General features: G+C 43.0%; 8 protein-coding genes and 1 long non-coding RNA gene across 11 annotated transcripts; 5 read left to right on the top strand and 4 right to left on the bottom strand.

Annotated features, from left to right (window-relative positions):
• The first annotated feature begins 989 nt into the window (after window positions 1-989).
• On the top strand, window positions 990-6,412 carry LOC108101313 (serine/threonine-protein kinase SIK3). Its single transcript, XM_017205614.2, has 7 exons — window positions 990-1,299; window positions 3,362-3,461; window positions 3,519-3,636; window positions 3,694-3,850; window positions 4,100-4,208; window positions 4,279-4,521; window positions 4,664-6,412. Exons 3-7 carry the CDS (start codon window positions 3,581-3,583, stop codon window positions 5,476-5,478), a joined length of 1,380 nt encoding a protein of 459 aa, XP_017061103.1. The 5' UTR covers window positions 990-1,299; window positions 3,362-3,461; window positions 3,519-3,580; the 3' UTR covers window positions 5,479-6,412.
• LOC108101314 (cysteine protease ATG4B) lies at window positions 6,293-9,050 on the bottom strand. Its single transcript, XM_017205615.2, has 5 exons — window positions 8,521-9,050; window positions 7,789-8,131; window positions 7,649-7,728; window positions 7,038-7,583; window positions 6,293-6,870 (listed from the first exon to the last, which is right to left on the bottom strand). The coding sequence occupies exons 1-5, from the start codon at window positions 8,702-8,704 to the stop codon at window positions 6,803-6,805; spliced, it is 1,221 nt and encodes a 406-aa protein (XP_017061104.1). The 5' UTR covers window positions 8,705-9,050; the 3' UTR covers window positions 6,293-6,802.
• A 97-nt stretch (window positions 9,051-9,147) lies between these two features.
• On the bottom strand, window positions 9,148-11,978 carry LOC108101328 (protein asteroid). Its single transcript, XM_017205637.2, has 3 exons — window positions 11,362-11,978; window positions 10,866-11,306; window positions 9,148-10,810 (listed from the first exon to the last, which is right to left on the bottom strand). Exons 1-3 carry the CDS (start codon window positions 11,893-11,895, stop codon window positions 9,236-9,238), a joined length of 2,550 nt encoding a protein of 849 aa, XP_017061126.1. The 5' UTR covers window positions 11,896-11,978; the 3' UTR covers window positions 9,148-9,235.
• Window positions 11,979-12,275: 297 nt separating this feature from the next.
• On the top strand, window positions 12,276-42,173 carry LOC108101294 (protein Star). The gene is given in 6 exon segments (XM_017205596.2): window positions 12,276-13,337; window positions 28,240-29,275; window positions 39,090-39,247; window positions 39,250-39,579; window positions 39,743-39,907; window positions 39,975-42,173. Coding segments are annotated over 5 exon segments (1,845 nt in total). The 5' UTR covers window positions 12,276-13,337; window positions 28,240-28,311; the 3' UTR covers window positions 40,203-42,173.
• Window positions 42,174-44,209: 2,036 nt separating this feature from the next.
• On the top strand, window positions 44,210-90,823 carry LOC108101267. Of its 2 annotated transcripts, XM_017205553.2 has the most exons (12): window positions 44,210-44,325; window positions 45,329-45,532; window positions 60,838-61,395; window positions 77,809-77,862; window positions 79,972-80,029; window positions 80,097-81,602; window positions 81,685-81,768; window positions 82,260-82,893; window positions 83,215-83,436; window positions 83,497-83,694; window positions 83,752-83,918; window positions 84,306-90,823. In XM_017205553.2, exons 3-12 carry the CDS (start codon window positions 60,852-60,854, stop codon window positions 84,844-84,846), a joined length of 4,008 nt encoding a protein of 1,335 aa, XP_017061042.1. In that variant the 5' UTR covers window positions 44,210-44,325; window positions 45,329-45,532; window positions 60,838-60,851; the 3' UTR covers window positions 84,847-90,823. The 2 variants fall into 2 exon arrangements, with proteins under 2 accessions (XP_017061042.1, XP_017061043.1); XM_017205554.2 differs by lacking the exons at window positions 44,210-44,325; window positions 45,329-45,532 and adding an exon at window positions 49,867-50,133.
• On the bottom strand, window positions 55,254-57,119 carry LOC108101268. The gene is made up of 2 exons (XM_017205555.2): window positions 57,110-57,119; window positions 55,254-57,037 (listed from the first exon to the last, which is right to left on the bottom strand). Exon 2 carries the CDS (start codon window positions 57,033-57,035, stop codon window positions 55,407-55,409), a length of 1,629 nt encoding a protein of 542 aa, XP_017061044.1. The 5' UTR covers window positions 57,036-57,037; window positions 57,110-57,119; the 3' UTR covers window positions 55,254-55,406.
• LOC108101269 (bifunctional lysine-specific demethylase and histidyl-hydroxylase NO66) lies at window positions 68,734-69,658 on the top strand. The gene has a single exon (XM_017205556.2). The coding sequence runs from the start codon at window positions 68,816-68,818 to the stop codon at window positions 69,548-69,550; it is 735 nt and encodes a 244-aa protein (XP_017061045.2). The 5' UTR covers window positions 68,734-68,815; the 3' UTR covers window positions 69,551-69,658.
• Window positions 70,497-72,267, bottom strand: LOC108101270. The gene is made up of 2 exons (XR_001772066.2): window positions 71,329-72,267; window positions 70,497-71,266 (listed from the first exon to the last, which is right to left on the bottom strand). It is a non-coding gene; the product is annotated as an uncharacterized LOC108101270 (long non-coding RNA).
• A 9,612-nt stretch (window positions 90,824-100,435) lies between the features above and the next one.
• LOC108101260 (cytochrome b5 domain-containing protein 1) lies at window positions 100,436-101,503 on the top strand. 2 transcript variants are annotated; one of them, XM_017205515.2, is made up of 3 exons: window positions 100,436-100,677; window positions 100,734-101,099; window positions 101,295-101,503. In XM_017205515.2, exons 1-3 carry the CDS (start codon window positions 100,531-100,533, stop codon window positions 101,427-101,429), a joined length of 648 nt encoding a protein of 215 aa, XP_017061004.1. In that variant the 5' UTR covers window positions 100,436-100,530; the 3' UTR covers window positions 101,430-101,503. The 2 variants fall into 2 exon arrangements, with proteins under 2 accessions (XP_017061004.1, XP_017061005.1); XM_017205516.2 differs by having other exon boundaries at window positions 100,568-100,681.
• The last annotated feature ends 4,315 nt before the right edge of the window (window positions 101,504-105,818 follow it).

The raw sequence follows: 105,818 nt of genomic DNA on the forward strand, positions 1-105,818 counted from the left end.
GCCCTCGCTGCAGAAAGATGCGCGCCAAGCGGCCCTTTTCCTTATTGAATTATTGAAGAATTGCTTATTCGCTCATTGGAAATCTGTTGCCCCTCCTGCCTGCATCGCCACTAGTTGAGTTACAGCCAACATAATTGGATGAAACGGGGTCGGGCACTCAACCCATATCGATTACATTACTGCCGAAAGTTTTCTCATTTTCATAGCCCTCCGACAAGCGTTAATTATATTTGACCAGCCGTACTTTTTACGAGGGTTTCATCGGCGAACGTGTTGCATTTAATTATTCTAATTTATGGTTCGCAGAATATCCATCATCGAAGTCGGTTATTATTAGCAGCCCAAATCTATGTTCATAAACAATCTTTCGGTGTGGTGGTTGTCGTTTAGCTGAGTTGGGTAAAAAATGGGAAATTAATGGCCTTCAAGCGTTTCCTGCGAAAGAAACTCATTAGGGGCACATATAAATTTCTTGCAAACGGAGGTCACAGCCGAAATAATTTTATTACAATTTATTTTCGCTTTGAGGGCACTAAATCATTGTTGGTTAGGCCACTTTGTTGCTCCTGTTGTTTAATAATAATTTATGGCAGTTTGAAGTTTTCCAGGCATATTTAGCAAAATACTATAAAATAATAAGTGACTTGGTGAATTAAAAATCTATCCCACTTGCTCTGCAAATTACGTATATCTTTGTCTTACACCCAAAACCAATCAGCTTATATAATTTCAATTGACCCGCAATCGAATAAGACGCTTACGGAACAACAGAAATCAACTTGGCTTAACTCTTCTCCTCCACTTACCAACTTTCTCTTGCAGGAGTGGTCGTTCTCCCCCGTCGGCAAATTGTTTGCAGACAAAGCATTTAATAATGTAAGACTGCCCTAAGACTTCTTGCCGTTCTGTAATTACAAACGCGTCGGGAAAGGAGAGTCGCACGAGCACGAGCACCAGGACCAATAGGACCAACACCAAACCAAAGAGCAAGAAGAAGCCGAGAGTGCAAGGAAAAGGAAGAAGGACGAAGACCAACAAGTTGCCAACCCAATCAACCCAATCAACCCGAACTCAAACCCAAACCGATTCCCCGGAAGTGAAAGCAGCAAAACGGCAGCCGTGGATACCAACGCGCTGCGCAGCTCAGCCACTGTGAAAGTGACGTCGGCGCCGCTGACGACGCTGCCCCCCTCGACGACGACGACGACGCCCCTGACAATTTGTCAGCCGCCCCCGCCCACTCCGCCCTACCAGCGGCTAACCAAAGCGCTGCAATGCGATCCCCGTTGCGGTCACGAGGTGAGTGCAAATTGAAATGCCTGTGGCGGCCAAATCCGACGGGGGGCCACCCAGCAACCCAACCACCCTACCACCCAACCACCCAACTTTTGTGCCCACCTGTAAGTTCAGGCGTTCTTTGAGTCGCCGCGATGGCTCGGTTAATGCCAATTACCTCCGCCATTAGTCACGGCACTCCTCGGCTGTCCAATACTTTAAACAAGTTTGTAGTAAAGTGAAGATTTAAACATCCTTTGCGTGATTAAACTCCTTATTGCAGAACATTTTTAATATTTTAGCACCTTAAGGTCCATAACTTTTTAATTTACAGTCCGATCTTAACGTGTCATTCCTCTAAAAGTTTATTTTTCTATTGTGGAAACAACTGCATCAAAACTTGGAATCCCAATTTTTTGTAAATTTTTTTGATATTTTTATCATGCAACCCCTTGCATAAATCCAAAAAATGGAGGTGCTCAAAAATTCCAAGGAATTGGCACTTCTTAGCTCATAACTTTTTTATTTGTTGACCGATTTGGATATGGCATACCCTCTTAATAATTGTGAACTAATAAAACACCAATCAACAACAAAATGTTTAGCTTTTTAAGTTAGTAAAACTGTTTCTTAATATATTGATAAATATAAATATTAAAAAAAAAGTGACAAAAGCCAGCACCTTCTCGCCCATAACCGTTCTACACTTTGATAATTCTGCCTTCCTAAACATCCGTGGCGTAAAACAAATTTCCTTCGGCATCCTTTGTGGCGTCGCATCCGTTAGGGCTGCAAATTGTTATGGCAGGATTTATCTGCGCATTGTGTCATGAACCTATTGTGCCAGATTTGCGCGTCCTTGCGCATGATGAATTGTATCTCATATACAAGTAGGTCTGAATGCAACCTGTTTGGCGGCAAACAAAAAATAGGGCTTACCTCTGCTGCTTTGACGTCACGTTGAAAACCAGCGCCAGGTTATTGTCGCTTGTTGTTTTTGGGCCATGTTCCGTGTGGGTGTGCCCTGCTTGTGTGTCTGTGTGTTGGTATTTGTGTGTTAGCTAATACACAAACCCTCTGCCGCAGCGCTGCAATTATGTAGGGGTTCAAGGCTAATTTGCTTGTGCAGCATTGCTGTTCTCAGGTTGTACACTGCAAAATATACTCCAAAATATATTTTAAAAAAATCCAACAGTTAAGGAATGCTAGGTTATAGCCGTATACTATTTATTGAAGCTTTTGTGTTCCTTTAGGTAAAAAGAAAAGCAAGCCATAAAAATATGAAATATTTTTGTATTATTTAATTAGATATTTTTGCAGTGCTCTTGAGGATTTGTTGTCTTTCCGTGAGCTCATTCACCGCCTATTTGAGGCTTGCGTTGCAGAATGCGCGTGTGACTGAATGCCAGCTATCCGCATTACGTATACGCCGCGTTGCGTTGCGTTTGCCCGTTTCTTAATTAACGCCCGCCCTTCTCTCTCACCCTCGATGGCTCAAAAGGTGGATTAAGGTGGAATAAAAACACACAGAAAGCCAGGAGGTGAAAGGAACGACGAGCAACAAGCAAACGCAGCTGCAGAAAGCGGCCACGTCAAGTGCAGCGCACAGTTCAAATTACATTAACAAAAACACAAAAATGTGTACCGCACTTGACCTTGGCTAATTGCAAGAGCAGCCATTTCTGGGCGGAAGGTTTCGGGGGTGCGAGTGCATAAATTACGGCCAGCGCGTTTTTGTGGCCGGAATGGGCGCAGTCAATGTTAATTGCTAGAACATGTGTACATTGAAGTATCAAGTAATCGCTGCCTCGGATTACTTAACCTTAAGGTGGGCCTTGTCCCTGAGAGAAATCCACGGGAAATGCCTTAAATTTTGACATGATTTTGATGAAAACGGTGGTTAAAACTGCATTAAGAGGGCATGAGGAAATTGGGAACTTTCTTTTGGTAGCTTAAACAAGAGCAAAGAAAAAAAAACATAAAAGTTAGGTCTTAATTTTTTTTATTCTTAACGTAATCCATTTTATTTACAGGGTAATTTATGTTTTTATTTTATAAAATCGTTTATATATTTTTCCTGCTATAGGTAACCATCGGCCGTCGCATTGGCCTCTACAGATTTTGTGGCGACATCGGACGCGGCAACTTCTCCAAAGTGAAGCTCGCTGTCCACCAGCTAACGCGTGGTAAGAAAATGCGTAAAGGACCTTATCCCGATCGGTAATTAATGGACAAATTTGCAGACAAAGTGGCCATTAAGGTGGTGGATCTAGATCGGGCCGGACTCGATGCCAAGGCTCTGCGAATGCTGTCCAGCGAAATAGCCACTCTCGAGTGTGTTCATCATCCAAATATACTGAGGTAGAAGGGGATTCCCTTTAAAATATGCTGGGTCTATATTCCTGAAATTTATTGCAGGCTTTTCGAGGTGGTTGAGACCCTGGGGCGGGTCTATCTGGTCACGGAGTGGATTCGCGGTGGCGAGCTATACAACCACATCACCCAAGGCGGTCCTTTGAGGGAGATTCATGCGGCTCCCTTGCTGAAACAGCTCCTGCTGGCTGTCAAACATATGGTGAGCCGTCGTGTTTGTACTTCGGAAACATGCAAATGAATTGTGGCGAACATAATTCAATTGTATCTCGGCTGAAAATCAATATAAATCATTTGGGAATAATTCATTTTAAAGCTTCATTTGGCAGAGAGATTCATGGTTTCTTTATTATTCATTTGCATGTGCTGTATTTATATTTAATTAATTTTCACTGGCATTGTTTGAGGCTTTCTGAGATATTAATTGTACGCTTATTTATTGAACCCACAGCATAGTTTGGGCTACGTGCATCGGGACATCAAGGCGGAGAATGTCCTGCTCCTCTCGGAGGATCGCCTGAAGCTGGCCGATTTCGGTTTCAGCACCCAACTTATCAATGGTGCGGTCGACAACCCTTCAACCCTTCCTATTCCATCAGCAAACTAATCAATTTCCATTCCCTTTGACAGGTGCCAATCAAAAGCTCGACACGTTCTGCGGCTCGCCTCCGTATGCGGCGCCCGAGCTCTTCTCCGACGACCACTACATCGGCGCCCCCGTGGACGTGTGGGCCCTGGGCATCCTGCTCTACTTCATGGTCGTCGGCAACATGCCCTTCCGGGCGCCCACAATTCCCGGCCTGAAGGCGGCCATTCTCAAGGGCGACTATCTGCTGCCCGGCCAGCTCAGTTTGCCCTGCATAAGACTTATACGTAAGTTTTTAATTGTTTTTTGCTTTAAATGTTTAAAAATTATATTAACAACTAATTAAAAATAACATAAAATATGTTTTTAAGTCTCTACAGTTTTTATTTTAATTTTAATGACTTAAATCCCTTTTGTATTCCATTCCAGAACGCATCTTGATCCACATACCCGTCCAGCGGCCCACCATAGATGACATGCTAAATAGCCAGTTTATAACCTGTCCCAAACTGAGTGCGGATCTGATGCAGTGGGAGATCAACCAGCACAGCAAGCCAGTGAAGCGATCCATCTTTTGGGTGCGCAGCAAGTCCCATCGGCTGAGGAAGTCCGCCTCCCTGAGGGATCGATACGCGGAGGTGGTCAAGAAGCCGGCCATAAGCATGAACACGCGACAGCAGGACGAGATGTTCGTGCATAACTTCCTGCAGCCGATCGAGGTTGGCCACGAACTGATGCTCCAGGGATCGGGTCAGCTGAAGGAGCCACAGTCCACCGAGAACGCCAAGCGTCCGACCAGAAGGTACATGTTGTGCGGAAGTCTCAAGAAGAAGGTCACTCCGATGGAAACGGAGCCGGAGAAGCAGTTGGCCAACGGCGGACAGTGCGGATCGGCCAAGATCAATCCGTGGAATGTGGAGGTGGCCGACGATTGTCCGCTGTTCAAGAACTACGATGCGGAGACGGGCAGTTGCATCATGTTGCCCACGAACACCGAGGATCTCAGCCAACTGGGAGCCCTGGAGTTCGAGGCCAGGCAAATACTCGCCGAACTGGGACTCTCCTCCGAGATGCTGATCAACGCCAGGCAGAGTGGACCCCGTTCCGACATCATTGGCGCCTACAGGATCGTGGTCAATCGGCTGCAGAAGCAATCCTGGCTGGCAAGGAAACACGTCGAGATGGCCCTGCACAGCGAGCCAAAGGTTGAGAAACGGGTTGATAGATCGTGCTGCATACTCTAAGACATCCGCGAATAGTTGTTGAACGTTTATATTACTCTCCTCGTTCTGGTGGATCCGTAGGTTTCCCCAGAGAGAAAGGCAAACTTGGGTTTCGGTGGCATTTAGCCAGGAATATGGGTCACTCAATACCCCTTCTTTGGAAAACGAATGCCGCGGTTCAAAGAACTTTAAGCTTGAGCCCCGCAAATCAGGTTTACCAAAAAGTAGCTCAAAGATCTGCTCGACAAGCGTAGTTTAAACCAGCTTTTCCAAAAGGATCCCAGTTGTAATGGCAGTCTCCCTCTTTCGTTCACACCGATGGTTGAAAATATGTAGATTTTAAAACTACAGATTAGTGATACCAAATGAAATTAGAAATTTATTTTGTGAATATTAAAACCAATTGGGAAAAATTCATTTAAGAACTAAATATTTAACTAGAGAAGTTGAAATATTGGAACTTAAAAACATAGATGGTTGAAACTTCTAATTAAAAAACAAAGGATAGAAAGGGAAGTAGAATAAAAACAGGAAGAGCTCCCAGAAGATATTTAACTGAGCGGCCAAAATAAATCAGATGGTTTGGAAAATCTGAGTTTGCCTTTCTGTGGGGTTCAAGCCGGTAGATCACAGGACAAGCCCAATTGCCCAATTAGTGTCAATTTGCCATCTGCATAGGCGCGAGTTTGTTGTTACCGTAGATTCCTACATTCTTTCCTTGGTTACTCATTCGAGAAAGTTCCTTATTTCGCGTAGCCTCAGTTTGTCCAGCCGTCGAGTCCATAGCGAGACGGATAGCAAAGTTGATATATACATATATATAGAGATATATACATATAGTCCAAGTATTATGTATTTAGTTGTTGGTCCATTTTTGAGCATATACAGACGAATATACGAAACGAATATGAATATTATGAATACAAACATATAAATACACACTTGGCTAAGGCGATCGATCTCATCGAGTCTTCAATGTACAACGTTGCATAAAAATGTTTAATTGATCATCAAAAAGCGAGTGTGTTTTTTGTCTGTAAGTGTCACTCTGTGTGTGTGTTTTTTGCCAAATTGTCTCCCGTGGAGTCAATCGCGTACAATAAAGCAGCATTATGAATCGCTAAGAATCGCATTCGTACAAATCGTAAACATACTAAAACCTAAATCTCAACCACTCGTCTAATTATGCACTTTAGCCTTAGTTTATTGCATTCGCAGCATCCACAGGGGGCTCGTCTTCCCGCCCACCGCTGCTCCTCATCCTCCTCCTCGTCGGCTGCTCCACTTTCGCCTGGTTGGACTCCGTCGGCTGTCGTGCGACGCAGGCGCTCCACCGACGAGCCTCTCAGAAGGCGGCACTCTCACTGGGTTTCTTGCCGCTGCAGCCGGCGTCGCTGTCTCTGCCGCTCTCTTCTGTAAAACGAAGTGAATTGATAAGGGGGTTTGAGTGGAATTGATAAGGGGATTGAGTGCAATGCAAGAGGAATTCAAAAGGGCAAGGGTTCACTCCAAACATAGAAAAATCTTTCTTTTAAATACTAGAAAAACGTAGGAAATCTTATCTAGAGTTTATTCCTTACCAACTATGGCAAACGAGTCCGAATCCGAGGTGCCCGCGGGCCAATCGATGTCCGGCATGGTGGGCCAGTCGATGTCCTCCGTTGTATCCCAATCCACAGCCCGTGTTTGGCTAATCTCGAAGAGAGCCGGCGAGCACAGGTTGAGGACCTCGTTCCTCAGCTTAGTAAGCAAGGACTCGAAACTTTCACTGGTCTTGCAAAGGAAACAAACCGCCAGCGAGGGATCCATGGCGGAGAAGCTCAAGCGAGCAGCATGCTTTTGATGGTAGGTCTCGTCGTAATCTTGTTCTCCCGCGGCGGTCTTCTGGCCCACCACTCCTGTTCTTTGTGTGGTGTGCGGATCCAGGTAGAGGACCTCGTCGTCCACATAGCCCAGAAAGTACAGAGCCTGATTGGGGCGACCGCCAATCATGCCACAACTGCTGTCCAGTTCAAGGCAGCGCTTCAGAGCTGGCACATATAGCGGGTTTATATCTGTGATGCCCAGTCTCAGTGGGATGATGAGGAGCAGTGGCTTCCAGGATTCGCCCTCCCGGCAGGAGGAGTCTAAGAAAAAGGATTTGCTCATAAGTAGGAAATATGTTGGGAAGAGTAAGTCCAAATCCACTTACATACGTCATCCAAGACTACTGTGCTATCCATGGCCACATGAACTGCCAGCGAGCTCCAGTCATCGAAGCGCACTAGTTTTCTGGAAATACCAAATGGATCTTGATTATCCTTCAAAAAAAGTCAAAAGGTTTGCTCTTACTTGAGAATTTGGGCCACTGTATTCGGTCCCAGCCACTCGCCCACCGCCTTGTTTTGGGATTCTCCCATAAGGGCTATCTGGTGTATAGAGTAGAAGCCATTTCTTACGTCTTCGAAACGATTTACGATCTTGAGGTAGGTGGCATCACGGCAATCCGACGTCCAGAACCAATCGCGACCCAAATGCAGGTCAATCAGAGCCTGGGCGAGGACCATCTGACCGCAGCGGAGCATGCAGCCCCAGCCTTTGTCCGAGGTGAGCTGTACCTCTCCCAGGGGAGAGAAACCATGTCGGTAGGTGCACCACAAACGGGATTGGATGTCCCTTCGGATAAGTTCGAGTTCTGGAAACATACAAGTTTGATAGTTTAAAACTCTGCTTGTGGAATATGCACAACAATCTTTGTTTAGTATTGTAATTTGTTATTTGTTATTTGTATTAGACCGATGAGGTCAGCTATATCTTCAAGTATAAACCAGTACAATAAAATTTGTACGGTATATTTACAGTGCAGATATCGGGGAATTCCTTCATTAAAAAAGGCTTAAAGCATGGAAAACCACGATGAGTCAAACAGTTACTAATGTTTTAGATTTAGGCCTGCATAATTTTTGACGATAAAAAACCAGTTATGTCTGTTAATAAATTACTTTGCGATTCAAAACCGCTTTTTCATATCGTTATACCAATATTCTCCCTAGAAGGGAATATACATATATCGGTTATTCTTACCCTGTATGGCATTGTACCGCCTTCCTAGGACCCAGACATCTGTGTTCCTACGCGGGATGTCCTCAGGCTCCCCGCTGCCCACCGCTTGGCCCACGGCACTGGCAAGGGCGCTCTCGGGGCCCAAATACGCCTCGAAGACGCTCTCCATAATCCGCGCTAGCTGATCGCTGAGCCCAACCAGCATCTACCGCCCGCCGGGAGGACGAGGACGTGGACACCAGGACACCAGAAGACTAGGAACAACGCCTCCGTTTTAGGTTCTGCGGGTTAATTGCCTCCCAATGACGTTCCGTTTTTTTCTTCGGCTGGCTGTGGCCTTTGTTTTGGGGCTTTGTTTTCGCTGGTAGCAATGCTCCTGCTTCGGACCGAGGTCACAAGGTCACAGTGGTGGCATTGGTTGTTGGCAGTGACTGGCGCTGATTACAAACTAAGCGAGAAGTAACTTTTAATCAGTCTGCGAAGCGTTTAGTTTGGTTTATTTTCGTTTTTTTGTTGATTACAACGATAACAGCAGTGACGTAGCTGTTAGTGTGACCGTAACTGGTGCGCCCATAAATATGGAAATTCGTGGTCACCCTTAACATAGGAATAACATTGCGGATAACGGTAATTTAAAACAATTGTAACTTTAAATTTTTGAAAACATTTTTATTTACTTCAACAAATCAGAATCAGAATTAATGCTTAAAAACTTTAAAATTGCACAATATTTTCACTACCCCACTTTTAGTGCGCAGAATTTGTTATTCAAGTCGAAGAAATCGTCTTCTGGATCTGCATCCTTGACCATCTCCGCGTTAGGATCTGCATTTGACTCCTTTGCCTCCGCTTTCCTAGTCGCCTGACGTTGTTTTTTCAGACGCTTCTTTTGCTGTGCCTTCACCGCCGATTGATCCACCTCCAAGCGCTTCCAATGTGGAATAAACTCAGCACACCAGTCGTACAAGTAGCAATAGAAATCGAACATTAAAGTAGAGTCCGGTAGCAGAAAGTTCTCTACATGATACCGGACATCCGCGCGATTTCTCAGCAGATCATACATATTATAGAGAAAGGCACCACAATATAGCTGATTCATTCGAGGGCTTAGCAGCGGGAAATCGAGAAGTGAGTTCAGTCCATTGAGTTGATACACCACAGCCTGAAACTCTGCAAATGCGTGAATTACCGTTGTTGAATACAAGTCGAATTTCTTCTTGAAGATCTCCTGCATGTGAAAATGCGGCAGCAGGCGTTCCTGAGTTAAAAAGCAATCCGATTTCGGTACATGTTCCATGCGATCTGGTATTGAAAGTTCCAGGAGAGCGGGCTTAATGCCACGTTTGATGCCCTCGGCTGCATCTTTATCTCTTACTGCTCGTTCTGCCTTCAATGTCTTGCCAAATCTCTTGCGGAAAGCTTTAACTTCTCTCTCAGCCGGGATTTTAACATCTATGGTTCGCAGCACAACCAAACCGATGATCAGGGAGTGAAGGTGCAGCAAATCACAGTGCTCTGATCGATGCAACCAATAAATAATGGCCAGAAAGTATAATCTCAGATCCTCCGGCAGCTCCGCCAACTTTGTGAACAGCTTTTCCGTATCCGCATGCGGAACGTAGGCTTGAAATATAGCTCTTAAATGTCTGGGATCCGGTGAGGATGGTTCAAACGCAAAAGCAGGCTCCTTCTCAATGGGCATTTTGAAATACCTCACATTAGTCACTCGGAGAGCTCTCGTGAGATAGGTAAACTCGATGGGGACGAGCTTGCCTTCCTTATCTACTTGCGGCTCCGTTTTGGCACCCTCCACATGATGGAGAAGGGAGAACACGTAGTTTAGGATGGGCAGGGCCAGTTCATTAGAGTCGTGGAAGGGAAAGTGCTCAATCTGCGGGTTGTTGATGTATTTACGCAGGTGCATGAGGTCCACAAAGAAGCGAGATAGGTGGGCCGGGTACAGTTTGTCTAAAAACCATTGCGGAAAGAGTAGGGTCTTATCTTCCACCTCGACTTCATCCGTTTCCTCTTCTTCCTCGACATCTTCTTCCGACTCAGCCTCTTGATTTTCAGCTTGTTCTTCCTCCTCCTGGTTTTCAGCTTCTTCCTGATCCTCGTCCTCTACGGCTTCTAGTTGGTTTTCAACCAAACTAGCAGAATCCTCATCACTTTCTTCGCCTTCACTGGCGTGTTCAATATAGGGAAAGGCATTCTCGTAGTGCTCCTCAAAAAAATTATAGGCATGGCACAACTCATTTGAGTAGCCAGAAATTGCTGCATTCACCTGGGACACAAGCGATTCCCTCTGGTTCTACAATTATATTTGTAATTAATATAAAGTAATAGTGAATTTGCAATAAGCATACCTTTTTCAGCCTGGACAAAACTTTATCCAAAGCCGTTTCCGATGTTTCTTCCTTTAGCCAGGTGAGTATCACCTGAATGCGTTTTTGCTGCAATTTCAGCTTACGACTCCTTCCTGCTTTTCCCAATCCTGAGGCAAAGAAGTTTTTGAAGGCACTGCGGGCTATATAATCGTTGCCCAGAAGAGCGGCAAAAAGAGGCAGTTTCTCTGGACTGAGAGTGCCTCGACCGCACAGGTGCGACACTCGATAAATGCAGCAGTCGAGGTACTTGTAAGTCTTGGTAATTTCTTTAGGGGCAGCTGCCTGCTCTGAGGTCTGAATGCCATTCACAATTTTATTAGCCTTGGTGCGCTTCTCCACATTTTTGGCTTCATTTTTACGCAAGTCGCGGGAGTCCTTCTGTTTGTGGTTGTTCTTGGCCTTTACTTGTTTGGTGAGCACCTAGAAAAGGGAAATCTTAAGCGAATGTTGAGTTGATTCATAATTTAATAAATACCTTCACAGTCAGTGTGATCAGAGGTATGTACTTCACATTGTGGATATAGAAATCCGAGTCGTAGGACAGCACTGGGCAGTTGAGTTTCCTGGCTAAGGCTGCCAGCTCATCGTCCGCCTCAAAGACGCATCGCATCACTGGAACTCCGCAATCTCGCACTGCATCCACAAAAACTTCTTTGAGGTGCAGCGGAAACAGAGTAATCGACGCATTCGGATTGATCTTCTTGATCACGGATATCTTGTTTCTCAATCGAGTGCCCACTGTCTGTAGCTTGCGCTCCTCGTATCCTCCGTCCATTAGGACATACGGGCGGATGTTGCACTCGGCCAGGACCTGAAAGAACTGCACCACAGCCCGGTAGAAGTCATCGTAATCCCCTCCAAAGGCAGAGTAACTCCCGGCGACATCCTTGTACAGATTACACGACAGGTTGTCGCCATCGATGACCAGGGCTGTGGAGTAGAGTTCATAGGGCTTCAGATAGATCTCCGCACGCTGAGCTATATAACTAGTAAGGCCACGAACTCCCATTTTCCCGGCACTTGTTGCCTAGCTGCAAGTTTTGTTTATTTTCGACTCGAAATGCAAACGCGTGCTAATGATAGTGTTGGAAAACACAAACATCTTTACTATTTGCTGCAAATAAGAATTATTTTTGAGTTATTCGAAATGAAAAATAAATTATGAACTTGGAAAATAAAGCCAAGATAATTACTTATTTGATTTTAACATAAATAAATAACTTGTTTTTTTAAAAGAACAAAAAATTATTCGCCTTTCCTGAATGAAGAGTGATCCGACTAAGAATGGTGGGTGCACTCGCTAAATGTAAAGGACAATGCCCTCATAGCCTAAGTTCAGTATTTTTTAGGGAATACACAGTTGGTCGAGAGACTAAGAATGAGGCGTTTCAACTTCTGGTCACACTGAGTTTGAGGAAAAAATCGTAACGGTTGGGAGCGGAGCGCGGAGTTTCGCTTTTCAGTGTTTTGTAGGCTGACAAAAGTGAGGAGTTAAATTTACTAAACAAATCGTTTGGGTGGCTTTGCCTCTGTCTACAATTTCAACCCAACGCTTGTCGCGCATCGAAAAAACGTAACATCGCGAGAGCTACGAAAAGCCATTGTGTGGCCGTCACAGGAAAATTCGGCAACAGCAATTGAAAACACTACGAAACTTCGAAAATTAGCCGAAATAAAAACACAGAGTGCAGTTAAAATCGCCATTGAATCGCCGAGCGCGTGCATATATACGGGTTCCGTTGGTTTCGTTCCGTTTCTTGTCGCTTTTTTCTTGCACACACTTTACCACTTTACCTTTGCGTCTCTCGTTCCGTTGCGTGAGTGTGTGGTGTGCGTGCGTGTGTGTTGTTTTTGTGTGTTTGTTAACTAAAGCACAGGTAGAAAAAAGAAAAGAAAACCATGGGCGAAATATGAATATGAAATTAAGTAAATATAAAACAAAAGCAACAGAAACATCCAGTTGAAACAACAACACACTCATTTTTCCCGTCGTGTTTTAATAACTTTGTGCGTCTTTCGCATTCATTTCATATAGTATTATTTTTCTCTTGGACTTTTCAACAACAGCAACATGAGTGAGAGAGAGCGAGAGCGAAAATCGTGATCACCGTGTCGTGAATGAATATTTGTCAGTGTGTGCGAAGCGTGCTCTACGCACACACACAAGTACGTAAACAACACACACAACAGTGATTGTGTGCGGCATTTAATAAATAATTGTGTGCAAATAAATGTTCCAAAAAGAAATCGTTAAACAACAGCCCAAAAAAACGTAAACCAAAAGTGCGAAAATTATTCTTCGACTAGATCAATCAGCGGTGCAAAAAAAATCTAAAACAAATAGTGTGTGCTTGTAGAAATCTTCTGGAGACTTGGAACGTCGAATTTTAATCATCTCGGTCTTTTCTTGGATACGGAACATCTACAAATATTTTCCTCTTTGCCGAAAAGGTGAGTGTAAATCAAAGGAAGTTCGCTTTCCCATTGGCCAAGGCCATTCCGGGAAATCTGCGAGCGGTCCTGCCCACGTTTCCTGTCTTCCGCACATTTTCACACGTCCTGCAATTGCAATTTTCTTGTTTTTCCTCTTTCTGCACTTCATATATTTGGTGATTCCCACGCCTCTCTTACTTTTAGGCAGGTATTCGCAGGTAGTCGCCGAGAAAAACCCTCGGGAAACCCAAAAATTTAGAGAATACCTCTGTTGGTGGGCCATGGAAAACCGAAAAAAAGAATTGAAATGTTTTCCCCGACCAAAGAAACAGCGAAAATTGAGCAAAATTAGGCACCCGCTGATTCCAGAAAATCGGTGGAATAATATGAACATCTCACTGGGAGAGAAATAAATCATCGTTATTATCATCTGCAGTTGCAATTTGGCACAATTTCGATATGACTGTGCTCCCATTTATTCGGTGATTATGTCATTTTCTCCAAGTGCTTGTGAATCAGGTTGATTTTCTTTACAGAAAGGGGCTGGTAGGGCACTAAATTCCGACGATCTGGCGACCGTCGACAGTTGCCAGCAATTTCCGGCGCTTTTTGGCAACTGGAAAATTGAGCACAAAAGTTCATCCCGGGGTTGGGAAGCAGCCGAATAAAAGGCGTAGCCCTCTGCCAAAAAATAAAATAGATTCCTCCGGTCACCCCGACCCAATGCATTTCCCAAAGTGGTTTATAGTTTTCCTACAGCTGTTGCGACTGCGATTTTTACGATTTATACTGGTAAACCGGGGAGGGCGGAATAAAAAGAAAGGCTCGACAAGTTGATACCGATCAAAAAACAAGATATTAATGGGATTTTCCCTCCCTATTTTTAACTATTAAAAAAAAATGTTAAAAAGTTTTAATTTAATTTTCCTAAAAAACAGTAAATTCTCATTGAATGCTAGGAAAACTATTTTCTAGTAACATCTTCCAACGATGTTTTTATTATACCCCCACTTACCCTATAATCACTGGGTACCATAAAAAGAGTTTGAATTTCAAATAAAATCCACTCTTTGACACTCACACACAAGAAAGACCATTGGGGAGCAGCTGCTGTTTGTCTCTTTGTGTTTGGGTCTCAAATGACACTTGCCAACGTTGCTGCAGCACATAATTCTGGATTCCGGAGAATTTCCTAGTAGGAAGTGCAGGGGCCACAGCAAAAACAACAGCAAGAGTCGCACTTGACGAGTGTCTTTCTATGGCTATTGCCATCCCACTCTGGAAATGTAAATAGAGAACCAGATAAAGCAGCGATCTCAAACTTCCTTTGCAGAAGTTTCATTTAACTGAGTTAGAATATAGGGGAAAAATCTTTGTGATAGCAATTTTGCAACCTATCACTTAACACTCAGCATATACTGCATGACTAATGGTTCGTGTAGGTGTTTCATCCTCTGGTTTATTTTTTTTTTTGCACTTGTCCCGTTCCCATTTCCTTGCTCGTACTCCAGTTATTTGCTGTAATTGAGCAATTAAACAATTGTCTCTGATTAAATGTGCAAATTTGTCTAATGTTCTGCACTGTGGGTATCTGCAAAACGGATGTGTCCGCTTAAAGCAGCGCTCAAATTGGCCGCGTAATTTGTCACTGATCTCACTTTCTCAATTGGCGATCTCTGTGATTTCTGTCTGGCCAATTACGTGTCATTTTCCACAGGCAGAGGTACCGTTACTTATTGCATCTAACGCCTAGCAAACGCAATAAAAACATTGCAACAGAGGGCCAGAATAAAAACAACGACTAGGGAAATAATTATGGGTGCTTACCTTTGCCCATCTAATGCTTCTTGACCTACAAGCGGCCTCTCGCATTTCCTGCCCATTTTCATTTACTGTTAATTATTGTTTAGACTCAGGCGATTCGGAAAAGCGGGGGAGGGGCCGAGGCAACATTGGCTAATAAAAGCTTGCAAACAATTTTAAATTTCCAAATTGTTTGAAATGCAGCCCAGCTGGCAACAGAAAAAAAGGCAGCCAAATCAACCTAAAAGAAACACGGCCATAACAACAATCTTGCTCACACATTCATAATAGGCTAGGCAAATGCGGTCAAGATGGCAGGTGTTTCGTGGAAAATTAAATACAATAATAATATGATTTATCCAGTGTTTGTTTGATAACTGAAATTTGTTAAAGTTGCATGTGTCTACAGATAATGCCTTGCTATTCATTTTCTTTTGCTTCTGTGTAAGTTTCCTATTTTTTTGACCCCGGCTGTACGCATATACACAGAAACAACAAATAAAGTAATTATTTCCTTTCACATGGCGAGCTACCTCCAAAATCGGAAAGACATAAAGAAGAATATAAAAAGCGAAGAAGCCTGAATACCCAAAAATAAAATCCAACAAAATCCGCTGTCGGCGTCGAGACTTTTGTTGTTGTTTTTCGCTGCAGCAGCTCCAACACGTGCAATTGGGAGCGGGTGAGAAAGAAGAGGAAAAGGAGCGAGAGCAAACTATTAATAAAGTAGTACCTATTAAGAAATGAGTGAGACGTATGCGAGTATTTTTGCATCGATCTCTCATTTGGCAAGAACGGAACTCGAAGTGATTGACATGTGTGTGAGTGAGTGGAGCCCATTGTGAATGAAACACACATCTGTGGGATCTATTGTGATTGATTCATGCAGAAAGAGATGACTAAATACGCTCTTGGCCCATTCCCATATCCGTTATGTGTGGCCACTCCTTTTGTCCAAATTTGGTTAACAGATTTGCCCGTTCTTTTGCCATTTAATTGATTCATCTACACCACAAGAAATACAAATATAAATCGATCACAAATGTCACCTTATTTCATTTGCTTTCGATTTGTGAATGAAAAGATTACGTGTGCTTTGATATTACTTTTTTTTCGCATCACGTGGATGTGGGTGCGACAACGCCGTCAACTTGAGTTGTAATTTCTCGTACGTATCTTTGTCCGTCCTTGTTTCTTGCTAATAAATCATGTAAGATTTGCATTATGTAGCCTTTGAATACCCTATAATCAGGAGGTTAAATTTGGGGAATTAAAAACCTGTACATCAAAACCATACATGCCCTATCAATCAATTTTTACGTTTCAATAGCTTGTTAAAAAATCATAACAATAAATTATATCATGATAAAGTATATTATATTACTCATAGGAAAAAACTAATAACAAAGGGTAATGCCAGATTCGATGCAATCTTTTCACTTCTTGTTCGATAGTTTTTGCCTATTTATGCAGCTACCGTGGGGCGCTTACGTCATTGGCCGGCTTCGTACATATTTGGCCATGTTTTACTGTTGTCAATTGGCTGCTATTTGTGGGCTAAATTTCTCGCTGGCGTCAACACAAAAATATTGAATGTAGGTAATGTAGCGCAGCAGCTCGGATTGAGTTGAGTCATTGCCAGCCCGCGGATTTTCTTTTTCTTGAGTTGTGAAATTATTCGAGTCCATCGGATGGGCAAGTACATTATGTAAATTCATTCAGGCGGCTGTTCTACACATTTTCTCAATTAATAATTGTGAACAAGCAGATGGAGGGGGAGATGGTGTTTACATATAGGACATATATCATTGCCAAGATCATCTATTGGCCTCTCTCTATCTGTTTCGCTCTAGCGACACATTTTGTCTAAGCAAAATCCGTTCGGCATTTATTCACTTTTCTTGGAAATACACTTTGGCTAAACATTTTCCATAATGCAATAAATTTTTACAAATTGCCCTGTTAATTGAAGATTAAAAGATCTCTCGCATCGATCTGTTTTATAGGGGCATGGACATTTGTTTTAATTTGCTTACGTGAATGTAGCATTCGGAATAAATTGAGCTACATCAATGAATGGAATAATGAGTAGGAATGGTTTTATGAAGTCAAGATCGATGGACCCTTTGTTTTTTTGGCCTTCCATGCGGTCAGTTTTGTGGTCTACTACGTCAGGTGATTAAAAAGTGTTTTGAAGAAATAATTGTAAAATAACTCAATTAGGAGGTCAAATAATAATTAGTGGATTGGTATGTTCCTCAGCATTAAAAGCATTTTGTGTAATTAATTTATTATACTTCTTTTCATGTGAAAATAATAAAACTTAGAACTTTTTTCAAAATTTGAACATGATTAATAGCAAAACATTTCGCAGACCATTGTTTTTAAAAATATTTCCCCGTGAGCAATGGGAAATAGTCATTATTAACCAGAGAAATCCATTCACCGGAATGGATCCCACTCATCATATCGTTAGCCAGTGCAAACAGCTGACTAACCCGGACGATCGGCTAGGGACCCCAACTATATAGACCCGGTTCCCAAATGCCTGCCTGTGGGTGGTGCAGCTTTTCATAGCCACCTACACTAACTCACTGCGCCAATATTTACACAACATTGATGGACATGTACAATATGTTTACCTACTTTGTAGGTGCTTCGGTTTCGGTGCCCCCTTGTTATGTGTACAAACATACCTCTATATAGATCTGGCTTATTTATTTATGTATTATTCTGCCGCTATTTATAACTGGCATACTAATTTGTAATTTGTTTAATGATTCACTTAGCGAACTTTATGAACTGTGGGAACTGGAGTTGTGGGGCCTAACGTAAGCCCCATCTATAGGGTTGTGCTGCAATCCAATCCATTGCAGCACCTGGTGTGTTGACCCACCTCGTTAGTCGCGATAAGATTATTTCCAAGAAGTCCATAAAGAATATTAGCTGTAATTTGTGTTTAGCATATCCCCGATCAATCAGCATTACCTGTTGTGGAGGAATATAACACAGACCGTTTCCATCTATTTTGGCTCTCCTTCCTCCGCATGGTGTAAACAATGAGTGGCTGGGATTCTCTGCCGCTTTAAATAAACAACACATTTCCATGGGCTACACAAAAAATTAATTCGCAATTTACTGATGAACATCTCTTTCCGACTTCTCGAATTGTCTCAACATTTTTGGGGGAAAATAGTACAGCCTTACGGTTCCCAGGCACTTTTCTTATCGATTACATCAAAATTGTTGGTTCTTCTGGGGTTTTAAAACCAGTTCTCAGTTCCCTTTTCGAAAAAAGTAAAGCCGAGTGAAAACCACAATAATAATTCCCATAATTATAACAATGAACCGCACAGATACAGAAATCCGACCAAAAAAGAGATATCCAAGTGTCGTCGTCCCCAAAACAACAACAACAACAACAAATAAAACAACCAAGAAGCAGAAAAAAGGCAAAAGAAGAGTAAAAGGTAGATGAAGAAGAATCACAGTGTGGTTTGCTTTGAAATACAAACTTTTGTGGTTACAAGTTTTTTTTCTAGACCACAGCAAAAGTCTGTTTCTTCTGTATTTCTTTCAATGGCAAAGCCAAAGAAGTTGTGACTGCCAAAACAAAAACAGAAAACGGAAAAAATAACCAAGAAGAACCAAGACCGGAGAGATGGATGGATGGACGGACGGACGGACGGACGGAGAAAAAGGTGTGTTGTGTAGGAAATGATACGGATACCAAACGAAATAAAGTCGGAAGAAGTCTTCAGCTCAAGAAAAATAAAATCTGAGTGCAGTGGCGTAGCCCGAAGGGATTAAATGAGCAAATAAACTTACCTTTTTAAATATATCAAGAAAATAATCGAAGTACACTTCTTAGGAATTTTACAACGAACTTTATCTCTTAGAACGCTCCGTATCGAGTTCTTCGTGAGCCACTGCGTGCAAAGACAGCGTCAAAGTTTTCTCAGTTTTGTTGTGGTTGTTATTATACTTATTTTTCCCCATTCTTCTCAGTTGGCGGTGGTAAAACTTTAACAACTTCTTAAGAGTTGGGGAGGGGCCCCCGAAATCAAGTTCCAACCGAGATAACCAAACAGACCTCGCCTCCAATCACATAAATATGACAATGACGGGGCACAACGACATTTAAATGTGCCCAAAGTTAGTTGGAAAAGTGTTTTAAGCTGGGAAATGTGCCGTTAGTACAGTTTAAGTTCAATTAAAAGCGTCGTCGCCATTTTGCTGTCTCAACTTCAATTTCAATTACGAGGGGAGAAAGAGATGAGGCAGTCGGTCTTTGCGTTTCGCTCCAGAAAGGCCCGTAAAAATGTGTCATGGCTGGCAGTTGAACTAAATTACCGCCAGCCGAAGCTAACTCGTCTCTCAGTTTTGTTCTACTCGTTTAATGCACTGAAATAAAATAGAGCAATGTTCTAAATTTATATCAAACCTTTTATTATTTAATTTGTATAAATTTGTTTTAAATGCAATCTGAAACTTATGTAATTATATAACTTATAAATAATTGATAAAAAAATCATAAATATTTTTGATCATTTGTTGATTTTTTTTATTTTTTTTCTCTGTGCACTCAATCACTCGACGTGTCGCACCACCTGATGATGAGTGGCTCGTCCGTAATTTGTTGGCTTCCTGCTGCCGCCTGCAACAAGCCGCTGCACATGCACCGCTTGGCTACACTCCGGTCTAGTGCCCCTACCCTGGGTCCCTTCCTCTTTTCACGCCCCATCGTTTGGGTTCAATGCGCCACAGGTTCGGACCCACATCAACTTCGGAGATCCCATTATCCTGCCCCTTGGGCTGCCGGCGCACACGAGCCGAAAATTGATAAAGCAAATCCATCATTTTTTGCAAGTAAAGGTGCCACCCGGTGGCAGACACCACCTGAGGCAGCTGCCATTAGCTCCACTAATTACGCCCACCCATTCCATCGCTTGACCAAAGTTGAATGCCTTGAGAAAGAAAGCACGCACGTGCCTCTGTGGATATCCCATAAAATAAATATAAATATATACATATATATATGGATATGCATATATATATTGCGGTATATATAGTTTGCAACCGGCTTGCGAAAATAAAGTTTTGTTTTATTTGATTTTTCCCCGGTTTACATAGTTTTGCCTTACATCCGCCCATCCACCGCTCTTTTGTAATCCGCACGTAAACCGTTTTACTTTTCCCAGACTTTTATGCGAATTTCATAGCCGCTTTGTTGTTGGTGCTTTTACTTAATGCTTCGCACACGTCAACCTAAAAAAACTGAAAACGATGAAGAAAAACCGAGTTACAGCAACGCCAAAAGCGCGGAAAAAGGTCACACACCTCGATTTTGGCAGTACAGTGGTCAATTTTTATAAAAGAACTTTTGAATTTTTTAAATATAAAGAATAATTATAAAAATCGATTCCTCGTGAATAAATTTTAACTTCTTTTTGTAGGGGTCAATATTACGAGCCACCTTTGTTTCAATCTCGAATCTTTTCCCCACCAACATTATCTGTGATTTTGCAACCAATGCAGAGGATAAAAGCGTCCAAAGTCCAGGACATTATGCGCAGGTGCGCCGCTCCCTTTTGGCATCGCACTGCGTTTAACCCTCTGCGTGCGGCCCGCTTCAATTTCAATTTTGTAAATTGAGTTTACATTTCGATTTATTGACACGACCTGACTTCGATTGCGACTTCTTTTTGCTGCTCCCTGTTCCCTGGGACTCTCCTTTGCCCCTTTCTCTGCACTTTGACTGACATTTATTACCATTTGTGTGCCGGCTTCGGTTTCCTGGCGCTTTTGCGATTTATGCAATCGATGGAAGGACCTTTCATTTGGCAAGGAAAAATGGCGGCCAAAAAGTTAAGGGAGGATTGCTTTAAAAGGATTGAATCAGTGCAAAAATATACATATGGTAAAGGGAATATTAATATTTAAGTTATGGTAACAAGCTTCGAAAAAAAAACATTTTACAAAGAGCATCCCACTGAAGCAGCTGTTTGTCATTCCCCTCAGCGTTGCTCGTGTAAAAAAAGTCATTATCTTATGGGCGACTATTTCCTGGTAAATCCCTGCATTATCCATTATTTTTTTGAGCCAAGCTCAGACTGCAATTTGAGCAATTCCATTTAAATTCGGAATCCATCCAGAAATGTGAAATATCATGCCATTTGAATGTGAAGTCAGGCAACATGGCATGCAGTGAACGTGTTGCAAACAAAAACAGAAACCGAAATGCACATGCAAACACACACAAAACTCAGTCTTTCAGTCTTTCGGATCTCTCTCATCTCTCAGCCACGCATCCTAGTGAAAATTTTCCACTTGAGTTTTCTTGATTTTCTTCTTTTTTGTTTTGCTGCCCATTCATGCATGCCAAAGACTTCTTCCGTTTTGCCCAAAAAGGAAAACAAGAGCGACATGTGTTTGAGATGAAGTGTAGCCTGCTGGTGGTTGGAAAAATCAGGGAGGCGAGGCTGAGGATTTCTCTTAAACATAATCTCGATTTCCATTTTTCACCTGCCTAAACGGACCCGCATCCACTTAGCCATCTTTTTTCCCCAGATTTTCCAGCGCTTTTCTTTCTGCCTGCTGCTGCCGCTTATCAGCAGCAATTTGTCTATTATCTGCTGGTCTGGTCTGGGCCAATTTTCCTGCCTTCCTTTCGGAATTTCTCCTGTCTTCTCTCGGGTGATAAATGTACCGAGTCGGTAAATCCGCTCAAGCCTGATTAAGTGAATTATTATGCTAGCCTCTCGTTCTCGAGAGAGATCGCCGTTCTTCTGGGTTCTCCGCATTCGTCATGCATGTGTAGACACACAAGAAGCAGCCGCCACCGTCGACGCATCACCACCACCACCACCGTCATCATCATCATCATCGTCATCGGAGTCGAAGTCGGAAAAGGCAGCAACAAAGCAGCAGCAGCAGCAACAGCAACAGCCATCAAATATTGTTTATGTTTCCAACAAATACGAGTAGTGCCCGCTCTTTCTAATCAGCCGAGCGAACGCTTGTTGCATTTGTACCTGCTTGACCTGCTGCGCTGGTGCAAATGCATCTGTATCTGCATCTGCCCCTCGGCGTTCGCTTGTATCTGCTGTTGTTGTATCTACTGCTGCTGCTGCTGCTGCTGCTCTTGATCCATTTCCATTTCTATGGATTTTGTGCGTGTTGCTCATTACGCGCTGGATGCCCCTTTTGCCTTTCGGGCACAGTGGCACTGGGAACCCGGAAAAGTGAAATAGTGGGGGTGAAATTTGGTACTTCAAATAATTTACATTTTCTCATTAAATGTATGATAAATTTAAAAATAATTTTTTATATTTTTTTAAGTTTATTTTGTAAAATCCACTGTTCTTTCTGCACTTCTGTTTCCCCAACGTTGCTGCTGCTTCATTGAGCTTCGGTTGGCTGCAGTCACGTCAGCAGCAGCGGCGGCATAAAAATCTAAACATCTCGTAGATGAGCGGGGTTCAAATTAATATAACGTTCTGATTCCCTGGAAATGCGAGTACGCGCTGGCAATTGAGTGCGTTGATGTGGGATAGATTATGGACTTCAATTTAATTGCGAAATTATGCCGAGATGAACATTGCATAATTATCCCGCTGGCCTCCGGCGAGAGTAATTTGCAGTTAACTTAGTTAATTGAGGAAATTTAATCATACGAGTGTATGGGAAGTGTTCTCCACTCAAAATACAAAACCAACGACTTGAATAGTTATGTAACTCAGTACGAAAGACGCTCTCCAGACATCCGATGGCAATCAATTCAAAACTTAATATCGAATTTTCCACTCTAAACAAATGTCATGGGATACCAGCAAACGAAAGCCGAGGCAAAATATTGTTATAGTCGAAGTCAACAAATGAAACTCTCATCATCAATAGATGGAATTTATGGCTTTAGAAGCGTCCAACGGAGGGAGATCGACTAAAGCAAATAATCAAAGGCCCAAGTTGATGGTGTAATTGGCCAAGTAACTCCCACAATTTTATTGAGGGGCATAAATATTACTTTTCGGGCATCTGCCGGCACATTAGGGCAATTTTCATGCCCCAACCGAGTTGCTTATTGTGGCATGCAGACACGTCAACTTCTCATTAAGATAAGCGCTTTTCGGCTTCCTGGGTTTTGGGGTTTCGCGTTGTGGGGAACCCTGATGAAACTCCTTAAGGAGGGGCGAAATCAAAGTGCCCCGCCAGTTGTCGCATGCAATGCGATGAATTGCATTTTTCAGGGAGTCCTGCAGGGCACCTCTTTAGTCCTTTAGTCCTGGCACACGCCATCTGTCCGGGAACCAGGAACCGAAGCAACTGCCAAGAAGCCAGTCGAAGCCATCCCGGTTCTTTTGGCCCCCTGCTGGCTTTTTGGTAATAAATTCCCAACATGCAAAGGCGAATGCAATAAAATAGCAGCGGCTGCAATGGAACCCATTTGCCATTCCCAACTTACCCTAGATTCCTCAACTGCTGCTGCCGCTTTTTATTTGGCAACTTTCCAGCCGCATTTTTATGTGCTAATTTACTAGAACGACTTGCTGAAATAACCGTTGTAGCTGCTGCTGCTGTCGGCCAACTTGGGCTGGCAAAACTCCTACAAACCGACGCCTCGGGCACAAACAATTAAAACGACGACGACGACGACGCTGGCCGATAAACAAGCCAAGATAAGTCAACGCCGCCTCGACGACCACACAGGTCCCAGGTCCCGTGTCTCAGAACCCAAAACCCAAAACCCCAGACCCAAGTCCCAAGTCCGTGTTACCAGTTACCAGTTGCCGAAGTCTGCAGCATATGCTACACATTTCGTATGTTTTTTTGTTTCACATTTCTGTGTGCTACCAATAAATTTCCGAAATACCTTCTTGCCTTACCTGGCGAGAGCAATTTTTTCATTAGCGCGTTCAGCGTGGCGGAGCTGTCCACCGGTGTAGCTCATTTCTAAGTAGCCATCGTGGAAAAGGGAAGATCCTGGCTGAAACAATTGCAGCAATTGGAAAATTTCAACAACTTTTTAGGGAACCGCCTTGCCGGCCAGCAAAAAGGAGGGTCACTTAAGGCGTTTGTGAGTTTATCTGACAGGAATGGGGCTGTAATTTATGAAGGTCTTTAAGCAGACAAGTGGGAGTGTGCATTTTTAGGGTTTATTTAGGGAAAATTAAGGAAAAGGTGTTCGAGGTAGATAGTTGATCAAGTAATTTAAGCGAACTTCTTTAAGAAAACTTTACCAAGGAATATCTTTCCTTAAAGAACTTCACATATCATTACACTCAGTTACCTCAGAAAACTTGACCTCCATCCTCCTGCATCACCTCTCGTGTTTTTTAAAAGGAATCCCGTCTCGATCTTCTCGTCCCCTAATGCCAAGTGTATAAAACGAAGAATTCCTATGTGCAACGTTCGCCGAGTTGTTATTGCTGGCTTTTTAGAATTGCATTTTTAGTGTCTGCCACTTTGTTGTTACCAATGTTGGCGAGTGGCCTGCCTTCCACTTCTTATTCCCCAGTTGCTGTTGCTTTTGTTATTGCTGTTGTTGTTGTTGTATAAATAAACCATATGGTTAAAAGCGTAGCAGAATAATTCTACGAGCTGCCTGCCTTTTTCTTACTTGGCTGCCCATCGTCAACGCTTCTTGTCTCTCTGTTGTTCTTGGGGTTTTTCGTGTTTTTTGTAGAATTTTGCTGGTGGTTCGGTTTTCTTTGGCGGTTATACCATCGTATACCTACCTTCTAACTGTGTTGGTAGTGTTGTTCTCTGCGGCCGGGATGATGGAGTTCTGCTTGAGTGCGTTTGTAAATGTTTTATCAAAATGTCTTGTGCCGTTCGCCCTCTCTTTCTGGTTTGGCTTTGTGTTACATTTATACGTACCTCCCGCATCGCACGATCATTAACCGCGAAACATTATTGTGGCATGTTCGCTCGCTGGTTCTTCTTCTGCTGCTGTTGCTCCATACACAGAGAAAAAATGTGGCAAAAAACCTAATGTCCATTCAGGCCTAAAAAACGAATATCACTCAAGATTATACTCTCTTATTAACTAGCACTTGAAATATTTTATTAAAATCCATATCGTTTTAATTTTTCTCGGTGTAGTTGCCACCTTGTCCCACCTCGGCTCACCTTTCCTTTTCCTCGCCTTTTCCCCCCTTGATTTTGTTGTTTGTTCAGCTTGGCTTGGCGATTCTCGGAACTGGGACCGCAAAATATGTTGCACAACGCCAAATGGCCAAGATTGCAGGGCCTAAATCGCCAGCGTCTTCCAAATCGTTTAACCCATCCCACTTGAATCTCGGTGACCTCTCGAATGGCGCCAACTGGGAGGTGCCTATGTCACAGAATATATATTTGTATATGTGGCCAGCTGTGGATGCTGTTGCCAAGTCGTCGATTTCCCAGACAGCCAGCAGACACAAAAAAGGGCAGCATCAATGAAAGCGACGCCGGCAAAAGCGCGCACACAGCTATTGATAGATATACGGATACAGATACGGATACATCTATAGATATAGCTATGAAGATGCATAGATACATTCGTGCGCTGTCGGCTCCCTCTGATTTTTTCTATTTGGTTTTTTGTTCTCCTGGTGGCTGGTGGCTCTCTGAAATCGATCGATTTCATGCGCTGCGACAAGCCGTAAATCACACGCCAGACCGACCAACCGACCAACCGAATGCCAGCAGTATCCACAAGATACTATGTATCTACGGCCCTTTTTCTTTCTAGCCGACTTCAAAGTTGTTCGCACCGTTTCAATTCGATTTCATGGCGATTTATTTACGCACTGCAAATCAAAGACGAAAGCCAACTAATTGCTGAATTAAAAGCCCATTAAACGCGTCCATAAACTTGAAGTTTCTTTCAGAGCTGTGAAAATGCATCTTAATTGTTCAATAGCGTGAAAATCATTTGGCCGAAAGTGTGTAGAATAGGATAAAAAAGCTGATAGTTGTGGGAAAAAGTCGAGTGAATCGAGCACTACCTCAAACAAAATACTTCTTACTGCTGGTTGTCGAACTGAAATACTCCAACAGAGATTTAATGGCTCTCAAACTGCCCACTTGCAACTGCCACCTGCAGATGCTCGACTTATCTTTCAGATGGACCCATTTAAGCTGGGAGCATTCCAGGAACCATATCGTTTAACCAACGAAGAGTATCATTAAATGCAAGCATCCAACAGCAACAGCAGGGCATTTAATCACAGGTTCCGCAGACCGGGCTTCGCTGGGATATGTTTCAATAAATTCCAGCAAATCAAAACATACAAAACATATTCCACTCTCCAAGGGGAATCGAGGGGGAATTCGACTTGAGAACGGGGATCCCGGGAACCAAGAACTGGGCGCACGCGTAATGGATAATGAATGCGCGAATGCCTCGCGGCGGCATTCACATAAGTCAATGCAACCACGACTGCGCCGCTGGTCAGAGCGGTCTGGTTCTGATTCTTATTCCGATTCTGCTGGATGGATGGCAGCCTTGCCCTTAGCACAAAGGAGCTTTACGAGGCAAGGCAAAAAGTACTACACGGCCGAATCAGAAGATGTTATGGTTCATAAAGCAAAAACCACAGGAGAAGGCCCTACATGAATGGCAGCTTTATCAAATCCAAATAGATGATGAAATACTCTAAAATAATATATTGGATTTATTTAATTTAGGGGTATTTACGGGATGTTTCTCTCAGGATATTAGAACCATATTAATATTGATAATACATAATTAAATTGCGCTGCAAGACTCTCTGTTAATAGTATAGAATAATCTGAAAAGGCTATATGAACAAACGTTGAGATCTGTATGCTTTGTAGACCTCATTGCAATCCCTGTCTGTGGCTTGGTCCATTACAAATCTCCTGTTAATTTGTGCATACCTTTTTTTGGGGGCAGGGCAACGTGCAGAGGGAATGGGCAGAAATGAATAAGAGCCAAGAGCAGCAAGCAACAGCCGCTAAACATTGGAAAAACATCTGCTGTTTCCACTGCCAGTTGATGAACTCGATTCCACTCGCACAGCTTGCCGTTTCACTCGCTCCCGTTTGAGCCGAGCATGGCTTCTCTGGTTCGCGCGTCTGTTGCGCAGGCGCACAAGTACACCGCACTACACCCATACAGTGGCGGTCAAAGTGATAGCAACTACTTTGGAAAATTTCGAAAAATATAAATAATTTAACGAAGAAGAGTTTCCACTGGGAGTTTGAATTTTTATCCCCATTTGTTCAACTTTGGATGTACTATTTAAATGTTTTTAAAGGTATATTAGAAAGATTATTTTAAATGCGAAATCTTTCATATAGTTTTTTTGTTTTTTTTTTAAATTTCCGAACGATTTCTTTTAATTAAATGACACATTTCCAAGCTGTTGGTACTTAGTTTAGTACTGAAAACGGCTGGCACTTCAGTGCCACAACTGAGGAGGCTCTTCGCCTTCTTTGAGGCCCTGCTGCTGCTGCTTCTACTGCTCTGCTCGATCGCCTTCTCCTCCTGGGTCTCGTCTTCAATGCTTTTCCATTTATAATTCTCATGCCTCGCTGCAATGCATTTTCACCCCTCCGGTGCCCAAGCACACAAGACTCGCTCACTCACTCTCGTTCGTTCTGTGTCTTTTTTAATTTGGTTCACAAAATACCTCGCGTTGTTGTTGAAATTCTTTGGCAATCAACCGCCGCCGCGCTTCCCTCTCGCTCGCACTAAACGTCTGGCTGCCGTCTCTTTCGCACCCGGCTTTTGTCTGGCAGTCGCTCGATTTTTGACAGGTGGTGGAGTTTTTGTATTCAATTTCTTCGAAGCCTCCGTCTTGGAGCGACTTTTGCTCTTGGGTTTGAATTTGAGTTCGAGTTCGAGTCCGGGTTTGTGGGATTGGGTTCTCCCCGCTTATTTCGTTTTCAATTTTTTCGGACCGTATTTTTGCCTATTCATAAAAATGAAAATGAGTTCAGACAGCAGCAGGAGCGAAGGAGCAGACAAAAGATTGCCAGACATATGGAGAGCTGGCTGTAAGGATGCTGTGGAGATGTGAAGATGCTGCCCCAGTTCAATGCACTTTGTGAAATTAGTTTTCGTTGCTCCGGCACTAATTGGATTCTTCTCCTTCGTTCTTTCCAGGATGCGCAGGCTGTAGGAGCGAGCGATCTTAACCAGGAGGCCATCACCGAGATCGGAATCCACGGAGGAGTCATGTCACAGAAAGTGTTCTCGGCGCATCCAGCGCTGGCGGTGGAGCAGCTGCACCAGGCGGAGCAGGAGGAGAGCCAGAACACCACCACGATCACAAGCAGTAGTACCAATCATCACCAGCAGCGGGCGACGGCACAGAGCAGGCGGCATCCGAAGGCCACGCCCAAGAAGTTCACCCTGAGCAGGAGCTGTGCGGGCGGCGGATCGGCGGGAACCCTGAGCGGAGTCCACCAGCAGGTCGCCACCAGTTCCAGTTCATCCAATCCCGCCATCAGTCCGGAGACCAAGAAGACACTGCCCGTGCGGACAAACTACGCGGCGGTGGACGACGACGATGACATCGAGTGCGAGGATATCGACGAGGTGAACTTTGGCCAGCAGGAGCAGCAGAAGGAGGCGGAGCGGGAGATCCGGCAACCAACCAAAGACTGTGGCATCGATGAGACGGATCACGTGCAGCAGCGCCACAAAAGCGGAACGACAGCGACAACGACGGCGAGGCACCACCACCAGGATGGAGGAGGAGGTGGTGACCAGAGTGATCTGAGCAGCGTGATCAGCTCGCCGTCGGTTAGCACAGTGTCCTCGCCCCTTTCCACGCCCACCCGGCTGCCACAGGCGTTGCAGCAGCAGCTGCACTGCTGCCAGAAATCCAGCAATGGCATGGAGTCCCGGGCGAGAACGTCGCCGCAGCAGATCCAGCATCCGCACAGGCAACACCATCAGCACCAGCAGCAGCACCACCATCACCACCATCATCATCACCTCACGGCAGCGGGTTGTGCGGGGGGAGGTGGCGGTGGTGGAGGAGGTGGTGCCTCCGGAGGATCGGGATCCTGCAAGGCCAAGAAGCTCGATCCGCGACTGAACCCCTCGCCCTATCGCCAGCTATTGCCCATCGCCTTGTGCCTGCTCTCCTTCGCGACAGTGTTCGCCACCTTAATAGTTTACATGGACACGACAGGTGAGTCCTGCTTACCATACTTACCATATATCCTCTATCCTGTCCAGTGTTTACTTATTTAAATTTGATATCTTTGGCATATGTCATCTGTTTTTTCCCTGCCCAAAAACCCAATATCGAGCCCAAACACAATTTTTTTCACCGGATGTAGGCTGTGTTTGCCTTGGCTGCAGATCCGTTCCCTCTCCTGAATCCTCTTTCCTCCTTCCTCTGTTCGAAGCAGAAAGGTTGTCCTTTCCCGGTAATGGGCACACTTTTAAGATTAGTTTACGCGTCATCTAAACTGGCCAGCAGCGCATCTTTTGTCATAGATCGCTGCTTTTTTTTTCCTCCTTTGCCGTTCCCCTCTGGAGTTTGTTTTAAGGTCTGCATTCTCGTTTTTTTTTTTTTTTGCCAATATCTTTTTGGCGTGGGCGTGTTTGCAGCGTTGGCTGGCTGGCGCAGTGGCGCTTCCTGTCGGCAATAATCGCTTGGCAACAGGCAACATCGCAGCTGTCGCTGCTGTTTGCGTTGCCGTTGCCGTTGTCATTGCCCCAAAACGTTGCCATCGATGATGAGGCAGCCCAGACACGTGCTGCCTGCCCCTCCTGCCTCCCGATCTCCTGCCCCTCCGTTTCAAAGACAGCCGCCCCAACGTCAAAGGAATATCTAATTGCCTGGTACGAGCGCATTTGCCATCGCTTGAGGAGCCATCGCGGCTAGTTGTCTAACTAGAAGTGTTTAAATGGCTGTTAGCTAACAATAGGGAAATAATTGTTCAGGCTGTGAAAGAATTCTGATGAAATTTGTTTAGGAAAGTAGGTAAATCACTCTGAGAATATTTAAAATAATAATAACAAAGATATTTCTGTGTTCACAAAAGGTATCAAATTATATGAAATTAAGTAAAATAGTCAGCTTAGAATTTGTTAAATTTTTATTTGTAGACATACCGATAAGGAAAGAATTTTTTCAAATATTTAGTCAAACCAAGATAACACTGTGTACATTATAAAGTGCCAAATGATAAGAAAGTACTTGATCTAAAACGATCCCAGGTCTCTATCGTTTCCACAAAGCCTTCCCTTGAATGATCTATATAGCATAGCGAACCTTGTGACTTATCTAGATCCGAGAGATGACGCACTCGGTGGCGCTTTGGGGCCTCGGCTAGCTTAGTTAGCTTGGCCATCTATCCACATTATTGTCCGGATCACGGACAGCTGTCGGATGAGGCAATTTCTTTTAATTCGCTAAAATATTGTGTTGTCGTCGGGACCGAATTACAGCCAGACGAATGGAGGAGAATGCCTGTGTAAATTTTCGTCGCGATCTCGTCGCTGGTCTAGTACGAAAGTACGAAATACTCGTAAATTTGCTTAATTCGTATTGCTTTTTTTTGTTTTTTTTCTGCGGTGGCGCTCAATGAAAGCGGAAAGTATTTTACAAGGGAAATTGTTTTGCATATGATGTGAGCCCGCTGACGACGGATCGCCGGCACTGCACTATGGGAAAAAAGTCGATTTTTTTGGCATAAAATCAAATTATTTTACAAATTATTTTCAAAAATAAAATATATTTTTTGAATTTACATACCCTAATTAGCCAAGAACCGTTATCTAAGATTTTTTACTAACAACACTATAATGTTGATAAACGAACAAAGTCAGATGTTCGATTGACTTTTTTGTGTGCTTAAATTAGTGAAAAATCTTTGCAAACTTTCATTGTTTATTTTTGTGGAGCAACAAATTGATTTATTATTTCTGATTTTGGCAAATCGTAGCAAAGGTATTTATAAATGTATCTTAGATTACATGTTTTGATTATTATGACTTGTTGTCCAACTGTGATCTGTTTTATATGTGTATCTTTTTAGCTTAAAACTTACAAGTTTGTTTGTGTTCCGTGGTGTATAACTTATAAATGGCACAACGTTGCAAAAAGGTAAAAACGCAAAGTTATTACCAAATGTATCCCTAATATCGCAAAACTAATCATTTTTGCAACTTTTTGCACGTTTCTTCAAAATTGAACTTTTAAGGTGCTAACCTAGCAATAGAAATTTAACACAGCTTGAGAGAAGACATGACACTTGGCTAAGCTCGAAAACATTTTTTCTATAAAAAACGCTAAGAACCAGGTGGACCATGGAAAAAAGTCTGAAAAACATAAACATATTAACTAAAATCAAAGTTTTATACTTTTTTGTTACAGGCTCTAAAAAAGTGTTCCGCAAAATGCAAAAAAATCTATATAATTATTAAAAAAAGTTAGGACAACGAACTTTTTTTTAATTGTTTTGTTTAACAATTTTATTCCAAAAAAAAAAAAAAATTTTTTTTTTTAATATTATTCATTAAAAAAAATTTTTAAATCTAAAAAATAGGCGAGGCCACACCCCATTTTCTTAAAATACATTCCTTATTTTATTATTAACTGGAATCAAAAAACAGATCAATAAAATGTTGATTAGTTCTCAAGTTATTAATTAATGCCAAAAAAATCGACTTTTTCCCATAGTGCACTGGCGCTGGCGCCGAGGTATTATTGAGTGATTCATATGCCCACGGAGTGAGTGACTAAGGGCTACTAAGTGTAAACACAACCAGCCAGACCCAAAAAATCAATGTCAGTCCATTGTTGTTGCAGCTGTAAAAATCAACTTCCACATCTAGAGAGACGTTTTTAAAATTCCACTCGGGTCTTGGCAATTTTCGCTTTTTTTTTTTGCTTCGAGTTGTTTCCTTTTTGCCAGAGACTTCTTCCGTAGCGCCAACTTTTTCCTATCTTCCTTTTTTTCCCGATGTGTAAAGAATGGTATGCAAATTTGCGAATTGAGCAAGTGAAAAGTGTTTGTGCTAATGCAGTTTCTTAATCTTAGATTAAATGGTTAGGAATTTTAATATTCCATCCTGATCGATTCAAGAGGTAAATACAAATTGGGATTCTGTTTACGAATTGGTTTATTAAACATCAAAAATGTTATTAAATTCATGGCTTGACTTCGACACTTTTTGCCTTTTCCCCTTTGTGGTTGATTGCCATTAAAAACTGTATAAAATCGAAATGATGATTGCCGCTGATTTCTTGCTATAAATTTGTAATTTCATGCACTCGGTTAAGTGCCCAAAGGGTTATAATTCACCATCTTATTGGCAGTAATATCCGAGTCTTTTGTTTTTCGTCGCCACGTCGACTAGACGGGGCTGGGTTTCTTTCCAATGCGATGCGATGCGATTCGATTCGATTGGATTGGAATGGAATGGGTTCGGGGAAGGTTCGATATCTCCAAGTTGGGCGTGTCACTTGTCGGCTGACGTTGCTGCTGCTTTGGCTGCTGCTGGACAGCCCCATTTTTATGGCTCATTGATGGCTCTATTAGGTTTATACGAGCGAACGGATTCATAAACAAAAATAATCATAAATTAGGCATTCCTTCTCCTGCCCATTCTCCGTCTTATGTCCAATACAAAAGCGGAGTGGATATAAATTTAACACGTTCCGTGCGGCGGGACAAAGGTTGAGTTTGAGGTTGAGGTTGAGATTGAGAAGTTGAAGCTTTGAGTCGTCGGTCGGAAATTTCTTCGAATCATGCACTTGACAGAACCAAAGCGAACCGAAATGCGCTTATTAAAGTGACAAATTTTTTCTGAATTTCGGCTTGGAATGTGGCTGGCTCACCGGAGGTAGCCAACTCCAACTCCAGTGCTCCCCCCGGAATTTCCCAAGCTGATAAACCTCTGACCATGACTTTACAGAACCCAAATACCAAACACCAAATGCCGACTCTCACAATCATTTTTTTTCTGCTTGCCTACGCTCTTCTTGTTACAAATTCAGCCTCGACCGCATTTTGTTTCCATTTCTCTGCATTTCTTCTGCACTTCTCATCGCGATGATTGTGGCGATGTGGCGATGATGGTCCCCCACAATCCAATCCCTTGATTTGTTGTAACAGTCACGTTCCAGACTCGATTGTTGCAACAACCAAAGCACTTCCAAGTTATTCTCCTGGGGAGAGAACATCGCATTTGATGTTTGGCGGCGTTTTGTAATCGGGGGAAGTGATCCTTTCTCTGGGAAAATCTCGTTTTGGAAAGGCCATGAACACATTCTAAATATCTCAGGCAATAATTTATAACTTGAGTTAATTATAGAGCTGCAATTAAGTAACTATAATTTTAGGGGGAACCCTAATTACTGTTTATCCACTTGTAAAGTTGGTCAATGATTTTGCATAAAGAGAAATCATTATTTAAAGCCCGTCAATCAATGTAAAACTATTTATTAGTATAATTAGTATTTACATTTTAATGTTACAACGAGGCTATTGAACTCTTAGTTTTCGTTGGTATTTACAATCTTAACTTTTACGATTATTTGACTACTTGCCAATTTGGTAAAAAGTTATGTGATTTGAAAAACTGGTTATTGCCAAAACAGGTAAACTTGTTTCTATTTATATTGACTATCGAACACATGTTCAAATCCAATAAAATGTATTTCCGTCTATCATTCGTCACCCCATTTTGTTTATTCCACCCTCGGATTGCATTGATTTGTGCCATAATCCAAGCATAGCCTACTTATCGACGCCATGCGATTACTTAGTCATCGATTAGCTGGCTTTCACTGTTTCACCGTTCACTTTTTATCTGATTGGTAACTGGTAACTGGTAACTACTGTTGCCATCTTCACACGCCATGTGCCGCGCCTTTGGCGACGTTGCCGCATTTCACTTGTTGTTGTTGACATGGCTCGTGACTCTGTTCGAGGTTCGAGGGGGAGTGGAAGGTTCAGGTGGCCAGGTGCAGTGTCATTAGCCCCTCACCTTTGACAGAAGTCCGCAGCCGAAAAAAAAGAAGAGCACAGAAAGCACCATCATTCCATATTAGCCCATTTGTGGAATTAGAACATAACTTTTATTCTATTTGGTTTTCGATGTTGCAGAAGGAAGGGGATTGCTCCATTCAAATAGTGTACCCATTTACGATTGAATAATATACAAATAATCATATATTTATTTCCCTTACCCCTTTTTCTCTGTGTACTTCCACCATGTTTGCTTGGCGTATCGAACACGCCCCCAAAGGTCAAAGCATTAATCATGTTAGGAAGGCATTATCTTCGCACTTGCGGTGATTACACGATGTCGTCGTCAGTGTCGTCTGGCCTTCATTGGTGACAATTTGCAAATTGCAGCTTTAATTGAAATTTACAACTTGAACTCCATTGTACACACACACACCCACACACACTACTACTACCACTAATGACTTAATTCCCGTTAAGCACGCAGCGTGTTTATAGTAAGGTTCTAAGCGCTCTTGACAAGCCCCTCTTAATTCTGACTGCTTCTAAGCAGTTTTAACTACTCTGGATTATTTTTTAGACATTAATCCTACACCTTAAACAAAGTTAGAAAAGTTTGATAATATGTAAGAAATTTTTTTTTTTTTTTTTTGAAAATACAAAACAAAAATATCATTATCAGATCAAAAACAATAGATCTTTACTTTGTATCGGTTCAATATTTTTGAGTAAAGAAACTAGACTTGTTGGCTCTATTTTTTCTGTGTGCACTAGAATCCTCCCCTGCTAACCACCGGATGTCATTCGGGTCCTCCTCCCACCGCCGACTTAGTTTGCCTTGTGATTCATAATTTTCGTGTGCAGTGGCCAACATTGTTGCATGGCCCCCAAACCCAAACCCAAACCCGAGGGGAAAATCCACCCCCAGCGGAGTGGCATGGTCTGTGGTGCAAGTGGTTCATGTGGCACATGTGGTTAGTGTGGTTAGAGTGGCTCTGGCGGAGATGATCATCATAGCTCGGCTCCGTTGAAAGCGCAGCGAGTGCTCAATTTGAAAAGCAAAGCTCAAATGGCATTATCACAGCATGCGCCACTGCGATGACTACGAACCACTTCTTGTACTTATTTTCCCTCCTTTTCTTTTCCTTTTTTCCTTAATGCCACCACCCGCATGTGGGTCTCGGGTTTAGCAACCCTCCCCGCCAATTGCAATTGCGCCATTTCTTAGGCGTCGTGTGGGTTCTCCTTGGGAAATTGCCCGGCGATAAGGTTAATAAGAAAAACAACAACAGCGGGAGCTGAAAAATTGCCCTCGAATTGTGTGTGCCAGTCTGCTTTATCGGGATTTCGTCGAGAGATATTTCAATCAGGGTTGATAAATGGTTAAGGGAACGTTTAGCACATTAAAACGGGGTCATTTATTATGCCAAAAGTTTCTTGGCACGTTTCAACGGGGTCATATATCACATCGAGTGCTACGACGCCATGTATCATTTCCTAATTGAAGCGGTTACTGGATCTCATGTGTCTATATTTATGATCAATAACTTTTGGTAGTGCTCTCTCATAAGGTCAAAGTTTATTGGAATATTTCTGTTTCTTCATTAATTTTTAAATTCCCCCAGAGTGCAGGTGTTGTTTCTCTAGTCACTTTATTGTTCTGCCTTCTGCATTGCATTCTGCCGCTTTTCCCCGGTTTCTCCACCCACTTAATGCATTTCACACCTGATCACGTGATGCAGAAGTTTGCCCTGCATTGGCCTTTTCATTTCGCCACGGCTAAATGGGCTTTGCAGGCGGTGATTAAGATCCGACCCACTTAGATTAGGCCCATTCCACTCACTCCATTTGCTAAATAAATCAGCGCTCGCGCTGCTTATTTTGTTACCACATGCGAGACAGGCTGGAACACTCGTCGTTATCAACATGGAAACAGGCCATTTTGAATAGCGCCGAACAGGCAATTACAACAGCCAGACAAGAACCAAAACCAAAACCGATTCCCCGCTGCACAAATCAATAGCTGAACAACTGAACAACTGAACAACTAGGCAATGGCTGTGGGAACACGGGGCGGGCACGCAATTCCAGATCCCGATTCTAGGACGTGGATATTACACAACAAGGGTAACATTGCCCGACGACAGCCACGTCGCAGTGCCCTCAAAACAAAACAACTAAAAACAAAATACAAAAAAACAAATACAAACAAACTACAACGATAACGTTTTGGGCAATAGGCAGTACACTCGACTATAAAGTTTCAAGCGGAATAACACATTAAATATTTCTTAAAAGCAATAAAAACTATAATATCTCAAAAAGCTGTCCTATTATTTCTTCTTTATTTAATTTTTGTATCATAATAGATTTTAGATATTTTAAATATCTGATAAAAAAAATATTCTTGATTGTTTTTATCATGATTATTATTATTATTTAATTTTCTTTTAATTTATAGTTTTTACCTTTTTTGCCTTTGAGTGTACACTATTTTTTTTTGTAAAACTTTTACCCGCAATTGAAAATGCATAAAGTTGTGGGTCTTACTTTGCGCCCTTCCCCACTTTTCGCCCTCCTTTTACTTGACTGCCCTGCCCGCCTTTGTTGAATTATTGAATAGGGCGTGCACTGGTGGCGGGGCAAGTTCGTCTTTCGCTACCCCTGAATAAAATAATCTGAATAAGCCGCTGCGCCGCCTCAGGACGAGGAGGAAAGCCAAGCCGGGCAACCAGCAACGAGGAACCATCAACCAGGCAGGCAACTTAAAGTTGGCCGCCGCTTAACCGCAATTAAACGTTGCTCCTCGGCCAACCGTTGTGGATTCCTTGTGGGTAAAATGTCCGCCGCCATTGAATATAATTTTCGGGACCGGTCCTGCCCCGTCATTTGTCTTGCCCACCCTGAACTGAATTCAACTAAACTGAACTGAACTGAACGACGACGACCCCTGTGCAAATTAGAAATGTCAGCTTTTGACACCGAAATTGCTGCGCCCGAGGGCAGATTTTTTTTTTTGTCCATGCCATTCCGTTCTTTTATTCTCGATTTTCGGTTTATATATATCGGATTTACATGTGCTCGCATTTAACGGTTTAGGGCTTTAAGGTTTTATTGCACAGCTGCCCATTCCATTCCAGGGGGAATCAGGGGATCATTATCGTTGGTACATTACTTTCCATGCTGGTAGACGAATGATCAAATAATTCATTTGACTTCTAATCGCTCGCTGTAATGCGAGACGTTACATCAATCCGCTATCAGATTTCCACAACTAATGGCCGCATAAATTTCCCCCAACTGAGCACTTTCCCTATTACGATCGGTTAGCTTCGGTTTCGGTTTGGTTTGGTGGATTTAGTCACCTGCTTTCGGTGTTAATTAGTGCAAGTTTTCACTTGGCCTTCGGGGCCTGTCGTTTGGGAAATTACAGAAAAATGTCTCCTCTTCTCGCTCGGCTAAATTATTGTGGCTTGTCTAAATGGCCGGCAACTGTTTTTGGCCCGGCTTTCTGGCCATCCGTCTATCTGCTCGTATATGCATTATAATAAACTTTATGGCCATTTTGTGACCGAAACATAAAAGTTTTAGCTGTGTTTTGTTTTTTTTTTTCGCCTCAAAATTTGCATGGCACATTTGCGCTGAATGGGCGAGGGAAAAATATAAAAATATATTTGTATAACGACTTGGTTTCTGGGTGAGGCCATAAAGATTCGAATTCGTCTGACGAACCGAAGCGAAAAATAATGACGTATAAGTAGCCGGAATGGCAGATCGATTTGACTAGTGTTTGCCACGCTTTCCGCCCACATCGCATTTCTAGTTTTTAAAATTTATTTGAGACCACTAGTCTCATAATTTAAATTTCTGAATATTCTGGGAAATATATTTAAAAAAGAATCGCCTGATTTTTCAATGAATTTTTCAGTTGCTTTACTTTTAGGGCATTGCCACTTTTTTTTATTAGGTTTATGCAGTTAAACTCTGATCTTTTCCCTAAGTATTTTCTTATCTCCCTCCTAAAAAACCTAAAATTTGGTCGTCAAGCCTTGGCCTTTGGGCAACCTTTGCCTGCCAAGTGGAACGGCTAAGCGCCTCGTAAGCTGCCACAAATTGCTGCAAGTACATTTGATATATTTTAATTTCTTCTGGCTTTTACGATTCGCTTTGCCGGAGGCTAGGTAAAACGAAACAAAAAGTGGAAATTGGCACAAGGAAAGTGTGAAAAGCAAATAAAAGCTAAAAGCCAAGTGTGTCTGAATGTGTGGAGTGTGGCAACTAAAACCAAACTACGGCAAATCGTTGGCTTTTTGTTGCTGCCAAGCTTTATGGACAGGTTGGGCCGGCTGTTGGGCTATAAGTTGAGTCAAAGAGCGGGGGAAAATCGTTCGGCGGAGGGATGGAATGATGTGGGGTCATGTGCTAAATATCAAAGGCCGTGCGCTCATTATACTTTATGGGCCGGCACAGCGGACAAAAGTCGAGCTGCCGCGTTTCAAGGCGAGGTCGTCGTCGTCGTCGCTGCCAAGTGGCTGTTTCCTTCTCGCGACCTTCGATGGGGTCTCCTGTTCCTCTATTTCTCACTTTTAGCCACTGAATTTATGCCCAACTGACATGGCATTTTGCCTAAAATTCGGCAAAGTACTATACTTTTTCAACGGAAGAGTTATTCGCTTGGAACTCTACTTATCAAAGTCCGAATGTGCTCTATTTAAATGAATTAGGAACATACAATAAGAATATTCTCTTCTCTTAGTTTGGGTTCTTAGTTATGGATTGGCATAACCCTAGATTCACTGCTCATCAGACTTCCCCTCCATTTGAGCGCTCTGAATTGGCAATGCAAATGCTGTCAGTGGTCAGTGCGCTCCAATTGGCAACGAAGCGTGGCAGAGTCTTAGCCACCACCACACACGGCATGCCTCCAGTGGTGCAACAACTTTTAATTAAACCCAATTACCGCCACCACGCCAAGTCCAACTTGCAACTGATCTCTCAACTGATTTCTTCTCCTTGCAGAGATTCGCCATCAGCAGTTTCGGCTGAATATGTCGCGCGACTACGAGCTGAATGGGGTTGCCCAAGACGATCCCGCACTCATTGCATTCCTGCGCCAGATCCACATGGGCAAGTACCTGGGCAAGGCGTCCGCCAAGGTCGTGGGTGCGGCGTCGTCCACGGGGGCGTACCCTCGCCGCCCAACTCGCCACGCGTCTCCTCGTTCGGAAGCGGCGGCAGTAGCAACAGCAGCGGCAGCGGAGCCGATCAGCTGGCCCACTATGTTGCGGATCTGGTGGGCGGCAAGATGAACGGAGCGGTGATCCAGTCGCTGAGCGGTCCGCTGGCCCATCTGATTACGGCGCCCTGGCTGAGCGAGCAGCTCAACTGGATGGGCGTGCTGGTGGAGCCGGAGCCGCGTTGGTACTTCACGTTGCGCAAGCAGAACGCCCAGCGGGCGCGCATGCAGGTGGTGCACGCCTGCGTTTCGCCCACCACGTATCCCAAAGAGGTGAGTTGATGCCACATAACTACAAATCACAGCTAAGGAAAAGCATTGAAAACTAATACCCACATGAAGATAATTGCAATGCAAGCAAGTTTGGTTATAGCTGCCGTGAAATCCTAGCTCCATCTCATCCATCAGTGGCTAATTCTCTCCGCTTTCTTTGCAGATCACCATACACAACGAGGATGTGCGCATCAACAGTCTGCACGACGAGGAGACCTCATGGTTCAACTCGCGTGTCAAATGCTTTCCGCTCTACACAATCATGCTGGCATGTGAGCGCACCGAATACGATCTGCTCAGTCTGGGCGTTCAGGGGCATGAGCTGGAGGTATGTTTCCATTGTATGAACAACTCTAAACACTTTCACTAACTAGAGTTACTTTTCTACCTTGCAGATCTTGCAGACGCTGCCCTTCGACAAAGTCAAAATCGATGTGATATCGATACATTTGCTCGAGGACCACGAGGACGTGCACGAGTACGTGCTAGACATCACCAGGTTCCTGGCGGGCAAGTCCTACAAGCTGCAGCGCAAGATCGGCAGGAACTACTTCTACCAGCGGCTCAATGCCAGCGCCAGTCGCACGCGCAAGAAAGACATCCTGCTGCTGAAGACGCCCTAGGCTCCAAAGGACGAACAACGAACGATCGAAGGACTCGCCATCGAGGCGAAGACAGGCTGGTTGGAAAGCGAAACGAAAGTAGTTTCTGAAGGAAATTAAGCAAAGCGAGAGTCTAGCAGAACTCTCGAAACTGAACTCTATGTTATAATGATAATTATTACCATACATACATACGCTACACTAACGATATCGTTTATATATACTGTATACCGATTATGATATATTGTACGAGTAGAATCTTAGTTTTTGTAAAACTCAAATCTCCCTTTTCCGCCCCACCCCCTCAAAAAACATATTATATCTCCTTTATGTTATTATTTTCATTTATTTTTTGTCGAAATTGTTTTTTTGTGCGCCGCGTGTACGGGCAGAGTACACGGAACACTCGTGTTAAATACAGAACACATTACTATATACACATATGCATATAACGTATTATGATTTGCTATAAGCTATGCTAAATGAATGTTAGGCTAAGAGTGCACTTGCCCGCCCCTTTTCGATGTATAAATTAAATTGCAACTGGCGCGGCGAGTTCGGACTAAGAACGATAAAGAGAAATTATTGTAACTGCTCTGCTATTATATATTAAGGTCGGCTATCTCCTACGAACTATCCAACTATCTACGCAAGTTTATGTTATATCGAATGCTTTATCTAGTAATCAATAAGTAAGCGAACTCTAACGTAAATTATTGTTTAAACTGGCGCCGGACGACGAAGACGAAACAGCAGCGCAAAACTAAATACAAAAACATTTAAATTATATTAAATTATTGAACCAAACAAACCAAGCACATCCATACACATACACATACCCATACACACAACCATTGTACACACATACTCACACACTAGCGCAAGCGAATAAATATATAGAAAACTCATTTGCAAAATCTGCTTTCAACTCATCTCATACTCATAGTTACAACATAAGCGAACCATTAAATTAAAGAACAAAACTATAGATCGATCGAATGAATCCAATCACTAGAAAAAACGAATATTACAAATCAGTTACGAAATAGAGCAAAAATCGAGAGAAAATCACCCAGAAACACTCACACGACACTCATGCACATTTTATGTACTAAATGTACTAGTGAATAAACTAAATAAAACAAACTAAATAAATGTAAATGTAGCGCATCGAAATTAATGTAAACCACTCGTATTTCAATTACATTTTAGTAATTATGATGTATTATTATTTTTTATGTGCACACTTAGACACACACGCTCAGCTAAAAATCGGTGACAGTTGTTGCAAGTGCCGCGAACTCGTTGCACCTCGCCCCCCGCCACGTCCTCAAAAACAAAAAAAAAGAAACACTCAGAACACAGACTTACAGAATTTAAATTGAGAGCCGAGTAGAGAATCAGTGCCTTTGACTTAGACTTGTAACCAAAAAAAAACTCTAAGCATTACTCAAGCTAAAAATCGTTGTAAATAGAGAGATTGAGCATTGAGCAGCAACCGTCACGAGCCGAAGAAAAAGAAGAACATTTGTTGTTACCAATTGCCGTCTGTTAAACTTGCCTTATCGATGATGATGATGCCCACAGTCCTCATTCACTCAGTTACTCAGTCACCCACTTGAATCCGTCACAACTGCAACCACAGAAACTCGACTAAATCACAAACACACATCACCTTAGTCCTAAGTACAGTGCTAATGTCTGTTTTTTTAAGCCTAATTCTAATTACTTAGTTGTATCTTGTGTAAATTAGCGTTTAACCAAATTTTAAGTAGGCTCTAATGATAACCATCTGATTTGGCCCTGTCCATAGCACACATCCCGCATTGCAAACGAGAAAACAAACCCATACCATACCCATACCACAAAAGCAAAAGGCTAACTCATGCTAAGCTCGACATCGAACTAGAAATTGTATTTACAGCGAGCGTAAAACTAAGAAACAAAATTTATAGTTAATATAAAAAATAAAGAATCGAAAAACTTATGAAACTTCATTGACTTTTGTTTGTCCACTTTCGCCTTTAGTTGTGACATTTGTTTGAAGCCATGAATCATGAACTATATCTATGGCATGAAACGAAATTGTTTATCTTATGAAATTGACTTGAAAACTGTTGAGAAAAACAGTGACACGAGTACATATTCAAAACCACTCAGAAACTAGCTGAGAACTGAATGAAATACTAATGGAATTTTGAATGCAACTTTGCCGCCACTTATTATAGTTAGACACTTGCTAACAAATTGAAAAGATAAGGCCTGCAACTATGACAGAATAATAAGTATGAATACCAACAAAATTTACACGAATTCAATGAATGGAATAAATAAAGATTTACATGAAATGTAAAAGTAAATGATGACTTTAATTTAGGGTTAATAAGGGTTTAGTTTGGAGATTTTGTTTATTAATTATGGATATAATTTATTTCAACTTCAGTTATTTGTAGCTATAAAAACCCTCAATATTATAAAATATTTTCCAGAAGCTTAGCCACTCGAATGGTTTCCCATTTCAAGCTTTTTAAGCCGACAAGTATGCAGCACTTTGTGTGAGCCCTTTTTTATTGCCTACATTCCTGCTTGCCATTCAAAATGGCCTCTCGTCCCCTGAATAATAATGGCTGCCGGGGGCAGTTTTTCAAGCACCGGATGCCAATGGCAACCTGTTGCAACAGCCACAGCACTAACCCTTTGCCACTTGGCCTGTGGGCCAACAAAAAAGTGCAAAGCTCAACGGTTTAAGCCGCTTTCGCCAACCAACAGTCATAATCCCTCGTTTCAGGCGGAAGCAAAACTCATTAAAGCAGCATTAGCATGCAGCTCGCTTTTTAGCCAAGTGATCAAATTAATTTGCAGGGCCAACCGCTATGCCTCGGCATGTGCACGGCGGTCATTGTCTGGGTTTTTGGGAGAGGGAAAGGGTTTTCTTTTTTGGGGGGAAGGGATTCTCCTGGGAGAACCTCTTCCAGTGCATTGGCGCCACTTGGAAGTGGATGCCGTGGGTGGTGGGCTAGTAGATGGGTTGGTTCGAATGGTTCTCCGGGTGCCGCCTACGTGGGGCAACAGGCTGTTGTTGTGACAGAGCTTTTCCGCATGAAGAGCCAGCGCAGGCGCCGCTCTGACACACTAACACAGAGACAACGGACAGGCGCAGTGGGCGGTACGCAGTCCGTTCAGCTTAGGTGGAACATCGCTCGGTTTCGGGGCTTCGGGACACGAAAGTGAAAGCTGCGACTTTCAAACTGTTGCGTCCAGGCTCGGAATTCAGGATTCGGAGCAAAATCAATAGCCATAAAGTTTGCCCAGCGCAAACAGCTGTCAACCTACGTCAAATGGCTGCAGGGATGGGCGGTATCATTGCGGCTCCGACCCGGCCATTGTTGTTGCTCTAGGGCAGCTTTCGGTGGAGATAACCCTTCGATTCCAGGGGTTTATTTGTTGTGCAAAAAGCTACCCAAATACCCTGTAGATATTTGATTGCCTATTACTAGTTCTTTGCACTCTTCTAGATTGTTCTTTAGACTTGAATTAGGTGCAGGTATTTAGATTGATTTATATAGATAGATTTATTTTTATATAGTATTATTATTGTTTTTTTTTTAACAGAATAATATTTGTTAGCCTTTTAAGATCCCTTGAAATGAATGTGGAAATGTATAACACCCAAATATCTGATAGATAGTATCTAGAGTGCCTTAATTTCGTCCGCATCTGTGGGCCAGTGAAAGCATATTTGAAAGCTTCAGGAGCTTTATCTTTTAATAGTGCGTGTGCCTAACCTACAGCACACAAGCACACACACTCACACTTTCGCACTCTCACACACTCAAACACTCACACCGACGAGCCGTAAGTGAAATGCGTAGGAATTTTCGACTGCTTGTGAGTGCGTGAGCGCGGCTGTGTGGGTGAGGGCGCACTGTACAGTGCGGACTGTGCGGAGGGGCAGGCGGGCGGGAGGAGGAACTCCGAGCGAACGACGACGAGAGCGACTGCGAGGCAGAGCTGCCGAGGATTGGCGCTTCAGTAGGACAGGCAGTCCTTCGGCTGACGGTCAACGCGAGCGAAAAGCCAGAAAAGAGCAGCAGCAAGTATTTAGGCAGCACGGAAAATCAACTAGAAATATATATTAAGCACAGTAAGGAGGCGCTAGTCGTTGTTATTATTCTATTATTTAATACTTTTCAACCGTAAAAAAAGAGGAAAGCAAAGCGAAGAAAACATGGCCACCGAAAAGCTCGTGAACAATTGTGTGTGTTTTATTTTTGTGGCTGAAAGCGAAACGAAAATTTGACACTGAACTTCATTAAGTGTGAGCATGTGTGTGTGTGTGTGCGAAGTGGGTGTATGTGTGTGTGCGAACGTGCGGCAGTGTGAGTGTGAAAGAACATTTTAAGTGACAGCCTAGAAGTATGCTACACAAAATGTCAGCCAGCCATATGCTGCTAATGTTTTCTGCGACCAGTCATTTTCCCCGCTTTTCCGCCGCTTCCCTTGGCCTTTCCTGGCTATTTCTGTTCAGTGCTCGCGCCCACAATTAGACCAAGAACAAGGGGACTTAAGGCCAGCACAAGCCACAAAAAACAAAAGGACTTGGGGCCTATTTTCGCGAGCCAGTTTCCTGGCCTATTGCGTAGTTAAATGTCCAGTTTCCCAACTAAACTCAACTCTCCCTCTTGCTAACGCCCTTTTGGGCCTGGGTCACACAATGTTTTCCTCTTTATTTTCGGGTGGCCAAGAAATTGAAACATGTGGGCCAATATCAACAGCGAGGCGGCAATTAGACGCCAGAGCCCGCAAATAATCGTACGTCATCCGTGCGCCTGCGAACACCTGCAACCAGACACCCACCCACACACCCACACACCCACACACACACACACTTGGACACACTCAGACACCAGCAAGACACCCACACAATCAGAATGTAGCCGGTGCTCTGGGAAGCTCGCTGGCTCTCTCTTTTCTGGCCAAAAACTCTCTTTAACGTCTTCGAATGGCTTGGCTCCTGGCTTTCGGCTTCAGGCTGCTGTCGTCAGTCGCTGACGTTGTTTGCGTCAAAAAGAAGTGCTGCCACCGAAGCCTCTATGTGTATATAACTTGTTCATGGCACCGAATTAATTAAAGTTTCTACGATCTAGGAGCAACGGCAACGGCGACGGCAACAAGCGGCAAGAGGGGAGCATCGACGGGAACTGAAAGCACACAAGCCAAAAGAAAATAAATAAAAAACCAACTAATATAAAAACCTATAATCATCGCACATCAATTTGCATGTCTTCGTTCGTTTGCGCTGAATATGAAGTAAACAAATACATGAGCCACGCCATAAATGTCAAACTGAGGTGAGTCCCCTTTGTTTAGTTTAATGGTAGTGTGTAGTATGTGGTGCACGGCGTTGGATTACCAGCCGCCAGTAGTTGGCTAAGTGATTTGACCTTTTGGCAACAGGTGCGTGCACCCCTTTGCCACCTGCCCTGAAAAGTGGGAAAAGGGAAAAGGAGTGGAGGGGGAAATGGGAGTGCACTGGGATTCTATTAATGGCGCGTGCTGCTCGATTGCAAATTCCTCAATGGAGGCCGCTCTAAATATTTAATTAAGTGCTTCCTCGGGGTATTGATAAAACGTCAAGGCGTCAGCCGGCTTAATCGATTGCCAAGTGCGCAATTTAATGGTTTCTTGAGTGATGTTCCAATATTTTCAATTGCCTCGGCGAAGTAAAAGATAAAATATTAATAGGAAAGGAAAAATGCCAGTTGAAGAAAAAATTAAGCATTTTTAGATATAATTCCATATAACGTAAATAACTATTATAAAACTTATCTTTGGGTTGATTGTTTCCTGTTCAGTGTTACAATAATAAGTTTACAACGTATACGTGATATACGTATACGTGATATTAGTCCAAAAGAGCTTATTAAAATGCTATTTATGATGGCGGAAATATAACAATGTTATTAAGCGCGTCAGAGATATTGATCCAAGTTTACCATTTCCATGCGAAAACAAAAACATTACACGTATATTAATTCCGATGCCATAACAATGTCAGTGAGATATAGTGACCCATATATGGATTTGCACTCTCGACATAGCGAGCCCGCTTTATCGCGCCTTATGATTACCGTGCAATCCCCATACGACTTTGTTTGTTCTCGGATTGAATGCATGGCTGGGCAGGGCAGCCACCACTTGTTGTTGTCGTCCTCAGGCGGCAGGACATGTGACTCGATTGTATTTCGAGCACGGACCTCAGAGGTGCCCCTGCCACTGCCATTGCCATAGTCGTCATTCTCGAAACAGGACTCGCAGGATCCACTGGCTCATTCATCAACAGCGGGCACCTGCTGGGCGTGGGCTTTGTGTCGACTTCATTGCGATTGATTGAATGATGTTGACATGGCCGACGGCATATGCAGCATTCTAGAACGAAAAAGATGAGTTCGAGGTTCAGGGTTCAGCCACAAGTGCGTTAAATTTAGCCTACGCCGGACTCAGGACACCTATATCTATAAATGTCGCACAAAGCCCACTGTTTGATTAAGAGTTGCGTCAACAGCCGGAAGCGGTGCTTCCCATGGGGGCGAAGGCGAGGCGAGGGGGCGTGGCAGCTTACGGAGCCCCTACTAAAAATGAAACGAAAATATTTTCGCGTAAACATAAACAAGTCGGCATATAAAATGGCCCTTCATAACAGCTCCCATAAAAACGCGCGGCCATTTGCCACTGATACCAAATACGGTTGCCATCTTACGACGCCACTTTGGTTTAATACAATGCCAACGGAAGAGCAGATACGATTCGCCCAGAAGTCGCAGCAGTTAAACATGCATGAATATAACATTATATTTTGATGACCACTAAAAGCAAAGTCTAGCAATTGCACAAATATTTTTTCAGGCTGCCCTTGCCGAACAAAAAAGCAAACAAGTTTCCGTTCTGTTGGCGTAACAAAGATTGATGGTGGCTGAAAGTGAATTAAGTTGGCTTTAACTTGGCCTCACTTGCTCCTTGTGAGATCTCTATACAATAACAGGAAATTATGAAACGAATTAAATTAGCATTGGGAATCTATTTACGTCGCTTTTAATTGCAAATGAGCCCCTTCCGCAATCGTGGAGCATCATCAAAGGAAACGCGGATTAGCTCCACCTTTTTGTATAAATACATTAGCGTAACATCGTTTAATTAGCTGGTCCTTCGTCGCCCTACGTAATCATTCAGGCAATATCCTGCTATCTTAACCGTGTTCCTGTTAACCCCCCGATAACCTGACCTCCGGCACTCGTCCATGGGATTACAAATGGCTGAAAGAGCGCCAAGCCAAAGGATTGGTGGGTGTGCGTTGGTAACAGCTGTCACGGCAATAGCAGAGCGCAATTAATTTTAAACTGAGCAAATATTAATCATAATTCCATACGCCAGCGGAGCACAGAGCCCCAGTCGAGCACTATATCCTTGCACAAACACAGACAGAGGACGACGACGAGCACACTCATCCATGACATCAGGCAAAGGATAAAATACAAAACGATATGATACGATGGCATACAATGGCATACAATGGCGTCATATGGACAAATGTCTATATTACAAAACCTCAACTATGTCGTCTACGACAAGGCAATCCATTTACTTAATGAGATTGCAAGCGTTTTGGTGACATTGAAAACGCGTTTATTAGGCAACCCTAAGCCCCCAGAAACATGTTTTCACAGAAGGGTGCAACGCCCCCTTCTTTTTCGGGGCGGGAGTTATAACAAATGCTTATGTGAGCCAAGTTCATTCATAAAAGGCGCTGCGTCAGGCAACAATCCGAAAAAGCCCGGAAAAGCGAAGGTGGGGAAAAAGGGGGGCAGGAAAAGAGGAAAACAGTGGGGAAAATCAATGCTGGCAGTGGCGGCCCTGGCTCCACCCACCGCTAAAAATAGCCCTGGCTGCGATATCAAGTTATAAATGTGTCGACACAGTTTCGGGGAGCAGTTGCGGTTGGTCGTGAGCTGAGCTCAAAAACTGACTTGGCACTTTGTTAAGCAGACAGAAAGTAGAAAGTAGCCCACGCACCCAAAGTGGAAAGCAATGCCAAACGAAATTGAAAGGAAATTTGGCAGGCACAGTGAGATTTCGTTAAGAAGGCAACAAAAAAATTGAGCTTAACAGCAAAAATTTTGTAGTTGCAGGTTAAAATGCGATTTGGAGAATATTTTAAACAGTTTATTTTTTTTTTTTAACTGTTTTAAAAATTAAAAAAAAATTACCAGTGACCAAAAACAAAAATTAATTCAATTTCGGTTCATTTTTTCGCAAAGCGCAAAGTGTTTTCCTTTTTATACACAAGAGCGCTGCTGCGCAGTCACCTACATCGAATTTCTGTTTTCCTGGTATTTGGTGTCTTGAAGCCAGCCGATTTTGCTTTGGGAATAAATTTCAGACACCAGGCAAACATAACTTATAGCAGGTTGTAGCTGGTAAATTTGAGCTAACTTAAATAACTGTTCTTTTTAAAGACAGCTGTCCTTGGATAACTTCCCCTCCTTGTTTCCACCAATCAGAAAGTTATCTCGCTGGAAGGTACCGTTGCTTTAAATTAGGAATCAAGCTAGAGATGGGAAACCACGTTGATTCTTTGTGCGTGTCACGAAAATGGCACGCCGCTCACGAGTATTTGATAAATTTGCATGTGGTTGTTGTTGGTGTTACAAGAATTAGTTGTCACGCGACCGTCACTAAATAAACCTTGTTTAAGCTGATCAGCTGATCGGTTTACACCTGCTTAATGGTTATGTTCGCCTGGTGTTTGAAATTCAGTTCGAGACAACTTGCTTGATGAAAGTGCTGTCCTTTTCTGCTGCTGCGCATTCACCTCCAGAGACGAACATTATTAGTTGCACAGTTTGCTTGATCAACTTTGAGGCTCAGTTTCTCCTCTTAACATGGGGATATTTTTATAAAACAAAATTTATTTACATAATATAATTTATTAACAACACAACCAAGTTTATTAAAATACATGCATTTTACATCTTTACAGTTAATTTTAATTGTGGCGAAAAAACTAATACATTTTGCATTTTTTTAAAATAAAAACTCGCGTTTCTGATTTAAGAAAAAGTCTTAATAAACTTGTAGTGCTTGCTGTTTAAACTTGAAGAGGTCCTACTGTTCAGCGTGTTTGGGTAGCAGAGGCGTTGGGAACTTTCGCGCTGTTGCTATTTTTGGCAGGCAAACGCCTTGGGGGCCAAGGGAAATGGCCAGGACGAGAGAGTTTCGCGAGTTTTCCGAGGCTCCCGACCGCGACTCGGAATCCTGCCACCCGTATCCGAATCGAAATCCCTCGAAACGTAGGCGCCGCCTTCAGGGAAAGCTCCTCGATGTGCGCGGAAAAGCTTTTTGCGTGGGCGACGCGCTGCCAGCGCAACAGGAGGAGCAGCTGTGGGGGAAGAGGCGGCAAGTCGGAAAAGTCGGAAAATGGGAAAGTGGGAAAGGCGGGCGGCAGCAGCTGGCGAAGCAACAGCGAAAGCTGCGAGCTTTCACCATTTCCCCAGCCAGCTGGAAGGGCAGCTGGAAGGCAGCTCGTGCGGAGTCGTCTCCATTCGTTGGTCGGTGGTTTCCATTCGGCTGCTGTTGCCGTGCACTACCTGATGCTCGAGAACGCTCCGCGGGCAGCTGAAAGCGGCGATGGCTGTCAGTTAAACCTGGGGAGCGGAGCGCAGCGAACGCTGGGCCAAGTGTTGAGCGGTTAAATAAGAAAAGTGCCCGCCTACAACAAGTAGGCGGTGAAGTCCCATCCAGTGTTCTGCGCCAGCTACTTCAGCGCCCGCGGACCGAGTGGCCCAAGTGCGGCGGAGGGTCCTTCAGCTGCTCCTGTCCCTGTTGCTGGTGCGATAAGCGCGTAAGCCTAACATATGGCATCCTGCCTCGCTGCCAGCCGTCGGCACTTCTTGTGGTGAGTTCTGAGTTCTTTCCTAGCGAATGGTAATGGGAATGGGCACGGGGATTTAACTTGAAAGCGAAAATTTTATTCGCCGAACTGAAATGCAGGTCTGGAAGTAAATGGTAGTAATCATACTGGTACTACATTTTATTTTTATTTAAATTTACTTCGATCAAATAAGATGGAAATAAAAGAGAAACGGTTACATTTCCTTACACAAGCTAAAAACATTTGAAATAATTTTTTTGGATTTTTTAAATTTTAAATTCGAAAACTTTTTCGTTTAATAAAAGTTAAGTTATGTTTGAGTACTATATGGACTATACCATATGTATACTATATGAATGTACAGATTACAGTAAAAGCCTTGGTCATTATTTTAAAAGCAGCTAAACATGTAAATGTTTTTTATAAGACATTTTTAGAGAGTTGTACCTACGAACTATTAAAGACAAAATATAGACTGTAGTTAAATTTCATGCTGAAAATTTAGTTGCAGTTACAAGTTATATAAATAAACTTATTTTTCTCGTCCTACTTACTTTCGTGCAATGCAAATGTAAATTGGCATTGGGTTTTTAGACACAAAAACTGCATTTTAGCGCTTTATTAATATTGACACAATCCAATTTGTCAATTCAGCCAACTGAAATCAAATTGATATTGTGTGTTCTTTGCAAGAGTAAACATCACTTTCCATTGCCATCCGGGCAGTTGAAATATCACAGGTCGAAGGCTCCCAATTAAGTGCGTTTAAGCAAATCCGACAGGCAGCGGACAAGGAAAATAAATAAAGCTGATCGAGAGCGAAAAGTGCCCAGAAAAGTAGGCAATGCCAATCGCTGTCCACTCGGGCAGAAACTTGATTCGAAATTCGAATTAAACTCAGTGTGATTTAATTCGAGTGAAGACAGGCATATTGGTTACATAAATTCAATTATAAAATGCAAATGAATCTGGTTGCGAAATGTTCGTTTATTTTAATGACAATTGCCGCGAAATCATTGGAATTTCACAAATTATTACAAAATTGTTCAGCGAAAGGGAAGTGAGCAGTGAGTTTTCATATCAGGTGTCGGGAAACGTGATAAAAAGTCACTCAATTAGGGAAACATGATTTATCTAGAGTGGAAAAGGCTGCTGCTGCTATCAGTTTCCCATTAAAGATAGCCGACCCATTAAAAGGGTGGATAGATAAGCGCACGCCAGCAGGAAAAGCGAACATCATAAAATCGGAAAATGCAACAGTATTATTTTCACTGAGCTTCGAGTACAAGCTGCGCAATTTGTTTTTCCCGAAATTGATTTCGCAGCCCCATTTTCCCCGCTTTCCCTTTCCCTTTCTCCATCATTTCTTTTTTCCTTTCCCTCGTATGCACTTTAACAACATTATCGGTTCGCTGGAAGTTCTCTACCCAATGCTGCCGACTGGTTCATTATCCGTGGCCTTTGCTCTCCTTTCACCAGCTGCATTTATGAAACGCAATCTGAATAAAATATTGCGCATAAATTCCAGCGAACGGAAATGCTTATTAACTGCGAAAATCTTCTGCATGCAGTAAAATTCTCGGGGAAAACGTAAGAGTTTCCCCCGTAACATAAGCAGCTTTCCCTAACGAGGGTTCCTAAGAACTCAGTTTACAACCAGGGTCCTCTGCACTTTCCTCTTACCAAATTCCTTGAACATTCCCCAGGCAGCTTATAATTGCTGAAATGGGGCTGCAAAAGGGACAAGAGCAAACTGTAAAATGCCAAAAGTTTTCGGGTTGAACTGCGAAACAATTTGGCAAAGGAAAGCAATTTGCCTTACATTCTAAAAAGAGAGGATGAAACTCCTAAATAACTTATCTGATGCTGACTACCTGCCTGCCACAAAGCAAAACAATTATTTAGATGTTTGCAACAATTAAATCCGGTCCTTGAAGTTATAAAACCAACAAGGACAGCTGCAAATAATAAAGATGGATGTGTGATTTACAAAAGTAATTTGGGTAAGATGAAAATAGGATACAGAAAAGCAATTATATTTTATGTACCAGAAAGTAACCAAAACAAATAAAACTACACAGATTACAGATTAAAATTTTACGAAACACATTTTTCGATTAAAAAATAAAACAATCCCTAGTTTTTCTGAAGAGGGTACTGAAATAATCTCTGGGGACACGTAACAATCATTTATTCGCTTAAGAATTATGTCATAATTCATGCCACTTAGCAGAGTAATTCCATTCCGTTCGGGTTTCCCCTAACCCGACAAAATGTTTGAATTATCCAATCCTTTCACTCTCGTAATTGTCCTGCCATTCTCAGCTGGCCCCCTCAATTTTCCACTTTCGCCCACTTTCAATTGCCGAATCCAGCTGGCGAGTTTATCTAATTGCTTTTTGGGCGGAGGGTCCTTTCTTTTTTCGCTTTTGAAGAGGCGACGGAAATCCCTTTCACGCTGGGCTGGCCAAAAAAGGAATTATGAATCGCGTATTTGTAGATGGCGAATTGTGTACATTGTACACATAGTGCCCGGGCGGAAATGGAGTCAGGATGAAAGCGATTTGTTATCCTTTGGGCGGGTCGGATCGTCCTGATGCCGTGCATCAATTACACAAAGGCCGGGAAATGTGAGCCTGTCGAGCCTTAAATCACCTGCCAGGAAGTCACTCCCACGCGTCGAGTGTCCTTCGCATTCGCTCACGCGCTTTCCCAGCTTTTCCCTGCCTTCCGTTTCGGAGGCCAGGTGCTCGATACTCACAATAATAGAGCCCCAAGGAGCCCCAAAGAGCTCTAAAGTGCAGGCAAACACAAACACACCTGGCGGGTCTTGAACCCGCTTCTCCAGCTTTTCCTGCTTTTCCCCATCCGAAACCAAACACCGGCCTCAAATCGAATGGCAAAGCTGGCAAACACTCCAGCCAAAATGTTTTTCTGGTTCCAAAGCCAGCACAGCACTCGATATTGAACCCCGGTGGGTAGAGATGGATATGGAAAGTCGCTTTGGAGAGGAAAACTCGAAGAGCAGCCACATCATCGGCGTCATGATTAGCTCCACAGCCCAGGAGCCTCTCCACCGAGTGATGAACTGTGCCAGAGGGGCCGACTGAACTCACCCGAGGGGGTGACCCCATCCACATCCTCGGGTCCTTGAGCTCCGGCTGGAACTGGGTAACATGGTCAGACAGGCGGAAGGACAATGCCGAAGACAAATCTTGCAGATTTTGGTCAAGAAATGCGCACCGAAATGTGAAACCCAAATCAACTTGAAAGTGAATGAACAACCACGAAAAGGAAAACTTCTCAAGCGAATGGGCAGTAGGCCAAATGCTGGCCGCAAAACCAAAAAGGGAAAGTTTATAAGCGGCAAGGAAAAGCCGGGAAAACCAAGGCAAGGCCATTTTATGCCGAAGAAAATTCTTGTAAAACAGGAACAGAAGGTGGCACTCAGATAAAGGAAGTCCTTAAGCCTACACAAAAAGAAATCAACTGAGTTCTGTTCAGCAACTGGATACAATGGAATTCTTTTAAAGCAGTGTTTAAAATAAAAGGTACTTTTAAAACTATTGAAAAGCGTTGGACAATTGGTGTAATAGAAGCTTATAAGGTTAAGTAATTTATAGGCAGTTAATAATCTAAAGTAATAAATTCTATTGTTACTTAAAAAGATTAGTTTAGATATACATATATACATTCAACAGCAACAATTTTAAATTCTTTTTTCAAATGAAAAAACTAAATGCACAACAGTATTAAACATTTGAATGTGTAGCAACAAGCAGCTTATCTCGAGAAAATCTCCCTTCGCATTTGATGAATCCTAGACTTAAATGCGACCATTAAGCAGTTTACAACTTTCGAAGTTGTTGCCGTATTTTCCGGGACTTGGTCAGCAACGAGATGGAACAGCCGTACTCCAGGCAGAAAGTGCTGGGAAGTACCATTTGAATTGGATAGTAAATTGCGCAGCACGGCAGCCGACTGTCAACTGATTTGTATTTCGGCAGCATCTTCAATTCCGCTGATTAAAGACGAACCAACTTAATCAATTTCCGGCGGAGAAAGTTGCCGGGGAAATGGAGCACCGCGTGGAGTCCCAAAAACTTTCCACTCGTTGAAGACACGCGCGAGCATTTTCCACTGGCAGCAAATGGAACTACAAAAAATGCGAGGGCGTCGCTACAAAGTTTCCATTTCCACTTTTCCGGCGGAAAAGCGAGCACGTGCCCAGCCACACGGACTGCTGAACGCACCACAATGCAAAACTAAAGCCTTTTTTACGGCTGCTGACGACAGCTGCAAATTAAATAAAATTAAGTTAGAGCCGGCTATTTATTAAGTGGCTTCCCTTATTGTCCTGCCGCTCCCAGTCCAGTCCTTCGGGGACGAAGTCAAGCCATTTTAATTGAGTGAATTCCTACCGTCGAGCAGGGCTTATGAAGCCACGTCACCGGCAGCTATGTAGGTACGTCACCTGTCTCCGCCACCTGAAAAGCTAAAAACGCAATCATGGCGTCGTCAAAAAATTTGCCAGCAAAAAATCCAGGAGCCGAGTTACTGCGAGACTTTGCCAAGCGGCTGAAACTAAGTGAAGAATAAACAAAAGTGCAGCGTCAGCGGCACAAAGAGAGAAGCGATTAAATTTCCGCCACCAAGGAAAATGGCCAAGAATGACAGTACCTGAAAGGAAAATTGGCAAGGTCTAGCGCTGATGGAAGAGCAAATAAAAGGAAAATAGCTCGGGTTTACTTATACGAACTTTATACGGTTCTTGCCCCTAAGAAAGTCTTTCACCCTGTGTCAAAATTAAACAACGAAAGTATCAATTCATTGGCCCGTTAAAGTAAACGATGGGATGCCTTAAAATTGACAGGTAAACTTTGTTATAGATGCTTCAATAGAGCACTTCCGCTCGATTCCTAAAAAAACAGTTCTCACCGCAAAAAAATATTTTTTTTGTATGTAAATAAAAGTCCACTGGCAATATCAATATGGCAATTGAATTTTACATGCAATTGTTTTCCGTTCCCCGGAAGTTGCTGTGCCTGTAAACAAGTTGCTTGTTGGTTTTTCTCTGAAATATGTATCTGCGATAGAAAATGTATGTGTACGATGGAAAACCAAGTAAACGTTTCGTTTAGCTAATCGTTACAATCCTAATTTGTAGAAATAAAAAGAAAAATCATGACTCTGAAAGGGATTCCTTCTTGAAGAAACTCCTTATTTGTTAAAGTTTTTGCTTGTTACTTGTTACTTTAGTGTTTTAGAAATTTGTTTATCATGTTTCAATTGGCGTCTCAAGCGATGGTTAGCTCCATGATGGCGTTGACCACATCGTTGTCGGTCTTCAGCAAAGCCTTGATGGCCTTGTCGCGCGAGCATCCGGCCTGCATCTGGACCAAGTCGATGTCCCTCTCTTTCACCTTCTTGGCGGCCGCCTCGTCCACTTCCCCATTGTCGTCTTCGTCGGCCAGAGAAGACACAGCACCGGCTTCCTCAACCTTGTCCTTGTTGCCCTTGCCAGCTCCAGTTGGCGGCACTCGGAAGCGAGTGGTGGCCTCCGCCGCCTTGGTGGCCAAGCTATTGACTTCCTCCATGCGGAGCTGGCCGAAGCAGATCATCGTCTTCGTGTGCTGCACCTGGTACACCTCGGGGTTATCGATGTACAGCATAAGGTTCTTGCTCCGCTTGATGGTCAAGCGGGCCACGTCCTCCACGCGCCGGAGGTCCAGTTTCATGAGGACGCGGCGTGCCTTCTTCTCCCCGCGACAGTGCTTGTGATTCTCGCAGGCACGAAAGTTTTCTAACGAATTCAGATCGTCCCGCTTGCCCTTAAGGTCGGGAGATTCGTCGGAAGACTCATCATCGCTCGTACTTTCAGCGGTGGATTGCTCATCTTGCGTTTTTTTGGCCGGCAATATCCGGATAAGCTTCTTTGAATTCTTGCGATCCTTGTCGTCGATTTTGAGCTTGCTGCCGGACTCCTTGGCGCTTAAGCCAGAAGGTGCCTTCTCTCCTCCAGAAGAACCTTCTTTGGCAGCTTCATTCTTGGCGTTCATATAAGCGGTGACCTCTTTCTTCATGTGCGTTTCGAACTCCTTAGTTACATTGCCTGCCTTTGGTAATTTTTGCTTCTTCTTCATGGCTCCCCTCTGTCGATCCTCACCTTCGATTTTGAGGCCAGGAGGTGCTACCTCTCCTACAGCAGCTTCTTCTTTGGAAACAAACTTAAATCTCTTGCCGACGACTTTAGGCTTGCTGTCGGACCCCTTTTGGGAACTGGAGACAGGCTGGGCTTCTTCTACTCCTTTTGAGTCTTCTTTTGAAGAAAACTTCCGAATATTAAGATCATCGATGATGGACTTGCTAGCGGGCTCCTCAGCATTTGCGCCAGAAAGTGCTTTCTCCTCTTCTGCCGAGCCTATTTCTTCTCCTTGATCCTTAGCGAAGATGCTTGCGGCGACTTCCTGTTTTATTTTGCCCTCCTTCGAAAACTTTTGGTTCTTCGTTGTCTCTTCCCTATAGTGATCCTCGATGTCAATTATAGCCTTGCTTTTGGACTCCTTGTCAGTTGAGGCAGAAGGTGCTTCTTCTCCTCCTGTCGAGCTCACGTTGTCAGCTTCGTCCTTGGCTACTTTGTCTCCCTTAGGAAATTTTTGCTTCTTCATTTCTCCCTTTTGGCAGTCCTTGCCTCCCTCTCCAGCAGAGCCTTCCTCTCCAGCAGAGCTTCCCTCTCCAGCAGAGCTTCCCTCTCCAGCTGAGATTCCCTCTGCAGCAGAGCTTCCCCCTCCAGTAGAGCCTCCCTCGGCAACATCATCCTTGGCGAGGATTTCAATGGCGACTTCCTTCTCCATTTCCGCCGCGAACTCCTTAGATATTTTGGATCCATTTTGGTTAGCCTTTGCCATTTCTTGCATTTTATTCATCGCTATTAATAAAGCACAAACGAGGGATTTGCGAGCAAAAGTCTTGTATATTATTCTCAGTTAATCCAACTCACGTGAGGTGACTCTTTGAAAAGACCGGAAATGCGAGAAACTTCGATAGTGTTGCAAGCCGTGCGCTTTTCGTTGGACAGAGTGGACATGCTCAACACTGTGCCATTGTGAACTTATCAGGGCTATGTGCAATTTTCGATATTTATTGCACTTAATAATTGAAAATGTATTTGAGTTTTAAGTGAGCTTTAATCGGGTTATTAAATTATTTTTCAGAAGACATTTTGCATTTATGTAAAAACTCTCGCGGCCCGCTGTTTTGTTTTAATAGTTTTTCATTATTTAATCTCTCAAGAAATATTTTTTTGCGCTCCCAAGAGCTCTTGGCAAACAATTTAACTTCTTTCAGCTGCTGCTCAGGAAGCGTAATAAACAACATTAATTGCTGCTTTCGGAAAGTTCATAATGCAATGAGTGTCTGCTCAAAGTCAAAGGATGCAATAAATTGCTTTTAGGCCAGTCACACTCAACTGCCGGATAAGAAAACATGAGTTTGGACGTGCAGAGCAGGCCTTTGAAACACCTCTTCTATCGATATCGATATTTTCGGTGCCAGCGTAAACTGATTAAAAAAGTTTGCAGCTCTGCGTTGAAAAATAGCTATAATTTTTCAAAAACGAAAATGACATCTGCCTGCGAAACTCGCACTTTATTGGGGTTATCAAAGTTTCGCGGTAGCGCCAAACAAATTCAATTGAAATTGATGATGGAAAATCCATGGCAGCGACGTGCCAGTCACAGAAATATTTGGCTGACAAAGCCAATTGAAAAGCGCCGGGGAACTGGAAAGTGCAGCGGCTTTTCGTGGGGGGAAATATATTTCAATGTGCAAATAAGTCTCGTGTCGCCGCGGGAAAAGCGGAAAAGCACTGGGAACGATAGAGGAGGAGGATGCAGGGGCGGGATACTGCACAAAGGCTCATCTGGAGCTCTTTTCCTGCATTTTAATTGTAGTCGTGGTCGCGGTTGTCGGTGGTTTAAAGCGGAGGAGACCCGCGAACACGGATTGCGTGTAGCAAACGCGGTTTCCACTGGTTCCACCTGCGGTTTTTCGTCTCCGGATTTCCCCAGGCCGAACCTTGTTTATATGGAAGGCCGAAACGCTTTGCTGTTAACAATATTAAAAAAGTGCCACGCCCCATTAGCGCTGCCTCCTCTCTGCGGAAATTACATTTACATTGCGAGTTGGTGTTTTTTCTGTTTTCGGGGGGTGAATTGAAATCTGGTTTTCTGTTTCAGGTTCAGATTTTTTTTTTTCAAAATGTTCACACTCTTTCTAACTTTACTTTCTAAAACAAAGTTTACAAGCGGTAGACCACTAAAAGTTTCCCATTCCCCCGAGTTGAAAAACTTATTGCTTCCCTTTTGAAATTATGAGAAATTATAAATTAAATTAAGGACAAGGTACTTGCTAGTCGGGGAACTCGGTTACAATCGCCCCGAGTTTTTCCGCCATTCGTTGTGTTCTGCCTGATGATGCGTTTTTAATTGCTCGGTTCTTTTAATTAAAGTGCGAGCAAAAGGGGAGGAGAACACCTGCAATTATTAAACTTTATCGCCAGGTCGTCGCCTAATTGAGTTGCATAAATTATTCAGCGCAGGCAAATGAAGCGGCAGGAGGCCGATGAAATGGACGACGGCCCAGGAGGCCAAGGATGATGCATCCGGCTGCCACCGCAAGTTGTGTCCTGCCACCCTAATTGAATTCGAGAGGCCAACTAATCAGATATTCCCTTTTGCCAGCCATGAATTCGCATCGGGCTCATAAAGAGTCGTGCTTTTAACTTTTCGCCCGATTCGATTTAATGTGTTTCACTTGGGTTGAGTTTTGTTAGCAGTCCTTGCTCTCAAGGAGAAAACTTTTTGGCTGTCCTGGCACGTTCGTTCCATGATTAATTATCCCGCCCATATGCTGCGGTGTCATCTGGGCCTATCCAACTTATTGGGGCTTAGACTTGGCTTTCTAGTTTGGCATGAAAAACGAAGGAGCAGTCGGGTTGTGTCAAGGCAATAAAGTCCATTAGAAGACACTTGCCGGGGGCAAGAATCTGCCAGACATTAATCATGCAAGTTTCGAGAGAGAAATGATTGAAATCATATTACCATGTCCCAGACATGTAACAACTAAAGATGTTTCCGTAATTGAGATGTTAGCCAAGACATTTATATTGTGCTCGGCATGGGCTTACACAAATTCCTATTTCTATTTCTTTTCCTGCTAATGAATTTCCCTGATTGATGCTTGTTTGGCTTAATTTTATTATTATAAGTGAGTCAGCAGTTCTGGCATGCGAAACTAGTTAACATTAAGATGGAAACTTTGGGTTCCTTCCCCAACAACTTTTCCTTATTGATTGGGTTGTGCCTGCACTTGATTTTCGTTGATATCAGTTAGTCAGCAAAATTAAGAATGTGATTTCATAATATAGAGGGATTTATTGATTGATGGTTTGGTAATTAGAGTTTAAGTATATGGTTATGAAATAATTTGCCTTATAAATACTAAGTTTTTCTTTTGGGAAACATATCAATTCCTATTTGCTTGCAGTTGACAGGCTGTTTGATTTGCTATCTTGTTTCGCTCGATAATTTGACGTTTCTTTTTTGTTGGGCTTAATCTGCCACATCTTTTCCTCGCTGTCGATGGGCTGGAATCCCATTTGGTAGGCGTTTCGGCTCCGCCCTTCAGATGAAATGAGCTATCGGAAATCTTTCAACCTTGAGCGAGGCTGAGGCGCTTATCGCCAAATGACCCAGACGGTATCCAGAACCCAGAACCCAGAACTGGGAATCCAGATCCCCGTCCACCTGGCCATCGGCACGTCGAGCCAGTCAAGCGGCAAAGAAAATCAATTTCCCCTGCCGGCAGGCTGTTCTGTTTGGCAAAGCCGAGCCCTGACATTTATTACCATATAAAGAGCAAGAAGTATTCGCTAAGCATTCGGTGGCCGGAGTCACCGGAGGCCACACAAAAGTGGAGAAACTAAAAAAACCGGAAACTGCAGCGCGACAAATGTGCTCCGAACACAAAGATTCCAGCCACTCAAGCCCTCCGAAACACCCAGATTTCCCCCCTTTCCCTTCCCCACCCTCTAAGGCTTTTCTTTGAGGTGCCCGGTGGCATTGTGTGAAAATATGAAATATGGAAATGCCGGAAAAGCGAAGAGCGAAAAGTTGTCCCAGGCACAATAAAATGCAATTTCCCTCAAGAGGCAACCGAGGCAGCGCCCCCGGAATATACATTGCTAATTTCCGGTAACAACAATGAGGAGCAACCGAAAATACGTTGGCTGTACTTGGCTTACACCGCCCACTTCGAGTGGGCGGGGCAGCAGGTTATTAGAGCAAATTCCAGCATAAATTTGTGCGAGGATTTACAAGGGGATGTGGGCGACCAAAGTGCGGGCTTCGTGCTCTCAAAAGAAGCTAATTGAAAAATGGGAACTTGGCAAAACAATGTTTCTGAGAATGGTTTCAAGGATAAAAATAAAAATAACTGCATTTAATTTGATTTTTGAGCTTGAATATATTTTGAAATGGCTTTTAAATTACCATAATGTTATTGGGAAATATTGTTATTGGAGTGCATTTCGTTAGTTAGTTTGTGGTGGCTTTTCAAGCTATATTTAGGTGCTAATTCAGTTAATGCAATTCATCTATCGTGATAAGATAACATCGCAATTATTTTTAGCCAGCCATTATTTTTACCCATTATTTTTGCTCATTGCAGGTGTGCCGATTATCATGGCAAGCAATGTACAACAACGGCAGCAAGATCCATGCACCACAACTGAAGAGCCGAAGCACCAGAGAGCACGACGCGTGGCCAAGGGCCAGGATCCACCGGCGGGAGGAGCATGCCAGCAGTCCTTGGCTGAGCAGCGACCGACTCCATTCGACCACCAGCAGCAGAGGGAGCAGCCGAGGCAGCAGGATCGGCACCAGCAGGAGCATCAGGAGCAGGGGAAGGAGCAGGACAGCCACCCCACTTTGCAGCAGCCGCACCTGCAGCTGCAGCTGCAATCGAGGAATCCTCGCCAGCACGAGCTACTGCATCACCAGCGGAAGTTGCCGCCGGCGGCGCTGCCGAACATCCGCGGCCGCCTGTTGATCAGCGAGGGCGCTCGACGGCGCGAGGTGCGCGGCTGCGGGGCGGGGGGCGGCGGCCTACTCTGCTGCAGCCTGGACGCCCTGAGTCGTCCGCCCAAGCTACTGCAATTCGGAGTCCTCCTGCTGGTCCTGCTGCTCACCACGCATGGAGATCTTGCTCAAGCGGAGGGCAATGTTGGTAAGTGTAAATGAAAATATTTACATTATATATAAAAAATATATAAATATATAAAAGTATATATGAAGTAATAATACATATCACAAAGGTGGAAAACTGAGCAGTCGTGCAGATATCCTTTTAAAGTCATAGGTATTAATCTTATTGATTAAACTTCATTTATCTTATTGTTTAATCTAATTTATTAAAAACTTATATGCTGTTAAAAGCAAGCAACCTTTTTTTTTTTTATTCAAAATACAGAAAAAAGCCTACACTTTGCAATTAAGCAAACAAAATTCAAAGATCTATATTTAACTGGTACAAGCTAAAACGAAACCGATAAAAGGCAGAGCCACATGCATTATTAGTCCCCAGTTTCCTTCGATTTCCCTGGGCGACTGGCACGCCTCGTGTGTTAACTTTTTGTGTGTTGCGGGCGAAAACATAAACCCGTTTAATTAAAACTTTGACGCACAAAGCCAGACATCCACACGCAGGCGAGGAACATGGCTTTTAACCCGCTCCCCCGACGACAAGATGGCCCATGTCCAGAGGTACAGAGGTTCGGAGGTCCGGAGCTCTGGGATTGTGCAAATATGTTTTTAACTAGTTTAGCTCGCACCGAGCATAATCCAATTGGCCAGTGCGAGGAATCCGTAGTGCAACAGGGCAGCATTGCAGTTATCTGCCCGATTTGGCCAGGAAATGGCCTTTACGGCCGGAACTGAACCGAAAGCAGGCTAAACGAGTTACAGTTGCCAGGCGAAACTACGTATATCATGTGCAACAGGCCTCGATTTTCGAAGGTACATCGTTTGCACCAATTACGGGTTGAGGTTGAGGTTGTTTCGGTTCGTGTAAATAAAGAACGAGAGGCATTGATTTTTGGCTGTCTGAAATTTGATTAAGTAAAGGAACTGAAAAGAACCTATATTTTAAAGTGAAAACTCTCCTGGGAAAGTATAATATGCATACAAGTTAAATATTATTTCCGTCAAAAACTTTCATTGCAATATGCATTTTGCAAACAATTCACACTTCTCTAAATTACTATTTTTCTACCCATATTTGACCTGATAAAATATTCAAAGCGTATTCGCACATTCGATCAAAAAGAACATTTATTTCCCATGAATATTTAAAAGGAGTTATAAATTTGCAATTCAACAAATATGTTGGCGAGCTTTTGTTTACTTTTGCTGGTGAATTATTTAAATCAACTCATAGGTTTGCGGCTATCTCTCTGATAGGACTTATTAAAAAGCAATCATATTACTATTTCTACGAAATTTATCTCAATCTCTATTCAGCATTTCCATGAAATGTCTTTGCGGACGGATTTCCTTGCCATAATCTGATTGAAGTAATATTTTCTCTGCAGCCAATTCATTTCGTATTTAAAAGAATTACATTTTCGCAATTATGGCGAGCGAGCATAAATTATCCACCGCAAGCTGTCAGCTTGGTTTTGCCAGAACTTGAGCTAACCATTTTCCATTTTGCAGCTTATCGTGTTCATCTCGCTGCGAAAGTTGCTCTCGTATTCATGGCCGTGGCAAGTGGGTGGGGCAGGATGCCAGGATGGGAGGATGGCATCCTGCCGAGCATCCCATGGATAGCTGCCATGGCAACAACTAGTTGCTGCCTTTGTTGTTCGGCTTGGTTTGGTTGCTGCCTCCTGTTGGCTGCTGTGTGTGCTATGTGCTGCCTGCTGCCTGTTGGCCATGCAAATTTGCAGCTCTCGTTGCACGTCAGACATCAGGGCCCACATGCAAAGTTAACCAGGGAGCTCCGCCCATGCATTTATGCAGAGGCTTGCGCAAGAATCAACAGGAGCTGGGTCCTGGGATTTATTGATTGCTGCTTCTGCTGCTGCTGCAGGTGCACACACGCACACTCTCGCCCGTTTGAATACAAATACATAAACAGATAAATGTCCTGGCTTTGCAGTTGACTGCTCGTCCACATTGTTGTTGCTGGGATTCCGTGTGTATGTGTGTGTGTGTGTGTGTACAAGTGTGGTGTATAAATTAGCAGCCAGGCGAGTGGCAACAACCAAGTAGCAACAAGCAACAACCAAACTGGCAACAAGCAACATCATCATTAGCAGCAGCTGATGCTCCTGCTGCTCCTTGGTGGCCATATTTCACGGTGTCCCTGCCACTCCATCCTGCCACTCCATCCTGCATCCCCCATCCTTACCCCTCCCTTTTGTGGTGGACAACTTTTGATGGCTGCACAATAAAATTTAATTAACAGCAGCTGCTGCTGTTGCTGTTGGTGCTGCAACTGGAGGAGGTGCCACACGCCTCTCTTCCCTTCGAGGACTCCCTGTTGCATGCAACAGTCTAACACACTGACCTTTGTTGGCGTGTCGGCCAACGAGGCGGATCAGTACGGCGAACTGGCAAAAACAACTTCATTAAACTGACAAACTGACGGCGCAGCCACTCCCAGCCAACAACTTTGTCCGCATTTATTCATTTCATTTGAAAAACAAATATTTGCACTCGTCGCAAAGAGCTTTCCGCCCCGCCAGATAGTTTTCATATTTTGCAGCACTTAATGAGATTCAGTTCAATCTCAAGCAGAGCCAGATTCAGATTCAGATCCAGTTGCAGGCCAAATGCAAAGCTTGCAAAACTTGGCCCTTTTTGCATTGCATCGAAATTGGATTTTACATTTTTCGCGCATTTTCACATTTTCGAATCGGCTGCGAATGCATTATTAATTAGTTGGACGTTGAAATGAAACCAAACGAACGACGGGCATTGAAAACTTTTCGAATGGACGCAGTGCTAATGCAGTTTCAATGTAGAAACCAGAAACCTGGACGAACTTGTTACGTATTGCGTATACGCCCTGGTGAGCCCGTTATATTTTTCATTTTCGGCCAAATGGAATGCGGCCAACCTCTGGCTGCCGCTTTACATCATGCTCTGCGGTTGATTTGGCGCACAAACCGCAATTGTGCAAAAGCTATATGGATGTCGATGTGTATTTGGAATTAGAGGAGTGCAATGGTTTCGCTCCAAAAAGAATGGATTGCATTTCTCCCCTGGAATCTACATTGAATTAGTGCTGTGCAGATTGGTCTATATGTTCTATGCAGGAGGAATTATGGGCTTACAAATTGTTAGCATTTATTGGTGTTCCCATTTCCCTGTAAAATTCTAAGCCTTAAAGCTACATCTAAATCGTAAACTAGTGTGTTTCCCTCACTTTTTGCCTTTGTCAAACTTCGCCTGCTGAAAAGTTGCCAAACAACCAAAGTCTATGAAACAAAAACATGACTACGGACTTTTTTGGTTGGACAGGTGGAAAGACTAATGCATTTTTCTGCCTCCAGGCTTAAACCCGAAAATCTCCTGTTGACATCCTGTGGCTGTCGGTATTTTTCCGCACTCCATGCCACAAATATTTCGGCGATCCCCCAGCCATCCAGTTTTAAGTGGAGCAAGGTTCTCCGTTCTTTTTTTTTGTTACCCCCACTACTGCACTTTTGGTTTGGCAAATAACTTTGCACATGGCCGAAATTCATAAAGGTTGGATGACTGCGTTGAGTGGGGCAGATGATGATAGTCCATCCAGTGGATAGTTGGATGGTCGGAAGGCTATCCCTTTTGGCCGCCAAGGTTGAGGGCGAATGTGAGCCGGAAAAATAATTGCTGTTTGCCAACTCGGAGCAGTGCTAGAGAGCCACTCCCCCGACTTCGACTCCTTGGCAATTTAATTTCTCAAATGGCCCGGGGTCCAAGTAATAGCAAACAACTTGCAACTAATGAAAATGCACTTAATTTGCGCCACGCTCAAGTCACTTGGAACAAATTGCTGTCTGCCTGCGAGGACGCGAATCGGGCGGGGGCTTTGTTAGCGTTAACATATTGCCGACATAATCGAGTATCGGAACAGTGAACCGAATATAATGCCTTCAGTCGAAGAAGGCTTCCTTTCCTTTCGGTGGAGGCGGTATCCTTGCGCTCGACTGAATGCGAACTTTTCAAGAGTTACGTATTTTGTGCTTCTCTTTTTCGGCACGCTCGATTTGGGGGAAATGGCGGGGAAAGCCAACAGAACGAAAACTGAAAGCTGGAAAACGCCAGTAAAAATGCAGTTAAATGCATCTGCAGCTAAACCCTAAACTCGTCTGTCGTTTTAAGCGCCGCAATTACTGCCGGCAGGCCCACAACGCACTTTCCACTTTCCACTACTACTACTACTATATAGCTATAGAGCACATACATATACTATATAGTTAGAATGCGAGTGGCACAGTAACTGCTGCTTCCCCTCATTTGCCATTGTCCTCGCCGCCGGAGAAGTGGCAGATTTATCCCAGTTTTCAGTTTGAGTTTCCGTTTAGGGGATTAAGTCGTGCTAAGTGGAAAACAGTTGGCTGCATTCGGTCGGCGGAGATTAGGGATTCAGCTGGAAATTGGTTGTTGAAAATTGAGACAGAAAATGAAAACAAATTGCTTGGTGCTCATGCATTGACTGCTCTTTGTGTGGCATGGCACTTAACTAAATTTTACTGGAATTCAATTAAGGGAAGACCCAAAAAATAATAGAAGAATTTTATCAAGATTTTTTATACTAAACAGTAATGTACTTTCATATAAACTTAACCTTTTAATAAATGCTGAAATTTAACCAAAAACGTTTTAAATTGAACATGAGAAAATAGTATGTAAAGCCATAATTTATTGGCATGGAAAACAAGGCACAAAAGTACATATACCAAAAATTTCGATAATTTAGTGCGAACGGCAAGCCGCATAAAATAACATTTCGGCCTGGTTTTTGGCTGTGGCATGTGGGCTATTTGATAGCTTTATCTGCACTCCGAAGCATTCCTGAAATTAATGAATTTGCGGCCATTGCTTGCACACTCTATATGGTGTTCTGTCATATTAGTGGATTTTAGTGGCAATTCAATACACAAAACTGAGCACTGGGGGCTATAATGTCCAGTAGACGTACGAGTATATCGAATCGAAGCACTCGCATCTGCCGCTCATCGATGCTTCAGAGTGGCCAACAGGAGCTCCTGGCCAGTTAATTAAACTTTCCGAGCCGAAGGCTTTCAATGGCCAGATGAAGATGTAATTAAGAGATAAAAGCGAAACAATGAGCACACACACACGTGGGATGAGGGCTCCGCCCACCTGAACTCCAATTGCAGGGATCCATCTTGAAGACACAAAGAGGTCGCAGTTCAGAGATGAGCAATCGAGCGGATAAAAAGATATTGAATGGCCACTGAACCATGGCCAGACACTCCTCCCCATTTCCCACTCCCAATCCCTCTCTTGATAGTCAGAAAAATTGCAGATAATCAGCGAGGGACAGCGAGGGAAAACACCAGCTGGCGAGCTGAGAAAAGCGTGGCTAATGAATAATAACCGTAATCATTGCTAAGATGCAGGTACATAAAAATAGAGAGCAACAAAGGAAATCCAACAATAAAATAGAAGCCCTAAACGAAGCTTTCTTGGAAATCACAACAGAATAGAACAAAGAGAAGAAAGATTTAAATTTATTAGCACAATTTTCTATTTACGTACTTTGAATAGGTCTTCACGACATTACACTCGCATCAAAATGCTAAGAACTTGCCAGGCAAATTGGAATTGCTCTGGACCATAAGCTTCTTATGTCCAGAAATGGCTTTAAATTTGTGAAGCTTTTCCAGGCTTCCCTCGAACATTTATCGCCAAATTTAATAGGTTTATTAGCGAGCACTTGTGGGCCCTTTTGAGATGTATATCCCCACATAAAGCCGACATAATGGGATCGAAATCGCTGTCTGGCGACGGGTGCTTAAAGGGGCAACCGAATCGGCAGCGAAAAAATGTCATAAAAATTAACGTGCCATCGTAAATATCAGGGCGTGGGCCCCAGAATCTATATGTGTACATATATATATTCCGGGGAGATGTTATATTTGAGTGCAAATATGCGTAAAATTGTTCAAACGACAACCCATGCACAGCAGTTACAGTTATACATTTTGGCACATTAAAAAAACCAGAGGAGAGAAAAGGAAATGCGATGAAAAACAAAACGAGAAAATGGCGCGGCAACTGGTTGCTAGTCCTGCTGCCCGGGAAACCCCCTGCTCCTTGCTCCTTGCTTCTTGCGTATTATTTTCCCCACATAGAGTTTCCCTTAACATTTTCCCATCGCGATGGCCGCAAGGCAAATCCCTGCAATTACTTTGTTGCCACTTTGTTTCGGCTTGCCTTTTGAAGTTCCCAATTCCCTGCTTTGTTCCTATTTTGTGGCTTTTTATTCGCCCGCCCTTGGCAGCGGACCATTAGGCCATTTTAATGTGGGCCAAAAACTACCAGGAGAGAGCTCATATGTTGCGTAATGTATGCAAATGTATTTATTTGACAAAAAGGCGGGGGAAAGTGGGAAAGTGGGGTCGGGGGAAACCTTTGGCAAAATCAAATAAATGTTAATTTAATGTTAATATTGTTTACTCGGCCTTCGCCTCGAAGGTGCAACACAGAGGGCCAAGCAAATAGGAAACCAGAGTCGAGAAAGTGCTTCTTGGCCTGCGGCAAGTGTAAAAAACATGCGTACATGGGAAAAAGGCAGAAAACATGCAAAATTCATTGAGCAAATGCCGGGAAACAGGGACCCCGACAGCTGCTCCCAACTGCCAACAGCCGACATGGGTTAAGACCGGGGTGGTGGTTATCCCACCATTTAGGAGGAGGAGCAGGAGGAGCACACAGGACATGTGTAGGCGTGCGGAAATTTAATAAGAACTCGATTTTTATGTGCCACGCATACGCAAATAAGCGCTTCTCCCGCCCACATATAGAACTCCCCACGTATTCCCCATTTCTCCCCCAAATGCGTATTTATGCGTCGCCATTGCGATGTTTGGCCTGCTGTAATCACGCTCCATTGGGCGTCTCTAATTTGGCATTAACACACCCAACCAACCCAGAAACCACCCACCACCCACCCTTTCCCTTTCCCACCCAGTGACCCTCGCTGCCGCTCGAATGACCTCGCAGCTAATGATTTGATTTATCTGCCGGAGACCGCACAAATAAATTGCCCCACCTGCGTGGCAGGCACACTTGCGGCGCCACCGTAATTGATTCCGATGGTGGGTCAAACAAATTAGGGTCAAAAATCAAATAACTCTCCATTACGTGGGGAAAATTACAGTACACACCAAACCACACTCTTCAGAAAGTGAAGGGGTAAAATAAATATATTTTTTTAAGGTTTATTTGCTGATAATTTACTTGATAATGTAGCAAGGAACCCAAGCAGGCAGTTCTTGAAACTTAGTTGATTTTCAATCTGAATAGCTCATTATTTCTCAGGCAGTCGTTCAGTAAGAACCTAGTTTTCTGGTAAAAAAACAGAAAAATATTTGTGCCACTTACCAAATTACTGTACAAAATCTTACAAAATGTCCAAGGATCTGCAGAAACTCCAGAAAGCTGGCAAGAAGGCAAAGGAGTTGAGTCCATCCTGTGTGGAGGATTTGGCCAACCAGCTCTTCGACAAGTCCAAACTGATGAGCTTGTCGATTAAGGAGCAGCGAAAACTTTTGCAAGAGTATCTCAGTTCAAAAATCGAGGATAGCGATAAGAGCGACGAAGAGGAGCAAGGTGAATCGGACTCTAATGATTCTGATTCCACCAGCGATGAGGATGATTCTTCTTTTTCCGAATGCTGTGCTGTTCTGTTTTCCGATACTGATGACGGAACCGAGAGCAGCTATGAATCCAGTTCGGAAGCTATTGAAGATGAGGAGGATTCCACGAAGTCCTTAGTACCCTTTCAAATGCCTAAAAAAATCGTGAAAGTTTCGCCCTCGTATCTCAAAAATCGGGAGTACGCCACGAATTCGGAAGAGCAAATTCCAGAAGAAGAATCCCTAAAAACAAACCCTGTAAATCCTAGAAAATCTTCTCCAAAACCATCTTCTCGCATCCAACGTCGCCTTACAATGGTCGGTGGTTTGGTAGCTCCTCGAACTGAGAACTCATCCAAATCCAAAAAAATCAAATCAATTCCAATTATGGAAAGTCAAATGCCCATTGAAAAACGAAGTGTCAACGACTCAGTCAAATCCAAAGGTAGCGGACTTTTCAAGGAAATTCCCAAGCCAATAATTAGGCTTGCCGATCCCAGGAGCTAATTTCTTTTGTAACATTTGTATCCAAATAATTGTATAATAATTAATATGTAACTGCTCAAACCTAATATATAATTAAGCATAATATAATCTTTGGCTCTATCCTTAAAACTTATGGAAGTTAGATATTTTTTTCCACCAGTGAAATCAAAATTATCATTTTGTGTTAACCAAAATGCAATTTTGAAAAACTCCTTTTTCCGCCAATCTAAATTAATAAACTGACCAAAAAGTAGGTCATATTTAATTTGACATTTTGGGGTCTCCTGTGTTGGAACAACTTTAATTGGTCCTTCGGGGCTGTCAGGTGGAAACTTTCGGGGCTTCAAATATTTGACCTAAGTTTGCGTTCGGTTCAACGATTAAACTGGCCGATTTTGTCAGCCAAAAATGTAGCTGGAAAAGTTTGCGGAATAATTTTCACTTGTTTTCCGTGGTGCTCTACCTCCCATCTTCGCTTAACTTTGTTGGGTCATAATTTATGCAAAAAATCTAATGAATTTTTCATGCACAATAGCAACACAAACAGCCGCAGCGCAAATTAATGAAAATTCATGAGCGAATCCTGTTTTCGGGGGCCATCAGCAGGGTTTCCCCGCCCCTCCTTCGATTTTCCCCCGCCGCCCCATTAATGAACGCAAATTAAAAGCTGCCTAAACATTAATGAAAACCAAAGAGGCGAGAAAGAACACGGAGGAACAGGAGGAAAATGAGGGGAGGAGGGTGCCCCTGTAGGCCGGGAAATGGGGAAATGGTGAAAAATGTGGCCCAAGTAATAAGCAATCAAGATTTGTGTGTATTCTTTTATGGCAAATTGGAAAAGTAATTGCACATTAAGTTCGCTGGGGCGCAAAGTGGCGACGATGACTTCGACTTCGACTTATTTGCATTTAATTAAATCAATTTGATCGAATCGCAAATCGGCCACGCCCACGGCAAACTCAACGGATTGTGGGCGTTCAATTTCAATTTATTTTATTCGGTGTGCTCTTAAAGCCAATTGCATGGGATTTGCATTAAATTGATCTGGGTTGGATCCAGCAAACCTGGCATAAATCCATGGCAAATGAAGGGGCGGTGCTCTTCGGATGAATCGAGGATGCATTTGCTGACTTGCAATTTGCCGAAAGCCGCTGGAGGAGACTGACAGGATGACGGCAACCTGGCAACCTGGCAACCTGGCAACCTGGCAACCTGGCTGCCTAGCAACCTGCACCCGTTTGTTCGCCTGGGGTTAGCAATCAGTCATCATATTTGGAATTTTGATTTCGATTCAGCTCCAAATGCGTATTCGATTGTGGGCCAAAACCCCTCGCAGGCTGCTCGTTTCCATTTCGGTTTTGGCCAGGGAAGAATGCAGTCCATTTCAGGTCACTTTGGAAACGGAATTTCTAATAAATCGCACACAAAGTGCTGCCATGGCGGGGAGAATCCGAAAAAGGCAAGGTTCGCATTCAAAGGACTTCATGAATGAAATGCAAAATTGATGTGCAGTCCTTACTTCGTTTTTGCAGAGCAACAGAACGTTCTCTTTTATGTACCGAAAACCCAGGTTTAACATGCAAAGACAGAAACAAGTAAATGCCAGCCAATCCCACTTTTAGTTTTAATTTGAAATCGAGTTCCCAGCTCATCCTTCTTCTTTCTAACTGAAATTTAAACCTGGCTGAAACAGAGAGTCTTGGTAATGAGACAAGTTCGTTAGACATGCACTGGACACTGCAATGGGAAATTGGTCATTTAAACAGTCAGGAAAACCGATAAGTAAATTGAATAATTACTCAAGAGTAAGACTCCAATTCTGTGTCTCTTATAATCATTTAAAATCATCTAAAATTGTATTGCATAACTTGAGGTGGTATTTGGCAATGTGCTTAGCTTACAAATTATTTTTTTTGAAGAACCCACGAGCGCTATAGAGCTATTCCTTTTCCGTTTTCCTATGCCATTGATATGTGAGTGTCACAGAATAAAATTGAAATACAGCCAAGTTGACAGAGTTTCAATTGAACAAGTACATTTCGAGTATTTACAAACACAAAATGTGTCGACTATTTTCAAACGCTTGCATACTTTGAGGAGTCATCGAGAACTGCTCCTTACACTTGCCAATATTTCCTTGGCATCTGTTTCATATTTCCACCAGAGTCCTTTAGATCTTGCTTATCTTATAAACAAACAGTTTTTCGACAGGTACTTGACACATATTTGAACAGTGTTGACATCCCGGAGGTTCGTGTTGGATGAACCGAAAACAAATAAACATTTTTGTTGCCCCACAGAACGGAGCTTGCAGCACTTTATCTTTTCTGGCTACGGGTTTCGGCCTGGTCAGAAGTGGCACTCAATTTATTAGTCCTATTCTGACATAGGATGAGGATGAGGCGTCAAAGTGGCTGCCATAAAAACTTTGTATTTATGCTGGCCGTTCGCTTCCGAGTGGCCGAGAAATTCAGAACCAACTTGCCTAATTGCGTGCCAAATTTGCTTGGGTCACTGGCGTCGGCTGCCCGGAAGGGGCCAAAAATATTTGTTTAGAAATGTGGCTAGATAAATCAACGGAGCACCACCCCCTCCACCCAAAAAAACGAAAAAGAAAAAGAAAAGGAAGACAGAGACAGTTGGCATACCAGTGGGGAAAGCCCTCCTCCCGCCACCCAATTTCCATAGCCTCCAACCAGCGACGTCAAACGTGTTTAAAATTTATGAATAAAATGAGTTCGCATAAATCAAGGAGCCGGCGGCGTTGGGGAGAAAATGAAAAACGACTCACTGCCAGCAACATGTTGAAGGAAAATGCAGAGAGAAAAAAAGGTTGAAAGTCTTAAAAAGGATTATTCATTCCAACAGTTACTAAACTAAAAAAACATCCAAAGTAAGATTTAATTACTTTCTGTTTTCAGAAAACATTTCACATTTGAACCGCATTAAGTAGACAACAAATATAAATATTTAAATAACTTTTGAAATATATACATTACTGGCAACTTTTGTACTGCAACTTTCACTATCACGCTGTTAGTCTTTTGAATGATTAAAAGTAATGCTTGTTTTTTGCGGAGAGGATTCTCCTCTCTTTGAGCTGCCAAGTTCCTTGTTTCGTGTAGAAAACACTTAATTTTTTCCGTATGTGTGTGTGGTGTGTGGTGGGGTGTGGTGTGCTGTGGTGTGGCTCGTCCTGCCAAGAAGAATGCCCCACTAGCGTGGGAGCCTGGCTGCAGGACCCGGAGCTGCTGTGAAATGCCGCCGCTTATTTACACTTAATAAAGCTGCCGAGCAGCGACAACTTTTGCAGCTGCCAGCTGCAACTAAGCCAGGCCGAAAGCAGGAGGCCAAAAGCAGGAGGGTAAAAGCAGGGAAAGTCGGAGGAGCAATGCATCCTGCGAGCTTTTTATTTGTTTGTTATTCTGTTTGCTTAGCGCGGCGCATGTGTGCGATGGCATTAAACGCTTAGCAAGTCAAGTAGGCAGGAGCGACTTTAATGCATAAGCAGGCGCCACACACCATGGCTCTCTTTCGTCCTGTCCCCAAAGTCCTGCCTTCTGTGTCCTGAGTCCTGGCTTTTGTGTACTTGTTATGCTGCCCTTTAACGAGCTGTGTGGAACACTTGCATCATGTTTGCTTTGCCATTGGCCCTGCCAGTATCTCCCCCTCCCTCCTTTCCCCTCCACAATCCCCGCCTGGGAAAAAGTCCTTTGCCTTGTCGTTGTCATGATTAATGTCCTTTGTTATTATTTATTTTCTTTGTGCCGCCTGCCTGACAGTTGTTCGCCTTGCTCGCCTGGTTCGCCCAGCATTGACACTCGCTGTCAACGCGGGTATTGTGGCCCCCGGCGCGGCTTTAACGCATCTCTCCAGCCTGGCCAAGAAAAATATGCCTCGCCTTCGTGTTTTCGTGTTTCACAACATCCTGCCTGATCTGGCAATTGTGCTATAGTAAGCACTGCTTGGCAATTGGTTATTGTACCACACGAATGAGGATAAAAGGTTGCAGGTTGATGTTTAATATTCAAACGAGAATTTGTTTTCTTCTAATTGAGCTCATTGTATTCCACAGAATAATAATTTTAAGCAGCTCGAGGTTTTTGAGAATGAAGAATAATAAAATATATTTTGTTTAGAGGGTGTGCTTGTATGTTTGCACATATTAATTTCCTAGAAAAATGGAAACCCTTTTGGCAGAGTTTTTACATCAATTTTCGGAAAAAGATTTCTAACAAGTACGCCTAAAAATTATAAAATTTGAAAATCCTTTTCACAACCAAAAATTAATGTTGGCACACTTTTATGTCCGGGTTAAAACTCCGACTTTATCTGCTCGGGGCGATTGTGAATGCGGCACGTAATCAGAGTGCGGACATTCGTTATTGTCATTAAAGACGTCGCCGGGCTCTCAACGCTCGCCCCCGCAAGTTGCACATGCCACATGCCACACGTTGTCCTTCCGCCACACGTGTCCTGTGCCCTCTGTCCGTGTGTCCGAGATGACTCTGTATTTGTGCCTGCGTCGTGGCCAGATGACAGGAGAAAAAATGTCGTTATGAAATGAAAATCTTTCTTTTTCATTTTAAACGCCTTGACCCAAAAGGAAGCAGAGAGGACCTGAAGGACCTGGGAAAACCTCACCGGCAACCGGAGAGTCACATAAGTAAACAGCCCTTGCCAGGCGAAAAATTCCAAGGAGGGGGAGGGGGTTTTCCTCCCGCTCCTCTTAACTATGTGCGGTTTGCCGGTGGACATCAATCAAAATGCGGGGGCATCCTCTGTTCCGTTCCGTTCTGTTCTACTGAGGCACTGAGGCTGCTGCCACAGCAACCGCAACAACATGGGGCTGAATGCGCTCGGAATTTTCAATTTCGCCTTGGGGCGGCAAATTTATTAAATTGTTGCCTCTCCAGTTGCCACAGCCACAGCCACCGTCGTTCTGTCGTCGTCCTGTGGCATAATTTAGGCTGTCCAAGATTTCCCTACTGGGAATTTGCAATCAAGTTGCGTTCGGTTCGAATCGAATCGACAGGCGACTTATCAATCAATTCAGGGCCCGCACAAAAGGACGATTGCCCCCTGTCCTCCCTTGCCATCAGAGGTTTTGATTTGTTGATTGGCCATCACGATGAATGCAGGACGAGTCCTGCCATTTCCTCCTTGCGGTCGAGGTCTCCGCCTCTCAGTGCGCTGCGTAGTAAATCGAAGTCCCCATAAATAATAGTTGCATCTCAGTGGCAACTAAAAAAACGAGTCAATGCAAAAAAAAAAGAAAGGGAAGAGAGACACTTTCCCTGTTCGAAGGGGATTTTGTTGGCGTAAAAGCTTTTAGTCGCAGGATGCCTCCTATTTTTATTGCCGCACTCGATGGTCGGCGAGCATTTGCATGGTTCAACAAGGGCGTTAAAATGGCCTATGAAAACGGCACGTAACGTTGCGCATACGCCGCGTAGCCTTATCAGTGGGAGGAAAAAAAGGAGGTGAAAAACAGGAAGGGAAGACAGGGAAAATCGGAAAAACAATGCAGCTTACCTGGCCATGAGCTCGCATATTTATGAGGCCAGACTGCGGAGCTCTGATCCCCCGGGTTGATTGGTCTCTTCAAGCTCTTATTGCAAACAGGGAAACCAGGAAAAGCAGGGAAACCAGGGAAAACAGGAAAACCAGGAAAATAGCTAGGAATAGCCATCACAATTAGAACGTTCACTTGCGGCAAAATTGCCTGGCCATCTCATTTAATTAGTTTCTATTTTCGCGCTCGGTCTTCTAATATCGCTGGTCGTTCGGCATTCAGGTCACGTCTCTGTTGGCCTATTGATAAATAGACAGACGGCCTCTGTCGCCACAGTTATCGACTCTTTTCCCACTTTTCCGCTTTCCCAGAGAAACAGGACTCTCGGCCAAAAGGAGACAAAGTGAGCGTTTATGGTGCTTGCTCTGCTCACGGAGTGCACTTCAATCTGTCGACTCGACAATGCCGAGAGCACAAAGGCGATGGCAGGGACTCCATATGGCCAAACAATGTAGCCACTCGACTAACGACTAACTACACGGAGAATAAAAATCAAGTTTATCGCACTTAAGCCAAGAGTCATTAAGAACTTTATAGTCGACTTGAATGGCAAGTGTCTGAGTGAAAAACGAAAGAGGTTTTTGGGTGCGAATTAAATGGGTTTTTTACTTTTTTACTTTTATAACTTTTATCAGGATGAGATAGAATCTTCATTTTCTATGTATTTTATTTTCGCTTTCAACATTAAAATGCTCTTTAATTCTTTTAGCAGTTTTTACACGACTTTAGTTCATTATATATTGCAGAAACGCACTGCTACTTTTTCCCTTTCGTCTGATAAATTTGTCACTAAATTCTTGTCCCTCTTCAAGCAAACTCTTTTCTAACTGAGTTACTTAATCTCCTTAACTTCTTATCGCCAATGGACCGGGACCCTTGGTCCGCTGAGATTAATATTCGCTGCCCTTTTCGCCCGGGCTGCAATTATTCAGCAATTAAAAACAAAACAGCCCGAGATGCGGCATTTGCGGCATGGTGGCAGCGGAGGTTTTGTGGCAGCAAAATGAAATTACTTTGGCTTAATTAATGGCCAACGAATGTCGAAGCGTCGTCGTCGTCGCTCTTTTCGGCTGTCACAGGCCAAAGTTAAAGCCAGGCAAAGACCACGAAAACTGTTGACAACAAAGTTCCAAAGTGACGCCATTTTGGGCGTGGGTGGCAGGACTCGCAGCACAGGACTCGCAGGACGTGCGTTACACACGATGCTCTGCAAAAGAGGAAAGTGGAAAGTGGAGGGGGAAGGGGTAACTTTTCACTGGCAAATTCCCCATTGCGATGCGGGCCTCCTTGTTGACGTCACACACACGGAGAAACAGAAACGCTAACAGACATTTGACTAACGGCCAACGAGGATATATTCGGGCATCCTTCGGGGCAGGAATTTGTAGTTGTCTCCGTATGTGTGAGAGTGTGTGCGGGTGTGTGTGTGTTGGCCATGTGCGACATGCTCATAAAAAGCGTTTATTTAGCCAAGAGTCAGGCAAGCGACACATGACACCGCCAGGAAAAATAGCAGAGAATTCACAAGATGACGATGGGGCTCTCCTCTTTCTTTTTTTCTTTTTTTTTATACCCTTGCAGAGCAAAAGGGTATTATAATTTCAGTCAGAAGTTTGCAACGCAGTGAAGGAGACACCTTAGACCCCATAAAGTATATATATTCTTGATCAGCATCACCATCTGAATCGAAAAATGTATGTACGTCTGTCCGTCTGTCCGTCGGTCCGTCGGTCCGTCTGTCCGTCTGTCTGTTTCTATGCAAACTAGTCTCTCAGTTTTAAAGCTATCTTGCTGAAACTTTCCCAAAAGGTGTGTAGTTATTGCACGCAGTATATAAGTCGGAACGAGCCGGATCGGCCGACTATATCGGATAGCTCCAATACGAGAGAATGAAATAAAAAATTCTCACTCCGTTGTTTTTGATCAGATCGACTTGATTTCTTCCAGATGACGTTTTCTAACTACTATTGAATTCCGGTTTAAATTTTATCAAAATCGGATAACTCTATCATATAGCTGCCATAGGAGAGATCGAAAAATATATATAGAATTAATGGAAATAAATTGATAGCATCGTTGTTTTTTATCCCACGAGCATGATTTTTTGAGTATCAAGTTTTTTAACTAGCCTTGATTTATAAAAAAATTTCATAAAAATCGGACAACTATATCATATAGTTGCCATAGGAAAGATCGAAAAATCTATATAGAATTAACAGAAATAAAATGATAACATCGTTATTTCTTATAAGAAAATCATGATTTTTTTGAATATAGAGTTTTCTAACGACTCTTGAATAGGAAATAAAATTTCATCAAAATCGGACAACTATATCATATAGCGGCCATATGAACAATAGTCAGAAATATGGAAAACTAATAGAAAAGTCGTCGTAGCTTCGATGTTCTATTTGATGTTCTATTTGATGACTGCAAGGTATATAAGCTTCGGCTTGCCGAAGCTAGCTTCCTTCCTTTTTTTTTTTTTTTTTTTTTTTTTTTTGGCTCTTTCGGGATTGGGGTGTCGAGAGTCTGCTTAGCGACGTAATGCTGATTTGGCTCTTACCACATCATTATGTCTCAACTGAAAGCCGCCTGCTCGGCTTTCCACCACTTACCCGCTCATAATGGCGTCGGTTAAACAACTCTTTCATGTACTAACCAAAGACTTTCCCCCTCTCACGCTTTTTTTATTTTCTTGCAGGCTGCCAGTTTGTTAGGACGCTATGCATACCGCACTCCGAGGTCTGCTACGATGGTGAGTAGATAAGCGATAAGACGGCGACACCCAGTTAAGACGGACTTAAGGCCCAGATTGTGGCCATCGGCGGGTTGTTTGCAAACAACAGAAACAGAGAAAACAAAGGCGGCCCAAGTTCGTGGAAATTCAATTTGCCCGCCAGCAAACGGGATTAGCAGGATAGTTTCGCAGCAAAAGCCTAAGTCCTCCCCCCTGAATTCGTGGCTTTAAGTACGCTAAATGGAAGTGAACGTTTACTTCATTAGTTTTTCATTCGAAGGGGGTTTAATAATCCGTCAGGGAAAGTTCTCCAAGGGCATTAACTTTGCTAATGGGTTGTCAAAAAATAAAACTATATTTTAGGGCTTAAGCATGCAGAATGAGGAAAAGTTTCAGTTTTTAGTTCGATAATAATGAGTTTAAATATTCAGCTAAAAACTAGTTGCAAAACTTTTATTTGAAATTCATATTTAAATTTAATTTTGGCTTTTTATTTGAATAGCTGAATAAGCAAAAGTTAATGATAATCAAAAGTTAACAAACATTTTGGGTTTTTATTTGAACACCAGGAAGCCCCATAAAACCTATTCGAAAATGTAAATTTTGTTGATATTAGTTTAGTTGAGGTAAAACTAATTATGACTACAGAAACTTATTTACTGAAAATTAAGTCTGGGAAAACTTCTAGCTCCTGGTTTGTAGTTCAAAAAGCCTGAAGCCCTTAATAAACTATTATTTGCACTGAAAATGTTTCGAAATATACTCTGTAGAATAAATAGAAAGCCATCCTGACTTTAATTGCTTTAAGCACTCCGAATCCGAATCTAAGCCAAAAGAAAAGCTTTCACTGTCGATTTCCGCCGCCATTACCCACTTTTGCTGCCGAAATGCATCTCGAGACAAAACCATTTTGTGGGTCAGAGGACACGGAGTTGTGTGACTCGACACAACGGAGCAGGGAAACCAAAAACTCAGAAGCCGGAGAAGGAGAAGCTGGATCCGAACTCTGGCCCCTGGCATATAATTCGTATTTGCAGGGCTCTTCAATCCCGGGCAGAGTTCACGCCGAAACAAAGTGGGACAAAACTAGGAGGAGAGGAGGGTGAAGTGGGGGAAGTGGACTCCAGATGGGTGTCGACTGGCAGTGCATTATCGAGAACACACTCAATTACTTATGTAAGCACAACGAGCTGAGAAGGAAAAGGGAGCCTGAAAACGGAGGCAGGAACAATTGGAAAAGCAGCTGCAACGCCAGCTGGGAAAACGCTGCGAAAAATGGCGAAAATTGCACTGAAATGGTTGACCTCAAAAGGGGCGTGTAGGGGGGCGTTTCTCCCACCCACACATACTCGTATGCACAACCCAGACTTGCCACTGCAGTTTCAGTCGCCGCAGTCACGGTTCCGTCCGCATGAGAAGCATTTACATTATGCAAATTACGCCGAGACAAGCCACAAGGATATGCATTTAAATGGTCGTAAATCACAATGAAAACAAAAGGTGCTGATGGCAGAAATTCGGGGAAGAGGACACTCTACTCTACTTTATGAAAAACCATTGTAAGATGGCCGGCATTAATGCATTTACATGCCCTATTAATATCGGGACTTATAATAACAATAGCGCAAAAAAGTGAGAGAGCTCGCAATTACCCGTGAATATTCGGCAAAGGCAATTAAAGGAGTGCAGGATGACCATATAAGAGGGCAGACAATGATACTATATAGACAGATAATATGGAAAAATTGTTATTGAGAAGTCAGGATTAAAGGACATTTAAACCGTGCTGATCGAAATATTATGGTTCATTCGAAATTATGGTTTTCCTATTCAAATATAAAGTTTATTTTCCTTAGGAGAAAATGTTTTTTTTTAATAACCCAACATTTTTGAACAGTTTTCAACTAACAATTTAAAGGGGAAATAAGTTTGAGTTTCTCAGTAAACTTTCTTTGGCAAAAAAGTTTAAAAGAACATAAAAACCAATAAACAAAGTAAATGGTACTTTTAAGCAGAGAGTAAAAAAACCAGCAGTTGCTCAAGATAAATACAAGGAAGGAAAACTTTGAATACCACTGGCTTAACTCCAACTAACTCGCTTTATTTTATTTTAAATCCAAATTGCAGACAACATATTCGGCAAGTGCATCCCAACCACCGGTGTCGACGTTGAGGACATTGAGAAGTAATGACCCCACAGTAGATCCCCAAATAAAATCCCACTTAACATTCTTGTTTCTCCATACTTAAAGGACACCTCTCTCCGAGGAGCAGTCCCGTGTGCTGGCCACCATGCTGGAGGAGCTCCAGGGCGCCGGCCTAGGCTGGGACCACCCGTACGTCCAATGCCGCATCCAGGGATCCCTCTTCTCGCTCCAGCGGCAGCAGCAGCTGCCACCGAACCTGTGCGCCAACCTGGCGCCTGCTCCGCCGGAGTTCGGGGATCCGGCCAGTGCGATGGCCTACGTGCGATTCACGCCGCCGGAACCGGAAGCCGAGCTCGACTACTACGAGCAGCCGGCGCAGTTCTATCCCGCCCTGAGGAAGAAGCAGGTGCGGCAGGATGCGATTGCGGATGCGGAGGCGGATGTGGAGGATATGTACCTGAACCGGATGCTGCAGGACCGCCGGCGGCTGAGGCACGATCCTTCGGAGTTGGAGCACTTCGGGAAGATGGACAACCACGGGCAGAGCGACCAACTGGACGCGCCGAGCATCATGGATACCTTTCTGGACACCGAGCGCCAGCGGATCGAGCGGGAGCAGCAGATGGCGGCCGGGGAGCAGAACGCGGAGCGGAATCGCCAGGAGCTCTACCAGATCCTGGCAGCCTCCGAGCCGGATCCGCAGCCCTACCAGCGGAATCAGCAGAACGCCATGGACCAGCTGGAGGCGATGGTGGAGCAGCAGCAGCAGCGGGAGCGGCAGCTCAAGGAGCAGCAGGAGCAGGCCAAGCAGCCGGTCTACGTGCCACCCGAAGAGGTGAACGAGTCCAGTGAGCTCTACTTCCCGGACAACTTTGCGCCCTTCAAGCGGACGAGGAGTCGCGGATCGGGAGGATCCTTGGGTGCTGAGCAAGTGGAGGAGGTGCAGCCCAAGCGATCCTTCTTCCGCGAACTGGCCGATGAGCAGGGATTGGTGCAGGAGCCGCCTTTGAACTTCCACCACGCGGAATCCGATCTAGAAACCACTCCCGAGCTGGCCAAGCGACGTCCTGCGGCCTTCAGGCAGCCGGATCCCTATGACGCGGACCTGCAGCAGCGGGAACTGGCTTTCGAGTCGGGACTGCTGCGCAACTCACTCACTCCCCTCGAGGAGGAGGCCATGCTGGCCTCCAACAGCTTCCCAAGGCAGTCGAAGAGCCAGCGCGTCTACACCGAAGGCGGGCTGCTCCTGATGCCGCAGGATGCCCAGGATCTCGATGGGATGCAGGCCGACGAGCCGGAGAGCGTGAAGCAGTCCCTTCTGGCCAACATGCTGGGCTTCGCCCGCCACGAGCGTCTGGATGTGAAGAAGCCGGGTCCTCTTCTGGGACCCCCATCCCCGGGCTCCTCGGAGCTGAGCAACCAACTGGAGACGGAGAAGGCTCGCCGACTGGAGGAGAACGGCAACAAGGAGGTCCTGCCCGCCCACATCAAGGGCAACGCCGAGGACGACGCGCACAAGAAGAAGAAGGTGATGAAGCAGCAGCACTCGGCCGAGGATCATGCGCCGCACACCGTAGACACTGAATACGTGCATGTGTTCGTCAAGAACCCGTGAGTCCTTTTTTTACTAGCTAACTAATAATTACTTAATAATTACTTAATTTATTAATTTAATATATTTCATTCGTTGCAGAATTGACAGTTGGAACGATGGGCAGCGCATCATGAAGGAGCTGGAGCAAATACTACACATGCAGGGATACTTTTCTTATTTAACGTGAGTGTTAATAAGTTTTAATTGGTTTTAGTATATTGGATATAATTATTCGTTCGTTAGAGAATTAAAATACAAACTTTTAGGCGCATGACACATTAAAATCGGATTAAAATCAGAAAAGTACTTGGAAAGTAGTGAATTTTTGTCCTATGTTGGCAAATCCATTTTTTTGGAAATCAGAAAAAGGGTTAGTCATAAAAACTGCAAAAATTTGACCCAAAAATATTAAATAAACTAATGATGCAGTTTGTTAGAGAATAAAACTACAATTTTATAGAATTATGCTACTTAAATATTGGATCATAATCAAAAAAGTTATGGCCTTAGAAGTCCAGGGTTTTTTCTCACTTTTTGGCAAACCCATTTTTCGGAAATTAGGAAAGGAGTTAGGTCATAAAAACTGCAAGCTCTTAGAGGTATATAACCTCGAACCTCGCTTGGTTTAGTTATATATTATTAAAGGTTTTATTTTCTATTCCAATCTCATGCAGCGTTCAACAACACGAAGTGAGCTTCCGGGTGAACTCGAATAACCCCGAGCGCAAGACGGCCGGCGATGTGGCACGGATAATCAACGAGAACCGCGGCGTGAAGAACAACATCCAGCGGCGCGTCGGGTTCTACGTGCTGCACGCCGGCGTGGGCGACGTGATCAAGGACCTGCAGGACCCGAGTGTCTCCTCCTCGCGGATCGAGCTGGCCGAGCAGGGGCCCGATGTGACCCACATCATGGCCTACATGTTCGCCGGCGCGGGAGCGGCCGCCGTGATCGTGATCTTCGTCACCCTGATCCTGATCAAGCGGCACGACCGCAAGCGGGACAAGCTGGGCGGCCTGCAGTCGGGCATCGCCGGTGCGGAGACCTGCAGCAAGGACTACCAGGAGCTCTGCCGCGCCAGGATGGCCGGCAAATCAGGAGGAGGAGGAGGTGGCGGCGGCAGCGGTGGCAATTCGGGCAGCGGCGCCGCCGGCGGAGGGTCAAACGAACCGGCGCAAAGCGGCAGGATTACATCGCTGAGCAAGGAGAACGAGGGCCGGCCGCCCTCCTCGCGATCGAGCACCTCGTCCTGGAGCGAGGAGCCGGCGTTGACGAACATGGACATCTCAACCGGCCACATGGTGCTGGTGAGTAATCCAAACAACTTTATATAGGATATAGAGTGGTGGAACATAAATAGAATATCTACAAATAAATAAATTTTATTGTATTAACACTTCTATCCATAAAATCAATTTTAAAATAATTAGTAATAATAATACCAAAGCTAATGATTCTTAAGATACATATTTTATTAAAGAGCAGGAAACTATCGTTTTATTTACTTAATTTTAAACGGGAAGGAATCTACTTATCCTTTTCGTCTATTTTATGTGGATGTTGGCTGTCTTAGTTCTTTAATACCATAGCTTGTATGGAATTAATTATTTTTAAAAACTTTCTTGCAGTCTTACATGGAGGACCACTTGCGGAACAAGGGACGCCTGCAGCGGGAATGGGAGGCTCTGTGCCGCTATGAGGCGGAGCCAAGTGCTCGGGAGGCCGCTTCCCAGCCGCAGTGCGCGGGTCTGAACCGACCCGGAGCTCCCTTGCCCTACGACCATTCGCGAGTGGTGCTGAACCACCTGGCAAACGCCGAGGGACTCGACTATGTAAACGCATCAACGATTGTGAGTAGAGATTCCTTTTAAGAGAAGGAAATATATCGAATATAATGTGAACCTTTCCAGACCGATCACGATCCTCGAGCACCAGCTTATGTGGCCGCCCAGGGTCCTCTGCCCTCAACTTTGGCTCACTTCTGGCAGATGATCTGGGAGCAGGGAGCCGTCGTCATCGTGGCTCTCTGCCGCCTGCAGGAGAATGGCGAGGTGGCCTGTGCGCGCTATTGGCCGGAAGAAGGTGCCGAGGTCTATCACATCTATGAGGTAAGTTTCCAGGGGGTTCTTAAATGCTAAATATTATAGAAATAATTTCCATTTCAGGTTCACCTAGTTAGCGAACACATTTGGTGTGACGATTACCTCGTACGTTCTTTCTACCTGAAGAATCTGCGCACCAGCGAAACCAGAACGGTCACCCAGTTCCACTTCCTCTCCTGGCCCCACATGGGTGTTCCCGCCCAGGCAAAGGCTCTGCTCGACTTCAGGCGGTAAGTAACTCTATAAAATAAAATATTCAAGACAAGAAAGCAAGCTTATAAAACCTGGGAGTCATCAAATATAATATATCGAACCAACAACATAATGTTTAAACAACATCAAAGCTATGTCAATTTTTCTATTAAGTTTCTACTATATATTTTCGTCGATTGTTCATATGATAGTTATATGCTATAGTCTTCCCATTTTTATGAAATTTAATTTGAGAGCAATTAGAAAATAATTAAATTACAATTAAATTGCATTCAATCAAATAGATTGTCTTCTCTGTTTTTCACAACTATACTTTGTTGCAAAAATAGTTTAAAATATGGACAAAATTGCAAAAATATTTTTATCTTATGATTTAATTTTGTTACTTTTTTTATGCTCCTCAGGAAGGTGAACAAATCGTACCGCGGACGACGCTCCTGCCCGATTGTGGTGCACGGAAGTGCCGGCGCCGGAAGAACGGGTGCCTACATCCTGTTGGACCTGGTCCTCGAGCGGATGAACAAGGGAGCGCGGGAGATCGACATCGCGGCCACCTTGGAGCACCTGCGCGACCAGCGGGCGGGAGTGGTGGCCACGCGGCAGCAGTTCGAGTTCGTCCTGATGGCGGTGGCCGAGGAGGTGCACGCCATCCTGAAGGCTCTGCCGGCGAACACCTCCGGCGAGAAGCGGGAGCTGGACAAGGATCCCGTGATTAGCGGTGGCAACACCGGAAGCAACACCACCACAGCAACCACCGCAACCAAGGAGCCGCTCAAGGAGGACAAGGCGCAGGAGGCCGCCGAGGAGGAGGTGCCCACCAGCAGCTCCAAGGCGGCCAAAAAGGAGAAGGAGCGGGAGAGGGAGGAGCAGGCGAAGCAGGCCAAGGACACCAAGGCCGCGGAGCCGAGGACGCCAGCCAAGCCGACGAAGCAGGCGAAGAAGTGAGCCACTCCGATCCGGGATTAGATCGTATTGGATCGGATCGGAATGGGTTAGGATCAGGTTAATGATTGTTGCAGCGTTTCGGGGGTCTTTCCTTAGTTCGTTATAGTTAGGAAATCGCATTCAGTTCGAAGGTATTATTTGGCGTGAGCACTTGGAAGGTTCGAAAAAGGCTTCACGAGAATGTCAGTGGAAGGATTTATTACGCATATTCGTTTGTCTACACCGCGCCATCGAGCACAATTGCCGTGGGGATGGATTCTGGATCCTCCGGGACTTGCCACGCTGCCCCGATCTGCACCAGCCCGTGTGACGGAGTGCGTCCGAGTCGGGGGATGCGGGTCCCGCGGCATTGTGTGGCGCTAGCAACTATAGAAACGCACGATATATACATTATACCTACATATAGCGTATCTGAGTGTTAATGGATATACAAGAAATATTTACATACATACTTATACTTATATACATGTCTAGCTGTTAAGCATTGAATTCAATTATGAGGCATTTTACTTACTCGTACTCGTACATTTATCGATATCGATGTTGGCATTAGACTTAAACTCCAATCGATGTGCTTAAAAAACCAGCAAACGAACGACAACAATCGCTGAACGGTATACATATGCCAAGCCAGACAGAACAGCAGACAGGAACACTAACACCACAGAGATAAACTACAACTCAGACCTATCTACACTGCAAGAAAAAGCCCACTCAAAGACACATACATATTCAAGAGACAGACATATACGAGAAAAACAAAAAAACGCAGAGAAGGAATGCAAAATTTGTACCTAACAACAAAGTTCTATTTACAACATGGAGGGGAAAGTTTAGTGAGGAAGCAACCTATTGATGTGTATGACAATTAATTATACAAGGATATAGTCACGTTTAAAATTATATTTGTATACAATATACATATATTATATTATATTATTCATATACAATATGGTGAATGTCATTATCTACTTAGCCAACCAACAACACGTACTCGAACTTGATCGAGTCGAGTATTGTTTTACCAGACCATATGTATGTGTGCGAAGTCAAGAAATTGTTCAGTTATCAGTCGCTCCTAACATAGGCTACACCTTTTACCCTTCGCAGTTGATTATATCATATTATACGAATATATATATTACCGCATTAGTAGGTAATCGTCAGAGGAACGGCACCGCAGCACCTTCGCCTGTCCGCCCATCGATCCGCCGGCATTAATATTACCTGTATTATTATATAGTACTCCCACGAACAACTTGAGGCAGCTAGAGTTAGCCGGGGGATCCGAGGGGGTCACGGGGAGGGGCGGGAGCTGCGGTGCGGTTAGCAGTATGTGCAACACGCAAGCTACGAACATCACAAGAGAAAAAAGAAACAGAAAAAACCAAAAAAAAATACAAGGATGTAATGGCCCCAGAATTACATCCTTAACAGCCTGGAAGAACATCTCCAGGGATCAGAACTCCACTCAGGCACGACCTTGAACGAATCAAACGGACAAACAGGAATCGGACCACGCAGATATATCTAATAAATCACACGGTAATATGCCGTCGACAGACCGCATCACACTGGACACTAAACACCCCAGGATCGAGCACAAAGATACAGTGACAAAGCTACAGTGATCAGATACAATTACCGATTAAGGCACCCGATTAGAAAAAAATAAGAAAAACCCAAAAATACAAACGAAATACGCTCAGATTGAAGATGACGTAAGTGCAAATGCTGCAAATTAGCACAGAAATATTACAAAAAAAAAATATCAAATAAATAATATCCAACCGTTTTACGTAGCAGTTGAACTTAAGCTAATGAAAATGATTTATCGTAGTTCGAAATATTCCAAGACGACAAAGATAAGATACATTTCAGCTAACTTTAAGCGACAAAACAAAAACGTGAATTATTATCTCGACGCAACTCTTATTTGTTAACATTTCCTTTGTTCGACACTACACTACAACTAAAAGCAAATGAGAAATCAATATTACAATAACTGTGGCAAGTCCGAACAACAACTTGGGGCTTGCGAAAAATACGAGGAGAATTATTAACGTGGTAGAAAAAACAAAAACAAGCAAATTAACAAAAATATGAGAATAGTTAAACTTAATTGTTTTAGAGCAAAATATTTAGTAGTGAGTTTTTCGATTGTTTTTCGAGTAATTGAAGCAACGTTTTTTCAAAGTTATTAAAATACAACTACGACAATTTCAATTCAAATGTTCTTCGACGAAAATACAAATTAAATAAGTGTACTAACAAGCAACGTAATGTATCGTATTATAGTCAATCGCATATAAAGGCAATTATTGATGTATATTTCGACATAACCATATGCATAAAAAAAGTGTTAATGATTAACGAGGAAGAAACAACAACCATGCGTAGAAAACTGAAGGGAACTTACATATAATATAATATAATATAACTAATTATAAAGCTAATGCATAAATGTCTAACGGACTTTTCCATTAAATATACATATATTAATATATAAATGTAATGTGTCAAAGTACCCGATATGAAGGGTTAGCTACACAAAAATCAAGCATTTCATCATGTCCCCCAATCTATTTTCTTTGATGGTGTAACATAGATATACAAAAACTAAAACCTATATCTGAATTATTGTTTATTAGGCAAGAGGAAGCAGAAGAAGAATACATCTAAATGAGAACCACACGAGGACAGAATTTAACCTGTAGTTTGCCACAAAACTGAAGGTGGACAAAAGGATGCTGGCCTTCATTTGGCTTTTAACTTGCGACGGGGCAGGTCAATCGGATCGAGGAAAATAGTGAGGAGATAAGGAGAATATGACCTACCATAGACCGACCTACTGACTCAACGAACCCAGAACGAGGCATACAAAATGGTTTGAGTTCCTAAAGCAACATAACCCGACCACCAAGATGAGGACTGACCCAAGGACCCAAGACTTGAGACCCGAGAACTGGCTGTATATACGCACATCTTAACCGGACCAGCAGCTAAACCTGACCTTGACTTCGACCCCAGACAGATACAGATACAAGATACAGATACAAATACTAACGGCAAACTGGAGCTGACCGATTGGACGGAATTTAGACTTAGGCCTACACAATGAGATTCAACAAACGCAGATCGCAGTGCGGCTCGATCCTGAGCTCCTCCCCCAAGGTTAAAGGTCAAATGAGCGGGACAGATCCGCAAATAAAGAGGTCTTGAGAAGACGAACACTAACTAACCAACTTATCAGACAGGAAGCCAAACTTGAAATCTCAACGTTCTCGATTTTTTGTTGTTGAAGGATTGAGTTTGGTGACCGCGGACGATAATATACAAATACAAATAAATACAAAAACACAATACAGGCTCCAATAAAACGTGGGAAATATTTGAAGCATTGATCAGCATGCAAAGCAAAATGCAATTATTGCTGTCAAATTCAATTAATTATGGAGTAAGCTAACTAAAAAGAATATAATACGAGCAGGCTTTCATACATTTTTGGAAAACCAAAACAAAGTATCTGATTAAGTGAGGCGTTTAGCGGATAAGTGAGTCATAAATAAAATCGATGTGTATACAATATGCTACAAACCAGAATATATATCTATTTAGCCACTTGGCAAAGATTTGTGTTATTAAGCAAAAGATGACGAAAAAAAACAAGAAAACCAAAAAAAAAGGTAAAAACCAGCAAAAAATTATGCTGGCTGAGGCCATTAATATCTAAATGTACTAAAACTGATAAAAGCAAACAAGTTAAAGGACTTCTGAACATGAGTCAAAAAATAAAATACACCGAACACAAGATACACTCGAAGAAAAGAACATGGAGCATACCTATTAAAGGTTTTTTGTGCAAAACTAATTAACCTACGCAATTTAAGTGTTTTAAACATACATATTTACATTAAACATGCTACAATTATTTATGAGCATTATATAGCAACATGTATACCTACATAAATATATATATATATAAATGTTATTAACCGATTTGAATTTATGAAGAACGAGGAAGGATATGCATACCTATATCTAAAGTATCGCGCCATTGTGTAATATGCGCTACAAATACAAGTTGACAAAAAAATCACAAAACATATTATATTCTGCTGCATGTGTAAATTATATGAATGTAAATTAAACGATACCAAAAACTGAAAAATGCGAACACTTTTCGATGATAAACAGCAGGCAGAAGAAGAAGAAGAGAAGATGAAGAAGATGATGATGATCCGGTAATAATTACGATTACAATTATAATACAACAAAATCGAATGATAATAAAGAGACCCTAAATACAACTCCGCTTACCAGTAATATAAACCAACAAAACCACTAGCAAAAGTAAGACGATGCCGAGCGAAGCAAACAAAACCTGTCGAAGGAACACAGAACTTTTCGTTTCCCCTGTACCCTTTATCCCTGTACCCCATACCCAGTGTTCACTGTCTGTGTCTAAGATTGTAGAAACTAAAGGCTTCGGCGCCAAAATAGCTTACCTGTCATAGAGACCATCTTGCCTGCAGCAAGTTGGCCCTCTAAAACATCACTGTAACGAAACACCAATCACAACTTAACAGTTCACGAAGGTACTGTAACTTACATTAATCTGTAGAGTTGCTTATCGGAAGTAATATAGAGTTAATCTAACCATAGAACACCTAGCATACCTAGCATACCTAGCATACTTAGCACATATGCACGCTTTCCCATTCAGTCCTCTCAACACGCATGATTTCGCATTAATCCACCTTTATTTATTATATACTTCAACTTATTTAATTATACTTATAGATTCTTATGCTAGATGCATGGCCCCACCTCTCCGAAAACTGATTTCCGAGACATCCAGTAGTCACGTTCCCCTTTCAAACAGAACACAAGCGGTACTTGTATGCCTGAATACACCTACACAATATAATTGTTACTTTCAGCAAATGGTTGTCTTTAGATTATAATTCGAACAAAGCAAATTTGGCAAGTCACCCAAAGCTTCCAAGCGGGACTTTGTAGGGTCAATAGCCCAGTGCACCCAAAAGCGTCTATTCGATTTTAGCATATACACTTTTCCATTTAAATTGTTCATTGGCGTTAAATAACAAACCCACTAGGTAAGCATTTTCAATCTCAACCGAGAAAGAAGTAAGTAAATATTCGCCAAAAAATATAATCAGAGTGTAATGGGCTTTGCACTTTTCTTTTTCGCATTTTGTAAGCCAAATGCACTGGGAGAAAGATTTTTGATCACAAGACACTAAGCTACTGCTAAGCTAATTGCAATACCTAATCAAATAACCAACATTTAACCACTCTAAACACACTAAAATGTTGAACGTAAATATTCAATACACAAAAAGCTTGTTAAAAACAACCCCAGAGACAACAAAAATTAATAAATTAAAGGCAAAAAAAAAAAAAAAAAAACAGAAAGTGCAAGCGGTTTTTTCATAAAATTTTTTCATTCGAGATTAAAGAAAATATGCACACCAAAAAAATGTTTGTTCCTTGAAACATAATTATATTGACATAACCATAATTTACCCACACAAACAATATGGAAAATATAAATACTCAACAATTCAAATTAACCACCAGAGAAAGATGAAATCAAGAAAAAAATCAGAGATATTTTCAAACTACACTGGAAGATAAACTTTTTCGTCTCATTAGAGAATTGGCTTTACATTTTGAAGTTATTCGATCTCAGCAGAGACTAAAAATTCAACTAAAAATGCAAAGGCAAGCGGTTTTTAGACAATGTTTAAAAACGATGCACTGAGAGATTTTTTCGTCTCACTTAAGAGACCCGGCTTCTAAGCTAAAAAAAATATTCAATAAATAACCACAAATTAACCACACTTAAAATGTGCAACATTATATACATACTCAAATGTTTATTCAATGATTCTATGTGTGTAAAGCATTAAAAATCAAAAAAAAAAAAAAATTAGAATGAGGCAACTCAAAACATGATAGTTTTATTCCTGTGTGGTGAAGTGAAAAACAAAAAACCAAATTCAAATTTAAATTTAAATAGTCATTTCAGGCGGCAGAACCTACCCCAAAAGACCGAGAATCCCGACCTAGAACAACTACACTGCCCCAAAGTAGACAATCATTAGAAGCACGATTTTGTTATGTTTGAGTCTTTTCGGCCTGAGTTCCACCCCTCTTTTTTTTTCTTTTGCGATTTTCCCTATTGCAGAACGCCGAAATATGTACTGGTGAAACCATCCGAGAACAATGGCCAGCGGCGAATAGAATTTAATCGGGTCACAGCCAATTTTATATGCCGGCAACTCTGAGGGCAGCGACGCGACGCCTCAAATGAAAAATGGGAAAAAAAAACAAAAAATAACAGCAACAACAAAGTAAATAACAAAATAAAAGGTGGTTCGGTGGTTCGGTGGTGCGTGTGCTGTATGCTCTTGCGCTGAGTTTTCGATTTCATTCACTTTTTGGCACACCACATCATCGCCGGCTGTCGACGTTTCTGTTCGCCTGGTAGAAATGTCGGAACATTTCTTTGAAATGCCGCAATGAAAGGAAAAAAAGTGAAAAAAGCCGCCGTAGCACAGCGCTTTGATGATTTTCCGCTTGTGCCGCCGCCACCACTACCAATACCAATACCAACAGCAGTGCCCAGTGCCGCCTCTACCACTTCCACAACCATTGCCACTCGCCATGCCACTTCCACTTCCTCCGCTCTGATGATGATGTTTGCCGGTGTTTGGCCATGGCGGGCATATCAATTTAGGGGAGTGGCATGCGTGACGCTTAAGCGAACGAGATTATAGACTCCTATCCCCTGCCGATCCTCCATCCCCGATTCCCGTTCCTTGTTCCCCGATCCTCGATCTCGATGCCCGCGATTCCAGATCCCAGATCCGCTTCCCTCCCGTTTTTTGTTGCCTGGTCGAAAGGCGGCGTTTCCTTTGTTGTCGCTTGCAGCGCAATTGGGCGTTGCCTAACATTAACAGGAGCAGAAGGCGGCGCAGGAGCAGGCGCTGCAGCAGGGAGCAGGAGCAGGAGTCGGGGTCACCACAGCCAGGGGAACAGCCTCCTCCTCCTCCTGCTCCTCCACAACCACAGACGAATCAACCACCAGGCCAGGAATCACTGGCCGTTTGGCTTGCAGCCGTTGGTTTTTAATGAAAACAACAATCTAAGAGCCATTACGTGGACCGCCCTGACTTGGCCGCAGCGTAAAGTGCACTCTTAACCCATTTCCGATCGCTGCCAGACAGTGTGGGAATTTCGGCTTCGTTTGTTTACTTATGGGTAACAGTGAGTAGAAAGCTGAATGGGTCCTTTGCTCATGAAGCCTTCGTAATGATACATTTTTTACAAAATTCAAAGATGTATCTTTAAAATATTTTTTTTCCTTCTCAAAATTTTTACCTAGTTTATAGAAACTTAAAAATAGTTTCACACTTTTAGTAGATATTTTTTTACGTTTTGCCTGCTAACTTTTAAGACCATCGGTGACCAGCGGGTTAAAGCCATTTCATATTGGACATTTATTACTTGCAGACCATTACTAAAGAGAGCCAATAAGGCAATAAGTTTTAGTAACCTGCCAAAAATAATACAAGTTATATGTATAAATCAACGGTTCAGACATATTTACTACAAATTTTTCTTATTTTGAGATACTAGCTTAAATCAAAACTATAAAGTTTGTTAATATCTTTCGAATTATTTTCCAGTGATGCCAATTTTCCCTCTGAAAAAAGTTTGTATATACAATTAAGCAACTCTACAGATATTTTACATGATGATCTACACAACTTCTACAGGCTTGAAAAGTATTTTACACAATTTTACAGATACGGCGAATTGAGAAATCCTTATTGGTTTAAGTAAAAATGTTGTATTTCCTTACAAACAATAAAGACAATAGGTTCAAAATTTCATAAAAATCTGAAAAAATAATTAAAAATATAATATAAAGAGATAAAAGCTAGTATACAACTAATTCGATATCTAAAGAAAGGAAATCAATTCGCCCGCCCGCAATCAACTAACAAAATTGTAGCAAAGGTGGCGTTTAACGCTTTTACAAACCAAATCTAGATGTCTCACATACAAAAAAAATTACAGTTGGAATCCGAAAAGAAGGTGTTGCAATTACCTAAATTTCTGGGCATTAAGTATTGCCTGTATCTAGATAAAAAATTAAAATTATTTGTTCCAATTTTTAATAGAAACATAAAATTTGCCTATTTGGTATACCTGTTTGCAAGATTGTAGGTTCAAGAGAGCATTCTTCAAATATTTCTTTTCAGAAAAAGCAAGTATGCAAATTTCCCTCTGAAGTTTTTGTATTCAAGGGGTTAATTTACTGATCCAGATTTCAAGATTTCTTCAGGTTTGATCTGTTCAGAATTAAAAATATCCATTTCTAACAACAGCTACAATCAGGAAAAGCTTCTAAACCAATTTAACATTATTTTACTTTAAAATTTATGCCGAAAAACGCTTCAATAGTACCAAATACCGGAAAAGTCACGTGTGTGAATTGAAAAATTAAATTAATTCTCAAAATTGAATAAATTACGCGAATTACGTAGCAGGCGAACAGGAACGGCTGGCGAGCAGCAGCAGAAACAGAAACAGAAGCAGGAGCAAAAACGGAGGCAGCTGGGAAAACCGCTTAGGAGCACTCACATCGACATCCACAGCCACATCCACATTCTGCGCCACTCTCACTCTCGCACACACATTCGCCCCGGGAAATGCTTTTCCTCCAAAAAGTCAAAAAGTATTAAGTACGTGGAAGAAGAAGCAGCAGCGGCGGCAGCAGCAGACGCAGACGACACACTCGAGCAGATGAGGAGAAAAGCGGAAAAGCGGAGTGAGAGAGAGCGAGCTATCGAGCGGCCATAAAACATTTTCACATTTTCCACCGCCATCGCCGATGGCGAGGGGTGGTTTCTTGAGGGGGTTGCAACTGGATGTCACACTATCGGAAAATGCGAGGGGAAAAAGAGACAGGGAGAGAGAGAGATAGAGATATGTGTGGAGAATCATCAAAGGTTTGCCGCAGCGGCTTTTCCGCCTTTGTGGCAAATCCTCAAAGGAATTTTCCGATATTTGTAGCAGGCAACCAGCAGCCAGCAGCAGGAAAACTTGACCAAAGAAAAACCAAACACACACTCAACCCCGAACATCGAATTTTCCGACGATTTCGTTTACTTTTTGTTTTTCTCTTTTTTTTTGCGCGCGCGCTCGGCCAGAGAAAATTCGCTTTTCATATGTGGATGGCAAACACAGACGAACACGGGCACACGTAAATTATCGATGGGAAGCTGCTGGCTGACGTCGATCCATTTGGCAAGCGATTTGTGTGAGCTTTTCCCCGCCATTTCCCGACCTGTGCTTTTCCCGGTGTCGTCGAGCGGCTTGTAATAGTTTCGGCCCGGCCATAAAGCAATAGGCGGCGTTTTACGAGCTGGCAAAAAAGCCTTCGAGTCGCCACCAAATTTGGTCGAACATTAAAAATCTCATTAATGTGGCAAACAAAAAAGGCCTGACATAAACACGCGCATAAACATAAAATTTGATGAATAAAAAAGCGGGCCCTCGCATAAATTTAGCGAAATAATAGAATCGTTTATTGGGACGAGCGATGATGGGATTAGATTCGAAATAAAAGAATTATGTGGGAGGACTTAAAGCAATACTTAAACTGTTTTATGGGGCTCGGAAACTCAATAATATTTTACCTTGAAATGGGTTTAAGAATATAATTGAGAAATTTAAGAGATGAACGGTTAAAAATTAGCAAAGTTGTGCACTCAAGAAAAGAAATTTGGGCACCTGTCAGTAAGTCTTCAAAACTTAGGTATTTAAAAATTCCTTAACTTGATAAAGGGTAAGCAAACTTCTTCATCATCAATTATAACCTCGTCTCCCATTACCGCATTGGCTGTTGAAATGAAATAATGCCAATAGCACCATCTGGTCCATAACGTAACCCCGACAAACTATATTTGGCACACTCGCGTGTCTGGATGCGAAGTAAAGTGTAAGGGGTTTAGGTGCTAAAATCATCATTGAGTTCGCTAAACCATTTGGCGCGTGCTCAAACTGCTGTGAGTTGGAAAAAAAATCATTTGGTTAAATTTGCTTTGTTTAGTCTGCGATGTGCGAGTGTTTTTTGTTTATCCCCTCTCCATTTTTGGCATTTCAAACAAATGTTGCAATCGGTGTTTGTTTTTGGTTAGCCAACCAGCTGGTGGGAGATTATTCCACTGTGTTTTCCTTTCGATCTTTGCAGACAGCGAGGCGTCAAAAATGTCTGTGTAAAATGCTTGAAACGTGCTCATTACTAGCCTTGAAAAGCAAATAATAAACTTAAACTTATATATATTTGTTAGTCTGCAATTTATATTTTATTTTTTTACAGAACTTATTGCAGATAGCAATTCAAATAAGAGCTGTTAATATACTTAACTTGGTCCCAAAATAAACTACCTCAAATTGGCACTTGTTTTAAGCACCCCAAGAGCAGCGAAATTCAATAAATATCAATAAAAATATTTACAGAGCAGGGCGCGATCATCAAAAGCGGTTGAGCCGCCTCAGAAGAATTCTGGTTTCCAGATCCAAGCTCCAGCGGAGTGAGAACCGCCGGGGAGCAATAACGGTAATCATATTAACTAAGCGGGCGAAAAGTTTAATTAAATTGCCCAAAAAGACGACGAAGGAAGTGATGGACTTAAAAAGGGGAAACGGGGGCGAACTGGTTGCGGATGCACTGCGGCGATTATAAAATATGCCAACTGCTCGACAACAATGTGAAACGCCAAAAAGGAATTTTGCTTGAAGGCAACAGCAGTTGCAAGTACAACCGGAACATCGTCAGTAACAATAACTACACAGAAAAAAATATCCAAGAAAATATTGTAAGATATATGCAGAAATAAAGTTACAAATATATTTATCACAAATTCCAAGAAAATGATTGTGCCTTGAGTCCAATTAGTTATTGTAAAATACTTGTTTTATGATCTAGTAAATTTTTCATATATTTTTCTCAGTGCTCAAGAGCATTCACAATGCTTGCAATTAGCCGGCATGAATGGCAGGAAGTTTGGGGAGCTGCGGCAGAAGCGACCTTGCAATGTCGCAACGATGATGAGCCGAGTCGTTGGCTGCCTCTTAACTTTGCCGCCATTTGTCTGCTTGGCTTGGTAACTGGCAACTGGCAAAACCAACTGGCAACAACTAACTGTTAACTGGGCCTAGACCTGGGCTCGGCCCACCACCCCCAACTGCATTCCGACATGCGATGCGAGAGGCAAATCTAACTGCATGTTGCATGCCACTCCGAGACAAACCGCCTCCGCGTTCCCTTCCATAAAATAGTGTCTAATCATAATGCAATTTTAGTCGGGCTAACAGGCCTTAGCCATGGGCTGCCTGCAGATTTAGCTAATGTGTCGAGCACTAATTACTTGGGACACACTTTGGGGCTTTGGGGCTAATGCCGAACGAACTGCGGTGCTGCGGAAATCCGAGGTGACCTGCGGAACAATGGATTCAATTACGACGGAATTAATTGGAAACGGTGTAAGGGAGCAATGTTAGCAAACGAGGCTGGAATGGCTAAATAAGCTGAATATTTTGTAGCATTACTTAAGCAGATTTATGCAGGAACAAGATTGCTCATTTTATAGCTTATGAAAAATGAATTCTAGTTTTGAGTTACTTGAGTTGTGATAAAAATGTATTATAAAAAGTTTTAATATCTTCGTGGGAATGCTTCCACCTGAAACTATCAATCTACCAACAGATGTCGGTCCACATGCTAGAAACTTAAGCCAAACGATTCTAACTGCTCAACTCTATTGTTCGCATATGTTGGCAATTTAATTTATTGAATAAATCTATTTGCGCAGGCGCGTCGTCTCAAATCGAATGGCAAACTAGGAACAGTTGTGTGGGATGCGATCTGTGATGCAACCCTCGTATCCTGACAGAAATAACGCCCCTAAGCAACTGGTAGAGAGTCAGATCCTCCCTCTTCAAAGATAATAACAGTTGGTCAGCCACACGTACTTTATCACAGCGGATCTGCCCGATTGTATCTAGCCTTCTAATGAATTACGGCACACTTTTTAATTAGTTGCATGTTTATACAATAATTTTGATGATTCCCGGGAACTCATGGAGATAGAAACAGAGATACAGACCGTCAGCTGTTGAGTTCTGAAGAGTCTGCGCGGGGTGTTAACTATAATGAAGCCACCCTGTGGTGGTGTTTAATTGTTTGGAAGAAACCTTCGTGGAGGTACCACTCTTTGAAGAATCGAGTGTGTCTGGCTGAACAACGAATTGTGAACAATAGCTGCAGATTAAACTGGAAGTTTTTATAATTGGATTATGGTGTACATTGATATGCTTCTTGAAGGCCCATAAGCGTGATGAATCAAACTCTAAGGCGATGATTCCATTTTATATTTTGAATCGTTTTATTATTTTTAAATAATTATAAAATAAAAACTTGGAAATAAAATTTGGAAAGTGGTTGTATCATAAAAGATGTTTAATTAAACTTCAACCATTCACTTGATTAATCACAATTGTCGATATTATTTAAGGTGCTGAAAAGTCCCCTTTATTATTCACAGAAAATTCTTTGAGCCCACCTTTTCGAATATTCAATGAGTTTGAAAATAGCATGCCAGCTCTCGGTTAATCAAAGTATTTAAATTGGCGCCGCACTTTGTCTATGTGTCAAGGCAATCGGAATTACATCTAAAAGTCGGACCCGCAATTGGCCAACTCGTTTGCCTACGCACAGTGCTCGGTCCAGATTACAATTGCCATGCAATTGCAATTCGAATGATTAGGAGGAGGAAAAAAGCTGAAATTACAAATGTATCTGCAGCTGCAGCAGTTTTTGTCGCACTTTTTCCGCTAAACTTGCCATTGTGGCAAGAGTGCTTTGTGTCGCTCGGTTTTTTATTTAATTGCAGCCTCTGGGGGACGCCGACGATGCTGGCACTCAAGTGCACACTTCCTGTCATTTACATTAACAAAGTATTTTCTGCTAGTTTTTATTTATTTTCACAACGCACTCAATGGGTTCTCGAAAGCATGCGCCATTGTTCGAATCGTAACGGGGCCTCTGAATTGAAACGGGGTTGGAGATTGAGGATCCGGAGATTGAGTCCCATTAGCAGTTCCTAAAAGGGTACACAGAAAAAAATAAGGCTTAATAAAAATAACTTGCAAGAAATAATATCATAAACAGTAGGGCTTGAAGAAATGTATGTTTATTTTGTTGAAAGCTTCAGTCCAAGAATTGTTTTGTATACTCGTATGTAAAATACAATGTCTAAACCAAAAAAAACATTAATAGTTTATAACCATAATTGGTTTTTTAGGGTTGTTAAATAAAATATTAAATAATTTTCTGTTGCTTCTATACAAATTTAATATTATCAAATGTACACAATATTTGTTGAATTAATAATAGAAACACACATAATCCTGCATAACTTAAAATTCATATTTTTTTTACGTGTCAGCGGTTGCGTCTGCGCGTGACGCACGTGGTTCAACGGGGGTTCGGTGGTGCGTAGGGGTTGGGACCCGAATGGGGTTGTTTCTTACCCGCAGCACTGCCAGCTTCGGTGGATTGTTTGCCTCGCCTGCATTGTGCCCCTCGCTTGTGCCTGCCACACGCATTCTTGACCCAAAATCCAAGACCCAAGACCCGAATGCCAGCTGCAGCTGCACCAGCAACTCCTTGGCCAAAGATCAGTGGCGTGTCAAATGGCCAACCACCAGCTGTTGCCATCCCACTAAATCAAAACCAGGCGAAGAGCAAACAATTGGAAATGGGAAAATCATCCTAGAACTATTGTCCTGCCGACGACATATGTGCAGCTTCACAGTTGACTTGGAAGCAATTAGCAGGACTCGCACCCTCGCTCAACTTCCACTTTCCACTTTCCGCCCATGCAAATGAGTTAAGAGAATGTTGATTACCAATTCAACCCACTGCCAAGCCCTGTTTTCCCTTGGGTTACCACCGCGTTGGCAGCTGGTTTTCAGGTCCAGGATATTTATACTCTTAGTATCCCTTTTTGTGGGCCACTTTTGTCAACAATTTGTTTCTCGTTTTTTTTACTTTTCATGCGGGGTGTTACATGTGACTGAACTTGGAGTAAAGTTTTACTCTATATTCTGGTATTGATATTGCTGGCATTTTCTTTGAACCTAAATAGTTTTCTGTTCTCTTTTTTTCGAGTCATCGATCAATTCTTTGTCTGCCTTCCCTTATATCACACAATGTTGTGGCTTGCGTGATTAATTGCCATGTCTGCGGCTATTATTGCGAGTCCTGCTGTTGCCATTTCTGCTGCTCGTCTGGCATTTGCAAAAAGGATGCAGCTTTCTCGGGACGAGGCGGATCACAATGCCAATCCCAATCCCGAGTAATTGCCAACGGATGGCGTCTGTGGCTCTCCGCCAACAGCTGCTACAATCACGCAGTCTGCCGACCTGCAACCGAATAAGCAAATATTAAAAACCACTTAGAGCGACGCGTGGCGAGCAATTAAAGTAAACACCGAGCATCGGTAAATCCTTTTAGCACTATGCCCTATAATTGCAATATGAGATGCCACTCGAGGCACCCTGCCACATTATCCTTTTCTAGGCAGCCACCCCTTTCCCCTGCACTTTATTATTTATTAGTATGTTCCCCTTTTGTTTGACCAAACTGGGAGTTGCCATGGCAAATCCCTCGAATTCTATGTCTGCGCATGCGCGACGGAAAGTGGCAGCTGTGAACTGTGCGCCTTGGACTAAATGACCTCCAGGTCGATGGCTTTGTAATCCTGCGGAAGTTGATTTTATCACGTGTGTCCATTAGTTACCTTTGGGTAACCTGGAGTCCGGCTGCTGGGTTCAAAGTTCAGCCTCAGAACGCAAAGGAAACCGAAACCACTCGAATGAAAAGGGTTTTATTGGTTTAGTTTTGAATTCAAAACAACTGGAACCCCTTTCCAACAGCTGCTGAAAGATACATGAACCTGAATGAGAGTTTTCTAATCCACAACTTAGTTTAATGTTAAGTCTACATTTTATTCCAATCAAAAGTTTTAAAAACAAACAAGAAATCCTAACAAATTAATCAACCTATCAAGCCATTAAGAACGCTTCCCATTCACTTGAAAAAGCTGAATGTTCTCGAAAATAACTGGAGGGGAATATTTCAAAGTGCAGTGCTCCGCGATCTCCGCTGACAGAGTTCCCATCAATTGGAATGTCTTCCGAGTGAGTGCAACCTCGGAGGTTAGACCAAAAATGCCACCAGTCATTAATCTAATTTTTCCTATTTATGGCAAACGATTGATGGGCCAAGAACGAGCGTCGCCGACGACTTGACAATTGGCGGCTAATTATGCAATGGCATCCCGAAAAGTCGACCAGGAATGAAAACTTGGGCTCTGTGGCAGCTGGAATTAATTGGTCCGCCGGCCGGAGGCGCATAGATTCAAGTCTGGCGATAAGACCCGCTCCCTCGGAAAGTAATGACGATCAGTCGGCACTGCTGGAAAACTCAAAATTAATGGGACGAGTCAAGAGGCGACAGTTTTGTCGAGAAAATCAAATTACACTTCATTCCGTTTTGTTTCCGTGTAAATCTGTGAAATGGAGCAGCCGATTAATAAAATGCGTTACTATCTCAAGGATGAGGTGGTGTCGCATAATAAGAAGGACGACTGCTGGGTGATTATACACACGAATATCTTCGATTTGACGCCCATGTTGAAGGATCGCTTGGATCACTGGAATCGCGTGGGTAAAATCGGTTCTTTTATCGTAACTAATAATTATTTAAATAGTTTTTGTAGACCCTGGACTATCTGGTGGCCCATGCTGGCAAGGACCTGACCCACTTTTTCCACGAGAACGGAGAGCCTCGAACGGAAATATCCCCAAGTACTGGAAGACCACGAGTCCTTTTTCCTCCCATTTTGGAGGTTGCCATCTCGGAGTTCTCCAAAACGCCGGGAGCCATGTGGAGCCAGGATCCTTTCTACCACATCGGCAGGGTCACAAAGCGTCCTAGGCTAATAAGGATATTAAATACGCTCACTGCACAAACGCAATACATGACCGTTTGCAATGAGGATAGTATCTACGATATCCAGCAGAAGTACAAGCAAAGATACAACCACCATGCAGGAAGTTACGAGTGGCGGAAGTTCTCGAATGGGGTAAGTTATAATCTACAAATTAAAAATATTACAAGCTATTAAAAACAAGTTGGGGAATTTCTATATACTGATCAATAGAAATGAAACGAAAAGATAAATAAATTAATACACCATTTAATTTTTACATCTTGAAAACCTGAAATAATTTGGCTATAAAGTTTTTAATATTTCTTATATTTCTTAATTTCCAACTAGGGCATAAGCTGTAGTGTTCTGGATCTGAATGGCACCCTGGATGAAAACGGACTGATTGACGAGGAGGACAGCACCTTTGAGTTGCCACCGCCTTCCATCTGGCTCTACTACACAGATGACATTACAATTGCTTGATTCTGCTTGCCATTAATTGTTATTGAAAATTTGTTGTGCTGTTTGGCTGGGCGAGTAAAGCTCATTTCAGGCTAGACTGGCTGCCGGTTGGTTGTTCGGGTAGTTTACAGGTATTTTGGGCAATTTTCAACAAATGTCATGCTCGACAGCAGGCGGTAATAATTCAGCAGAGTGCAGCAGGGTCGCACTTTCAGCTAGATAGCTACTATATGCTATTGCTCCTGATCGCGACTCTAATTTATGCGGGCCGGTGGAGCTGTGAACTCGTGTATGACGATCAGGGTGTCTGTGTTTTAATACTATATCCACTTTTTGTATTCTGGACTTATGGAGTGACTTGAGTGGTACAGCGCCTGCAGCTGCCCAGTTGGCACGCGTTGCCTTTCTGGGGGAGTGATCACTGAACTGTGAACTCCGACTGTTTTTTTTTATTTTTACAGCCAGAACTCCGCAAGGCGCAAGTTATGGTGCCTAGTTCTTGGAAGCAAAAGAGACGCCCACTTTACTCGGATCTCCACCAAAGTGGGGGCCTCGCTGACTGGCATTGTGCTATCTTGGGCGCATAAATAATTAATTTCAGACTCATTTTGCTTAATAATTCTTTTTTAGTTGTTTAATTGCAAACCTGTTTGTGCTGCTGGCTCAGCTCGATTTACGGGCTTGGGCCAGGCCGGACCATAAATGGTCTGCGGCTGTGTTCTTAATTTACATTGCGACAAAAGAGGCTAAGAATCTGGCACTTGAACAATGTTGTGAAATATTTTAGTCGCCGAGTATGTGGGATTTTTGACAAGTCGAGGGGTTTGGCAGCAGAAGGTCGGCGATGCGAGTGTGCGTATCGCGATCTGAATAAAACAAACAGTCTAATTAACCTCAGGGAGTCGCTGACTACATGTGCCTTATAGGAAGTGGCTCAAAAGAAGATGTAGGCATTAAAGTCAGTCAGGTAATTTAATTAACATAAATGTTGTATTCTAATTTCGCCAAAAAATTAAATCACAAATAGTACAAATTGCTATAAAGCAGAAGTAATATATATTTGTAGAAATGGTTTCCAACGAGTCTGCCAATATTTATCTTAAGCCCAAACATGCTGACAATCTATTGAACCTTTTAAGTTAAGTTGCAAATAAAGAACAAAGACAGACCCAAATGAAATCCGCCAAATCGAATTAATACCCAATAACTACTGATCCCAGACATGCAGAAACTGGTGAAATTCTCCTACCTGGGCAGCTCAGAATCAGAATCTCTGTGCCTGGCACCACCAACTCCAGGAGATGACTCACCCGAGTCTGCGAACACGTTTGCGCCTGTCGAGGCCTGGGAAAAAGGAGCAGTATCGAACATTGGGATTGGGAACCTGCCGCGCTCTGGGATCTTTGTTAATGGGTGGGTGAAGTGAAGGGGGAGGTGGAGGTGGTGGGGAGGGGGATTCGCCACTGCGTAGAAGTCTTCAAATCCATTGCACTGGCTCCGCTCTATGGCATTGCGTTTATCGTTTGGCCAAACCTGTTTTGGCATTCCACATTACTACATCGCCCCCCAACTCGTCCGAGTTCGTTGCCTAAGTCTTTTGTTCGGAGCGACACAGAGTTCATTGCCTGTGTAGGTAAACAAAGTGCATTGGTGTATTGAGCCATATCTGTGGACTCGGTCGAGTAATAGGCCAGGCTATATGAGTGAGCAGCCAAGTTGCTAATTAACGGGGGAGAAGCTGGAATTTGCATACGGCTGGAATGCGCAATTTGCCAAAAGATGATGAGCTTTTAATTTGTACTCATTTGTTATTTCCTTTTATAAATTGTTAATAATGCAATTACAAAGAAGCTATTAACCTAATAGTATGATGTCATGACTGTTGTTGCTTATATTAATGGGGTACTTTAAGTGTTAAAATATTTTTGTGAGAGTGCCCTATTTCAGATAGCTCCTTGACTATTTATAATCAGATATTTCTCTAGTTTTCGCTTGGAATTCCATTCCCTTTGGAGCCACCGGATTCATCGTGGCCCATCGACTTCACCCACAGGTGCGGAATACGTAACCCACTTCGCTGGCGGCTCTGTCAACCCATTCCCAGCCATTCAGCAGGCCGGGTAAATCCGAATTCCACGCCGGTCGCATTCTTTCCCATCTCCGAAGACAGGCGGAAGTGGAGGCTCTGGTATGCGAGCATTCTTCTATTCCACGCCGGCGTCTTTCCTCCAGCGATTCCCAGGCTAAGCGGCTAATTTAGTGCTTAGCTCGACATAAACTGTGTGCTGTTCCTGCTCGGCTTGTTAATTGCGCAGACTTATGCAGATTAGCTTCGAAATAGAAAGCCAGCGGGAGCGGGAATATCAAAAATATTTTGGCATGAAGGTCAAGTGGCGGTCACACCGCTCCCAAAAGGAAGTGGCCATCCCAAATTGGACGGTGTGGATCCAACATCCGTTATGGCTCAATTTCATTTACTTTTACTGTTTTTAGTTCTTAGATACTCCTCCGTTTATTGTGATGGGTGCCGCCTTCTATTTCCCTCAAAATGATTTGCATTTGGCATACAAACGATTTTGACACTTGGCATTCTACACCAAACAGCCAAGAAAATTAAATAATAAATATACGAGGGGAAAAAAGAGTATGCGACAACAAATAGCGGAACCAAATTAGGAAGTGGCCACACCACAAAGTCCCCCAACTCCTTATTTGGGGGCTCACTGTACCTGAGAAATTGTCAGTGGCATATTAATTATAATGGAAGTGATTAATGTGGTGGCTTCCTTACTGTTTATTAACAAATACTTACTTGATTACATTTTACCAATTTATTTAAAATATCTCCCTTTTTTTATTCCCCTTTTATGCTCCTTTAAAAAAGCAAATAAAAAGTGTCAAAATCAAGTTATTTCCCTTGTCCAATTCTTATTCCCTCTTGCCAAATTGATATGCCAGTTTTGCACCTCGCAAGCCTTGGTGATTTTTCATAAATTATTCAAAGCTTAACTGCTTCCGTTTTGGACTGGAGTGTCTGTTTGTCAGTCAGTCAGTCACTCAGTCGGTCACTCCTCCGATAAATGTCTTCGTGGATGTGGATGTGTCTGATTTTCCCTGGCAGATTGACAAGGTTCATCGGGGGACTCTGCACTTTCTTGTGGTTTCGATGGCCGTCCAGCTGCTCGTATAAATATCCATTGGCAATCAGAACTGCGAGTTTATTTTACATTTTATTGTATAATTTTCGGATGTGGTTGCCTCGTCGAGAAGCCGAGACTGGCATAAATTAACGCGTGCAACTAAACGAAAATAAATAAATTTCGTATTTACATTGAGGTGTATCCCCTGAGTTCTGGTTTCCGCTCGGCTGCCCATCAGGTATTTCTCGAAGATCGGGAGACAATGGGGCGGTTTTCGGTTCTCGTTTCGCAGAGCTATGCAAATCGAGTGGCACGAAGGGGTTAAGGTTCGGCCAGGCCTCAATTTATGGTTATTAACACAATATTTGTTGTCGCTCCCTGGTTAATTAGCGGGCTTGGTCTTTCTCAGAAACGGAATCAAATGGTTCCCATGCAAATCGCCCGGCCAAAAATCAATTAAAAGCGCACGTGACGACCAACTACCCATATTTGTATGTCCTTTCCCGCCAGCTTGTCATTCCATTTGGGTGTTTCACTCTTTTTAGTTGACCAAGCGTTTCCTGTCCCAGGGGACTTTCCAGAGCAACCGCTAACCGGCCTTGTGCTTCCTTTTGCCTAATTAAAATATCTAGAAAGACACATCGTGGGAGCCAAGCTGACTTTGAAATCAATTTCCCTCGCTTTTTATTTCATTGATTTATAGGCCTGCGGGCTTCAATTGATTTTTTAAAGTGAAAACCAGGATTATCAAGATGTGATCTATATTTTCTGGTGGTTAGGGTGGTTAGGGGTTTGCCAAATTGAAATGTTTATCTAAGGCTTACTGTACTCGCCCATTAAATTAGTTTTGATTTATGCGCGACAAGTGCCTCGCTGATCTTGTTTAAATTTATGGGCTTCCGAGAAGGGTTGCAACTGTGGGAACTGAGGGCTGCCAGGATTATAAGGGTTCGTTTGGCCTTCTTTAAACACTAAACATCGAGTTATAATTTTTGTCACACACTGACCACAGTCAAAGTTTTCGGCTGAAAATGAAAACCACACACTGATGAGACGGCAAGAAGTCTTTAATCACTTTTTTGTTTATCCGGGTAACTTGTTTGCGGAGAAGAGTAACCCAAACATATATCTTCACTTTCTAACCATGATTGGTTGGCCACCTTCCCTTTTCAGCTTCTTCCTCGGAGGAGTAATGAGCGCTTTTTCAAGTTGATAATTACGATGAAACAGCAGAAACAGTGGCAGAAACAGAAGCCGGGTTCCAGTCAAA

This window comes from Drosophila ficusphila, unplaced genomic scaffold (assembly GCF_018152265.1).
Source record: "Drosophila ficusphila isolate 14025-0441.05 unplaced genomic scaffold, ASM1815226v1 contig_412, whole genome shotgun sequence".
NCBI lineage: Eukaryota > Metazoa > Arthropoda > Insecta > Diptera > Drosophilidae > Drosophila > Drosophila ficusphila.

What these genes read in the sequence shown, in the direction of transcription:
- LOC108101313 (XM_017205614.2), top strand. Translation starts at nt 3,581, where the DNA reads ATGCTGTCCAGCGAAATAGCCACTCTCGAGTGTGTTCATCATCCAAAT. An exon ending in TGCTGGCTGTCAAACATATG is followed by an intron (nt 3,851 to 4,099) that starts GTGAGCCGTCGT and finishes TTGAACCCACAG; the next exon opens with CATAGTTTGGGCTACGTGCA. An exon ending in CAGCACCCAACTTATCAATG is followed by an intron (nt 4,209 to 4,278) that starts GTGCGGTCGACA and finishes TCCCTTTGACAG; the next exon opens with GTGCCAATCAAAAGCTCGAC.
- LOC108101314 (XM_017205615.2), bottom strand. Translation starts at nt 8,704, where the DNA reads ATGCTGGTTGGGCTCAGCGATCAGCTAGCGCGGATTATGGAGAGCGTC. An exon ending in GCGGTACAATGCCATACAGG is followed by an intron (nt 8,132 to 8,520) that starts GTAAGAATAACC and finishes GTATGTTTCCAG; the next exon opens with AACTCGAACTTATCCGAAGG. An exon ending in AGTAGTCTTGGATGACGTAT is followed by an intron (nt 7,584 to 7,648) that starts GTAAGTGGATTT and finishes CCTTTTTCTTAG; the next exon opens with ACTCCTCCTGCCGGGAGGGC.
- LOC108101328 (XM_017205637.2), bottom strand. Translation starts at nt 11,895, where the DNA reads ATGGGAGTTCGTGGCCTTACTAGTTATATAGCTCAGCGTGCGGAGATC. An exon ending in TGATCACACTGACTGTGAAG is followed by an intron (nt 11,307 to 11,361) that starts GTATTTATTAAA and finishes TCCCTTTTCTAG; the next exon opens with GTGCTCACCAAACAAGTAAA. An exon ending in TTTTGTCCAGGCTGAAAAAG is followed by an intron (nt 10,811 to 10,865) that starts GTATGCTTATTG and finishes ATATAATTGTAG; the next exon opens with AACCAGAGGGAATCGCTTGT.
- LOC108101268 (XM_017205555.2), bottom strand. Translation starts at nt 57,035, where the DNA reads ATGAATAAAATGCAAGAAATGGCAAAGGCTAACCAAAATGGATCCAAA.
- LOC108101267 (XM_017205553.2), top strand. Translation starts at nt 60,852, where the DNA reads ATGGCAAGCAATGTACAACAACGGCAGCAAGATCCATGCACCACAACT. An exon ending in CAACCGGCCACATGGTGCTG is followed by an intron (nt 82,894 to 83,214) that starts GTGAGTAATCCA and finishes ACTTTCTTGCAG; the next exon opens with TCTTACATGGAGGACCACTT. An exon ending in AGGTCTATCACATCTATGAG is followed by an intron (nt 83,695 to 83,751) that starts GTAAGTTTCCAG and finishes TTTCCATTTCAG; the next exon opens with GTTCACCTAGTTAGCGAACA.
- LOC108101269 (XM_017205556.2), top strand. Translation starts at nt 68,816, where the DNA reads ATGTCCAAGGATCTGCAGAAACTCCAGAAAGCTGGCAAGAAGGCAAAG.
- LOC108101260 (XM_017205515.2), top strand. Translation starts at nt 100,531, where the DNA reads ATGGAGCAGCCGATTAATAAAATGCGTTACTATCTCAAGGATGAGGTG. An exon ending in GCTTGGATCACTGGAATCGC is followed by an intron (nt 100,678 to 100,733) that starts GTGGGTAAAATC and finishes TAGTTTTTGTAG; the next exon opens with ACCCTGGACTATCTGGTGGC. An exon ending in GGCGGAAGTTCTCGAATGGG is followed by an intron (nt 101,100 to 101,294) that starts GTAAGTTATAAT and finishes ATTTCCAACTAG; the next exon opens with GGCATAAGCTGTAGTGTTCT.